This window comes from Rattus norvegicus, chromosome 8 (genome assembly GCF_021556685.1).
Source record: "Rattus norvegicus strain SHRSP/BbbUtx chromosome 8, alternate assembly SHRSP_T2T, whole genome shotgun sequence".
Taxonomy (NCBI): Eukaryota; Metazoa; Chordata; class Mammalia; order Rodentia; family Muridae; genus Rattus; species Rattus norvegicus.
In genome coordinates this window covers 30081998-30226176 of record NC_141541.1, presented here as the reverse complement: position 1 = coordinate 30226176, position 144179 = coordinate 30081998, and the positions used below count along the sequence as shown (strand labels likewise).

Below are 144179 nucleotides of genomic sequence, written 5' to 3'. Positions count from 1 at the left end.
GTAATAGTGTCAGGCCTTGGTGCTCCCCACCCGCCACCATGAGATGGATCCCAAGTTGGACCAGTCACTGGACCACCTTTCCTTCAGTCTCTTCCCCATTTTTGTCCCTGCAGTTCTTTTAGACAGGAACAACTCTGGGTCAGAAATTTTGACTGTGGGTTAGGGACCCCACCCCCGACCCCTCGAGGCCCTGTCTGTCTACTGGAGGTGGGTTCTTAGGCATCATATCCTCTCTTCTCTTCCTCATTATAGCATTAAACCTCTGAGGGAAGACACTTGAATGTCATGCATCCTCATAACCTCCAACAGGGCTTTAACCCCCTTTTATGAAAAGATTTGTAAAGGATTGTCTCCTGCAAACACCCATACTTACTTAGTGGGGTTCCTACTAAGGAATTCTTGCAAGGATCTCAGCACAACTTTAACTTGAATTGAGGAGTGGGAGAACATCAAGTGACACAAAGCAGACAGTCAGGTCTGGCATTAATTAATTCTGATATCTTAGACAAGACGATTGACTCTGCCAGGTCCTTTTTAATTCATGTAGAAAATGAGCAGACTGGATTAGAGAACCTTCAATTGCCCAACTATCTTTTGTTATTATAAGACAAGGGAGTAGATTAAAATTAAAATCTGATATAATCAAGATCATTTTCATTACTTCCTTAGGGTTCTTTAAAGTTTATTTTTATGTAGATGTGAGCTCTGGTATTATTCAATTTAGAGGTACTTACGTTTGTTATATCCCCCTGATGACACTGACCATTTTATCATCATGAAATTACCTTGGGCCAGGCAGTGATGGAGAAAGCATTTAATCCCAGCACTTGGGAGCAGAGGCAGGTGGATCTCTGATTTCAAGAACAGCCTGGTCTACAGAGTGAGTTCCAGAACATCAAGGGCTACACAGAAAAACACTGTCTCTGAAAAAAAAGAAAGAATGAAAGAAAGAGAGAGAGACAGAGACAGTGAGAGGGAGAGACAGAGAGAGAGAGAGAGAGAGAGAGAAGAAAAAGAAATACCTTGTTTGTCTATTGTAATATTTTCTGCTCTCATATCTACACTAATATTAATATATCCACTCCAGATTTTTTAAGGTAGTCTTAGTAAGAGGTATCCTTCTCTCTCATTTCATTTCTAATGTATTTGATTTAAATTGGGTTTGTCATGGGAAAAACAATAGTCATGCTGTTGTTTGACTACAGCCCTTTCCTTTCCTCTCTCCTCTTTTGTCTGATATATACAGTCTCGGGTATTCTGTTATAGCAGCAGAGAACAGAATAAGGAAACCTTTTTGTATTTCTGATATTGTTTCTCATCCAGTATTTCAATTTATGTCTTCAGACAGAAGCACAGATGCTTTTAAATGTAATGTGGTGATTGATACGGTGAGATTTACGTTGAACTCTTCCCTAGCTGCTTCTATTTGTTCTCTCTGTTCTCTTTTCCTGGGACTTTTGAACTCACTGCTTTTTTATAACAATTTTTGTTATAGTTCATATGCTGTGAACTTCACCTACATAAGATGTTCACTTTTACATATAGATAAATATACACATACATAGCTTTTTGAGACAAAATTTTTCTGTGTAGCCCTGACTGCCCTGGAACTTGATTTGAATTGGCATAGATCCACCTGCTTCCTGAGTGCTGGGATAGAGGCAGGTGCCTGCACACCTGACTCACTTCAGTAATTTTAAGGTATGTAAAAGTTGTGAAGTTATCATCATCAATTATAAAACATTTTACTACTTCCTAAAGAAACCATATCCTTCGGCTGATGCCACTGATTCCCCCAGCCCTATTCTCACCCTCAACTTGCCCTAACCACATACTAATCTGTTTTCTGTTTCCGTAAATGTTACTATACTAGACAGTATGTGTAAATGGAATCTTATAGTAAAGTTTGTGTGTGTGTGTGTGTGTGTGTGTGTGTGTGTGTGTGTATGTGTGACTGGCTTCTGTCATTTAGCAGAAGATTTTCAAGTTTCATTTATGTGATAACATATGTCAACACTTCATTTGTTATTTTGAAGGAATTCTACCACATACCATATTTATTTATGCATTCATCAGTTGGCAGCCTTTTGGGTTGGCTTTGAATTTTTGATAACTCCAAATGATGCTACTGTAACATTGATGTCTAAGGCATCGTGTAGACACATTTAGTTTCTCCTGAGACCATAACTGGAAGTGGAATTGCTGAATGACATGAACAGTAACCACGCTATTGCAAAGTTGCTGCCTGTACTGTATGCTCCCTCCAGCAATGTCTGAGTATTCTTACCTCTCTACATTGTCTCAACATCTGTTAGTATTCATCTTTTGGCCTACAGCCATCCTGTTGATTATCAAGCTGTATCTCACTGGAGGTTTAATTTGCATTTGCCTGATAGCTAAAAGCGTTGAGCACCTTTCCAAGATCTCATGGACAATTTGTGTATTCTCCTTTGGTAGACTGTTTTTATATCATCCTAACTTCTCTCTGGCTTCTTAAGGGTATCATTTCACTCCATTATTTTTGTGGTTATTTCAGAGTTTGTAGTCTGCATATTTAACAAATCGTCTGCCTTCAAGTGGTGACATACTGCTTCAGGTACATATCCAGAAACTTTACAAGTATATACTTTCGTTTCTCCAGGCTCAGCTCCATGTCGTTGGGGACAAGAGGTGATTAATTAAGGGACTTTGCATCCCTTCTGCAGGGAAGTACTTGTCCAGCTACAGATCTCCAGAAGGAAAACTGAAGTGGAAGTTTTTGGATATGTCATGTGGTGCAGACTCATGTGGTGTTTTGTTGAGGCAAGACCCTTGGGAGGATACGTAATGTTTGGAGAGAGTATAAATAGGACTCAATGGACAGTGATCGCTACATTGTATAGCTAGCTTTGCCATGTTTTGTTGGTCTCTCATCTTCGTCTTTGTTGAGCTTTGTTTCGTTGAGTGATGCATGGCAGAAAACTTCTCCTGGCATCCCCACTGGTTTTGGTTACTCCCCACTGACTGCCGATTTGGATGAAGCCTGGCAGTTTATGCTAGATTATGCCACTGTTACTGATTTGTGGTTGGTATCCTGGCACTACTGAACTGCATTGCTAGTATTACTGACAAAAATTAAAATTGTCCCAAGGAACTACTTCTACATCCTCTTGTCCTAGGTACCATCTTTTCTCTCTTTCCTGGAGGGTGAGCTAAAAGGGGGGGGGGGGTGTGGAAACATTTGAGAACCTTTATTAAAATTAGGTTTTAACAGGAAGATAGGGGCAGTCAAGCTGCAGGAGACCTGCAGTCCAGACTGCGCCTCAATCTGAACAGACCCGGTCAAACAGCTCCCTATACCCAAATCCTGTGGAAGGGAGAGCTAGACCTTCAAAGGGACAGACACGCCTCAGGAACCAGAGGAGACTACATTCTGCCCACATTTCTGACTCTAGAGGAAAATGCCTAGCACCATCTGGGCCCACTGTGCACAGGGACCCAAGAGCAGCAGGGGCAGGCCTTTCTGGTTGCTGCCCTTACAGAGAGCTGAAACCCAGGAGTGACTTCAGGCCCAGACCAGAGGTAAGACCAACTTTTCTGTACCAAGTGACCTGCCTGGTGGACTCAGGACACACAAAGGCAAAATTCCTCTGGGACTGGACACTTCTGGTTTCTAGCTGGTGCATGAACCTTGCTGATCCAAGCCCACAACTCCCTGTTCCCAAACCCCATGGGAGAGAAAGCTGACTGCCCAGACATGTGGGCAATCCTGAGACTGTAGGGCAGTAGAGACCGCCACTTCTGCCCACCTTTGTCCACATCCCTGGCCCAAGAGGAAACTGTATAGGGCATCTGGGCAGAGTAAAATAGGAGCAGTCAAGCTGCAGGAGCCTTGCAGTCCAGAATGTGCCTGGATCTGAATGGACCCGGTCAAACAGATCCCTAAACCCAAATCCAGTGGGAGAGAGAGCGAGACCTTCAGAGGGGAAGACACACCTGGGAAACCAGAGGAGACTACTCTCTGCCCACATTTCTGACTCTAGAGGAAAACACCTACCACCATCTGCACACAAAGATCCAGGAGAAGTAGGGGCAGGCCTTTCTGGTTCCTGCCCACAGAGACAGCTGAAAGCCAGTGGACAGGAGTGACTGCATGCCTGAAAGCAGAACACTCCGTTCCCATAACTGGCTGAAACAAAACAGGAAAACAGGTCTACAGCGCTCCTGACACACAGGCCTATAGGACAGTCAAGCCTCTGTCAGAAATAGCAAAACAAGGTTAACACCAGAGACAACCTGATGGAAAGAGGCAAGCACAAGAACCCAAGCAACAGAAACCAAGACTACATGGCATCATCAGAGTCCAATTCTCCCACCAAAGCAAACACTGAATATCCAAACACACCAAAAAAGCAAGATCTAGATTTAAAATCATATTTGATCATGATGATAGAGGACTTCAAGAAAGACTTAAAGAACTCCCTAAGAGGAATGCAGGAAAACACAAGTAAACAAGTAGAAGCCCTTATGGAGGAAACATAAAAATCCCTGAAAGAATTACAGGAAAACACAATCAAACAGTTGAAGGAATTGAAAATAGAAATATAAGCAATAAAGAAAGCACAAAGGGAGACAAACCTGGATATAGAATACCAAAGGAAGACACAAGGAGCCATAGATACAAGCATCATTAACAGAATACAGGAGATAAAAGAGAGAATCCCAGAACAGAAGATTCCATAGAATTATCGACACAACTGTCAAAGATAATGTAAAACGGAAAAAGCTACTGGTCCAAAACATACAGGAAATCCAGGACTCAATGAGAAGATCAAACCTAAGGATAATAGGTATAGAAGAGAGTGAAGACTCCCAACTCAAAGGACCAGTAAATATCTTCAACAAAATCATAGAAGAAAACTTCCCTAACCTAAAGAAAGAGATGCCCATAAACATACAAGAAGCCTACAGAACTCCAAATAGATTGGACCAGAAAAGAAACTCCTCTGTCACATAATAGTCAAAACACTAAATGCACAAATCAAAGAAAGAATATTAAAAGCAGTAAGGGGAAAATGTCAAGTAACATATAAAGGCAGACCTATCAGAATTACACCTGACTTCTCACCAGAAACTATGAAAGCCAGAAGATCCTGGACAGATGTCATACAGACCCTAAGAGAACAAAAATGCCAGCCCAGGTTACTGTAACCAGCAAAACTCTCAATTAAAATAGATGGAGAAACCAAGATATTCCATGACAAAACAAAATTTACATAATATCTTTCTACAAATAGAGCACTACAAAGGATAATAAATGGTAAAGCCCAACACAAGGAGGCAAGCTACACCCTAGAAAAAGCAAGAAACTAATCGTTTTGCAACAAAACAAAACAAAGAGAAGACAAGCACACAAACATAATCTTACCTCCAAATACGAAGATAACAGGAAGCAAATCAATATTCCTTAATATCTCTCAACATCAATAGACTCAATTCCCCAATAAAAAGACACAGATTAACAAACTGGATACATAATGAGGACCCAACATTTTGCTGCCTACAGAAAACACACCTCAGAGACAAAGACAGACACTACCTCAGAGTGAAATGGTCTAAAGAAGCAAGCTGGAGTAGCCATTCTAATACTGAATAAAATCGATTTTCAACCAAAAGTCATCAAAAAAGATAAGGAAGGACACTTCATATTCATCAAAGGAAAAATCCACCAAGATGAACTCTCAATCCTAAATATCTATGCCCCAAATACAAGGGCACCTACATACGTAAAAGAAACCTTACTAAAGCTCAAAACACACATTGCACCTCACACAATAATAGTAGGAGTTCTCAACACCCCACTCTCAGCAATGAACAGATCATGGAAACAGAGACATAGACAGACTAATAGAAGTAATGAACCAAATGGACTTCACAGATATTTATAGAACATTCTGTCCTAAAACAAAAGGATATACCTTCTTCTCACCACCTCATGGTACTTTCTCCAAAATTGACCATATAATCGGGCACAAAACAGGCCTCAACAGATGGAGAAAGATAGAAATAATCCCATGCATCCTATTAGAACACCACGGGTTAAAGCTAGTCTTCAATAAAAATAAGAAAAGAATGCCCACATATACATGGAAATTGAACAATGCTCTACTCAATGATAACCTGATCAAGGAAGAAATAAAGAAAGAAATTAAAGACTTCTTAGAATTTAATGAAAATGAAGGTACAACATACCCAAACTTATGGGACACAATGAAAGCTGTGCTAAGAGGAAAACTCATAGCTCTGAGTGCCTGCAGAAAGAAACAGGAGAGAGCATATATCAGCAGCTTGACAGCACACCTAAAAGCTCTAGAACAAAAAGAAGCAAATACACCCAGGAGGAGTAGAAGGCAGGAAATAATCAAACTCAGAGCTGAAATCAACCAAGTAGAAACAAAAAGGACCATAGAAAGAATCAACAGAACCAAAAGTTGGTTCTTTGAGAAAATCAACAAGATAGATAAACCCTTAGCCAGACTAACGAGAGGACACAGAGAGTGTGTCCAAATTAACAAAATCAGAAATGAAAAGGGAGACATAACTACGGATTCAGAGGAAATTCAAAAAATCATCAGATCCTACTACAAAAGCCTATATTCAACAAAACTTGAAAATCTGCAGGAAATGGACAATTTCCTAGACAGATACCAGGTACTGAAGTTAAATCAGGAACAGATAAACCAGTTAAACAACCCCATAACTCCTAAGGAAATAGAAGCAGTCATTAAAGGTCTCCCAACAAAAAAGAGCCCAGATCCAGACAGGTTCAGTGCAGAATTCTATCAGACCTTCATAGAAGACCTCATACCAATACTATCCAAACTATTCCACAAAATTGAAACAGATGGAGCGCTACCGAATTCCTTCTGTGAAGCCACAATTACTCTTATACCTAAACCACACAAAGACACAACAAAGAAAGAGAACTTCAGACCAATTTCCCTTATGAATATCGATGCAAAAATACTCAATAAAATTCTTACACCGAATCCAAGAGCACATCAAAACAATCATCCACCATGATCAAGTAAGCTTCATCCCAGGCATGAGGGATGGTTTAATATACGGAAAATCATCAGTGTGATCCATTATATAAACAAACTGAAAGAACAAAACCACATGATCATTTCATTAGATGCTGAGAAAGCATTTGACAAAATTCAACACCCCTTCATGATAAAAGTCCTGGAAAGAATAGGAATTCAAGGCCCATACCTAAACATAGTAAAAGCCATATACAGCAAACCAGATGTTAACATTAAACTAAATGGAGAGAAACTTGAAGCAATCCCACTAAAATCAGGGACTAGACAAGGCTGCCCACTCTCTCCCTACTTATTCAATATAGTTCTTGAAGTTCTAGCCAGAGCAATCAGACAACAAAAGGAAATCAAGGGGATACAGATTGGAAAAGAACAAGTCAAAATATCACTATTTGCAGATGATATGATAGTATATTTATGTGATCCCAAAAGTTCCACCAGAGAACTACTAAACCTGATAAACACCTTCAGCAAAGTGGCTGGGTATAAAATTAACTCAAATAAATCAGTAGCCTTCCTCTACACAAAAAAGAAACAAACCGAGAAAGAAATTAGGGAAATGACACCCTTCATTATATTCCCAAATAATATAAAATACCTTGGTGTGACTTTGACCAAGCAAGTAAAAGATGTGTATGATAAGAACTTCAAGACACTGAAGAAAGAAATTGAAGACCTCAGAAGATGGAAAGATCTCCCATGCTCATGGATTGGCAGGACTAATATATTAAAAATGGTCATTTTACCAAAAATGATCTACAGACTCATTGCAATCCCCATCAAAATACCAATCCAATTTTTCAGAGAGTTAGACAGAACAATTTGCAAATTCATCTGGAATAACAAAAAAACCAGGATACCTAAAAAACTATCCTCAACAATAAAAGGACTTCTGGGGGAATCACTATCTCTGAACTCAAGCACTATTACAGGGCAATAGTGATAAAATCTGCATGGTATTGGTACAGAGACAGACAGATAGACCAGTAGAATAGAATTGAAGACCCAGAAATGATCCCACACACCTATGGTCACTTGATTTTTGTGAAAGGAGCCAAAACCATCCAATGGAAAAAAGATAGCATTTTCAGCAAATGGTGCGGATTCAACTGGAGGTCAACATGTAGAAGAATGCAGATCGATCCATGCTTATCACCCTGTACAAAGCTTAAGTCCAATTGGATCAAGGAACTCCACATCAATCCAGATACAATCAAACCAATAGAAGAAAAAGTGGGGAAGCATCTTGAACACATGGGCACTGGAGAAAATTTCCTGAACAAAACACCAATGGCTTATGCTCTAAGATCAAGAATTGACAAATGGGATCTCATAAAGCTACAAAGCTTCTGTAAGGCAAAGGACACGGTTGTTAGGACAAAATGGCAACCAACAAATTGGGAAAAGATCTTTACCAATCCTACAACTGACAGAGGGCTTATATCCAAAATATACAAAAAACTCACCAAGTTAGACTGCAGGGAGACAAATAACCCTATTAAAATATGGGGTTCAGAGCTAAACAAAGAATTCACAGCTGAGGAATGCTGAATGGCTGAGAAGCACCTAAAGAAATGTTCAACATCTTTAGTCATAAGGGAAATGCAAACCAAAACAACCCTGAGATTTCACCTCACACCAGTGAGAATGGCTAAGATCAAAAACTCAGGTGATGGCAGATGCTGGCGAGGATGCGGAGAAAGAGGAACACTCCTTCATTGTTGGTGGGATTACAGACTGGTACAACCATTCTGGAAATCAGTCTGGAGGTTCCTCAGAAAATTGGACATTGCACTACCTGAGGATCCAGCTATACCTCTCTTGGACATATACCCAAAAGATGTCCCAACATATAACAAAGACACGTGCTCCACTATGTTCATAGGAGCATTATTTATAATAGCCAGAAGCTGGAAAGAACCCAGATGCCCTTCAACAGAGGAATGGATACAGAAAATGTGGTACATCTACACAATGGAATATTACTCAGCTATCAAAAACAATGACTTTATGAAATTCGTAGGCAAATGGTTGGAACTGGAAAATATCATCCTGAATGAGGTAACCCAATCACAGAAAAACACACATGGTATGCACTCATTGATAAGTGGATATTAGCCCAAATGCTCAAATTACCCTAGATGCACAGAACACATGAAACTCAAGAATGATTACCAAAATGCGAATGTTTCACTCCTTCTTTAAAAGGGGAATAAGAATACTCTTAGGATAGAGAGGCAAAGTTTAGAAAAGAGACTGAAGGAACACCCATTCAGAGCCTGCCCCACATGTGGCCCATACATATACAGTCATCAAACTAGATAAGATGGATGAAGCAAAGAAGTACAAGCTGACAGAAACCGGATGTGGATCTCTCCTGAGAGACACAGCAGGAATACGGCAAATACATAGGTGAATGCCAGGAGCAAACCACTGAACTTGGTATGCGACCCCTGTTGAAGGAATCAGAGAAATGACTGAAAGAGCTGAAAGGGCTTGAGACCCCATATGAATAACAATGCCAAGCAACCAGAGCTTCCAGGGACTAAGCCACTACCTAAAGACTATACATGGACTGACCCTGGACTCTGACCTCATAGGTAGCAATGAATAGCCTAGTAAGAGCACCAGTGGAAGGGGAAGCCCTTGGTCCTGCCAAGACTGAACCCCTATTGAATGGGATTGTTGGGGGGAGGGCAGTAATGGGGGGAGAATGGGGAGGGAAACAGCCATCTAGAAGGGGAGGGGAAGGGGTTAGGGAGATGTTGGCCTGGAAACTGGGAAAGGGAATAACATTTGAAATGTAAATAAGAAATACCCAATTTAATAAAGATGAAAAATGCAACAAAAAATTAGGTTTAAAAAAAAAACAAAAAACTAAGCCTACAGAGAATCAAGAGTCTTGAGTCCAAATTTTGAATCCTTATTGGATGAATAAGGATTCAAAATTTTGAATCCTTATTGGATGAATAAGGATTCAAAATTTTGAATCCAATGGCAGGCTGGATGTGGTGGCATTTGGGAGGCAGAGGCACGCACTCTGTGTGAGTTCAAGGTCAGCTAGTCTACAGAATGAGTCCAGGACACCCATGACTGTACAGAAGCACCCCCACCTCGAATCTAAACCCAAATGAAACAAACAAACAAACAAACAAACAAACAAACAAACAAAAAGAATGGCAGAGCCTTCTTAGGAATCCTGTGGGATATTCAGCCTTCAGCAGGTTTCTTGTTCATCCTTATATACATCCCTCTGCATCCTCTCTGCTGGATTTGTGGCTCGTGCATTTATCTGTTGCCGTAAAGACATGGATCAGAGTGGAACAGCCAAAAGTCTTGGGCTTAGTGGCAGAACAACTTGGATTCAAATGGTAGTTGTACACTCACAGGAGTAAGACTCTATGTTCTTGAGAGACTCAGTGTCCTCACTCATAAAGTTAGAATTGCAAACCCTTAGTTTGGTCAGGCATGCTAGGACACACGTTTAATCACAGCAACTGGGAGGCTGAAGCAGGTAGAACACTGTGAATACCATGCCGAACACGGCTACATAGTGAGACTCTGTCCCCCCCGCCCCCCCCCCAAAAAAACAAAAAACACAACGAAGTCAAAACCCAACAAAACTAAACAAAAGCCTGCTCAATTGTTGCTGAGAGGTGAAAGAAATAGGACAGAAGCTCCCCTTGGATATATGCACCTGCTTGATTCACTCTGCATTTCGCATTCTCTCTGTGTTTCTCACACTCATAGCCCTCAATATGGACACAGTCAGAAGACAGCTCTGCACACATAGAGGCAAAGGTGGAGTGAAGCAACACCCGAAGCTCTCAGAAGACTGGGGGACCAGAAACCTAATACCAGGCTTCAGTAAGTGCATGGACACAGCAGCACTGGCCATCTGACCTCCAGCCTCTAGTCCTGCTGGAATCCATTTCTGTGACCTTATGGCTCCGGGAGGGCACAGCAGGGATCCCTGCAGCCCAGACCATGCCCAGATTCTGCATTGAAGGACGTTTTGCTGCTTTCTGGTCTTCAGTCTGCTCATTAATCAGAGCCATGACAGATAAAGTTGCAGAATAACCTCAAGGCTAGACTGTGCCTCCAACTAGTCACACAGGTGAGGCAATCATAGGTTGGTGAAATGACAGCACAAGGCCTGTCCATGTGACATCTGCCCACTCGGACTCCTTCACTTGCCTAGCAGGAGGAAAATAATTGTGCTTTATCTTACTCTGTAACAGGAGGTACCATATCAATCTCTGAGATAAAAAATCAACTTCAGTGAACTATGACTCAACGGACTTAGTGACTTGCAGGTCAGAGATAAAGGAAAATGCACCTCAGATAGCCAGGAGTTCAGTACAGACAGGAAACAATTGAAAGGACACAAGATCACATAAAGTCAGTTAGTTTGAGTCAAGCAAGAAGCATCAAACAGATGTGCAGGTATTCTGAGATTCTCCCATCCAAGCTCCTTCAGATGGTCTGGGTGGCAAGGATTCCAGGCAAGCCTAGGAAGTGTTCTGTTCTTCCAGCTCCCTTGAGAGGTTCACAGGGTCCTTATGAAGACCTTTGAGACAGTTATCAGTAAGGAAGTTCACTCCAGTTTTTTTCAGGGTCCAGCAGAACATGCTGAGACCTCCTAATACAATCCAGCCAGGTCATTTTGCAAAACCACAGAGTTTAGATTATTTTTTCCCCAAAAGGTTATTCAGATAGTGGACTTGTGTATTTGGATTCCAAAAATTGATGCTTTTAAATTTCCTTTCTTCATACACAGGCTGGACCCAGGCCTCCCTGCACATATGTAACAGATGTGCATCTTGGTCTTCTTGTGGATCCTGAACAACTGGATCTACAGCTATCCCAAAAGCTGTTGCCTATACATGGGATATGTTCTAACTGGGCTGCTTTGTCTGGCCTTAGTGGGAGAGGATGTGACTAGCCTTGCAGAGACTTGAAATGCCAGGGTGGGAGGATACCTAGGGAGACCCCCAACCACTCACAGGAGAAGGGGAGGCAGGATGAGGGAAGGACTATGGAAGGTGGTGACCAGGAGGGGGCAGTGAGTGGGCTATAAAGTGAATAAGTTAAAAAAAATTAAATTACTTTTTTCTTTTCCTATTAATTAATTAATGGATCAATGTTTACGTGATACTGTATACTAATATTCTAATAAAATGAATAATATAAGCTTTGCCTAATATATCATTTTCTGTCTTCCACATAAATATTTGACGATGTAACACATAACTTAGAAGTTGTGGAGAAAGGAATAGAAGGAAGCTATAACTTTGGGTGAATATGGAACCAGATATCCTGAGATTTTAGGTTATGTCACTGGTGCTATGGTTATATGAGCTGGCACCTCTGCTGCCCCTTGGCCCCTTCTAAGGACAGCTGGTAGCCAGAGGGGCTGGTTATAAGACAAAGATTGAACAGGGGACACCAACTCACAACTTTACTAGACCACGGTACAATGCTTGTGCCACGTAAGTAGAGTAGCCAGTCTGATTCCCTCAAAATTCAATGGTAGGATTCTGAAATAAGGAAGCAGTGAACAAGTGACTACAGACTGGAGGATGTTGCAAGTGAGGAAGGGATGCCTAGACTGGTCCTTGGTAAGTCAGGGGGTGGGCAGAGCTTGAATAAGAAGTTGAGACAGAGGATAACAAAGGAAAGCAGTAGACCACACAAAGAGAAGAAGGTGGGTTTGAACGGGCCTCCCTCCCTCCAATGTGGGATGCTGGCCTCCACCAAAGCTGCAAGGTGTGCATTCTTGAGAGTAGCCATTCCCTTGAACAGCTATAGTATCAGTTCACATGCGTGCGCTCTCTCTCTCTCTCTCTCTCTCTCTCTCTCTCTCTCTCTCTCTCTCTCTCTCTCTCTCACACACACACACACACACACACACACACACACACACACACTCATCAACCTGAAAACAGTTCTTGGCTTGCTTACAGACTAGCCTAACCAGCTTTTTAAATTGTGGTAAGATATCTGTAACACACAATTCTATCCTTTTAAGATAATTGGTGACATCATTGTCCACCTATCACCACTGTCCATCTCCAGAATTTAATCTTTGCCAAAGAAAATTCTGTGCCCATTAAACAAGAATGCCCTATCTCTAACTGTTGTGGGTTTTCCTGATGCTGCTTGTATTCTGATGTTAATTCTGTCCCTCAAGAGGGGTTGACCCTGACATGCGGGTAGCCCATCATGTACTCAGGTGATCTCATGTGACCTTTCTCCCTATTTTAACTGGTCAATCAAGGCTAGAGCCTGTGATTGGCAGAGAAGGGGAAAAGTGGGACTGGAAGTTAGAGAGTGGGAGTAGAGACAGGTAGAAGGGAGAAGAGGATTAGAGGGGAAAGAGAGAGGACTTAAGAAGTCATGATGGAGCAGAATCATCATAGCCAAGAGAAACTGCAAGCAGCAAGGGGTCTTATAGCTGGGAAAAAGTTATTATGGTGTTAGATATGCTCAACCTAAGTTTATTGCTTATAACTGGATTGTGTAGTTTCTATATGGGCTTATTGGGGTTGGAAACTCCAGCAACATCTAACCTAAGACACTGTCTATCCACCTGCTCTCTATGAATTAGAGAACTCTAGGAAGTTCATGTAAATGGAATTATGCAATGTTGTCTTGGAGGGTTGGCTTGTTTCATTTAGCAGAATGTTCTCCATCCAGTGGTGTTGATTCCACATTTTACATTCCCATCAGTGATAAACACAGACACATCTATACAAGTTGTTCTTATTGACACTAGCCAGGACCTCGCTATCTCTTAGCAATGAATAATAGTCTGTGTAGATGAAACAGTTTATCCTTCACTCATGGACGAACATCTTGATTGCTTTCCAGATGGTCAAGCACCAAGAAAGCAGCTAGAAACACTCAAACAAAATTTTAAGATTTTTTTTTCGAGTAAATAGAAGTCTCATTTGGCTAGATACTGAGGAGGGTGATTGCATCGTCATATAATAAGAGTGTATTTAGTTTTGTAATAAACCAGCAAACTGCTCTCCAGCATGGACTTCTCACTTTACCTTTTCACCAGCAATGAAGGGTGTCTCCGCTGCTCCAGATTCTCAGCCGCCATTGAGGGTGTCCACATTTTGGATTGAAAGCATTCCGATAGGTGTGCAGTGGAATCTAACTACTGGCTTTTCACGCTCAGATGTTACATGGCGTAGAATACCTGTTACCTGTATGTAGTCTGTGGCTCAGACCTTTTTGGTGGCTTTGTTTATCTTAGTTTCTGAGACAAGGTATCACTGTGTAGCCCCGGCTGGCCTAGAGTTTTCTAAGGAGAATAGGCTCACCTCAAACCCATAGATCCACCTGCCTCAGTCTCCTGAGTGCGTCAATTAAAGTCATTTGAGGTATGTGCCACCATACCCGACTTCCTATCTGTGTCTTGTCTTTCACCCTTTCTCGGCTTTAAAGCGGTAATGAGCCAACAGCAAGCTCTATATAGCACGGAAAATCTTACTTTAACAGTGGTGTTCAGTAAAATCACTTGACAGGGGTTTTCTGTGAAATTTAAGTTTCCCTTGAAATTGTTTTGGTCTGGGTTCTGCATTTGTAGTTCATTTGTTGGGCATGGGGCTTCTTGGAAAGGAGAGACAGGAAGCATGACTCTAAGGACCAATATTGAGACAGCCTAAGAACTAGAGGGATTATCCCATTGGCACACTCTGTGATGGGGCATTGACCCCGCCCTCCTACTTACCCTGTCTCATGGCTTCAGCAGAAGGACGAGGGTGGCCCAGGCCACAGGGATTCACTGGTATTTGGATCTCTCTACCTATACCTACAACTTCACCACTCTCAACTCAAACCTGCAAAACTCCCACCTCACTATTGCAGATCTTTCTGAATTCAGACAGTGGCAGTCATCCCCCTGCTGGTCTCCCTGATTTCAGGTGGCAGCCATTCTTTTTTGTTGCTGGTGGATTTGGTAATTCTGCTTTGTTCTGACTTGATTTTGTGTGTGTGCGTTTTGTTTTCTGATTTTCTAAGACAGGGTTTCTCTGTGTAGCTTTGGCTGTACTGCTACTTGCTTTGTAGACCAGGCTGGCTTCAAACTCACAGAAATCCATCTGCCTCTGCCTCCCAAGTGCTGCGATCAAAGGTGCTCACCACCATGCCCAGCTAGAGGGCAGCCATTCTTGTGTCTCACAATCTACATCATCTTCTGCTCTGACTGTGCTTGTCTTTGGTTCATCACTACTTCTTCTCCAGGGTCCTTGCAGTTGCATAGACACCTGGATGTTTCCAGAACACGCCAGGCTCAATGTTCTTGAATTGGTTTCCTTTTACCCCACCCAGTGGCACAGTCATTGTTCTTCCTACTCGACCTGAGCCCTGCCCCAGTGCCACTGGCCTGGTCTCTCAGTGTCCTCTTACTGTGCTAGCTTTCACAGTTGGCCTGTCTGACAACGCTACCCTCCCAGCTACCTTCATGCTTCTCCTAAAGAGTCGGTGCTGTCTAACTTATTATGTGACAACCTGCTTGTTTCTGCCAGCACGATAAAGGCAGTGATATCAGTTCCCTCTGCTCACAGTTGAGTCCCAAAGCCAGATCCCAGCAGTTCTTACCCTCATCGAGTCCTCTGTCCTTGCACCTCTCCAATGACATCCTGCCCTCCTAACAAATCATCATCCCTTCTCTTGGGGCAGTCTTCCCACTTGCTTTTCTCCTGCCCTACCCAGACTGTGGCTAAAAGCCTAAAGCTTCCTCCCACTGGGATGCTGAGGGTTTCTTTCTAAAGGGCAGTTCTGCACCAATGCCCCAGAGGCACTGTTGACACTCCCTGGCTCCAAATGTGTTCCCTAACCATAGGGCCCCAGCAGGCTCTGTCGCTCAGCATCGGGACCCAGCTCTCCTTCCTGTATTATCAGCAAGGCTTGTTTCTGTCCTCACTACTGCACATACTGTCCCTATTGCCTCATACACTAAGGTGGGGTTCAATCCATGAGCCTGACCCCATTATACTCTATACTTGGCAAGCTTTTATTTATTTATTTTTTTGAATTACCTAGGCATAGAGTATGTTAAGGAAATGTTCTACCACCGAGCTAACTCCCAGCCTCTATTTAACCTACACGTTCTGGGTCATGGAACCTTCTTCAGGAAATCTTCCAAACACCGCAGCACCCCCTGCACAGAGACCAGGTATTCTCACATTTACTCTCCTGACGCCATAAAGATGGCCCACAAGCCTCTGCCAAGCACTCGGTCAGGATCTGCCTGGGTACACTAATCTCCAGAAATGTGAAGAGATGGCCCAAGTTTGCAGCAATGTGCTGAACACGTGTGAGCTCGTTAGTGACAAGTCTGTCCCAGAAAAGGCCATTGCAGATGTGCCCTAGAACTGAGAGACAATGGCTGCACAAGCAGGGGAGTTCTGTTTGCAGCTGAAAAATCCCTGCCCCATATCTCTACCATTCCCAAGCATTTAGTTCTTTGTATATATTTGTAGGTGGCTAAAATACATGTGTGTATTCAGACAGTTGCCTGCAGTTCTATTCTATACACATCTATTTCTACATCATTGAAGATATTATTTAAAGGTTATTATTTAGGGCATAACTGCGTGGAAATTTTATTCTGGCCTTGCAGAGTGGGTAATCATTCTGTCTTGGAGAAGGAGATGGATGTTTTAGTTACTTTCTTTGTTGCTGCAGCAAAATTCCAGACCAAGGCAACTTAAGATCAGTATTCAGTTATAATTCAAGACAGAATCCACCGTGGCAGAGAAGCTGTGGCAGCAGAAGCATGAGGCCGCTGGTCAGCAATCAGGAAGCATAGCACAATGAGCATTCATCCTCAGATAGCTTTTGCTATTTTATGGAGTTCAGGACATCAGTCCACAGAGCGGCGTCATCCACATCAAGGCAAACTAAGGACTCACTAAGGTCTCCTAAGTGTCTAGAACTAAACTAGGGTCTCTGTGTCTGTATTTTAGGGCTTTACCACAAAATTTCAATGTTAAATTTTAGTCTACACTACATTCATAAATGACTTCTGACCTCTAGTCTCATTAAAAATTCTAATATGTTGAAGATAGTGATGTACGTGTATTACATTAGTCCATTTTGCCCATTCCTCTCAAATTATTATAGACTAATGATTTAATTTAACAATATACACAGGGTATGTAATTCATTCAATCATTCTGTGATTATTTTTGTTGACCAGGAAATCTCACTGTGTATCTGGGGGTGGAGGTGAGAGATTATAGGTGAGAAACAAAGCAATGTGTTTCTAGAAATAAATATGGGGGAGGGGGTAAAATACCATGTGACATGTAATGGAGACAAGCAGACTGTTGCATATCAGATGGACTCTGATTAAATGTCTCTGTGACACTGAGCTGCAACCTGCTGATAGGAGGCCACCTCAGACATCCTTCCCAAGTGTCAACCTTCCTGCACTATGGCCATTTGTTTGTATAGCTGTTTCCATGTCATTGAGACCTGCCTGTCGGAGCCCAGCCCAGCCCAGCATCTTCTACCTTTCCCCTTGTGTCTACTTAGCAATGTTTGCAAAGCAGGTGGAGTTCAGTACCTGCTTGTGGCATTACTGAATAACAGTGACTTGGCCGACAAAAAGGAAGTTGGTGGCCAGTCTACGGAGATTCTCAGTGTTTTGATGGGGAAAAAAAGCTATCCTGTGGCTGGAGAAACAATTCCGTGGCAGAATAGTAGAGTGTATGCTTAAGCCCTGGGCTCAATCTCTCTCTCTCTCTCTCTCTCTCTCTCTCTCTCTCTCTCTCTCTCTCTCACACACACACACACACACACACACACACACACACACACACACGGGGGCGGGGAGAGAGAGAGAACAAAACAACCATGAGCCAACCAACCTTGGGCTGCCCACCAAGGATCTTGATGAAAAATAACTGTCAAAAAGGATCTCAGCCTTGTAGAGGGAGGAACAGACAGTGACTTGAACACTGATGACCATGACATTTTTGTGCATCTGCTCTTGATTCTATCAGCCTTTTCCAAGAAGCCATTGCTACACAGACTTAGAATGGCTTGGAAACTCTGTTCTATTCTCTAGAAGACACTTAGAGTTTAGCATGGTACTCTGCCAACAGATGATGAGGAACTGAAACTCAGCACTGAAAGAAAAGAATGAAAAATTTAAAAACAGAAATACTGGTAAAGATCACATGGTATCCCATATATATACAAAAACTTGAGTTGTTTGATTAAAAAGTCAATGTAAAAAGGAAAATACTTGATAAAATGCAATGTGTAACTGATGCAGTGGTGTATATGTATAGTTCTAGCTACCAAGGAAACAGAAGTAAGAAGACTGCTTGAGCCCTGGAGTTTAAGTCCAGCCTTGGCAACAGCAATGCTCACTTCGAAGTGCTACCTCCCAGGGTACTCGCTACTCTACTCTCCTCCAGCATGGACAAGCTTTAAGAGCTTTGTAAATAGACATACGATGTGTACTTTGTGTGTGTGTGTGTGTGTGTGTGTGTGTGTGTGTGTGTGTGTGTTCCTCTATGTGCAAGTGCATTTGATGTTCTCATGTTGCTTACCTTATGTTGAGACAGTATCTCTCATAAACCAAGTATTTACCAGGTAGGATAGACTGGCGGACCAGTGAGCTCCACCCGCCTCTACCTCCCCACTTCTAGGATTACAAATCCATGCCAATGTACCCAACTGCCTTTATATGGATTATGGAGATTGAATTCAGTCCTAAGGCAAGAAGTTTACCAACTGAGCTATCTTTCTGGCCTCCTGATATGTACATCTTAATTTTGGAATTTTTGTGAAAGGCTCCCAAAAACCTAGGGGGGATGACACTAGCTGAAATATCCAACAGTGGGGAGATAGAACCTGAAGAGACCACCTCCAGTAGAAAGACATGGCCCCCAGTAGAGCTATGGGGTTACCCACCCATCTCAAAATCTTTAACTAACAATTGTTCCTGTCTAAAAGAAACACAGGGACAAAAATGGATCAGAGACTAAAGGAAAAGCCATCCAGAGACTGCCTCACCTTGGGATCCATCCCATCCACAGACACCAAACCCAGACACTATTGCTGATGTCAAGAAGTGCTTGCAGACAGGAGCTTGGTGTAGCTGACTAAGACAGATTCAGATACTCTCAGCCAACCATTGGTTTGAGCCTAGAGACCCCAATGAAAGAGTTAGGGGAAGGACTGAAGTAGCCGAAGGGGATTGCAACCCCATAGGAAGAACAACAACTAAGCAGAACCCTCAGAGCTCCCAGGGACTAAACCACCAACAAAAGAGTACATGAATAGGTCCATGGTTCATATGTAGCAGAGGACTGCCTTATCTGGCATCAAAGGGAGGGGAGGTGCTCGGTCCTGTGGAGGTAAAGGGGGATGTTAGAACAGTGAAGCAGGAGTAAGTGGGTAGGGGAGCACCCTCTTAGAGGCAAAGGGAGGAGGGAGGGAGTGGGAAGTTTTCAGAGGTGACACCAGGAAGTGGAACAACATCTGAAATGTAACTAAATAAAATAATTAACAAAAAATGGAAAAATATGTTTCGTTTTTAAGATTATAATATGAATACACCATTTTCCCTTTTCCCTGTCCTTCCTCCAAGCCTGCCATATAACCTCCCTGCTCGGTCTATATGGTGTTATTTGTATGTCTGTTTTCAGGGCTGACCATTTAGTATTGGATAACCAGTTGATGTACTCTTCCATGGAGAAGACTATCCCTCTCACATTCACCATTCTTTTGTTGCCTATGGTTCTTTGTATAAGGTTGAGGCCTGGTGGTTTTCCCCTTATCCACATTAGCATACTGTGGTGGTTTAAATAGGTGTGGCCACCATACATTCATGTGTTTGAGTGCTTGACCATAGGGAGTGGCACTATTAGGAGGTGCAGCCTTATTAGAGGAGGTATGTCATTGTGGAGATGGGGCTTTGAGGTCTCATACATGCTCAATTTCCACCCCGTGTGGAAACAGTGTCTTTTTGGATCAAGGTGTAGAACTCTCAGTTCCTCCAGCACTGTCTGCCTAATCACTGCCTTGCTGGCTAACATAATGACAATGGACTGAAACTCTGAAACTGCAAGCCAACCCCAATGAAATGTCCGCCTTAATAAAAGTTGCCTTGGTCACAGTGTCTCTTCACAGCAATAAAACCCTAAAACAAAAGTCTATTGCCCTTGTCCTTATTCAGATTATGTTTAGGTAACCATGTTGGTGAGACTATGGGTGAAGCTTCTGACACTCCTAGGAGACACAGGCTCAAACCAAACTTTCCTGATCCTCTGGTTCATACAGTGTTGCTTCCTCTTCTGCAATGATCCCTTTAATGAGCCTTAGGTACAGTCGTTGCATTGTAGATGTATCAGTTGGGACTAGATTCTACAACTCTGCATTTTGAATGGTTGTCTGCAATGGTCTCTGTCCTGTGCAAAAAGAATTTTTCTTGATGCGGGGGTGAGAACAACTCTGTGGGAATAAGGACGGATGTTTAGACTATAGTTAGTAACGCTGCTGTTTTAGTAAAGTGGTGGTTGTAGGTTCTCCTCTGAGATCCATGATTTTGCTTTCCCTGAGTAGCTGGTTAAGATTCCAGAGCCAGAAATGACTTCTTCCATTATTTAAGTCTGGGGGACAGTTGACTGGGACTTACATACAATTAAAGAGCAGTTGGTTACCACCAAGGAGTGTGTACCACTACAGCATCCTTAGAGCCATCAAGCCATGCTTGTCATTATTATGGTGCATAGGCATCAAAGGTGGGTAATACTCTTGGTTGTTTCCTCCTTTGGAAGCTTACATGGCACCTTCTGGTACCACAAAATCTAGTCCTAGAGAGGAGGCACCCAGGTTAGTTCCAGCTCAGGGGCCTCTGGGCACTGTGTCTGAAAGTGCATGAAAAGGGACTTATTTAAGTCTGGGGGACAGTCAAGGAAATAGTGATTGCCTATAATGTTTTGGGAGTCCCTTAGACAATCCTGATCAACGGCCCAGAGTAGGGTTTACCCTGCCTCTTGCTGGAATTTTGTTTGAAGGTCTTTGGCTCTAAGAGGGAGCATTGGAAACCAAGATGGGAGATTTTCATTGAAACTATATGAAATATTTATACCCCGACTTACCTTTATCATAGATATCTTTAGGTAGGGAGTTGATAATATGATTCCTTATGACATTTTGGGACATACTTACTGTTGTTTTAACTGGCTCTGTTCTTTTGCTGTTTTTGTTTTAAATAATGTAAATAAGTCTTTTTAGAAAAAATATCTACTTTGGTCATTTTTGCTGCTGAATCTCACCATACGATATGAACATCTCATGATTAACTGAGAGCTAATTATGAGAGAACAACTAACATTTGTCAGACATTAGCTATCCACCAGCTAGAGGGCTGAGTGCATTCCAGCTTTATCTTAATTAATCCCCATGACAAATCCATGAGAGAGAGTCCTAGGAATCTCATTTTATAGAAGAGGCAAAGGGAGCCAAGGGGGAAAACAGCCCATGTCTCAAAATTATGAAGTCACTTGGGCCCAAGTCTCAAAATGATGAAGTCACTTGACTTTTGACCAGCAAGTCATTATCTTGATAGCAAAGTCCCACGCTTCTGCAAGATTTCTTCTATGTGAATTGCTTGCGAAAGCGAAACAGGAATGACATACTCCAGTGGTTTGATGTCTCCATTACTGACTGTTCTGAATTCTCCTGCGGGATGTTCACATATTCCGCTTGAATTGCTTGAATATCAGTCAAGCAATATTAATTAGCCCACTATTTAATTAGGACAAAGTGAGAGAACACACTGGGTACCTGCTGCAAGGATGACCACATTTAACGTGTGGACTGCTTTCTGAGATGACGGAAATAGGATTGAATCCATACAACCAGTCTAATGACAGAATATATTTTCCAAAAACATTAAACCAGAGATTCTCAAACTGTCCTTGGTACCCTTGGGGCCTTTGACGCCCACAAAGTAAAGTTATTTTCACAGCATTAGCCATCTCTCTTATCTCCAGTTAGGTCTACAGTGTCATTTTTCAGTGGCTTCATGGCTTGTGAATCCTGTCATCCTGAAAACCAGGTGATATGGAAATACGTGGAAATGCAAACCAATGTGGCTTCTGTTACTCAGTTTAGTGCTTTCAGTTGAAAAACAGATGGATTTATTGAGAGTGAAATAAATTACCAAATAAATGCTTGAAAAACACATAGTTTGATTTTTCTTTTTTAAAAAAAAATGTATTATGAATTCTGTATAAGGGGAGGGGAAAGTCTAGAAGTGTGAGTCTAGAAGTCCACTGAGATCAGAGGCATCAGATCTTCCTAGAGCTAAGGTGGGTGCTGGGAACTGAACTCAAATCCTGTGCATGAATAGTTTGTTATTTTAACTGATGAACTATCTTTCCGGTCCCCGGTTTTGATTTTTGATATTGATAGTTATTGCTCAAGAAACATCTTTAGGGTAGTCAATAATCTCTCATGGTTTATCGAGGTTCTGAAACTGCAAAGTTGGAAGTGACCATTCTAGTATCACCTGTCCACATACTGCCCAGCCTTCTTCCTGCTGTAAAGCTATGAACTACAGTGGAACATTAGTCAGACCTCATCTCACCCTATCCAGGAGTGAGTTCATAGCAAAGAGTCTCCTGGACATTAGGTTCTCCACATCAGCAAGGCTGAGAGGAATGTGACTCTCAGAGTGTCCCTTTGCACCAAAGCTGAGCTCCTAACAAATCTCTGATGTTCATGCCACAGCGACATAATGATGAGTTTTACAAGATCTCTTGGTTAAAGGGGTTGTGTGCAATGTAGCAAGTTCTCTATCACTGGAGATGTTCACACAGAACCAGAAAAGACTACATGGAGGGTGCACTGTAGTAGGTGGGATCCACAAGCAACACATTCAGAGGCTGAGATGTTTGCTAATTGAGAACCCTATCATGAAGGCAGGACTCTTAGCACTGACAGGAAATCATAGGAAGCAAAACTCTGGGAGGAGCCTACTGTAAGCCCAGACTTGGAGATTCCATGGGCTGTTGATTTGTCCATGGGGATTTACAGAAACCTCATGATCCACCTTCAGGAGTAAGGCCGAGGCGTCAGCCAGCAGAGCCTGGCCCTGGAGGAACATGGGACGCCAAGAAGAGAGAAAGTGGCTGGTGTTAAATGCTATGCACAGGAGGCTCCATTCCAAGGTTCCCCTCTTACTCTCTGGCTCTTCGGATCACTAAAGAGGGCCTATCCGATGGATGCAATTCCACTAGCATCCCCAGAAACCTGCTGTGCCCACGTCTAGCCACACCCTAGTGACACACACTCTAACTTCCAACAGTGTGAAAGGCCTGAGTTCTGTTTTCTAACTTACATGCTTTAAATCGATGAATTGTCTTTAGTTGGGTCTAAAAATCCATATTTTAGCATTTAATGGTTACAACAGAAAGTGGGAAACACACAAGCAGGCCAAAGTGCAAGTCAGACCAATCCCAAGGTTGCTTGACACCTTGATGCACATCACTATACAGCTCTCCTGTGATTAACTTGTCCGTTCTTTGCTAATGGGCATATGGGTGGTTTCCAGTGCGTGGGTGTAGGTAATACTGTGAGAGACATACCGTCCTTGTGTGTGTCCTTTGGCAGCTACATGCATGGATTTCCGATTTCTCTTTCATGTGTAACTTAAGGTAGAACAGCTGGATTGTACCACAGATGTATGTGTATCCTGATACGAGTAGCAAAAAGTTGTCCAACATGGATGGAGTGATTTCTCTTTCCATTTCTAGTATGCTGTTTGTTCTCTCTTCTCTAACAAAGCTTGTTTCAGATGAAAAGACCCCTCCTCCCGTGTACCATTTTTTGAAGCAGCCTGGGCAGTGGATGAAAGGATGGACTTTAATCAGTAGATTTCAACCTTCCTAATTCAGTTCCTCTTTAACACAGTTCCTCACGTTGTGGTGAAACCCAACCTTAAAACTATTTTCGTTGCTACTTCATAACTGAAATTTTGCTACTGTTGTGAATCATAGTGTAAATATCTGCCTTTCCCAAAAACCTTAGGCGACCCTTGTGAAAGGGGCATCTGACTCCCAAAGGCTCGCAGTTCACCGGTTGAGAGCCGCTGGCCCAGATTGTTTTCCTGGTTCTGCTCTTTCAATGGATCTAGGACATCAGCCAACTTCCCAAAACAAAGCCATCTACCCAGCTTCCTCATCTGCTAAGTGGGAATAAGAAAGAACCAGAGTTGCGTTCTCTTAGGCTTATGGTGTGTAGTTACCATTTATAAATGTGGGCTCTCCTGGATATTCCACGAGGACATAAAGAGGCCTCCAAAGAGGTCCTTAGGGGGCCCTGGGCACACTACCCTTAGCCTCTTTCCTGCTAGAGGCTGGGGCTCCCGTGGATAAAGCATAGATTGTGCTTGTGTCTGTGGCAAGTGACTGAAGGGCTGAGCCCTTCTCTGAGAAGGGCCTCAGGCCTGAATCAATCCGAATCAATCAGATTGGGAAGTGAGAACGGATGGTAGAATAGGCTTTGCAGCTCCGTGTTCCCAAAGGAGAAAGGGTTGTACATTCTACTAACAGATGCCTTGGGGCTTCTCGGTTGCCATTTCACTCCTTCCCTGCACTCAGGTCCTTCGTTGCTCTGGAATGGAGACAGAAGTCAAGAGTACAGAAAATATTCAGAACAAAGTCCAGAAACTGGATGATAACAGTACTTCTGGATGATAACCAACTTCTCATTTATGTTTTAGAAATGTTTGTTTTCTATCCTCAGTTTTTGTCTTGCAGTTTTTACCAGAGAATTTTTTTCTCATTTTTTAAAAGCAAGCATTGCTACAAATCACGCGGCATTAAAAATGAAAGTCTGTGCTCATGGTAACTAACAGTACCAGAAAATAGAAACACGATCTTCTATTAAAACTGCATGAGACTCAGCACCCATGAAGAGAGCTTTCTAAAGAAAACCAGCCCTGACATTTATTAGGGCCAAAATACACACAAAAGATTCTGCGTGTGGAGTGTCAGCCAACTGAAAAAGAAGTAGGTTTCTGTGGCTAGGGACAGGCCTTAGGTGGGGAGACTCGGGTATACCACTTTGTCCTTCTGAATTGTCCTTTTCTTATCTGTGACAGATAGAGAACAATAAGCACTTCCTAGTAATGCTCTTAGTTCTACCATCTGGAGAAACTGAAAGTACCTTGGCTATAGGAGAAAGCCTAACTTTCACAAAGGTTTTTTTTTCCTACATTGGATATTCTGGACACCCCCATTCCCAGCTTTTTACCCTAGCACTCTGCTTTGTTCTGCCTGGTCACTGGTCTACAAAGGCATAGCAAAGACGCATGTGAATTTGATAGCATGAATGCTCTCTAGCACACCTCAAAGGAACAGGGAAACTGGACCTCTGTCTCCACTCCAACATTTAAACTCCACCCCTGAAAAAGTGATGCTCCATGTTCTAGGTGACTGATTTTAAATGCTGCGATGATTAATTTTCGTCTCTCAACCTTGTTGGAGGTTCAAGTATCCACAGTATTAAGGAGGCACACTTCTGGATGTGTCTGCAGCTTCTTTTCATAAGATTAGCTGAAGGAGAAAGACCTACTCTCAATGTGGGATGTACCATCCATGGATTAGGGTCCTAAAGAGATCAAAGGATGGCAGAGGGGATGCCTGATGAGCACTGATATTCTCCATTCTCTGCTTTCTGGTCTTAACACAAACCATGCTGATTCATGTCACGACATCCCGACCATGACAGACTGTGAACTCTGAACTATGAGCCAAAATAAGCCCTTCCTCAACTAAGTTTCTTTCTTTTTTCTTTTCTTTCCTTTTTTTGTGGTCAGGTATTTGGTCACAGTTTTTTTTAAAGTGTCTACTGAAAACACACACACTGAAATTTCCAAGCAAAACATGCTTCATTTTGAAAATATAATAATAAAACTGGATGTGAAACTCCATAGTTTTGCTCTGAATGCCTGTTCTAACTCTACAGTTCACTGGGCTGTATAGATTTTTGAGTCTTGCTAATTTTGTTGCATGGTGCTTTTATTTACTTGCAAGATTTTTATACTAAAACACATACACACACAAACACACACACACACACACACACACACACACACACACACACACACACATTCTCCAAGAGCCGGGACATAACTCCATAGTAGAGTAATTGCCCAGAATATGCCTCAAGTCCTTAGGTCCTTAAGAATCAACCCTATTTACTGCAAAACCAAACAACAACAACAAAAAAACATAAAACTTAGTTTATAGACCTGTCCACTTGTACCTCTTGTCAAGACAGAATTTGACTCACCAATCAGATCAGCAGTCTCTAAGGTCACACAACTATTCACAATACAGCCCATCCAAATGGTAGGTTTTCTTTTCAACATGTTGTTTGTTGTTTTTTGTTTTGTTTTTTCAACCAGAAAATAGACATCAACTTACATTTCTAAGGACATCTTTGAGAAGGTGGATGTCACTCACTACATCTCACAGATGAGGAAATCGAGAAACAGAACACCCCATTCTTTCTTGATGGTGAAAACTGTAAATAATCAACTGCCAGAGCCTGGACTTCCTAAACTACCACTTCCCTCAATGGAGGTTATGGATCATACAGAAGAGCTGTAAGTTCTCACTCAGTGCCCTAACGTGGTCTTCTAACTCGACCGTTTCTTAGACACATGCTCTAGAATGACAACACGAACCTGCTCAGTGGATGCCAAGAATGGACTTGCTGTCCAGTGAGGGAGAGCTCAGATCACATTGCTTGACTACTCCAGAGGGGCTAGAACACAGTGCAAGCAGAAGGACATGAGGGGCTTCCCTGTACCTAGAGCATCCTCCAAAGAGGGTAGCAGGAGCTGGGCCACATAGCCACCTGTCATTTGTCAAAAGCCATTAGAGAAGACTAGGATTTATTTAGGTGAGAAAAATAAAACATTAGTTTAAATATAGATATAACTGTGTGGCCTGAAGCAAATAGCAAAACAGAAAGACAACCACACTCATCACCTATTTTATTAGTTTTATTTTAACTTATCTTTGCCATTAATGGCCCATAGCCACCCACTCTTGAAGCAGTTTCCAGGAAACATCAGATCTCTGGCCTAATTTTATCCTTGAGAATTTTAAGTTAGGAAGAAAATGTGAAGAAACCTCTATTGGTAGGAGGTAGATGGAACCCAGCCCTGTGAACACTGGGGAGAACACAGGGGCAGGTGGGGAGCTGCTGGTGACAGAAATGAAAGGCTATTGGTCTGTATATCTTCTGCCACTGCCTGGCTTCTGCATTACGCAGTGCTGGGGAAGAGCATACCATCTCTGTGACAGCTATAATACTGTTATGTAGCTTCAGTGTCTGCAATAAAATAAGGTTTCTCTTGGACTTCAAAGAAGAAAGAACCAATCCATCTGATTGACCAGGAAGGAGGCCTAGAATAACAACATTGCTTGTTGTGTAGAGTCAAAGACCCCAGCAGACACATCTGTGCAGAGATGTGTGCTGACAGCCTCATAGAGAGAGGAAGGTCTGATAACTGCCTTTGGCTCCCTTTGACTCAGACATGTAAGAAGAGTGAAAGAAGATATGACATGTGTCATGCATGATGCGACTCAGTCATCCTTCCTAGCCCAGCAACATAGATCTTTTGCTGTCTCTCAGCTTGTTCTCCATGAGACACAGAAGACCAGTAATTTATTGTCCACACAGATTGGTCATTAGATTCGATGCAGTCCCAATCGAGATTCCACTACAATGGGAAACAGGGTTTGCAAAGTCAGGCTAAAGACTGGGAGGAACAATTTGCACAGGTATGTCAGATACATGGCAGTTACCCAAATATACAAAGAACCCTTAAAACACAACAATACAAAATCAAACAACCTAAATTTGAAAAAAAACATGAGACTACACAAGATGAAATAGCATGAGAAAAGATTCCTCTGTCAAATGCCAACAGGGTGATGGGAATGGAAATTAAAACATACCTGCTAGCATGGTGAAAATCTGAAGGGCTGGCAACATCAAGTCTTGTGTGAAATGCACTCTGGGGTGTCTCTTAGAATGACACAGGCTTTTACCTCATGGTCTAGCAATCAAGCCAATCTGTGTAAGGGGGGAGGAAGACCTTCTATGGGGATTATTCCTCCTCCACCACCAAAAGCTGCTTCTTAGAGGGAGTCATGAAGGATCTGTGGGTGGATGTGGCTAAGAGGAAGAACTAAAGACTCAGATGAATCTACTCCCTGAGCACAAAGAAGAAGACTAAATCAGTGATTTCTACAGAGGAAAGGATTTAGAGCCTACATCAGTCCAGCAGCAGGACAAAGCGTTGGTATCTATATGCTCTGGATCTCCACATTATTGGGGAAAAGGGAAGGACTCCACTATTACTTTGAGAGACCCCCACATAGCTGGTTCTATCAACAGCCACACTTCCTCTCTATTCTACCAGATATAGATAAGATCTCTGCTGACTCCAGCAGACTTTCAGCATGCCTGCCATCAACATCTCAATTCCAATAAAACAACACAGAAAATCAGAGCCTCATGAGGACCAAGAGTTGTAGCAGATATCCAATAGCACAGTTAGCTCCCTTTTGAGTCTCAATATAAATTCTACCACAGTGAGGAGCATGGAGGGTCTATGTCCTCTACACTAGCTCAGTAATTGCAGTAATGGAACTCTTAATATCCCCTGAATATTCCCCTCTAGAGAATAGAAGCCAAAGAATTTGTTAAGTATTGTTACCCTGTACTTTTTTTTCTGGCCACACAACAGGGGCCATTGAGAAGGTCTTCACTTTCCTCTAAGGACAGCCATTTCATGGCAGTAAAAAGAACACATTGAAAATGGATATCAGAAGATGGAAAGATCACCCATGCTCGTGGATAGGTAGGATTAACATAGTAAAAATGACCATCTTACCAAAAGCAATCTATAGATTCAATTCAATCCCCCATCAAAATTCTAACACAATTTCTTATAGACCTTGAAAGAGAAATACTAGCTTCGTATGGGAAAACAAAAACCCAAGATAGCCAAAACCATCCTGAACAATACAAGAACTTGGGAAGGAATCTCCATCTCTGACCTCAAGCTCTACTACAGAGCAGTAGTGATTAAAAACTCCATGGTATTGGTACAGAAATAGACATGTGGATCAATGAAATCAAATAAAAAAATCCAGAAGTAAACCTGCACTCCTATGGACACTTGATTTTGTATGAAGAAGCCAAAACCATACAAAGGAAAAAGGGAAGTACCTTCAACAAATAGTGTTGGACTAATTGAAAGTCTACACGTAGAAGAATGAAAATAGATCCATATATATCACCCTGCACAAAACTTGATTCCAAGAGGATTAAGGATCTCAACATAAAGCAGATACACGAAATATCATAGAAGGGAAAGTGGGAATACCCTTGAATGCATCGGTACAGAAGACAATTTCCTGAACTGAACAACATCAATGGCACAGGCTCTAAGATCAACAATTGATAAATAGGACATCTTGAAACTGCAAACCTTTTGTAAGGCAAAGGACACTGTCAATGGGACAAATTGGCAACCCACAGATTGGAAAAAGATCTTCAACAATCCTTACATCTGACAGAGGGCTAATATCCAAAATTTACAATGAACTCAAGAAGTTTGACACCAACAACTCAAATAACCCAATTAAAAATGGGGTACAGAACTAAATAGAGAAATCTCAACAGAGAAATTTCAAATGGCCAGGAAGCATTTAAAGAAATATTCAACATCCTTAGTCGTAAGGGAAATGCAAATCAAAACAACTATGAAGTCCCATCTTATACTGGTCAGAACGGCTAAGATCAAAAACTCAAGAAATAGCACATGCTGGCGAGGTTGTAGAGCAAGGGGAACACTCCTTCATTGCTGGTGGTGCAAACTTGAACAGCCACTTTGGAAATCAATTTGGTGTTTTCTCAGAAAATTGGGAATAGTTCTACCTCAAGACCCAGCTATACCACTCCTGTGCATATACCCAAAAGACGCTTCAACATCTCACAAAGGCACTTGTTCAACTATGTTCATAGCAACTTTATTCATAATAGCCAGAAACTGGACACAACCTGGATGTCCCTCAACTGAAGAATAGTTAAAGAAAATGTGGTACATCTACACAATGGAATACTATACAGCTAGTAAAAACCAATTCATCATGAATTCTGCAGGCAAATGGATAGAACTTGAGAATATTAGGATGAGAGAGGCAACCCAGTCCCAAAAGGACATGCATGATAGGAGTATGTTCTCCTCTGAAAGGCTCCACTCAGCAGCTGACTCAGACAGATACAGACATGACCAGCTGAACAGGGGATAGAGTGGGGACTCCTATGAAAGAATAGGAGGAAAGACTGCAAAGGGAATAGGAACTCCACAGGAGGATGAACAGAATCAACAAACCTGGATGCTTGGGGCTCTCAGAGTCTGAACCACCAACCAAAGACTATACATGGGTGGGTCCTAGGCCTCCTTGCATACATGTAGCAGATGTACAGCTTCACCTTCATGTGGATCCTGAACAACCCGAGCAGGGGCTTTCCTGAAAGCTGTTGCCTGCACATGGAATGTTTTTCTAGCTGGGCCGCCTTGTCTGACCTCAGTGGAAGAAGAAGCCCATAGCCTCAAAGAGACTTGAAGTGCCAGGGTTGTGCGATACTTGGGGGCCCTCACCCACTTAGGGGAGAAGGGAAGGGGGTCTGGGGGAAGGGCTTTAGGAAAAGGTAACCAGGAGGGGGCCATGAGTGGGATATAAAGTGAATATGTAAAGAAAAAATTGAATTAAATTTTTTTTTAAAAAAAGGATGCAGAGGTGGAATGGGAAACCTCATAGAGTGGGGCAATGAGACCATGGTAAACACGAGAAGGCCTGTGTGAAGATCAACTGAGTAACTTGTACAAAGCAGAAAAAAACACCTAAAAGACCAAACCAAACCAATCAAACCCAAAAACTGAGCCTGACAGTATAGACAACAGGTGGAAGATGGGTGCTCACAGCTGTCGTGGAGAGAGCAGGGAGCCCATGCTCCTGTACACACCTGGCTCACCTGGGGAGGTGGGAACTACACAGCTGGCCAGAGCTTAGCTCAGTCACCTTTGGTTGAGAGGACACCTAGCTCCTCCATGACAAGTATTTTCTCAAACTACATATTCAGCTGCGAAGAGCTGCCCAGGGGCAGGGAGAGGCTGTCTGGTCAGAGGATACAGCGCATTCTGTCTCCCTCCCTCCCTTGAATCCTCTCTGTATCGTGTTCTATGTCTGTGTCCTATAGGAAATTTAGAACCCACAGGGTGAACAAATCCATGGTTCTCATCTCAGAGCTGACACATTATTCTTACAGGTACAGCTGTCACTGAACCTTCATGGGTCACTCTTCATGGGGAAGACCCTCAGCTCTTGACAATCATCTTGTGAGCAAACTGAAAAGCAGTCAGATGCATCCCTAAAGGAAACTAATACCTGGAGAGAACGGGGATAGATGTGTGTGTGTGTTTGTGTGTGTGTGTGTGTGTGTGTGTGTGTGTGTGTGTGTGTGTGTGTGTATGAGAGATGGGGGAGGAGGGGGAGCAGGAATGGGAGGGGGAGGGGAGAGGGAGAGAGGGGAAGGGGGAGGGGGAGAGAGAGGGAGAGACAGAGCAAGGCTGCATTGGGAGCTATGCCATTGTCTCTTCTTGTTGAGAAACAAGACCATGGCCACAGACTGTGGTAAGCATGCTGTGAGAGTCCATTGTGATGTGCACTGCCTTCTAACCTCTGTCCCCTCTCATAACCTATGGGTGCCTGGGCACTGTCAGGTAGCCTCTCTGCCCTTGACTCTCTACTGGGCTCTTCCTACGGGCACATCTGCTGCAGCTGGACTGGGTGAAGGCTCCATAAACCTCACTTGCACAGCCAGGCCTGGAGGTGAGTGGACTGGGCTGCTTTTTCTCCTCCATGTGGCCTCTCCTTGTGATGAGCTAGGCACCTCCAGTGCAGCTGCTGGTTTCCACCACATGGGGAGAGGGGTGTAGTGAGGACTCTGGGAGGCTGGCAGTCTCCTCAGGTTGGGCTGTGACAGAGAGGTCAGAGTTGTGGGGCCTTTTGCTGCTACTTGAAGTTCACACTGAATGTCTACATGCAGATTCCAGGACCAGGTGTGAAGGACACAGGAACTTCTGTTGACATTGTCCTGGTGTGTATCAGTGGTATCACTCTGCCACCCCATAGCATGACTTGCAGTGGAACAGATCGGATATAGAATATTCCAGAGCTCTGTGGATGTCTGGACTTTCATTAGTTCAAACATAGGGAGCATTGTAGTACAAGGGACAGATGAGCTGTCCAGGTCACACAGATAAGAGTGGTTCCTTTGATATAATGCTCTTCAGAACAACGTCTCTCTTGACCATTGCAGAAGGCTAGTGTCAGGTACCTGTCAGTAGCCAGCTTGAACATTACAGGTCCAGGAAGTTGGGAATGGTTTGCAGAACCAAAGCTTTCCTATTCTTTTAAGTCTCATCTTCATTTATATATTTGCTTATTTTAATTATATGCTATATGTGTGCATGATCCTGAGTGTGTGTGAGTGCATGAGTGTGTATGTGTGTGTGTATGAGTATGTTCATGAAGGCCAGAGGGGTGTCAGAGGGGTGTCAGATTCCTCAGAGCTGTCGTTCCAGGCAGTATAAGCTGCCTGACAAATGTGCTTGGGAACAAACCCAGGTCCTTTGCAAGAGCAGGATGAACTCCCACCCCTACCCCACCACCTCACCAGCCTCTCAAGTCTCTTCTTACTCCTTCCCAGTGACACTCCCTACATGGAGTCATTTCTGATTCACAGCATTATCCCCCCACTCTCTCCTTTTCTTCACAGGTCCTGCTCTTAGTAATCTAAGGCCTGCAGGCCAAGTGCCATTTTTCTTTGAAACAGCTGATTAAGAAAAAGAAGGCCCTAGGTTAAAACTACTGGATAAAATGCTGTCTGGTTTCATAACCACATTCCAAGACGTAAGGACAAATTCTCTTGAAATCAGTGAAAAGGTTAAATGTCTTCTTAAAGGAACCGACAGTAGAGGAAAGAATTAGGCAAGTTATTTTTTTTAAGTGAAAATTATAATAACTGCAATAGAGCATGACCAGGTGCCATTGGTTTCTGTGTCACCTTGGACTTGGCAGTTGTTCTCTGGCCTTTCCTTCATCCACTGATACTCTTCATTGTCTGTCAAGTTGTTTTGGATTGCATCCTGGGTATTTCCAACATTACATATAATTTATGTCTTAGCTGAGTCCAAGAGTGAAATTTGTACTTTGCTAGCTCTATTGCAAGACATAACCAGTCTGGCCCAGCTCTGCCTGGCCCAGCTCTGCCCTTGAGTTCTGGTTCGTCTCTGTTCCCTGGAGTTCTGACGTCAGGTCAGTTCCTACAGACTTGGTATTGCTGTCTGGTGTGATGCTAACAGCTTGTCTCTCACACTGCTCAGAGGACCTCGTCAGAACTTAACCAATTCTTAGGACAGCAACATTCCTGCGAGTACCAGTAGTGTAGTACCTAAAGCAGCCATTGTTTGCTGTTTAAAAAAAATAGAATTTTTTCTTTTTAGGGGAAGAGGGAAGAAAAAGACAAACATCAGAGTGATGGGGTAAATACAGATAAACTATAACTGTATATATGAAAATGTAACAAAACTCGTTATTTTGTATGTTAACTAAAAATATCAATATACTTTCGAAAGGAAAGCTGTCTTTGGTTTGGTTTTCTATTCTGCTGCACAATCTCCATGATGCAGAGTGTGAGGCTAATGTAAATGGAGAGAATCTGACTTTAATCTCCGTGGTCAGATATTAAGAGGGGGAAAAAAACCCTACCCAACTCTGATATATAGAGGTGAGGTTTTTGGCAAGAAATTAAGAATGAGTGAGGCCATTAGGATAGAGCTGGAATCCTAGTATGTTTTACAAGAAAAGGCAAGAGGCCAGGCAGTCTGACAGGCAAGTTCCTCGCCTTTGCCATGTGTCACCTTGGGACTTTGTCTACCACAAGGCTCTCCAGCATGAAATACAGAGCCAAGGATGGCCCTCTCAAGAGTGTATACCTTGCTGTTTAGACTTTCATCTTCTAAACTAAATAATCTCTCCCTTCCCTTCCCCCTCCTCTCCCTCTCCCTCTCTCTCCCACTGTAAAGTGCCTGCTGTGAAAGCATGAGAAATTAAGTTTGGATCCCCACATAAAAATGCTAGGCAAGGTGGCATAGTCTATAACCCCATTGCTGGGCAGGAGGGGCAGAAACAGATGGATTGCTGGACCAGAGGCCCCAGCCTGCTAGCCAGTCAGTCAACCTAGCTAGTCTGTGAGCTCCAAGTTCAGTGAGAGCTCCCATCTTGAAACATAAGGTTAGAAATCACTGAGGAAGACATCCAACATCAATGTCTGACCTCCACATGCATGAGCATGTAGGCACACACACACACACACACACACACACACACACACACACACACAAAAGTAAAAGCACAAATAAGTAAACTTTTAAAAATAAAATTAGCCTGTCTCAAGTGTTTTCACACAGTAACTAAGAGCAGACTGAAACAGAGACTGAGTCAGGCCAAGTTATAGCTGACAGGAGGTGTCATGCTTTTCTAGTCCATAGGAAGAGCTCTAAGTAGCCGTTGTCACCATTGCTAACGACACTGTGATTGATATTGCCTGGATGTTGGGGTGGGATCATGTGAGAGACAAAGTTATGTTTTAGGTTTTCATTACTGTGCCTAAGAGACCCATAGAATGAAAACTTCTTTAATTTGTAAGCCTCTTGCCCAAGGACAGATCCGTCCTGAGACCCTGGTGGCTGTTTTTCAGGTCCTATAAGAAGCCATGTGCATTTACTTCCCTAAGCAGGTTTGGTTGGCCACACTGCACCCAACATGCTTGATCACATGTAGGCTAATGATATGTAGACAGGAAGTATGTTCATCCCCATTGATGAAGGTGAGAGCCTTGTAGCCTTGTGGGTTTGTTTGCCTTTGTAAGCCTTTATAAGTACCGTTTGCCTTTAGAAACACCATGGCCACTCTCTGGGAACCCTGAAACAGACCTGGCATGAGTCCATCATCCTGGCCCATGTTTAATTAAAGCTTGCTTTAAATTTGGCTCAAAATTGTAGTAGTGGTCTTATTCTCACACGGTGGCAATAACGAAAGATGGAAAAAGGATTTACCAGCCAAGGGCTCCCCTCATTTTATATGACTCCAGGAATCTTTCCTCTTTCCTTAGGCCAGAAAAAGAAAGGGCTTTTGTTTTCTCTTTGCTTTTGGTATGCTCATAAACTCTGGTTAAGTCCAGATGGTTGAGCCGAATGATACAAAATGGAGAAAACAAGAGACTCAACGTGGGTTTAGTGATACTTCAAATTTCCGTCTTTTTCCTTCCAATCCACCTATTGCTGCCTTCCTTTGTCCGTCACTGCACCATGCATCTTGTCCAGTGTATACTGTTGCATTCAGTGAGAGAGATGGGCAGGCTTGCCTTCTTGCAATTTCACCGAAGGCTGAATGAATAGGAGAGGCCTCCAACAATCAATCGGCACAATGACAAATGCTAATTGTAGTACTGCCATCCAATTGGCCTTCCATGGCTGAGCTCTCCCTGCTGAACGGAGCCTGTGGGGTTAACTTAGGTCAGTAGAGGCGGGCTCCACCCTGATTGGGACCAGGTGACTGCAGGCTAAGCACCGCCCATTCTTTGCTGCCACGGCTTCTGTTTCTACCTTCTTATATTCCCCTGCATAGTCCAGGAGCTAATTAGGTGGCCTCATTTCACAGTTTCCTTGAGCCATGACAGCAGCACTGGGGTGGTGGTGGGGAGACTGAAATACATAGCTGAGAAGTTTGACCAAGACTTCTGTAACAAGAGCTACTGAGGAGAATCAGGGGCCTCAACTTACCACCATCACCATGAGGATAACGGCAGCTAGCAGGAGGCACTCACTGCACACTGTACCCTTCAGCTTTGTGCACATTTCCGCACTGTGCACACTACTGCATTAGATTCTCCCAGCTTCCTACTGTTTCCCCTCTGTTGCTGATGAGGAAACTATTTGCACGTGGAAATTGCATGTTATCAACATCAAAGAGACAGGAAAGTTCTATCCCACCCTACGCTGAAGAGGAAAACTGGACATCCCAGAAGCCTACAGGCCTATAGGAGGACTCGGTTCCCTCCTCTTTAAAAAGGGAATGACAATGGGGGACAGCTTGCTGTGTAGCTATACAATAAACAGTAATAATATGTTTTCACTTTTCTCCCCTTGAACCCAGCTGTATCCTACACAGAGCTCTATGAATGTCTCTCAGAAGACTGGCTGCTCGCCTGGACCACTTTTAGTAATAATTGGATGCTTATTATCACCTAAAGAGCTAGCTTGACAGCTATTTTACACTTTACCCAGAAAAAAAAAAAGCAGCTGTGTTTCAGTGGCAGTCAGATGGCCAACACATTAAAATTAGTTGGCCCAAAGCACTACTTTACCTAAGGGCAAAATTTTAACAACTTCGTGTGTGCTATTTAAATAATTCTATTAAAATGTTTTTCTGTGAGTTTCGGTAAAGAGACAAAAGTGTTCTCAGAGGGATGAAGCTGGAGGGCCACTGACACATATTTGCTTCATAATATATGAGGTCACTCTTAAAAGCTGCCTCTAAACTCTTTAGTCAAGAGTTCAAGGGCAACAGTGCAGCAGGGGGAGAAATGCCCCACTGCTAAGCTGGAGGTCAATGGCTACATAGGTAATTTTCCATTTTCAGTGAAAATCAAGGGAGAAGTGGGGAGGGAGGCAAGGACAGAATGTAATGGGGAGCCAAGTTGTAACTGTATGGGCGGACTTCACCCTGACTTTGTCTGTGTGGATTCTCCCTTTAGTCCTCAGAGTGAATTCTGTGGCAAGTAGGTCTGGAAATAGGTGGACATAGGAAACACTCTTCACCAGCACGTGTTCTTGACAAGCTGCTTGGCATGTTTGACCAGGATTTGATTTCGTGTCTGGAACAAAAAGGAATGAAAATGACCACCTGTTACATGGTGAGAAAAAGCAGATAAGATGGGGTGGGATGAGGCGGGGTGGGTTGGGAAGGGAGTGAAGGGCATGGGGAGTGTTGCTTTGATAATTAAGGTCAAAGTCTACCATTTTGAGGATAGCCTTCTGAGCTCGGCACAAAATGGCTGACTCTCTTTGTCAATGAGGCCTCCTCTTCTTAACCTGGGGGATCCCAGACACCACACCCTATACCTGCAGAATGTCATGTAGCCTTGGTTAGACTACAGGTTTGGCTTCCTTTCTCCTGATAAGAACCTGTTCAGCTAGCACCTGGGATTCCTGAAATGCCTCCCCATGCTAATGTGGTACAGTAGCCTTCAGCCAAGGACCTTTGCCTACCCCCTTAGCCCAAAACTATATAATCCTTGAATCACCCCAGGTAAAGTTGACCAGTCTCCCCAAAGCTGGCCTGGTATGTCATTATTACCATTTGTACCCCCAGGGATGTCCAAACACTTCGTCCTTGTGGGCTAGTAGCTAACAACCGCAGGGAGAAGGGAGACCCATGTGGAAGTGAGTAGCCACTGTCAGGCCCAGCCTACTCAGCAGTGTTCCTTTTGTTTGTCACACAGAAGTCAGATGGCCCATCCTGTCCATTCCTAATTTTGGATTGCAGTAAAGCCCTGACATCATCAGTTATTGTTCAACTCTCTTCCTTCTATGAAGTGCTTGATCTAACCCACATATGGAATGAGACCTCAGAGACACACAAATCTCAATGTGTGGTGCTAATACACACAAATACTTCCTTCCACTCGTGTACAATGCTCAACTCCCACATGCACACACTTACATATAGCAAACCTCCCATATATTCCCTCACAGACATGTAAATTCATATACCTTTGCAGACATATACACCTACTTATACTGATAGACAAATACACTCAGAAACACACTGCCACGCCTTTGTAAACATGTACACTCATACATCTTCATATATATGAACACTCACAGGCATGCTATTGCCACACACCTTCACAGGCCCACACATACTTACACTCACACACGTTCTTCTTTAAACACCAGACATTTGAGAGCATGCAGTCAGCTTTTCTGAGAACATCGGAATGCAGATGAGATATACTTGCTGTGTGTACAGGGGAATAAATAATTGCTTTGCGCCTTATTACATGTTGAAAAATTTGGGGTTTTGTCTTCCCAAAAGAGGTTCCTAAGAGCCTGGTTCCTGGTAGTTATAAGCAGAAAACAAAGTCTGAAAGTGCATGACTTGGACCATCCTAAGGCCTCTCTGATTATAACTCAAACAGAAGAGGAAGGGAACAATGCCCACTGTTGCGAAAGGGTAGGTGGGATGGGAGACAAGGTTGAGGAGAGCAGTGTGGTCAGGGGAGAGTAACACTCAAACCAGGCAGAGAACTGAGAATTCAGCCTGAGGGAACAGACATGTGAGGGACAGTTTGAACTGACTATACTTCAGGGACAACTCCATGGGACCTCATCCCTGCACACCCATCCTACTCATTGGTCCTCTTTAGAACTCCCATCAGCTTTTGAAATATACCACATGCTTGTCATCAGCCATAGAGATTCCACTTTTGGTATGACCAGAAAAGTTGGGTAGGCAGCCATCTTTGTTGCCTTTGAGTCTGACATGCAAATGACACCAAAACCACCCCGGGGTGTATAGTTGGGGGAGCCCTTGATTTGACTGCATCTGGCCTTAATCTAATGTTGAATGTCGAAAGCTCCTGGGAGAGTCAAAGTACAACTGTCTGAGGTCAAGCCTCTCGAGTTCCCTAGGTCCTGTCCTTGTTGTCTGGTTGCCTTAGGAGCAGAGGACGGCAAGGGATAGAGGAAGGTCAGGCTCAAGGGGGCTGGGACTTGAGTCAGAAAGGACATTTGCTTATGAGGTCTGTCTCCAGGCTTCCCCAGTATAATGCTGGCTTGAGGGGTAGAGCTTATCCTGGTTCAGAATCTTTCTGCTGGCCCAGAAAACTACTGGTATCTCAGTTCTTTCTAGGAGCCAACCCATAGTTTTCCCAGATGCTAGCTGGGCCATGGTGAGAGAGAAGGCAAGTAGCAGCAGGGAATTCACAATCTACAGTGAAGAGTACAGGAACAGAGGAACAGCTGGCGATGTGGCACTATATCCATGTCTGGAGACCAGCAGAGGGTCTTCTGGGGCTTACCCTGATATTTACCTTACAGCCTTTGGCCTATATGAGGAAGTGCAGGCATCGGTATGCGGGCTGACAACAAAAACTTAAAAGGTGTTGCCCTAGACATTGATTTAGGTATGTGGTTATGCTATAGGTTGGACTCTACATTGTCACAGCCCCAGAGCTCTCAGTGGATAAATGGTATCTCATTCCCTTCCCAGGATACCTGACTGCCCCTTCAGAAGAATAGCTCCCTTACGTTGTTTCTGCATTTCATTGTACCATGGTAACTAGGTAAGAGGGGCTTCCCTGCTGGACCACTCCTGTCACAGCCAGAGGAAGATGGCCAGAGCACTTCCCTGGACCCACCTCCTCTCTTGGGTACTCTGATTTATAAGGGTGGGTATGGGGACATGTCAAGATTAAAGGACACAGAGCATGTGGCCCATCTGGATTGTGGTTGCTGAGCTTTCAGGCAGCTCGGGTAGATGGGAGGTCACCATCATGGCTCTACAGCTATGAGCATCCTCAGATAAAACTCACAGAATGGCAACCCCTGCTTTCAAGTGGGAAACTAATGTCTGCGACTAGCTTCCCAGGAAATACAGACTTTAAGTAGTCCGGCCAGCCAGCCAGCCAGCCAGCCAGCATTACCTTGACATCAGATATAATGTTGATTGCCCTGTTGCTCACAGGATGCTACATCCATTAATGGCATCTAGAAACTTATTCAAACTGTAGTCATAACTCAGGCCATTTCTCTGCTTCTTAGCAATCCTTTACCTTCTGTGGTCCAGTTGACCTAATGAGATCCACCACCATAACTTACTCACCTCTCCTAGACACGAGAAGAAATTGGTCACATCTTTGGCCAGTATGGTATGTGGTTAGCCTTGGGCAGAGAATTCATCCCTAATTGTTCATCCACCCTAGGATAAACTAATAATGTCTTCAGAATAACTAAAAATCAGAACAATGGCTTCCCCAAGAAGACCTGACATTCTTAAAATCCCTCACAGTTCCTCTGTCAGGGAAAATTGTGTTTTCTCTTATCCAAGCCATTGTCTTTATGAAACATCTCATAATAACAAATGGGTTCCAGGTTAATGGCCAGGCTGGGTAGTCTGTATGAGAGTAAAGAGGCAGGCGCTGAACACTTGCACAGTGTCACCCAAGTCCTTCAGCATAGCCTGTGATTTCTTGTTCAGTCTCTTTTTCTGTTATTGTGATAAAATACCCCGACTAAGCTAAGCATGGTGGATCATGCTTTTAAGTGCGACACTTGAGAAGAGGTAGGAGAATATGAGTTTAAGGCCAGCCTGTCTACATAGTGTGAGTTTTTAGGCTAGCAAGGGCCACTGAGCAAGATATACACACACACACGCACACACACACACACACACACACACAGAGAGAGAGAGAGAGAGAGAGAGAGAGAGAGAGAGAGAGGAGAGAGAGACAAGGATAGACAGAGAGAGACAGGGACAGGGACAGAGACACTCAGACACAGAGACAGAAAAGGAGGAAAAGCAAAAGTGAAAAGAAGAAAACATCCCCAATAAAAGCAACACGAGGGAGAAAAGGTTTGTTTTAGCTGACAATTCAAGATGTAGTCAGTCCATCATGAGACAGAAGCCAGGCAACAGGATCTTGGAACAACTGGTCTTGTGCATACCCTAGAAGAGAACAGCGAATGCATGCAGCTGCTCAGCTGCCTTTCTCCATTTGCAGTCCAGAATCCCACTTGGGGAACGGTGTCACTAACAGTGGGCAACTCTTCCTGCCTCAGTGAATGTAACCAGGACACTCCCCAACGGGCATGCCAAGAGGCCATTCTCCCCAGTGATTCTTGATTTTGTCAAGTTGACGTCATGAACCACACTTCTCCTTTTCTAAGTTGTTTTTGTCCCGAACATTTTTACCAACACGTATCTAAGGCCAAAAATAAAACAGAACAAAACCATCCCAGAGACAGAGTACCCTTCAGACAGACCAAGAGATGAGATGGGAAACCAATGGAATTGGAGACCATCCCACAGACTGGATGGCCTTCCTAAGAGTTCACCTCCCAGCATCTTCAGGACTTTCAATAGGAAGCCTGGACAGAAACACCCTTCAAGCTAGAGGGGAGAGCCCTGAATGTCTGAGTGCTCCAGAGCTCACTGAAGGACGACAAGGTAGTGTGTGGATTTGGCCAATCAATAGCACGAAAGAAGATTCTGTCACCGGGAAGCAGATGAACAGTTTTCACAGCTCCATCTGACTGGAGTTTAATGGGTCTTAGCACCTGGAAGTGAACGTAGGAGACACGATTCATCCTTGGTAAGTCAATGATTCTATGAGGACTCCATATTTATTCTGGATTATGGGATTGGCCACAGCCTTGCAATTCACTGAGAGCTGTTAATCAGGCCTCTGTGTGTTACTTATCTGAAGTCCATCCCTTCTTGTGCCCCAAGCATGGAGCCCTCTAGGTCATTGATACATGAATGGGAAATCAGATCGCTTACATATAAGAAAGTGACGATGACATGAACAAGAAATGCCACCCTGTCAACTCCACCTGGGCACGGCCCTACAGCTAGAACCTGACCGAGCAGCTCAGGTGTGTCCACACTGAGGCAGCTTCTGAATGGCTGTTTGTTAACAGGAATAGTGGGGTTTGAACTATGAGTCATTTTCAAGGTCAAGGGTGGTGTATCGGCACTTTCATTTCTGCAAAACTTCCTGTGGGGAGCTAGGCAGCTTGTAGAATGAGGATCCATGCTCCATCTGCACCGGGAAGCCTTACAGAAAGCCTGCAGTCAGCAGGCTTCCAGCTTATGTGAATGCATACTCGGGACAAGGAGAGCACAATTACAACACTCCATGAAACTGCAGGCTAAGCTTGGCAGATGACATATCCTATAATTGCAGAGGCTGGGGTAGAGTGTTTATAGACCATGTAGCCCAGGCTATACAGAGAGATCTTGTCTCCGAATAGAAAAGGAAGTGACTACAGCAACAACAAAGGAGAGAAACTCTGCTGAAACTGAAGCCTTAAACTACAGAAGCAGCCTCGAGGGATCCGTGCTGGGGAAGATAGATGGCTCAAGACCTGGGAGAGATGGCTCAGTGGGTAAAGCACTTGCTGTGCAAGCCTGAGGACCTGAGTTCAGATCTCTAGCACCTATGCAGCACCTAGTAATGTCAGAGCTCCAAAGAAGAGATGGTAGAAACCCCAGAAACGAGTGCACAAGGGAGCCTGGCATATGTGGCAATGAACAAGAAGAGACCCAGTCTCAAGCAAAGTAGAAGGTGACAACCAACTCCCCTGACTTCCACTTGGCATGCGCAACAACAACAACACACACACACATACACACACACACACACACACACACACACACACACCATGCACATGCATCACACACACAAAGATTCAGAAAGCAGAAACAGCAAGAACAAGAGAAGGTGAATGGAGAAGGAAAGAACACACTGTGGTTGTAGCTGTGTCTGCACATGAACAGCTGGTGAATGAGTGTATATAAAAGTGAACTTGAGACAGAAAGCAATCGAACAAAACTGTGGGAAAATTTAAAATAAGATTGTTATTGGTTTCCTATTTCTGCTGTAACAAACATCCACATATCTTGCACCAGAATGGATACTCAGTTAATGCTACAGGTTTATAGGTGAGAAACTAAGGGAATTAAAGTGAGTATTTAAAATCAAGGAGTCAGCAGGGCTCCATGCCTTTGATAGACTCTGGGGGAATAGGTCTCACCACTGGATTCCTTGACTTGTGGCCTCTTCTATGATTTTAAAGGACAAAAATAAAGTCTCTCTCTCCTCTCCTTTCCCCTCTCCCCTCTCCCCTTCCCCCTTTCCCTTCTCCCTCCCCCTCCCCCTCTCTCTCTTTCTCTCCCTCTTCCCCTCTCCCCCTCCCTCTCTTTCTCTTTCCCTCCTCACTTTACCCTCTTGCTCTCTCATAAAAATTGACACTATCAGTTCAGGCCCATCCACATAATCCAGGATCACCTTCCTTATCAAAGTCCTCCACCACACTGACTCCCTACAATCACACAGAGCAGTGTATTGACAGACTATTATGACCCTATCATCTAACACTCTAAATGATCACATATAAAAATGTAAACATTTTTAGTTTTCATTAGAGTTTTCAGCATTTCACTGGTCATGTTTGGTCATATTTATCCCCAACTATTCCCAGATCTAGACCCACCCAACTTTGTGTGCCCTCTCTTTTAACTCTTCAAGACTAATTTGTGCTGACCAAATATTCTTGAATGTGTGGCCTTCCACTGGAATGTAGTTGACTTACCAAGGTCTACAGTTTTAGAGAAAATTGTCTCTTCTCTTCCAGAAGCTAAAAATTGCCAATAACTCCACTGCTTGGGGTAGGATTCTGTGCCTATCTCCAGTCTCCAGGCTGGTATTTGGTTTGTCCCAGGATTGCATGGTTCTTATGCGTGAACATTTGAGTTCATATGCACAGCTGCCCTGCTGTGTTCAGAAAACACCGTTTTTCTTGTAGCAATTCACTGTCCTTGTCTTTTACACTCTATTCACCTCCTCTCCTGCAGTGATCTCTGAGTCTAGGGAGGAGGGGATGTGACAAAAACTTTCTATTTAGGATTGAGAACCCCACAGTCATTTGTTTTTTGCACCTTGGTCATCTGTAAGTCTCAGTTAGTCATCATTGGTAGCAAATAGAAGCTTCTTTGATGAGATTGTAAAGATAAATGGTTTACTAAAATATCCACTTAGAAAAACAATAGCAGTAGTTTCTCCCTACGGCCTAGGGCCTGTCCAGTCATAGTTTTTTGCCAATGATCTTAAATTTTTTATTTATAAACTATTTTTTAAATAACTTTACTTCTATAGAAAAGTTATATACATGGTGTTATACAGAGTTGTGCCAATTAAAAACAAAACAAAACAAAAACAAACAAACAAAAAGTTCCTACTTATGGCTGAAGTTGTAAATGTTTTCCATGTTTAAAAATGTTTTTTTTTCAAAACATCGAAACATGTGGAAGTGCTCTGAAAGCAAGATATGATGGTAGAGGTTTGTGATCCCAGCATTTGTGAGGTTGGGTCAGGAGTTCAAGGTCATAATAACTACAAACCGAGTTTGAGGACAAATAAATGCTTTGAGTGCTTTTGAGAAAAAATTCTGTAGAATATAGTTTACATGTGATGTCAGCTAACAACATGTGATGTTCCCTACTGAGAGGCACAAGCCTCTTCTAAATAATAGAACTTCCAGGGCTGATTGCTTGGGGTGGACTCTGGCCTTGTGACTACCATTGTGCCCCCCATTACAGGTGATAATGACACAAGTTCTTGGGATATGTTCAACTCCAGAACACCAAACTGTATGTCGCCCCCTCCCTAATCCCACAGAAGGTATCTTTCAGATGTTAGCCACCTGAAGACCTGAGGACCTGAGGACCTGAGGAACTGAGGACCATGAGCCATCTCTATAGATGCTTCCCTCCCTGCATCCAACTCCTGTTTCAGCTTCTCTTGTGCAAGGGATAGATGTGGAATTACATTCTTGGTCATTTTCAGCAACTAGGTGGCTGCTGGCTTCCCAATACAGGTGTGCATCAGCGTGACTTGCTGCACTTTGTCAGGGATAAACAAGCCACACAGTGACCACACTGTCTTAGTTACAGGAAAGCAAGAGATGACTCAGAGAGTGGCAATCTGGGTCAAAGGGGACAGCTTGAAGGCTCAATCTAGGATTGAACATCAGAATTAATGTCAATAATAGATTTCACACTATTGCATAAAATAAGAACTTCAGAGTCACACTGATAATTAGCTTAACAAGTCAATCAATAAGCAAACTCTCTTATTAAAATGAAACAAAGCTTGCCCTCTGCCCTGCCACAGCTGCTGCTAGGAGTGGACTATGGACATCTGGTACCAAGTGGCTCATGGCTATAAACCTAGCCCTTTGGAGACTAACATGGGAGGATAGTGAGCTAAGGACCAAGCCTGGCACATAATAGGACTCCATGTGAACAAACAAAACTATACACTAGAGATGGTAAGGCTAGTCAGGACTTAATCCTCTTGAGCTAGGTCATATCACAGCAGGGACAGAAGAAAGGAGGGAAGGGTGTTTTGTCTTATTGATTCATTCATCCAATTTTTTTTTCATTTTTTGAACCTGTGTTAAGCAATACACAGTGCTAGGAATATAGAAAGGTAAAGGCATCTCCTGATAACTAGGGGTTGCAGTCCAAGCAGTGTTATCTTAGTTAGGATTTTATTACTGTGAAGAGACACCATGATCAAGGTAATTTTTATAAAGGATAACATTTAATTGGGGCTGGCTTACAGTTTCAGAGGTTCAGTCCATTATCATCAAGGTGGGAAGCATAACAACATCCAGGCATGTATGGGACTGCAAGAGATGAGAGTTCTACATCTTGATGCAAAGGCAGTAGCCAGGAGGAGCCTATCTTTCACACTGGGCAAACATTAAGCATGGAAACCTCAAAGCCCCCCCCTACAGAGACACACTTCCTCTAACAAAGGCCATACCTATTCCAACAAGGCCGCATCTCCTACTAGTGCCACTTCTCATGGGCTAAACATATTCAAACTACCACAGAGGTTGAATCTTCGTAGAAGGGAATCCAGGTATCTCAACACTGAACCACATGAGGATTACATATAGAGAGGAAAGCAGAGGATACTCAAGGTCAAGGAAAACATGGAGGTGTGGAAGTTTGAGAAGACTGGATACCAGAATAACTGTCCCATGGAAGACGGTTGATATGCAGAACAGGGTTGGAAGGTAACCACCTTCCTACAGAGTTTAGGTTTATTGTACAAGTATTAGTGTGAAGTAGAGTGCAGCAGCAATGGGCCGTGGCAGCCAGCAACCCCCAGTCCCCTGTCTCCATGCCCCCACTCCCACCCTTGATATACACACCTCAGAGCAGGCACTAAACTACACAGCCCACCACTGCTGTCATCACAGCCAATTGTGCACAGAAGGAAATGGCAGAGATAGAGGGATTTTTATGGCCAACTACTGGCAAGTGGGGATCTTTTTAGCTTCAGAGAACACACCCAACTCTTTAGCTGACTTCTAGGTACTACATTTTAATGGATCAATGGCTTTGGCCACACCTTGGCATTGGGTAGGACTATAGGAACTAGATATGCCACTGATTCAGGATTGCATTTAATTTGATGTGCACACACCTTGAATTCACAGAAAGATTTCCCAATAAGATGCCCTGCTAGTCACCAGGAGGACAGATTAAGATAGGGACAGTATGTGCCAACAGCAATGGCTGTGAAGACCAGGGAAAGGATCATTATGCTGTACATAGGAGGGCCTGGGCTTAGATACTCTGCCTCTGCCTATGGCTTTCTCTCTCCATTGAGATTGTAGGTGTCTTAGGAACAGTATTCTACCCATGGCACACAGATACAACATAAAAGATCAAACAGAAGGGGGTTGTGTAGGGGTGGTTCTGATGCTAAGGTCCTGTTCCCGAATTGGTTCTTGATCTGTCAGTAAAGATGCCATGGGCCAATTGCTGAGTGGCAGGAATAGGCAGGACTTTCAGGTCCCCACAGGTAGGCAGCCAGATGCAGAATAAGGAGGAAGGGTGCTGAGCTCGGCGTATTAGGAAGCACATGCTAGCCAAGGTACATTGGAGGTGCCCAGCACTTACTAAGGTGATTTGAAATTGAACAACTGTGTGTGCCTGTGTTTTTCTTCCATGGATCCAACATTCTCTGGGTGGAGTTTGGTAGCATGGTCTACCCCAGGGCTTAAAGCAGGGTAGCAAAAGTTACTCACAACAGTGTTTACCTGGTTATTTTTTGTTTGTTTTTGAGGTTTATTGTTGTTTCTCAACTTGACGTAAGCTAGAGTTATCTGAGAAGATTCCACAATGAACAAAATGTCCCCAATAGGACTGACCCTCCGGCAAGCCTGTGGGCATTTTCTTAATTGGTGTTTGCTGTGGGAGAGTCCAGCCCATTGCAAGTGCTGCCAGCTCTGGACAGGTGGGTGTGGAGCATAGAAGAAAACAGACTGAGTAAGCCATGGGGACCAAGCCAGTAATCATTTCTCCGTGGTCTTTACTTCAGTTCCTGCCTCTTGGTTCCTGCCCTGAGTTCCTGTTCTGATGGCCCAAAGCCCCATCTTGTGTCTACAGCAATCTCTTCCCTCTCTGACCAGTCCAACCCCTTTCTATGTTCAGCTTCTTTCCACTACTGAGTCGCTTCCGTGGCAATGTTGAGCTACATGGATGATGCCAGCTAGAAGGTGGGAGGTGAGTATGGAAGCCCTCACAGTGTGGGACTACAGATGTATGCCTCACTGCCCATCACTTGAATGAAGCACAGTGGGTGTGCTTATTTGGGGGAAGATGAATTAGTCCAAAGTAGCCATAGTGACAACAGAACTGGGCATCTTTTGCTCTAGACAAATATTGTTTGTTTGTTTGTTTGGCCAGTTGAGAAGCTGGAATGTTAATTTACATCAAATGACTGTATGATCTCCTGGAACTTGAACAGTTGTTAAGAGTCAGCCCTAATCCCAAATGACCTTGGAAAGAGACTTTTGTTGTTGGCGCACGGCAGACAGTGGTAGTCTATCCCTGGCAATGCTACTGTGTATTTCTTTTCCCTGGCTAAGATATTTGACTCAGGATTTGAGCGTGAAATGAAAATCCATTTCCATCAAGGGCATTTCAGTTGTGTCGGGGAGAATAATCACCAAGGCATTATGATTTCCCATGATTCAATAATAATTAATATTAATTATATTTTATTGATGCTTCCTCCCTAAAAGTTTCCACTGCCATTAGGTAGCTCCAAAACTCCCTGGGAAAGAAAGCTCTGTCCCCTTTGTCTCCTTTGTATGTTTCTACCTCCATTGATTGCTCTGAGAGATGTTCTCTTGAGAATGCCACTGACTAGCCTGAAGCAAGACAAGTTCATGCTATGAATGGACTGGGAGTCTGGGAGCATAAGGCTGTCATATGGCTTCCAGCTTGGGACTCCTGTGGAGCTGGTGAGAGATCAGGGCTTGTACGGAAGTCACCTCTGAGCCCTCCATACACTTCTGCTCTCCCATGGTTAGCAGAGAAAATAGCATGGGAAGGGAAGCTTTCCAAGCAGTAAGATACCACAGTCAATGTCCCTGGGAGGCAGAAGATAGACACAGGAACTGAGCAGGCTAGTGTGTGGCCAGGCTTGGTAGTAAGCCTTACTCCTGCCAAACTGCTTAAAAATGGGCCCCCAATCAGGAAGGCCAAGTGGCAATCTTAGTGAATCACAGAAAGAGAGGAGGAAGTGATGTATGGGAGCTGTGGCCACTATAGAAGGTGATCAGACTCACAGGGATCAGGACTTTAAAAAATACTTTTGATATAATTATACTATTTCTCCCTTTTTCTTTCCTCTCTCCAACCCCTTTCATGTATCCTTCTTGCTCTTTGTTAAATTTATGGCCTCCTTTTCTTTAAATATTGGTGTGTGTGTGTGTGTGTGTGTGTGTGTGTGTGTGTGTGTGTGTGTGTTCCTAAATACATAAACACAGCATGCTCAGTCTGTATACTGTTACTTACATGTAAATGTTTTCAGGCCTGGCCATTTGGTGTTGAATAACCTCTCTTCTCTGGGGGAAACTAGTTCTCTGCTCTCAGCTTTCCTTAGTTACTGCCTGTAGTTCTCTGTATAGGATTGAGACCTGATGAGCTGTTCAGCCCATGTTTAGGTAGAGATGAGTGAGATTTTATAGGTATGGCTTCTGACAGTCCTAGACAGAATCTCACAGAAAATGTACCTTTTCCTCTAGTTTTATGACTTTTCCACATACTCCCTGAGCAGCTGTTGTGTGGTAGATGTATCAGGTGGGACTGTGTTCCACAACTCTGCATCTTTATTAGTTGTGTTTTCTACAATGGTCTTCATCTGTTGCAAAGACAGGTGAGATATATATTATATATAATTATTAGATATATTTCTTTACTTACATTTCAAACATTATCCCTTCCCGGTTTCCTGTCCACAAGCCCCCATTCCCTCCCCTCCCCCATACGGGTATTCCCCTTATACATCTCCCTTATTGCCCCCCATATTCCCCTGCACTGGGGGTCCAACCTTGGCAGGACCAAGGGCTTCCCCTTCCCCTGGTGCCCCAACATGGCTATTCTCTGCTACATATGCAGTTGGAGCCCTGGATTGTCCTTGTATAATCTTTCGGTAGTGGTTTAGTCTCTGGAAGCTCTGGTTGGTTGACATTACTGCTTTTATGGGGTTGCAAGCTCCTTCAATTCTTTCAATCCTTCCTCTAACTCCCCCCAAGGGGGTCCTATTCTCGGTTCAGTGGTTTGCTGCCAGCATTGACCTCTGTATTGGACATGCTCTGGATGTGTAAGAGGTGTTCTTAAAGAGGGAACTTATCTGTGAGTATAAGGGCAAATATTTAGCATGTAGTTAGTTATTAAGATGGTTTAGTAAAGTGGCAGTTGTAGGCTCTCCTTTATGATTTTACTAACCCTGGGTAGTTGACTAAGTTTCCAGTACTGGGCATGCTTTCCCTCTTGTTGAGTGCGTCTTAAGTCCAATTAGAAAGATTGTTGGTTACCAGAAAAGGTATGCATGTCACTAATGCACCATTAGAGTTGTTGTACCATGTTGGTCATTGTTGTGGTTCATAAGTATCTTAGCTGTGTAGGGATATTGGTGACTTCCCTTCTTTGGAAGATTGCATGGGTGGTTTCTGGTACAATGAAAGCTAGTGCTCAGGGAGAAGACTTTCAGGGTTGATTCACCTTTGTCCTGTGTCCAAAGTGCAGGATGTCTTCAGTCATAAAGACTTACCTTCCACCTCAGAAAGCCAACCAAGGAGAATAGCATAACGTGTAATGGTTGGGGAATCTCTTGGGCAATCCTTACCTGCAACTCAGAAGAGGGCTTCTCATGCCTGCTGGTGGAGCTTTATTAGCTAGTCTATGGCTCTTTGGGGTGGAGGTAGGGGTTGTCAATCTAGATGGAAAAATTTAAAGTATTAATACATGTTTATATACCAGGTATATAAATAGGTATGCTTAGTCAGATAGTTAATATGATTCCTTATGACTTTTAAGAATTCTTACTGTTGCTGGTCCCTCCTCCCTCGTGCCTCTGCCTCCCATTTCCCTCCCTAATTATACCACTCTGCTTTCCCATTGCCCCATTTCTGTCACTTTTACCCCACTTTGCCCTCTCTGTTGCTCCTGCCTCTATCATAATGGTCCCTCTTCCCACAGGGAGCAATTTTTAGGAGGCTCCAAGGACTTTCCTGTCTCAGCTCTGTGTTGCTCTGCTCATGCATGGTTGGGGACACTAGCAGAGGAAGGTGAGCGGTGGGTAAGCTGTGATGATGAGACTCGAGTTGCTGTCTGTGTCCTGATCTGGGCCTCCTAGGTCACTTGGAACTCCCTAGCCCTGGAATGTTCCAGACTAACAGAGTCAGTTTAGCCTCAGACAAGAGTTTCCTTGGTGATCAAGACAAACAGAGGGTTAGTGCACTGTTGTTTTGACTGCATGGAGTCCCTTCTCTGACTCATTCATTTCCACTTCCTGTCTAGGCCTTGCAGGTCAACATATTGACCATGTCTGGCATCCAGCATGCCCTTATCAACCACTCCCTCCCTCGAATCAATCCCATTGACCTTCAGAATGCTATAACTTCATTTTCCTCATGTGCAATAAGGGGTTGGTATAAACTGGGAGAACATGTTAGAGACCGCATCTCTGGGACAGTAACCAGCCAAGCCTGGAGGCTCTGCTTTGCTGTAATTGTTTTCTCTACTTAGTGCTGTGGTGTAGATGGAAGGGCAGGGATGACAGCAGGCAGCTACCTGTCTTGTGGGAGACAGACTCCAGGCATCTGAAGGAAGAGGAGCCAAAAGTCTGGTGAAGGGAATCTGCCTCCTCCAGCCCCAGGGGACGGTAGCTTACAAGAATCCCAGGGATCAGGCACCAGAACAGCAGTCTGAGGGCAGCTGCTGGCTTCCTCACCTTCCCCAGGCTCAGTGGAAGCGAGGTTTATCCAGAGGTTGGACCATTTACACAGGCTTTCAGATGACAATGTCATTGTCTCTCTAAATTCTTTGAGGTCTCATAAGAAGACATTCAAACAAACTCAAGCTGCAAGCTACAAACACACCGTGTGCCACTAGCATCCATGAAGAGTAACACTGTCACCTGAAAACTGAGGATGCTGTTCACGGTGTGACTTGGCATGTTCTGTGCTGGGAACCTGGACCAAGAAAGAGAGGGTTCTTTCTAAGTGTCTGAGGGAACAAAGCAGATGTGAGAAACATGCTGACTAATGACCTATGTGTGGTCAGAAAGAAGCTTCGCAGTCAGCCAGGTGATTCTGCTGTTATCCAAATCTGTCATTGATGGGGTTGGGGATTTAGCTCAGTGGTAGAGTGCTTGCCTAGGAAGTGCAAGGCCCTGGGTTTGGTCCCCAGCTCTGGAAAAAAAAGAACCAAAAAAAAAAAAAAAAAAACCAAATCTGTCATTGCAGAATTGGAGAAAGAGTAAGGCTGCGTGCACTTTCTGTGGTACCTGATAGGCTTCTGGGAGCCGCAGCTGTAGCCTTGCAACGCCCCAAGGAACCATTGATATCTTACACCAGGCATCTTATTTCCTTCACAATGAAGGTCTTCAAGAGGTTTCTGCCTGCGCCAGGAACAGGTCGGGTCCCACAGCTCTCTGTACACAAATCTCATGGGGGAGAGATTTGGACTCTCAGAAGTGTGGACAATCCTGAGAGCTTAGGAGAGACCACCACTTCTACTTACGTTACTGACCCAAGAAGAACCCGGCTAGAGCCCTCTGGATAGAGGAACCTAGGAGCAGTCAGAGACATGATCCTTCCGGATTCTGCCTACACCCAGAGCTGAAAGCCAGTCTCCAGGAGCTCTGACACACCTGAGAGCAGAGGGAAGACAACTAATTCTGCTCCAAGGAACCCTCCTGGAGCCCTCAAACACAGGAACCTAAGAGCTGTCTGGGACAGGATTCTTCCAGTTTCTGCCTGTGCCCAGAGCTGACTCTGTGACACAGCTCTCTGTACCCAGAGAAAGCCAGGCTCCAGAACTGCTGACACACAGGCTTACAGGAGGGTCAAGCCACTGTCAGAGACAGAAAGACCAGCTAACTCCGGGGAGAACCAGATGGAGAGAGGCAAGCACAGGAATCTAAGCAACAGAAACCAAGACTACTTGGCATCATCAGAGCCCAGTTCTCTCATAAAAGCAATACTGAATATCCCAACACACCAGAAAAGCAAGATTTGCATTTAAAATCACATCTCATGATGATGATAGAGGACTTTAAGAAGGACATAAATAATTTCCTTAAAGAAATACAGGACAACATAGGTAAACAAGTAGAAGCCCTTAAAGAGGAAACACAAAAATCCCTTAAAGAATTACAGGAAAACACAACCAAACAGGTGAAGGAATTGAACAAAACCATCCAGAATCTAAAAATGGAAATGGAAACAAAGAATTCACAAAAGGAGACAATGCTAGAGATAGAAAACCTAGGAAAGAGATCAGGAGTCATAGATGCAAGCATCACCAAGAGAATACAAAATATAGAAAAGAGACTCTCAGGGACAGAAGATACCATAGAAAACATTGAAACAACCATCAAAGAAAATGAAAAATACAAAAAGCTCCTAACATTAAACATCCAGGAAATCCAGGACACAATGAGAAGATCAAACCTAAGAATAATAGGTATAAAAAATAGTGGATTACCAACTTAAAGGGCCAGTAAATATCTTCAACAAAATTATAGAAGAAAACTTCCCTAAACTAAAGTAAGAGATGCCCATAAACACACAAGAATCCTACAGAACTCTAAATAGATTGGTCCAGAAAAGAAATTCCTCCCATCACATAATAGTCAAAACATCAAATGCACAAGACAAAGAAAGAATATTAAAAGCAGTAAGGGAAAAGGGTCAAGTAACATATAAAGGCAGACCTATCAGAATTACACCAGACTTCTCAACAGAGACTATGAAACCAGGAGATCCTGGGCAGATGTCATACAGACCCTAAGAGAACACAAATGCCAGCCCAGGCTACTATATCCAGCAAAACTCTCAATTAACATAGATGGAGAATCCAAGATATTCAATGACAAAACGAAATTTACACAATATCTTTCCACAAATATAGCCCTACAAAGGATAATAGATGGAAAACACCAGCACAAGGATGGCAACTACACCACAGAAAAGAGCAAGGGATCTTACAATAAACCCAGAAGAAGGTACCCCCCCCCAAACATAATTCCTCCTCTAACAAAAAACAGAAAAAAAAAGCAGAAAACATCGATCACTTTCTCTTAACATCAATGGATTCAATTCCCCAATAAAAGGAAATAGACTAACAGACTGGATACATAAAGAGGGCCCAGCATTTTGCTGAATACAGTAAACATACCTCAGTGACAATCACAGACACTACCTCAGAGTGAAAGGCTGGAAAACAATTTTCCAAACAAATGGTTCCAAGAAACAAGTTGGAGTAGCCATTCTAATTTTGAATAAAATCAACTTTCAACCAAAAGTTATCAAAAAAGATAAGGAAGGATGCTTCATATTCATCAAAGGAAAAATCCACCAGAATGAACTCTCAATCTTGAATATCTATGCTCCAAATACAAGGGCACCTACATTCATAAAAAAAAAAAACCTTATTAAAGCTCATAGCACACATTGCACCTCACACAATAATAGGGGGAGACTTCAACACCCCATTCTCAGCAATGAAAAGATCATGGAAACAGAAACTAAACAGAGACACAGAGAAACTAACAGAAGTTATGAACCAATTGGATTTAACAGATATCTATAGAACATTTCACCTAAAACAAAAGAATATACCATCTTTTCAGCACTTCATGGTACCCATACTGTTCAAACTATTCCACAAAATAGACACAGAAGGAACACTACCCAATTCTTTCTATGAAGCCACAATTATGCTTATAAATGAACGACACAAAAACCTAACGAAGAAAGAGAACTTCAGACCAATTTCCCTTATGAGTATCGATGTGAAAATACTCAATAAAATTCTCACAAACTGAATCCAGGAACACATCAAAATGATCATCCGTCATAGTCAAGTAGGCTCCATCCCAGGGATGCAGGGATGGTTCAATATACTGAAATCCATCAATGTAATCCACTATATAAACAAACTCAAAGATAAAAATAATACATGATCATCTCATTAAATGCTGAGAAAGCATTTGACAAAATTTAGCACCCCTTCATGCTAAAAGTCTTGGAAGATAAGGAATTCAAGGCCCATACCTAAACTTAGCAATATACAGCAAACCATTATCCAACATCAAACTAAATGGACAGAAACTTGAAGCAATCCCACTAAAACCAGAGACTAGACAAAGCTACCCGCTTTCTCCCTACTTCTTCAATATAATACTCGAAGACCTAGCCAGAGCAATCAGACAGCAAAGGGAGGTCAAAGGGCTAAAAATTGGAAAGGAAGAAGTCAAAATATCACTATTTGCAGATGATATAAGTATACTTCATTAACCCCAAAAGTTCCACCAGAGAACTATTAAGCCTGATAAACAACTTCTCCAAAGTGGTTGGATATAAAATTAACTCAAACAAATCAGTAGCCTTCCTCTACTCAAGGATAGACAGGCTGAGAAAGGAATTAGGGAAATAACACCATTCACGATAGTCACAAATACCATAAAATACCTTGGTGTGACTCTAACCCAGCAAGTGAAAATCTGCATGACAAGAACTTCAAGACTCTGAAGAAGGAAACTGAAGATCTCAGAAGATGGAAAGATCTCCCATGTTCATGGACCAGCAGGATTAATACTGCCAAAATGACCATTTTGACAAAGCAATCTACAGATTCACCATTTTGACAAATGCAATCCCCATCAAAATCCCAACTCAATTCATCATAGAGTTAGAAAGAGCAATTGCAAATTCATTTGCAATAACAAAAAAAACCCAGGATAGAAAAAAACTATGCTCAAAAATAAAAGAACTTCTGGGGGAATCACCATCCCTGACCTCAAGCTGTATTACAGAGCAATAGTGATAAAAAAAAAAAAAAACATGTTGATATTGGTACAGAGACAGGCATGTAGATCAATGGAATAGAATTGAAGACCCAGAAATAAACTCACACACTTGTGGTCTCTTGATCTTTGACAAAGGAGCTGACACCATCCAGTGGAAAAACTACAGCCTTTTCAACAAATGGTGCTGGTTCAATTGGAGGTCAGAATGTAGAAGAATGCAAATTAACCCATTCTTATCGCCCTGTACAAAGCTCAAGTCCAAGTGGATCAAGGACTTCCACATAAAACCATATACACTCAAGCTTACAGAAGAAAATTTGGGGAAGAACCCCAAACACATGGGCACTGGGAAAACTTTCCTGAACAGAACACTAATGTCTTATGGTCTAAGATCAAGAATCAACAAATGGGACCTCAGAAGATTCCAAAGCTTCGGTAGGTCAACAGACACTATCATTAGGACAAAAAGGCAACCAACAGATTAGGAAAAGATCTTTGCCAATCCTACATTCGATAGAAGGCTAATAGCTAATATATCCAAAGAACTCAAGAAGTTAGACACCAGAGAATCAAATAAGCCTATTAAAAATGGGGTAGAGAGCTAAACAAAGAATTCTCAGCTGAAGAATATTGAATGGCTGAGAAGTACCTAAAGAAATGTTCAACATCCTTAGTCATCAGGGAAATGCAAATCAAAACAACCCTGAGATTCCACCTCACACCAGTCAGAATGGCTAAGATAAAAAAAAAAAAAAAAAAAAAAAAAAAAAAAAAAAAAAAAACCACATGTGACAACAGATGCTGGTGAGGAAATGGAGAAAGAGAACACTCCTCCATTTTTGGTGGGATTGCAAGTTGTTACAACCACTCTGGAAATCATTCTGGAGGTTCCTCAGAAAATTGGACATAGTACTACCTGAGGACCCAACTATACCACTCCTGGGCACATACCCAAACATATGCTCCAACATATAACAAAGACACATGCTCCACTATGTTCATAGCAACCTTTTTGATAATAGGCAGGAGCTGGAAAGAACCCCGACACCCTTTAACATAGGAATGGATGCAGAAAATGTGGTACATGTACACAATGGAGTACTACTCAGCTATTAAAAGCAATGCCATCATAAAATTCATATACAAATGGATAGAACTATAAAATATCATCCTGAGTGAGGTAACCCAATCACAGAAAAACACACATGGTATGCACTCACTGGTAAGTGGATAGTAGCCCGAAGGCTCTGATTACCCAAGATACAATCCACAGACTACAGGAAGCTCAAGAAGGACAACCAAAGTGTAGATGCTTCAGTCCTTCTTAAAAGAGAGAACAAAAACATTCATAGGAGGATATATGGAGACAAAGTTTGGAGCAGAGACTGAAAGAATGGCCATTCAGAGCCTGCCCCACCTGGAGATGCAGCCCATATACATACAGTCACCAAACCCAGACAATATTGCTGATGCCAAGAAGTGCATGCTGATGTGAGTCTGATATAGTTGTCTCCTGAGAGGCTGTGCCATAGCATGACAAATACAGAGGTAAATGCTTACCACCAACCATTGAACTGAGAATGGGGTCCCCATTGGAGGAGTTAGAGAAAGGATTGGAGGAGCTAAAGGGATTTGCATAAGAACAACAATACCAACTAACCAGAGTTTCCAGGGACTAAATTACCATCTAAAGAATACACATGGACAGACCCATGGCTCCAGCTGCATATGTAGCAAAGGATGGCCTTGTTGGACACCAATGGGAGGAGAAGCCCTTGGTCCTGCCCGGCTCCCCAGTGTAAAGGAATATCAAGGTGGGGGTGGGGAGGCAGGAAGGTGGGAAGGGGTGGGTGGTTGGGTGGGGGAATACTCTCATTGAAGTGGGGGGGAGGGATGTGATGGAGGTTTATGGATGGGAAACCAGGAAAGGGGATAATGTTTGAAATGTAAATAAAAAAATCCAATTGAAAAAAAAAAAAAAAAGAGGGGTTGGGGATTTAGCTCAGTGGTAGAGCGCTTGCCTAGGAAGCGCAAGGCCCTGGGTTCGGTCCCCAGCCCCGGAAAAAAAGAAAAAAAAAAAAAAAGAGAAAGTCTTGAATACCTTTCTGGACAAGGGTAGGAGTGTCGGAGGAGGAAGGTGTTAATGATGTTTCTTGTGAAGGGACTGGTCCCACAGACTCCATCCCCGTCCCTAGAGTTGTGGCTGGTACTGCGTCACCTTGGGTTTTTGATTCCAGAGATGACTCAAAGCTCTACCTGAATTCATGTGGTCAGACAACAGGAAGAGTTTTGTGGACTAGACATTACACGCATGTCTTTATTCATTAAGAACACCTCTTATTAGACTTAGAAACAAAGAAACAGCCTTCGTTTGGCCATGATAAGCACTCCAGAGTCTCAGAGCTAACAGTGAGATCTTCCTGGTGCTAAAGCCCCTACTCTATTTTCCTATTTAGCTTTGGCTGTCAACTTGACACAAATGAGTTTAAAGGGGAGTCTCAATTGAGGAATCGCCTTGGTTAGACTGGCCTGTAGGCAAGTCTGCGGGTACGTTTTCTTGATGGTAATTGATGTGAGAGGGCTAGCCCACTGTGGGCAGTGCCAGCCCCATGAAGGTGGTTCTTGGTAGTACAAGAAAGTTGGCTGAGCATGAGCAGAGGAAAACAAGCAATCCCCACTTTCCAACATGGTTCTTGACTCTATTCCTGCCTTAAGTTCCTGCCTTGCCTTCCTTCAATGATGGATGGTGACCAGGAAGTGAAAGATGAAGTAAACTGTTTCCTTCTTGGGTTATTTTTTTGGTTATGGTGTTTATCACAGCAACAGAATGCAAACTAGAACATTTAGTTGTTGTTGCTATTGTTGTTGTTGTTGTTGTTGTTGTTGTTGTTGTTGTTGTTGTTGAGGAGGAAGAGGAGGAGGAGGAGGAGGAGGAGGAGGAGGAGGAGGAGGAGGAGGAGGAGGAGGAGGAGATACTGTTGTTGAGACAGTACCTTGCTATATAGTCCAGGTAAGCCTCAGACTCCTCCCAAGTCAGGAATTACAGGTGTATGCTACCATGTCCAGGTAAGGCACCTAAGCTCTGCAGAACATTACAGTGGTGGCCCCTGTTGTAAGTGTCCTCCAACAGGGGAGCCCTATAGGGGTCTTTAAACAACTATCATATCTAGGAAATTGCTGTGCTACCCTATTCTGTTCTTTAATGCTGAAAACTTGAACATAGCCATGTAATGGTTTCATTCATTAATTCCTCCACTCTCTTATTCATTCTGTAACTTCTCCTAGACACACAGACCAAGCTCTTCTGCACTGCACAGAGGACTCCTCTTCACCCTTTAAGTCCAGAACAAAATACCCCTCATTCTTCTGATGTTTCTGTACTCTTGCCTCTAACTTTTCTGACTGGGGCAACATTCTATTGGCTTGATGGTTTCAGCTCTAGTATCTGATTACTTCCTGTCTTTATTGTCCTAAGAACTTTCCAAACAATGGATACTCTGCCTCATGAGTCTTTGTGTATCTAGTACCTAGTCAGAAACTTATCAGATCCATATATAGCTTGCTCAATTAGAACTAAGTGATTAAATAAAGCCCCGCCCCCACCAGAGGGCACAGCCTCTGAGTGTGGCCTATTTAGTTGGCATGAATGTGGGTAGGAGAGGCAATATTCCTTAGTGGGCTTGTTCCTAAGACCTTTTAAAGTTCATGTACAGTGAAATGGACACTTATCCAATTAAGCTTCCGCCTCCTAAAAGATAGTATATGGCCCACTGCAGCTCCTGAGCCTTAATGCAGTCCCCAAGCCTCTTCTGGCCATGCAGGTGAATGGGCAGCATGCAGAGGGTGGGGGGGCTACGATTTGAGTCCTTCCTTCTAGGGTACGTGATACCTGGCAGGATGAAGGTGGGAGCCCTAAACAGTGCACTAGCTTAAAACCCCTGCCCTGCTCCCCTTTTCTCACCACCCAGCACCCCCTAACAAAGCATCAGGCTCAGGGTCTGCTTCAGAGAATTTGATGTTTGAGCTCTCTCATGTGTAAGATGTGCCCTAGAATATTTGTGCTTAGAGGCTAGGAAGATGACTCCATGGGTGCCATCTGGATGAGCATGAGGACCTGAATGTGAATCCCTAGGTTGGGCTTAGCCACATGTCGCTAATCCCAGCCCTGGGTGGGAGACAGAAATAGGGACCCATGGAGTTCATTTGCCAGGCAGTTTAACTGAATCGATGAATTTCAGACTGCATGAGCGAGCCCATCTCAGAAAATAAGGTGGACACACAATGCCAACTTCTGGCCTCTAGATACATGTGTACAAATACCCCGCACACACATGCACACACCACATAAACATGTACCAGCACAACTCATCTAGGAGTATGTGTGTCTGTTGAGAGGCTTAAACAAGAGCTCTCTCATAAAATCCAATACAGAATCTAACTTTTAGCAAGCCCTTAGTAAGAGTTTAATGGTAACACTCTCTAAATTTAGCTAACACACCAGCCCTCCCCAAACTCAGTAGTGTCTAGCTGCTATCGTTTGTAGCTTGATGCAGTGGGGTGACAACTTCTGGCAAGACCTTATGAAAGAAAGCAGCCTGGTGCTGGTGTCACCTACAGTGAGAATGTCCTTTGCCCATTCTGGTTGATTGGACTGTGGTTGTGATGGTGGGAAAGAGTGCAGACGTCCCCGACAGTGAGGTACAAGCTCTATGTTGACCATGATAAAGCAAAGAAGCTTGAGCGCTGGACATGTTTGAGCTTCTCCGCTTGCTCCAGAACTCCCTCCCAACATGCATCCTAAGGGAGAGACCCCACTAAGTTCTTTAAAACAATGGGTTGGGATGGAGTTCTTTTTATAACCACAACTGGACTTGTACCTCCATTTTTGTAGACTCCTACCAGAATGGCAACTTCAGGTAAGAGTACAGAAATGTCATTCAAACCAGACAACTCCGGTCCAAGCAAGATGAGGATTCTATTTTATAAACATGCTTGATTTCTTTCCCTTTCCTCATATAGCTCGCTCTCTCTCTCTCTCTCTCTCTCTCTCTCTCTCTCTCTCTCTCTCTCTCTCTCTGCAAATTGTATAAGCATTGGATGATATACTAGAGAGAAGGAAAATCGGGAATAACAGCTCTGAAGAGGAGGTAATTTTTACTCCCACTTGAGCCAAGGATGTTGGGAGGCAGTGTCTCTCTCACCCTCTCACTCACATCAAAGCTCAACAGCAATGGAGTAGATGGACAGGAGGCATGCTGCTTGTGCCATAACACTTCAAAATTTTGTCAAAAAGTCATGCAGGGATGTTACAACTTTTCCAAAGGTGAACATCGTCTCAGAGACTTCATTAGTGAGCTGACCCAGTTGCTTGGTATCTCTTTCAGTGTGCTCAGACTTGGTCCCTATTCCTTCCTAAGGACACATTAACATGCTTAGAGTGAGGTGTGGAATTTATATATCTTTATTCTTTATAAGGGCCTGTGTCAAGGTAAAATGCCAGTAAGAACAAGAGCGATGGTTCTCCATCCCACTCCCACTCACCAGGCTCATGAGTCTCAGCATGTTGACACAGTTTGGATAATTCCTCGGTGTGAAGGGTTGTTTGGCGTACTGTAAGGGATTGAACAATATCCACAGCCTCTCCTGGCTGCACATGCACAGTACTCCTACCTGCCCTCCTTTCTGGTTATGAAGCTCAAAAGTGGCACCAGAGCTCCCAAAGGCCCTATACCACTCCACCCCACCCCACCCAAGAAAGTAAACCCTCGCTAAGAGCTTGCTCTAGAGAGAGAGGGAGGGTAGAGAGAGTAGCCGTAGAAGCAACAAAGATGACCTTTTGCTATGGCTTTTGAGTTTTATTTCCCCAGAAAGCATCATAAAACAGTCCAGCCGACAGATGAAAGCTCAGAGAATGGGACATTTGGGTTTTTAACAGAAACCACAGAAATGTTCTCTAACAGAAAGATAAAGGGCTTCAACAGGAACTATGGGAATGCTGGACAGACAGAAACACTGGGGATTTTGCTGAAGATGGGAAACAGTGAAACAATTGAGTCCTCTGCAGGGAGGACCTTTTCTCTGAAACAGAACCCAAGAGGCATCCTGAAGTCAGGTCATCACCTTGGTAGATTTTGTGGGGTTCCATGTCACTGCCTGGTCCCCACTAGAAGTAACCCTCACATCCTCTCACTCCCTGAGTGGGGCATCCAGAAGCTGGTGTTTGTGACTGCAGAACTCACTGCCTGATAGAAAGCTTTCTCTCTGATGGCAGGGAGCAATTTGGCATCATATGGAATCCTGGATTACTGGCTTGATTAATATTTCATGGTGCCTGGTAGTCATTTACATTTATAGACACATGAGTCATGAAAAATTAAAGCTTTAATTGCTTCGAGTGTCTCCTTATTTATTTATTTTGGTTCAGGAATTTTTCTTTTGCTAAGCTGTTTTTCAAAGTCTTGAGAGCAAAGGTGCCCAGGAGTCAGAGCATCCGGAGATGGGCCTGAGGACGAGGCATGGCAGTAGGTGCTGAAATCACAAGCTGGGCTGAGCTGGGGAAAGGCACATGAGCCACCATATCACTTGTCTCCAGCCACAAAGGTAACCATTATCCAGAAGGGGAAATTGAATCTACAATTATAGAATTTCAGGCATGATGACAGCCTTATCAATCTGGAAAACTAACACACAGAATAGCCTGCCTGTTCCTTTGTTTTGGTTTCTAGGGCAATGTGGGGGCAGTGGTCACCTGAAGAATTATCCTTGGAAGCTGGGCCTCCTCACCTTCAGGTCTAGGACTCACTCAGTGCTGCTGCTGCTTTGAAATGTAAATGGTCCTGCCTTTCTGAGACACACCAGCTCCTCTGTTTGAAGGCTGTGCTCTTGTATTTGACTTGGGTTTCCAATGAGAATTTGACTTCAGTCCTTGGAAATATACTCTGTGGGGGTGACTGTTCTGTGAGGCCATTGTGAAGACTTGCAAAGTAGAGCCTTGAAATTTCTTCTTCTTCTTCTTCTTCTTCTTCTTCTTCTTCTTCTTCTTCTTCTTCTTCTTCTTCTTCTTCTTCTTCTTCTTCTTCTTCTTCTCCTCCTCCTCCTCCTCCTCCTCCTCCTCCTCCTCCTCCTCCTCTTCCTTCTTCTTCTCTTTCTCCTCCTCCTTCCCCTCTTCCTTCTTCTAAAACAGACATTACTAGAGTGCGTACATGTGTGATTAGGGGGACATGCATGCCACAGCACACCTGTGGAGGTCAAAGGGTAGCTCTGAGAATCTGTTCTCTCCTTTCATTCTTAAATGGGTCCTGGGGATTGAACTCAGGTTATCAGGCGTGCACCACATGGACCTTTACCCACTGAGTCATCTTGCTAACCTGCAGCCTTGGGTTCTCTTTTGGAAGATGTGAAGCAGGCGGTGGGTGGGGGGACTAAATGCTGATGTTCAGACAAGATGGTTCATCTGAGCCTAGAAGAAAGACCTAGAAACCAGTTCTGAAGGGTAAATTTGGCAGATGGCAAAAGTGAGGGGGTAGAAGGTGTGATTTTGTATCTCGGGTAGCAGATGTACAAGAATCTGTATTTCATCTGAAAGTTAGAATAACTTCTCCAGATACTCTCTGTCTCAAACTAACCAGCAATCAAACAAACATGTAACATTTCCTAAATCCTATCGGATTTATACTAATCATTAAAAGTTGCATTTTGCGACAACCAACAGATTGGGAAAAGATCTTTACCAATCCTACAACAGATAGAGGCCTTATATCCAAAATATACAAAGAACTCAAGAAGTTAGACCGCAGGGAGACAAATAACCCTATTAAAAATGGGGTTCAGAGCTAAACAAAGAATTCACAGCTGAGGAATGCCGAATGGCTGAGAAACACCTAAAGAAATGTTCAACATCTTTAGTCATAAGGGAAATGCAAATCAAAACAACCCTGAGATTTTACCTGACACCAGTCACAATGGCTAAGATCAAAAACTCTGGTGACAGCAGATGCTGGTGAGGATGTGGAGAAAGAGGAACACTCCTCCATTGTTGGTGGGATTGCAGACTGGTACAACCATTCTGGAAATCAGTCTGGAGGTTCCTCAGAAAATTGGACATTGAACTGCCTGAGGACCCAGCTATACCTCTCTTGGGCATATACCCAAAAGATGCCCCAACATATAACAAAGACACATGCTCCACTATGTTCATAGCAGCCTTATTTATAATAGCCAGAGCTGGAAAGAACCCAGATGCCCTTCAACAGAGGAATGGATACAGAAAGTTTGGTACATCTACACAATGGAATGCTACTCAGCTATCAAAAACAATGACTTTATGAAATTCATAGGCAAATGGATGGAACTGGAAAATATCATCCTGAGTGAGGTAACCCAATCACAGAAAAACACACATGGTATGCACTCATTGATAAGTGGATATTGGCCCAAATGCTTGAATCACCCTTGATACACAGAACACATGAAACTCAAGAAGGATGACCAAAATGTGAATGCTTCACTCCTTCTTTAAAAAGGGAACAAGAATACCCTTGGTAGGGAATAAGGAGGCAAAGTTTAGAACAGAGGCAGAAGGAACACCCATTCAGAGCCTGTCCCACATGTGGCCCATACATATACAGCCACCAAACTAGATAAGATGGATGAAGCAAAGAAGTGCAGGCCGACAGGAACCAGATGTAGATCTCTCCTGAGAGACATACCCAGAATACATCAAATACAGAGGCGAATGCCATCATTAAACCACTGAACTGAGAATGGGACCCCCGTTGAAGTAATCTTAGAAAGGACTGAAAGAGCTTGAAGGAGCTTGAGACCCCATATGAACAACAATGCCAAGCAACCAGAGCTTCCAGGGACTAAGCCACTACCCAAAGACTATACATGGACTGACCCTGGACTCCAACTACATACGTAGCAATGAATAGCCTAGTACGAGCACCAGTGGAAGCGGAAGCCCTTGGTCCTGCCAAGACTGAACCCTCAGTGAACGTGATTGTTGGGGGGAGGGCAGTAATGGGGGGACCATGGGGAGGGGAACACCCATAGAGAAGGGGGGGGGAGTTGTTGTAAGAAGTTAGGGGGATGTTGGCCTGGAAACCGGGAAGGGGAATAACAATCGAAATGTCAATAAGAAATATTCAAGTTAAGAAAGATGAAAAAAAATAAAAAAACAACAAAAATATATATGTAAACCACAAAAACAAAGTTGCGTTATGGTATTAAGGTTATGGCAATAACCAATCGAATCACTTTCTGATTGAACATGAGGCCTGTTCCAGTAAGAAATTCATGCCTGGTCAAAGTCCATAATTTGGGAGGTCATAGGCCTGAAATGGGCCTATTACTATTGTTTTACTAAATGAATATGTTATCAAGCAAATATCTTCTAAATATTCATGTTTGTACCCATAGATTAAACGCCTCTCTCAACCAGGGCCAGAAAAGGTTTCTGCTCTGGGCAGCTAGCCAGAGAGCTGAGAATCATTGTCTGTGCAATACTCAGCCCCAAATAGGACACCAATTACCCCAGGGCTCGGGGAATATGGGAGAAGAGAGGGCAGGGAGAACGTAAGGGCTGGAGCATGAGGAGAGTACCGTGAAATGCTATCTTCTCAACGGGATATGGATATTGCAATTCCACATCTACAGGTTACCTGAACAAGATTGGTTAACATCCCAGCAAGCGGCACTAACTGGACTCAGTGGGATAGCTGGTCACAATAGGATAAGGAGAAGAAATGAATGTAGGAAGAGGTCATGTTGACAGTTCCTGGAGGAAGTTGGATATGACTGTGCTCAAGATCCATTGTATACACGTATGAAAATTCAAAGAATAATTGGAAAGTATTCTTCAAAAATTACATTTTAGATGAAAATAATCATGCCATGTTGACTTTAATCATTTTGTCATGGAAAATATTTAATTGAAATGTGAATAACTTTTTTTTTATCTCGAAATGGAACAAAGCTTTATCAAACCAAATGCATGGCGATATAAATCGATTCAACTGTGTATTATGCTAGATTGGTCACATATTGCCACAGATTAATGACATTGACTATTAGATGCTATGTAAGTTTCTTAAAGGATAGTATACATATTCTGTTTAAAGAATGAATTACCTTTAAGCCTCACTAGATTTTCACAAACACACATGCTTTTCTGTGATGTTACTTCTTCAGTATTCCACAAAAACCCAACAGTATAGACCACTTGTTAGTTTATTGAAACAAATCATCTATAAAAACACTATCATTTACCGTGATGGTTTCTTTAATACATTTTCATAGCATAATATGAATTTTACCTCTTAATAGACTTTGAGAACCTTGGCATTTTCTCTCTGGGTTAGCACAAATGATTTCATCAGTTGAATCCTTGAGGTGTGTAAAGAAAGCTGGTTCTTTCGGTCAGCTCTGAGCAGGAATTTCCTAGAGTCCTGATGAAATGAACACAGCAAGTTCAATAAAATGAAGAAAACAAATATATAGAAGACACACTTTAGGCATTAGAAAAGCTGGTGGCTTTGGCCATGTGCAGGTGACACTGTGGGTTGCCTGTCATTTTTTTCACTTGAATAGCCATAGGTGGTCATGTGACATACATAGCTGTAGGTGGTCATGTGACACTGTGGGGTGCTTGCACCGCCCCCCTGCCACTCACGTACCTGTAGGTCGTATCTAGTACTGAATCTAGGGCTCCGACTATCTATTTCTCTATGATCTTGACAGATCTTATGTGTAAAGAGGCTGTCAGCCCATTTTTGAGGGTGCTATGCTTCCCGCAAATAAAGGCAGGCAGTCTGCCACCCACCATCCTTGGCTTCCACTTACTGAGATGCATTAGAAGGACAGTCAAGAAAAGCAAATGGGCACAAACACAGCACATGCAAAAAATTTTACAAATCAAGAAAACTGTCTCCAGTGTGTCTTAGTGGCTAGTCTGACCGGTGTGTGTGTGTGTGCAAAGCTGGGGCTGTGTAGTCTGTGTGGAAGGAGGGTCATCCTTGACTAGGTAACACTGGAAGTCTAAGCATGAGAGTGTCACATGCTACTTTATTAGGAGGAAGCGTAGAGCCATCAATCCAAGGTAAACGGCAAAAACTAGCAATTGCACATCTCAATAGAAATGCAAAGCCAGAACCTACCATGTTTTTCACATTTTCCTGTTAATGCTTGTGTTGTATGAAGCGTGAAGCTTGCATCAGCGACAGGACTAATGGCACCTGTTCTCACACTGGTACATGTACAGCCTACGGGGCTCTCCTTAGTGCCATCTCCTATGCTTTAAACAACACATGTGAGCCTGGAAGTGTAACCCCATCTCCATGAAATACCGTAAATACTGTAAGAGCACTAACATTCAAACAACCAATTCTAAGATACTGGCCGAAGATAAAGCTGCACTAGAACACTAACCTGTCTGTGTGTCTGTTTGTACCTGTTGTCCCTAGAACCCACAACAAGCTGTAAGGAGGCAGGCAGAGTTTGCTAGTACTGGGCATGTTCCCTTGTGATTTGGCTTCTGTCATAGGGCGTCATGAGAGTGATCACACTGCTGGAGTGAGAAGGAACCTTTTGCAAGACTTTCAGTTCCTTCTTCTTTTCAGGGTAAACGTTTGTACTGTCGGTGATTTTACTTAGAAAGCCCTGACATTCCACAGGACTGTGCAGAGCTTCATTCAGAATCATAGCATCCGCACTGTGTGTTGCAAGACAACCCGGACATCAAACCAGAAGAAAACACAGCTGGCTTTCACTCACCGTGTGTTCTCTGGCCTCCAAAGACGGAAGCCCTGTGGGTGAGAATGGTTTCTGCAAAGGGACCCATGAAGGGTTTCCTGTGCTGCATGAAACCTGGGCAATCCGTTCCCTGTGGAGCCCCTGTTGATCTGGTAACAAAGATCCATGCTCCATAGGCCGCTGGCTGCATTGATAAAACCAACCCCTGTACCTTGTTGACTGTGGGGTGGTGAAAGAAAAAGCTCAGCCCAGCTATGGTACCCAAGGCCATGGCCCCCGAAGTCTAGGTCCTGGATTGGTACTAGGATTGGCCTTAGCATACGCAACTCTATCCTATACCACCTAGAGGAGCAGGGTGTGCTGGTGGGCTCTCCCTAAGCTTCTGGGGCACAGGACCTTGGACTCCAACAATGTGTTTGCTTTCCTGCAGTTTTCTAAAGACAGAAAATCCAAGGTCGATGTGTTGGTAGGATTTGTTCTGAGACCTATGGTAAAGATGGTCATCTTCCTCACGCGACCTCATGTGTACATCTTCGTACGTCTGTGCGTTAATTTCCTATTCTTCACAGGACACTGGTCATACTGGATTAGGGCCTGTCCTACTGACCCCATTTTAACTTGATTCCTTTTTAAAAGCTGTCTCAAATACACCACACTTTGAAGCACTAGAAGGGAAGGCTTCAGGATATGACTTTGAAAGTCAAACAAAACTGGGGCCATCACACGATGGTGATGCACTTCTGATTCCTACCATTTCCCTGTCATGTCTGTTAGTGGCTATCATTTTTAAAGTTATACTCATCCTGTTTTATTGAAATTCACCCATCCTTTCCTTGGCCCATCTGTGCTACAACTGCCACTTTCTCTTCAAGGAAAAAGAATTTAATTCTTTCAGCTTTCTCTCCTGGGGTTTACCTCCTTATTTGCAAAACGTGATCCTGGATATTTCCCATCTCTGTTTCCTCCTCCAACTTTCTGTTCTATAAGAGGGGATTTAATTCTCTTGCTGCTCACCTTTACCCTCCCTGATGAAGAATCTGATGAAGTTATAGCATAATATAAAGACTTAAATTAAGATTTAGTATTTCCACTCACATATTGTTTTTTTTTTTAATTAACTTGAGTATTTCTTATATACATTTCGAGTGTTATTCCCTTTCCCGGTTTCTGGGCAAACATCCCCCTCCCCCCTCCCCTTCCTATGGGTGTTCCCCTCCCCATCCTCCCCCCATTGCCGCCCTCCCCCCAACAATATAGTTCACTGGGGGTTCAGTCTTAGCAGGACCCAGGGCTTCCCCTTCCACTGGTGCTCTTACTAGGATATTCATTGCTACCTATGAGGTCAGAGTCCAGGGTCAGTCCATGTATAGTCTTTAGGTAGTGGCTTAGTCCCTGGAAGCTCTGGTTGCTTGGCATTGTGTACATATGGGGTCTCGAGCCCCTTCAAGCTCTTCCAGTTCATTCTCTGATTCCTTCAACGGGGGTCCTATTCTCAGTTCAGTGGTTTGCTGCTGGCATTCGCCTCTGTATTTGCTGTATTCTGGCTGTGTCTCTCAGGAGCGATCTACATCCAGCTCCTGTCGGCCTGCACTTCTTTGCTTCATCCATCTTGTCTAATTGGATGGCTGTATATGTATGGGCCACATGTGGGGCAGGCTCTGAATGGGTGTTCCTTCTGTGTCTGTTTTAATCTTTGCCTCTCTCTTCCCTGCCAAGGGTATTCTTGTTCCCCTTTTAAAGAAGGAGTGAAGCATTCACATTTTGATCATCTGTCTTGAGTTTCATTTGTTCTAGGCATCTAGGGTAATTCAAGCATTTGGGCTAATAGCCACTTATCAATGAGTGCATACCATGTATGTCTTTCTGTGATTGGGTTAGCTCACTCAGGATGATATTTTCTAGTTCCAACCATTTGCCTACGAATTTCATAAAGTCATTCTACTCACATATTTTTAAATTGGTTATTTTATTTATTTACATTTCAAATGTTGTCCCCTTTCCTGGTCTCTCCTCTGCAAACTCCCCATCCCATGCTACTTCTCCTTTGCCTCTAAGAGGATGCTCCCCTACCCACCTACCCACACACTCCTGTCTTACCCCTCTAGCATCCCTCTACACTGGGCATCAAGCCTCCATGGAACCAAGGGCCTCCCCTCCCACTGATGCCAGATAAGGCAATCCTCTGCTATGTATGCAGCTGGAGCCATGGACGCATCCATGTATCATCTTTGGTTGGTGGTTTTTCTCCTGGGAGTTCTCTGGAGTCTGTTTAGTAGGTCTTGTTCTTTCTATGGGGTTGCAATCCCCTTCAGCTCCTTCAGTCCTTCTCCTAACTTTTCCAATGGGGCCCCCAGGCTCAGTCCAATGTTGGCTGGGACTATCTGCATCTGTATTAGTTGACATCTCAGGGGACAGCTATACCAGGCTCCTGTCAGCACTTCTTGGCATCAGAAATAGTGTTGGGGTTTGGTGTCTGCAGATGGGATGGATCCCAAGGTGGAGCAGTCTCTGAATGGCCTTTCCTTTCAGTTTCTCATCCATTTTTTGTCCCTGTGTTTCCCCTTAGACAGGAACAGTTCTGAGTTAAAAAGTTTGAGATGGGTGAGAGGCCCCATCCCTCAACTGGAGGCTGTGCCTATCTACCAGAGGCGGTCTCTACAGGTTCTATCTCCCCTATGTTGGGTGTTTCAGCTAACCTCAGCCCCGTTGGGTCCTGGGAACCTCTCACTTCCCTGGCATCTGGGAACTTCTAGTAGCCCCCTCCCCACTGCTGTTCGCACTGCTACACGTTTCTATTCATTTCCCTGACCCTTTGAACTCCTCTCCTCTCTCTGCCCATACCTGGTCCTGCACCCCCTTTTCCCTCCCCCTCCTCTCTCACTGCCAGGTCCCTCCCATGATTATTTTGTTCCCCCTTCTAAGTAGGATTGAAATATCCACACTTCGGTCTTCCTTCTTGTTAACTTTCATATGGTCTATGAGTTGTAACGTGGGTATTCTGAGCTTTGGGGCTAATATCCACTTATCAGTGACTACATACATACCATGTGTGATCTTTTGTGACTGGATTACCTCACTTGGGGTGATATTTCAAGTTCCATCTATTTGCCTGCAAATTTCATGAAGCTATTAAAAGCACTTTTAATAGCTGAGTAGTACTCCATCGTGTAAATATACCACAATTTTCTGTATCCATTCTTCCATTGAGAGACATCTGGGTTGTTTCCAGCTTCTGGCTATTAAAAATAAGGCTGTTATGAATATAGTGGTGCACGTGTCCTTGTTGTATTTTGGAGCATATTCTGGGTGTATGCCCAGTAGTGATATAGCTGGGTCTTCAGGTAGAGCTATTTCCCACTTTCTGAGGAACTGACAGATTGTTTCAATTGATTAGATCAAAACTCAGGAGATCGTGTTAGTCAGAGCTAACAAGATAAGAGCTGAGGGGAGGGACCTGAGAGATATGAGAAAAAAAGTAAAGTCAAGAAGCAGGAAAAGCTACATGTGATTGGAGATGAGGAAGTAGGGAAGAGGTGGCCAGAAAGGGAAGCAAGCTTGTAACCTTACTTCTTGGTCACAAAGAGTCTTGGTTTTTATCCTAAGAGGATGAGAAATTACTGAATTATAAATCATTTCAATGTGGGACTTCAATACAGATACTAGATTAGAGGTGTTAAAGGAAACAAATAAAAATGGAACCACCTTGGTTCAGGGCACTGAAAGTAGATTCCAGAGGCCCAGACAAGTCCACAAGTGCATTTTAAACCTAAGTCACAGACACTCACAACCCACCTTTCCAGGTGGGTGACCTTGGCATATTGGTAATCTCTGCTGACCTCCTCCTATTCAACAGAGCCCTTCCCCAACAGTCATATCACCTAACAAAGCCACGATCCTCCATTCTGCTGTGGTTTAGTTATAAACACTGCTGCCATTGGGAGAAAGCCTGGAGCCTATCTTCCAGACTGAATCCGCCTTTTCTGGGATCATAATACTCATTAATCCTCAGTACATTTAATTTTCTCTGTTCTGAAAAAGAAAAAGAAAAGAAAAAATACAAAAATATCATTTAATTTTTTTCCTGAGAGGGAGAAATGTCACACTCTATTTACATGATTATACAATTAGTAACAGAGAGTGAAAAAAATATTCGAAACCACTGAAATAATCTATAGTAATATTCTTATGTGTATCTTTTTTTTAATGCTTTAAAAACTAGTCGGAAGCGGCGGTTCAGTGGTAGAGTGCTTCACTAGCATATACAGTGGCCTGGGTTCAACGCAAGCACCAAGAAGCAAAACAAACAAAAATATGTATCCTTTTAAAAAATTAATGTATTATTAGTTTTACCCAATATTGGGTTTTATTGTGTGTCTTGGGGTTCCTGTTGCTGTGAAGGGACACCATGACCATAGCAACTCTTAATAAAGAAAGCATTGCTCTGGGGCTGGCTTCTAGTTTCAGAGATATAGTGCACGTGGAAGCATGGCAGCAAGCAGGGAGAAATGGTGCTGAAGGAGGCCAAAGTTCTATATATGGATCACTGGGGAGCAGGAAAACAGAGCAATGCTAGGCTCTTCTTCAAATGAAGGCATTTGAAGCCTCCAAGCCCAGCTGTAGTGACACACTTATTCCAACAGGGCCATACCTCCTAAGGGTGCCACTCACTATGAAACTGTTAACACATGATGACATCTTCATACATTCACACAGGGTACTTTGATTATGAACAATGAGAAATGATATCCTCCTTTATACGTTTCTTTGTAAGCTATTTTATCAACAGGGAAAAAATAATATGTATTATCTTTATACAACAAAGAATATTCATCTGTATCAAAAATTAAAATAAATGACCCTCAAATAAAAGATGACTTGCATATATTTACTTATGTTTTGTGTACATGGAGCTCAGAGAACAATTGCCAGGAACCAGTTCTCTGCATCCCAGAAATCACATGTAGGCTACTAGGCTTAGCAGTAAGCTCCTGTACACACTTAGCCATCTTGCTGACCCTCACGTGGTATTTATAGACCGGGCATATAATCCCAGATATTCACAGGCTGGGGTAGGAGAACTGAAAGTTCAAGGTCAGCTTGGGATGGAGAATGAGCTTTTGACAAGATGGACAACCTAATAAATAAAATCTCATCTCAAAACTTAAATGTGAAAATAAAGACTCAATGATACAGTACTTGCCTAAGCATGGTCACAGCCCTAGGCTGCAGTCCCAATGCTGCTACCACAAAGAAGATAACAAATACAGAAATTCATGGAGGCATAATTGCAAATTTTGGTTGATAAGCATTTATGAATGTCACTAAAATGTTAAACCCTTCCCATAGGCTTGCTCTGTCTAAAATCATCTCTCCAGGGGCTGGGGATTTAGCTCAGTGGTAGAGCGCTTACCTAGGAAGCGCAAGGCCCTGGGTTCGGTCCCCAGCTCAGAAAAAAAAAAAAGAACCAAAAATCATCTCTCCAGTGTGGAGAGGAGGCAACAACTCAGAGGCTGTCCTCAATCCTGGGGACACATTACCTTGTCAGAGGATGCTCAAGGAGCAGAAGTTAGACCAGGTTGCTCTTTAATATCTGTCACACATTTACTAAGTCAATGACCATGACAGGAGGAGGTGGAGAAAAAGAGACCAGGAGGCCTGAATCAACAGAAGTGTGCAGGAAAAGACAGAATGTGGGTAGTGAGGCAGAATCCTAGCAGGACAAGGAGGATATGAGATGAATCCAATGTTCTGCATGTTTCTAGATTTAAGGCAACCCCCCTCATGCTGGCATTTTTGATCTGCCACTTAGCTACTGAAACACAACCCATAATTTTTTCATTCTCCAACTCTTTAGCAGGCATGTGCACACATGGTGTGTAAAAGCCTGAGTAGTAAGCAGTCTAGGTTTTATGAAAGCTTGGAGCATCTAGCAGGGTTACACAACTACTTCAAAGAACCTCTCCTAAATCTAGAGGTATCCTTCTGCACTCCACCTAACTTAAAACTTCAGAAGGAACTCACACAGTGGTGGAAGGAAGGAAGGAAGGAAGGAAGGAAGGAAGGAAGGAAGGAAGGAAGGAAGGAAGGAAAGAAGGAAGCAGCATTCTCTTTGACAGCTAGATCAGCCAAATCAACCTTGACAGTGAGGTGGCAGATGTCACACCAGATCAACCTCACATCTGAAACCCAGAGTCCCCACTGATTTCACTTCTCTGCCACAGCACCAGACCAGCCATGGTGTGCCTACCAGAGATGAGTGTGTGATGTTCTAGTAAAAATCAGCTTCAGGCAATATTTGTTCCTATGCCAGAGCGTGACAACCCCTGGGCTTTTCTATGCTACGTCTGAATTCTGAGAGCAGAGGAAAAATGAGTTTGAGCTCACAGAGTTTCTGAAGGCTTCGTTTAAGGAGACCTAAGTTCATGGGAAATGGCTTTACCCATTTGTAAATTTGAGCAGTTTATATGATCTTTCTGACAAAGTTTACTACAGAAAAGTGAAAGTTAGAATGAACCCAAGTGGGGCTGAAATTTTATCTCCTTTTTTTCCAACTCTCCTTCCTGGTCGGCTTAGTCAATTGCCTTGTGTCATGTTTTTAGGCTGCCATGGGCTCAGCCAAAAAGAGATACACATGGCAACCCACTTTCTGATGCTCTTTCTTGCAGTTGCTGCCTGTCTAGTTTCCTATGACACATTGACATCCAAGGTGATGCTGGGGGAAAAAAATCCCGTTTCGACAGCAGAGCTGTGGAAACATAAGCAGGTGCCACATTTCTCTTGGAAGGTAATGCAGAAGGAGTCACAAGCAGAAAAATAAGGCATGAACTGGCATATTCTGTGGCTCCATATGAGAAAGAAAGCAACCAGTCCTGGAGAAGGAGGGACCATCCTATCCCACAGTCAAGAGATATAGAGTTTAGAGGGGACCCACCAGAATTGAATCAGATACACATGAACAGTGATACAGATGGTTTATTAAAAAAGGAGAAAGGAACTCCTGAGAATAGACATAGGCCAGGCAGCTGGGGAAGGTTAGGAAGTCTACTGGCCCCAGCCATGAGCATCATGCACCTTTATTGATCATTTACACAGCACCAGTCTTTTCATGTTTGGAGAGCTCAGGTTTTTTTGTGCACATGCTATTTTTATATGTAGCCCATGGGTAGGTGAACAGGTTCCCACTCTTCTTCTGATCCTGCTCTTTCATAGGTTAGTATCCATACCCCTTCTCCCCACATCCTTCCACCCTGCTGCACCAATCATCTCTTGACACCATCTGGCTCACCTAGGACCAATGCCATCTCAGTCCCTCAGGCTTGGTTTATAGCTTTGTTGTAACCAGCTCTCTCTTGCTCCTGTAAACAGAGGCTACTTGAACCCAGAGAAATTAGCCATGATTTTTTGAATGACAGAAACTTCCTATCTTCTCTAGAAGAGAGGCCAGCGCCAGCAGTTGGCTCTGCGATAAAGAATTGAATTATTCTGAATATGGAATAATATGAATGGACCTGCCTGCCAGTATCCAACAAACATACACGGTTTTACTGAAGTGAATTAGATTCTAACAAGCAAGGACTAGTGACTGGTATCATCCGCTTGAGCCCTGAAAGAATGTGTCTGAAAGGCAACCAACCTAGAAAATTCATCTGAAGAGATCTTCTCACGGTGTTCACAGGCCACTGAAAATAGAGCTCAGACTTAAAGCAAAGAGGAGTTATCCAACAGGAAGAGGGAAAGAGAAAGAACTGGAAAGAACCCCAGTGATTGGGTCACATTGTTATTCCCACTTCCCCTCTGGATGGACTCAATTCTTCGGGGCAAAAATGAGGGTGTCATGGAGTCTCATTCCATGATTCCAGAGAGCTACTGGGACCAGAAAATGTGTGGTGGCATCAGAGTCCATCCAACACAGGCCCCTGAAAAGCTACTAAATGTCGCTGGAAAACTGAAACCTGAGTTTCCGTGGAGACTCCCAGGATGTTGAAGATGCCAGAACCCTGGGACAGATGAGAGGAAACCTGGGAACAAAGACCAAGGCTACGCGCAGCAGGATGTGAGGGTGGAGGATCCTCGAGCTCTTTGGAGGTGAGACGGTCCTGTCATTGGAATCGGTGGTCAGACATAGAGGTGCAGATGTTTGTTCCACTGGGTTTTGGTCTTGCTGTGGTCTGATCTTTCTTTACTGTGCCCTATTTCCTCCCTGTTGGAATGGGGAATTTACTCTTCCATTGTACATTGGACACATATAACTTGTTTTTTGGGGCTTCTATACAACTTCCAGTTAAGCAGTTACCTGCTTCTCAGAAGATAGTCTGAACTTAACTTTCTTTTAAAATTTATTTACTTACATGAGTACACTGTAGTTGTCATGAGACCCGCCAGAGGAGGACATCGGCTACCATCCACTTGGCTGTGAGCCACCATGTGGTTGTTGGGAATTGAACTCAGGACCTCTGGAAGAGCAGTCAATGCCCTTAACTGCTGAACCCTCTCTCCAGCCCCCAAACTTAAACTTGTAAACAACATTGAAACTATTGAAGGCTGTGGGAAATTTTGAAGTTGGGTCAGATGCATTTTGCACCATGGGATGGCCATAACACAGTCTGTGTGGACAAGGGGCAGAAAGATGGGCCTTAGAAATGAAATGTTGGGTGTTTAGTAGAAAAGGGATAAATTTGTGACAGTTAATATTGAGACGGAAAGACACTGCCCCCCCCCCCAGTGTGGGCAGCACCATCCCACAGGCTGGAGTTTCATACCAAATACAAAGAGCAAAGCCAGTTGTACCGACATTCATGTGTCTCTGTTTCCTGGTGTTGGATGCTGCGTGCATTCTCTGCAGTGATTTCAAAGTCAAAATAAACCTTTCTCTCCCGAAGCGGCTTCTTGTTGGGTATTTTGCATTGAATTAAGTATTAATTAATCCCAATAGCAGGTTCCTCAAATGTTTTATGCTCCTGAATAAACGACACATACACTGCCTTTATTTTTTAATATGCCTTAAACAGCACAATAGCCTTCATGCTGCTAGAATCTACCGCCTGTTGATAATTCTGAGTTATTACTTACTAATTCTATGTTCTATCTTGGCTGCTCTGGACCCAGTTGGGCAGCCCTCTGGGTGGTGCTCTCCTGGATCTTTCACATTGGAGCTAGGCCTCTGTCCTGCACTCTTCTCGGGCCTGGTATCTCTCCTCTCCTCCACATTCCTTCTTCTCCCTCCTTGGAGTCCAAAGCCTAGGAAATCCTAAAATCCTGCCTCTGTCTTTCCCAGCTATATGGATTCTGGCATCTTTATTCACCCATCAGAACGAGCTGGGGCAGCTTCCAAGAAGCTATGTGCAGACACACTCATGCAAGCAGTTTTTTGGTAGAACATAATTAGCATCTCTAATACAAGCAGCTACAATTTTGGTCACAAAATGGAAAAAGTAACTAGTGCAGAAATGTAATCTTAAAATTCATATGTCTATGATATTTGGGGCTTTTTGATGTTTATGAACTTTGGAAGGCAATTAGAATGGTGAGAGGTCATGACAGTAGCAGTCCCATAATGACGTTAATTTATGGCACTTTCTCTGTTCCACCATGTGATGTCCTGACCATATCATGAGGCAGCCAGGAGGCTCTCACTCACTGCCAGCACCATGCTCTTTGACTCACCCATACAACTCAAAAAAAGATAATAAGAAACCTTCCCTTATTTATAAATTGTCCATCTTGTGGCATTCCGTAATTACAACAGAAAATAGGGTAATAGTATTTATTATCAATTTGAGTGGCTCTAGAATCACCCATGGGACAAGCCTCTAGGCATAACAGTGTGGAATTGCCTAGATTAGGTTAACCTCCAGTGTGTCCATGAGGAATTATCTTGATTAGGTTAACTGAAGTAGGAAGACCTACCCTGAATTCAGAGTGGGTGGAGGTAAGGGTGGGAGCATCTTCTAGTTGTAACCTAGATATAAGGAGGTCCCAGGGAAAACCTTTGGCTTTCTGCTTGCTTGCTTCTTGCTAGTGAATGCTGCTGAAGCTATCCTTACCTGACAGCAGACATCCTCCTCAGACACGAGTGGCTCTCCAGGAGTCTGTCAGCTCTAGGTTGAGTCGGCTGAAGGATCCAGCCTTGTAGACCAAATCGCTACCTGGTTTCTCAGTTTCTCCAGTGAACAGACAGCTATTGTGACGATCCAGCCCATGACATGTAGTTTAATCTAATAAATCTTTTCACTATATATCCATTCTGTCAGTCTGTTCTGATGGAGAACCTTGACTAATGCAGACACATGCTATGAGAGCATTTAACTATTCTCCACAATCATATCCATGGTGGTAGAAGATGTGTTATTTGGAGGTGCTTGTGTGTGAGTGGTACGGAATAAAGTGAACGTGTTCCGATGGAAAGTTGATTCCATCATCTCCTGGGTCCTAGAGATCTTGAGTCATTGGAAGAAAGGAAATAAAGATGTGAAATAAAGATGATTAAGAAAAGTTCCCTGTAACCCTGAATAGAAATTAGAAATTACAATGCAAATGCATCATGTCTGTTAAGTCCAAAATCAATATAGCTTTCTAACTCTTCCCCTTTAAAAGGCCTAGGAATAATGAGCTTGGAATAGAAAATACAGCCTCCCGCGTCTGGGATGGGTTTTTGTTTTTTGAAACAGACTCTCATTATGTGGCCTATTCTCAAATGGACAGCCTTCTGCCTCAGCCTCCAGAGTGTGTGATTACAGTATGCTCCACTATGTCCTGCTTTAGCCAGGGTGTTGAAATACTACTTCTCAAAAAAAGAAACAACAATAGATAAAGGCCAGTTCCTGGTCCAGTAAGGAAGTTGCAAAAGACCATGGGGATCAGGCCACAGAGTACTTAGGAATGCATTTGAATACCTTCCTGTGCTCAGAGGAGAAAAATTTGAATGTCAGCAATGGTGATGATTGAAATAAGTTGAAGCCCACCAGATATGCATAAAATGTGAGCTCGTGATATTTTAAATGTAGGTGTGACCATGTAAACTCGAGAACTGATTCACCGGTAAATAACTACAAAGACAGAGGCATTTACCTGTGCTTCTTGTGGAAGGGATACCACTGGGTGACCAAAATCAAAAATGAGGACATGCATCTCTCCATGATAGCATCCCAAAACAAATGTTGGGACTTAATTATAGAATTAAACTGTCACCGTTTTGTAGACTCCTATGAATTAATAGATTCAAGAATACAGCATCGACACCAACTGTGTCCAACAGCACAAGAGCAGTGCAGGGAGAGGGGAAGGGAAGAAAGGAAAATGCAGGGGGAAGAGGAAGGAAAGAGGGAAGAGGAGGAGGAAGAGGGAAGGAAGGAGAAAGCAGACAATATACGCCTCCCAACGAAAGAACACACCATCACCTATAGTCTTGCCAAGAGGACTGAAAATGAGACCTGTGATATTCTCTAACTCCAGCTGCCAATATCCAGGATGCACAGAGCTCAGAGCACACAGTGAACTGCACCACAAGTACACACACACCAAACACAGACCAGAAAACCACATTTGCAGTGTCCTGCTACACTAAAGCAGGGGGTACGGGGCTGGCTGGCCTGTGACTCCAACGAGGCACAAAAGGCATGCAAATGTTTTTAAGTGATAAGATTAAACTGTGGACTGGGAGAACACAGTTAGATAATGGAATCACCGAAAGGCACTAGACACTAACAGCTTTGAAAGTCACAAGAACATTTTCTTGCCCCCCCCCGACCCATATGCATAATGAGTTATCATGGTATGCTTGGATGAAGCTCAGGGAGCTCAATTTGACTGAAGGAAATATAGTCACTGCCTTTAGGGCACTCACTGTAATAGGTGAAGTCGATTTCGAGCTGTAAACACATAGCTAATGTGTTACAGCCTCGGTGAACTCTAAGAGAAGGCCAGAGGCCTGAGTAGACAATTTCATAGGAGCTGGCATCTGTGAGGGAAGAGGAGAGGGAGGTGGGAAGAGAGAGGAGAAGGGGGGGAAGGAGGAGGAGGAGGAGAGAGGGAGAGAGGAAGGAGGAGGAGGAGGAGGAGGAGAGAGAGAGAGAGAAGGAGGAGGAGGAGAGAGAGAGAGGAAGGAAGAGGAGGAAGAGGAGGAGGAAGAGGAGGAGAGAGAGAGGAAGGAAGAGGAGGAGGAGGAGGAAGAGGAGAGAGAGAGAGAGGAAGGAGGAGGAGGAGAGAGAGGAAGAAGGAGGAGGAGGAGGAGGAGAGAGAGAGAGAGGAAGGAGGAGGAGGAGGAGAGAGAGAGAGAGAGAGAGAGAGAGAGAGAGAGAGAGAGAGAGATTTTTTCCAAGTAGAGAACAAAGCAGTGGGTCATGGGGAAGTTAACTGAGACATTCTGAGAGGTGTGGAAAAGCAAGGGGACACCTAAGGGTCAAGACTGAAACAATATGGTGGCTTTGTTTCTTCTGCCTTCCCAAAAGTATCTACCATCCTCCTCGGTGTCGCCCTCTGTGTCCAGGACAGTTTCCACACACAGCCATGTGCCTGATTCTTGGAAACTTGAACATAATTTCCTCCCCTGCCCAACACTGTGACTCTGTAGCTTGGGTGAGCTGGGAATTTTCATTATTCACAGAAGCAGCTGCGCGGCGCAGCTTCTAGTCATGGAGACCCGAGGCTTGAAGCACCTGAGGTGACGTGGACGGCAGTCACGAACTCATTCTCAGCCCCTCAGTGTGCTCATCTGTCAAGTGAAAGCAGGAAATTCTGCTTTCTGAAGCTGGTACAAGGTTGTATGGGATAATTTTTGCTGAGAACCAACTCTGGGCTTGGCACCTTGGTCCATGTCTTATGACCATAATTAAGTTCAGGCACCTTATTCCTAAGAGGGCTATTTTTAGAAGGAAAGACTATTTTTATTACTCTGAAAAATATCTGGTGGTTTTGGGGGCACCTTGTATTACATGCTTCCCAAACCCAGGACATTCCTACCTACCCCCAGCCCTCATTGAGAACAGAAAACTTAAGGTCAAAGCTGTTTGGATTCTCTGCCCACAGCCCATCTCACCCCTAGCAATGATCTATTCCAAGATGCCCATATGCACAAATAATCTTTGCCCTAAAAATAGACAGTGGGCACAGCTCTGTCGAGATTGGATTTCACCTCTTGTTTGTAAGCCTGTCAATCTGGCAGCCACTGCTAGGCTATAAATTATCTTCTTGAAAATCTTTAGTGACAACAGGAAGGGCTCTGGGGTATGGATTCTTGGCAATAGAACAGTTATGTGGCAAAATCTCCAGATCTAAAAAAACTGAGCAAGAGGCTTATTTACACCATGGCTATTTACCCTTGCAAAATCAGTACAGACTCCCCGGGTTGTTTTCAGTCAGGAGGGAACTACAAGGGCACATTCAGTAGATGGATGCAAGAGGAGAATGACGGGCTGGGGCTGGCTTCTACATGTTTCCCTACTTCTCTTTAAGGCTGCTGTCTACTGATTTTCTGAATTATTTGTTTATGTGGTGTTTGGTTTGTTTATTTGTTTGTTTGTTTGTTTGTTTTGAAACGAAGTCTTACAAAAGTTTCAGGTTTACCTCAAACCCTCCATTCTCCTGCCTCGCCTTTCAAGTGCTGGGGTTACAGGTCAGTCGCCATGCCTCGTCAGTATATTTCTACATAAGCTTTAGTCTGAGGGTGGACTGCCTTCAGTCCTCTGGGTCTACTCTAAGAATCGCCTTTGCCTCTCTAACCTTGTATCCTACTGCTTCAGCCTTTTCCATGCCAAGCTCTTTCTTCCAGGTCAGTTTTCCCTCAAACTATAGACCCAGAACCCTTCTTCCTTGATTCATTTGAACACAATTGCCACATGACAATTGGGTACCACCCCACTACGAGATATTTGAAGTGACTTAAGAGAGCAGAGCAGGACAGGAAAGCTGAAAAACATCACTCTCAGATCACTAAAGACCATAGCTGTGCTCAGTCCCAAGGGTCCCATGCCTGCAGCCTTGCTTCTTCACCCTGTTCTGCTGCCAAGTTGTCTTGGCCTTCCCTGACCTGAACTGGGAACCCTTCCTCCAGGCCCTTTTCACCCAGTTCTGAAGCTCCCTTCCCACCTCTCCCACCCCTCCCAGTTCCAGTGTTCACATCACGGTCACCTTTGAGAAGTCTTTCCTGTACACAAAGAAGGAGACTTTTGTACTGTAAATAATATATGGGGGGTTGAATACATAAGCCCCACAAATACCCAAAACTGTCAGTGAATGCTCACATTCTTTATATGAAATATTATGGTATTTTCATATAACCTATGTGCGTCTTTTTGAATCATCTCTGGAGTACTCCTAATATCAAATACAATACAAGCCCTGTGTGAATTCTTGATCCGAATGATTTAGGAAATAATAACAAAAGGTAAAGTCTGTATTTGATCAGTGCAGGTGCACTTTTTCTCCATGTTTTTGACCCGTGATCAATAGGATCCCCTGATGTACTCGAAGATATCAACTGTCCTTCCTGTCTCAGTCTGGAGCACCTGCTTGGTATTGGCTTCCAACGTTCATGGATTCTCAACAGCAAGAGATGCATAAGATCTTGCTTCTATCTTAAGAGCATGGACCCTACGCAGCCAATGCAAGTGTTCTCTGGGTCTGGTTCCAGGAATATGCTACTGTACCTAAACAATAGCAGCTTCCTGCTGGCGTCTTGTACCTGCCATCTTGCTTCTCTTCCTGCCCAGTGGAATTCTTCCAGGGATTTTTTTTATCATGTCTGGAGCTTCAGGCTCAGTATAATCAGGTCTTGAAGACAGTGACTCCTGTCTCCTGCCCTAGAACCTCGGCATCTAACCCAGACTCCAGGGCTCTAGTATTGGTATTTGCCTCAATAGTCCCTTTGAAACTCAACAGGAAGATACATTGCCACAGAACAGCGCTTCCTAAGGACCAAGTCCTGGGGAACAATCAAAGAGGAAGTTAGATGTACCCCCTGGGCTTCCCATGTCCCTGCCATTCAAGTATCATCACATATGTGAACTGTGGAGCCTTGTTCATGCTGGGAAGTTCACACACAGAGATCTCAGCATGAAGCATGACAAAAAAAAGAAAACATTGAAGATCTCATAGATACACACATTAACAGATACCGCCTCAAAATGCAGACACATGTAAGTAAAAGTCTAACATCCACAAGAGAGAATGTCTCAAGTCCTGTCTCAAGGCTACAGCAATAACCTTGAAGGTTTTGTTTCACCGTGTCTACATTTGAAAAATCAAGTTACTTCTAATAAATAATAGATTCTGAAAAAAATGTATGGAGCTGTGACCCCCTCCACTAAACTTGTTATTCTCCTATTTCTGTTTCCTGGCCTTTGATTTGTTTCCTTGTCCTCAGACAATGGTCTCCTGGCCATTAGCTTCAGCACACTACCCCTCATCTGTCTTCCAAGCAATGCATTCTCCCAGCCCCACACCAACCCCATGCACTGAGCCCTCTCCTCCTCCTCCTCCTCCTCCTCCTCTTCTTCCTCTTCCTCCTCCTCCTCCTCCTCTTCCTCCTCCTCCTCTTCCTCCTCCTCCTCCTCCTCCTCTTCCTCCTCCTCCTCCTCCTCTTCCTCCTCCTCCTCTTCCTACTCCTCCTCTTCCTACTCCTCCTCTTCCTCCTCCTCTTCCTCCTCCTCCTCTTCCTCCTCTTCCTCTTCCTCCTCCTCCTCTTCCTCCTCCTCCTCCTCTTCCTACTCCTCCTCTTCCTCCTCCTCCTCCTCTTCTTCCTCCTCTTCCCCCTCCTCCTCCTCTTCCTCCTCCTCCTCCTCTTCCTCCTCCTCTTCCTCCTCCTCCTCTTCCTCCTCCTCCTCCTCTTCCTCCTCCTCTTCCTCCTCCTCCTCTTCCTCCTCCTCCTCCTCTTCTTCCTCCTCCTCTTCCTCCTCCTCCTCTTCCTCCTCCTCTTCCCCCTCCTCCTCCTCTTCCTCCTCCTCCTCTTCCTCCTCCTCCTCTTCCTCCTCCTCTTCCTCCTCCTCCTCTTCCTTCTCCTCTTCCCCCTCCTCCTCCTCCTCCTCTTCCTCCTCCTCCTCTTCCTCCTCCTCCTCTTCCTCCTCCTCCTCTTCCTTCTCCTCTTCCCCCTCCTCCTCCTCCTCCTCTTCCTCCTCCTCCTCTTCCTCCTCCTCCTCTTCCTTCTCCTCTTCCTCTTCCTCCACCTCTCCCTCCTCCTCCTCCTCTTCCTACTCCTCCTCTTCCTCCTCCTCCTCCTCTTCTTCCTCCTCTTCCCCCTCCTCCTCCTCTTCCTCCTCCTCCTCCTCTTCCTCCTCCTCTTCCTCCTCCTCCTCTTCCTCCTCCTCTTCCTCCTCCTCCTCTTCCTCCTCCTCTTCCCCCTCCTCCTCCTCTTCCTCCTCTTCCCCCTCCTCCTCCTCTTCCTCCTCCTCTTCCTCCTCCTCTTCCTCCTCCTCCTCTTCCTCCTCTTCCCCCTCCTCCTCCTCTTCCTCCTCCTCCTCTTCCTCCTCCTCCTCTTCCTCCTCCTCCTCTTCCTCCCCCCTCCTCTTCTTCCTCCTCCCCCTCCTCCTCCTCTTCCTCCTCCTCCTCTTCCTCCTCCTCTTCCTCCTCCTCCTCTTCCTCCTCCTCCTCTTCCTCCTCCTCTTCCTCCTCCTCCTCCTCCTCCTCCTTGAGTAACTTCTCCTAAATCCCACTGGCTTACAGAGCAGCTCAGTGTTCTTCAATCACAGACAAGAATGCCAGAAACATGAGACCGTGAGAAGAATGTGACAGAAAAATCTAAATGAAATGGCATGACTTGTGAACCATTTTCAGAAGCTTGTCAAAAGAATCCGGTTGTGCAACACATAACTTTTATTCAGATAAACAAAAGTTCAGTCTGATGAAATAGTCATACTTTATTAACTTGTTGTCTAAGTAGTTGAGGGATATCAGCTGAGCTAATTATACAATGAGTTGTTCACTCTTACAAATTCCGTGGACTTTTTAGAGCATTTATTAGTCCTGAAGGACATTCCATGTGCCAAACATTTGCTGGACATTTTTCACATATTGTATTTTGGAACAGAAGAAACAAATTTAGCAAGATAAGATTGGGTGTAAGAGTGCAAGTCCCTTCGGAGTACTGTGGCAAGATATTGAGCTGTTTCTTCCACTCATATGGAAGTTATATTAAATTAACTCAAGGCAATAATATTATCCTCGGTTTCAAGCTGAAAATGTAATCTAATAATTAGCATACAAGATTAATATAGGAACACAACTTTCCAAAGCCAAATACTAGACAGTAGCCAAGTAGACTCCACAATTGATCTGAATGTCCTCAGAACCTGGGACTAATTGTGGTTATCTGAAAATGAAAACATGGTATAACCATGAGTTGGTATTTGGGGAGAGAACCAACAAGGAAAGCCTAATGGGGTCTGTGATACACTCTGAAGAAACTTGCCTCTCCAAATTAAACAGTCCAGCCTGATCAAAACAAAGAGGTGTATTCTGTATGACTGTGTAAACTGGAAACTGACTTTAAATGTAACTACACAAAGGAGCTCAGACTCAGAGAAAATGGGCCTCTGGCACGCCATGGCTCCTGTGGATAATAATTGTATTGTCACTCTGTGGCAAAGCCCTTCTCAATGTTTCTTCACACCTTGGATACTGAACCTTCCCTGGTGACCCAGGCTTTCAGAGGTACTTGTGATCTAGCATCATCCAAACTCCAGAAAGTTCTATCTAACCTTTAGCTCATTGTTTGATATCATAGTTTTATCTACAAGACTCCAGTGTGAACTTCAGTCCCTTCACCCATCTCCACCCTGTGACAATAACACCTGATTTGCATCGGGGTGCCCAAGTCAGCCATGTCACTGGCTAGTCAATGGTAGTGAAGCACAATGCTGCTCCTACCTCCCTCACATCCACTGACATCACCTCAGTAGAGTCAGGGGCTCCTCCCTGTTCTCCCTCCATGGTTTGTGGTACTTTGTCCTGTCCTTGGGTCTATCTGTGTTTTCCTTTCCATAGGGCACATTAACCAATCACTTCCCTTTAAATACAAAGGGAAAAACCTGAGGAATTAAGTTTCTCCATCTCATTGGATAATCATGGCTCGAAGATTTGGTGAGGGCAAAGGTTCTCGATTGTACATAAACGAAGAGGGAGAGAAAGTAAAACTCAGCCACAAAGAAACCAAGCAGCTGAGTCTGGGTCACCACACACTAAGGATTGCTCAGAAGAAGGGGGGCTGGATACAAAGCAAGTAGTCCCCCCATTTTGTTCCTTTACTGCAGCCTCAGGAAAAGGCCTGAATCCTGGAAGGAAGATCCAGGGATGGCCAGATTTTCTCACGTTTAATACGGAGGTTATTTCCACACAGCTCCCTGCTTTACCTTCCTCATGGGTAACGTAGACTCTGCTGAGGATTTAGTTCATGTGTCAGAAGTCTTTTCGGACTGCCAGTGTTCATCTTCTTTTAAACCCCGAGTTCTAAACTGATGCTTGTCAATGTGAGGTCCAAGGCCAGAGGGAAGGAGTTGAGCATTCTGAGGTCTCAGCATGGCCAGTGGTACCCCCCAATCATCTAACAACCACACCATCCCACACAGATCAACCATCAGCTCTCCTCACATCAGCCTGTGGGCAACAACATAAGCTTCGCTACCACAGCAAGACCAAAGTTCACGTCTAATAACAATTTTGAGGGTTTAGAAATGAGTCATGATGTGAAAAATGCTTCTTACTGGAGAACAGAGATAATTCTATCCTTCTGTGTGAGAACTATTGTCACTGACAGCTCTATCATATGCTGTTTTATCACACTATATGTTATTATTTGTTAAATTAAATCTTTTCTAAGTGATTACGATATTGCACAATGACAATGAGTTCATTTAATCGTTAATGAGAAATATTCTCGTTTCCATTTCAAAGATTTGCTTTTATTCATGAGTATGTGTGTGAACACATACATGCAGGTGCCTGTGCAGGCTGTAAGAGATGGGTGGGTATCATGAAGCTGGAGTTGTAGACAGTTGTGAGCCACCTGATATGGTTTCTGGAAACCAAACCCCGGTTCTCTGAAATAATAGCAAGTGCTTCTAACAGCTGAGCCACAGGCGAGCAGTCTTGTGGGTGCTTAGTTAACACAAGGTGGTACAGCTCTGGCTACCCCTGGGCCTCACTGACTGAGCTGTGGAAATCTAGAAGGAACTTTTATTTTAGCTCACTTTACACCATGCTCACTCCTCCCCTCTTGATCATCCCCTCTCACAATCCTTCTCTCTCTCCTTTTGTCCTCTTAGTGGGTGGGTTCCCCCTGAAATCCCCCCTTCCTGGCATCTCAAGTCTCTGCAAGGTTAGTTGTACCCTCTCCCACTGAGGCCAGACAAGGTAGCCCAGCTTGAGGAATATATCCCACAGACAGGCAACAGCTTTTGGGATAGCCTCTGCTCCAGTTGTTCAGGACTCACAAGAAGACCAAGCTGCACATCTGCTACATACATGCAGGGAAGCCAAGGTCCAGCCTGTATATTTTCTTTGGTTGGTGGCCCAGTCTCTGAAAGCCCAAAGGGTCCAGGTTAGTTGACTCTGTTGTTTTTCCTCTGGAATTCTTATCCCCTGCGGGACCTGAAACCCTAAAAGGAACATTTCTGTGGTGGCATCTAGATGTCCATCATTTCACTGAATATTGGAGACTTCTTTTTGTCGTCTGCCTCCCCTGATCTCTGCAGAGTGGGTGCTGCTCTCTCTATAGAGTGCCGTATCCCTGTCTGTCCTCCATCCAGCAGACAGAGCTGACCTTTCTCCATGCATTATGTCTGTATCTCCCCTTTGTTGCTGCTGTTGACTGGCAGAATGTTCTCCAACAGTGATCCCTCTCTTCCTCACACGGGTTAGCCTTGAGTGCATGTTAGCGCCCTCATGTAACTGACCTCCGTGTAACTCCCCTCTGTCTGCTTTGACTCACTGGTATTTCACTGAGCAGCCTGCCCTCCTAACAGTCAGAGCTAAGCCTAGCCTCGGCTCTGTGTCCCTGTTTCCTAACACCAACTCTCCTGCCATCTCCCAGGCCTGTCAAGTCCTGCTCCTCCTCATTTCAGCTGACATCATCTGTGTCTCCCCACAGAAAGGGAAGTCATTGAACAGGGGCTTCATGTTCCTATGTTCAAGTCAATCCCCTCTTCCTGCATCCAAATCCACACATTGTCCTGGCTTCCTCCTGCTGTCTGTATTCTGTCCATCCTGCTCCCAAACTGCTCTGCACTCCCAAGTTTCTGCCGCTAGCTGGGGACGCACTCTCGACAGCCTGTGCTCCATTGCTATTACCTCTCCCCTGGAGCTCAGTCCTTGCCCAATCTTCCAGTCCCAAAGCCTGGACATATTCCGCTCAGGCTATGTTCTTTCCCTCAGGCCCACCTGAGTCACCATGAATGTAAAACACCAGACAATCTTAGTTTAGAATCAACAGATGACACAACCACTGGGCACGGAATCAATCATCCTAAACTCATAATTATTCTGTTAGAAATCTTCCCATGGCTGAATCCACCACCAGATTTAACAGTTCCTGATCTACATTTTGCCTGCTTTCGCTCCAGCCTTCCCATACAAAGACTTCCCTCTTCCTTAGTCCCCTCTTCCTCTTTAGGACTGGGAAAGTCTGCCTCCTCCTTCTTGCCCAGCAATTGGCTTCTTGTTGTTTTTATTATCCAATCAATTAATTAGGGGGAAATTCCGCTAAGGATTTTGTTTCATGTTAATTTTCTGGTTTTGAAAATCATGGTCTTGTTGTCCATGTGGCTGACACTGGGGAGCTGGATGAAAACTGTAGTAAGCTTTCTGTGCTATTCTTCGCACCTTTCTGTAGGTGTGCAATTATGGCAAAGCAAAGCACCGAAAAAAAGCAAATAAATGGGGCTGAGTCTTCAAGTGACACCGTCATTAAAGATTTAAACAGGGGGCTGGAGAGATGGCTCAGTGGTTAAGAGCACTGACTATTGCTTTTCCAGAGGTCCTGAGTTCAATTCTCAGCAACCACATGGTGGCTCACAACCATCTGTAAATGGGATCTGATGCCCTCTTCTGATGTGTCTGAAGACTGCTACAGTGTACTCATATAAATTTAAAAAAAATAAAGATTTAAACAGAAGAGCTTTGAAAGTGTTGCTTTGACTCTGCGAACAGAAGAAAATTGAGTGTTGTACCGTTGAGCTATATATAGACCTCAATCCTCTGTCCAACCCAGAGTTATTGTGCTCTCATATAGAACTCGGCTTCTCACACTTTCTCAGAGGAGTCCATGAAGATGACTAGTACCAAGAAATACTTGTCACTTCTTTATGGATATATCAGGGTACCATTTGTTCAAGGTCATTTTGAAAATACCAATCTCTTGGTCCCTCATGTCCTCCCACCTCAGACAATCACTCAAGATATTTTTCTCCTCTTCCTTCTCCTCTTCTTCTAAAAACATATGAAATGTCAAAGTATAAACAGCTCGCAAGTATATTTCTTCAAACCGTATAAGCTAGTCTGGTCCTTGTCATGGATCTAATTTCAATCTCCAGATGAACCTACATAAAGAAGGAAAGAAATAACTGATTGCATAGAATTGTCCTCTGACCTCCACACATATGTATACCCTACACAGAATAATAATGATGGTGATGGTAAAAATAACATGATGATGGTGATGATGATGATGGTGATGATGGTGATGATGATGATAAATTTTACCAGAGCCTATAACCTTCAGCATAATGTAACCTGCTGTTCTCTGACTTCCACACACATGCACAAAGCCTGACACAAGATGATAATGATGATGATGATGATGATGATGATGATGATGATGATGGTTTTTAATGGAATCTTTAACCTTAAGTATCATATAAGCTGCTTAGTGAGGAGGTATAAACTGATATTACAAGAGTATCTTGGCTTCTTCTAGATAGAGATATAATAATTAATGTACAATAATAGGCTATTAAAATAAATAAATAAAAAGGCCCTGGCTACAACACTTGACAATTGCCACAGGGCAATTCCACCATAGCAGATTTGACTGTGTTGAGACAATGCTACTAAAGGTGGATTTAACCAAGGAAGCCTATAGCAGCACAGGACAGCCCTAAGGTCTAGAAAGATTCCCTCCTATCCCCAGTAGAGGGTTACAGCCTACCACATGATCGATCATGGGAGGAGGTTACTTTGTCCGGGTGGGTATGTGCCACCCATTCTCAAGGCCCCCTTAGGCTTCGGGGTTTGAATTCCATACAAGCTAAGCGTGCTTCTCCACTCATGGAATCAGACAAGGCTCATCTCTTTCTGTGTGTCCCTCAGACAGGCTCCATTCACCAAGATGACCAGCTACAAAGTTTCTGAGCTGCTTTGGAAGGCATGTAGCTAGCTGGCTCCCATAATTAATAGTTTCCTGGGGTACTGGAAGCCAGTTTATCCAGGCTTTTTTCACACACAGATGCCTCCTTTCCTCCTACCTCTCTGTCCATGTGCCCTGTTCCTATGTGGGCTGCTGGGCCTTTTCTGCTTTGCCCTGGATGATATTCCTGCTTTCTGGCCTTTTAACCAGAGGACTTCACAAAAGTATCTTGTTATCTTAACTTGCTTTTTTCGTTGCTGACCAAAAGCAACTCACAGAGGAAAAGGTTTATCTGTTTTACACACCCACATAACAGCCTCTTATTGAGGGAAGCAAGAATCTGGAGGCAGAACTGAAGCAGAACCTCAGAAGAGGGCCACTTACTGGCATGATCCTCGGGCTCGCATTCAGCTGCCTTCCTTCTACCTACCTGGCTTGCCTGCCAGGAGTGGTACCACTCACAGTGGAGTAGACCTCCCTGCCTCAATCATTAACACAAAAACAATGTTCTACAGACTTTCCTAGCACAGTCTGATGGAGGCATACTTTTAATTGAGGTACTCTCTTCCCAACCGACTCTAGTTTGTGTCAGATTGACAAAGAACTAACCAGCACACCTTGTAGGTAAAGGTGCTTCCCTTGATAAAATAATAATAATAATAATAATAATAATAATGATGATGATGATGATGATGATGATGATGATGATGATGATGGTGTCTGGTACTACTTAGTGTAAGTGCATTTGTTTTCCTTCTTACTTGTGAATGGATCATAATGAGAAATACATGCAAGGTCATAGTAAATTAGAAAACTGAGATTATGTATGTAAAGCACAGCCTCTAGCGATTAACCTTATCTTGTTGGTTAGATTGAGCGATGCCCACGGATTCATACAGGTATTTCCTCCAGCCGTGCCCATGAGGGTTCCGTCCAGTCAGATAGACCACAAAGGCTCTGAGCTAATGTATGCTATGATTTATCTGCAATTCAAGTTTTGAAAGACTACTGGCAATGGTGACAAATGTAGACAACAGGACCTAAATGAAAGGAAGATAGTTGTAGGGAAGGGGTGCCTGTGAAGGGTGATCTTGGTCCCCAACACCATCCTTTAACCCTTCTCTGATCTTTGCCTTACAGTAAAGTGAAAAGGTTCTACCACATACTTTCTCCTCTATGTTATTCTGCCTCAACCTTCAGCCCAAAGCAGTTCATCCAAGGCCTAAAAAGATTACCAGGACATCTGCTATGAGACAGTGTGTTCTATACATGACAGAGAAGCTGGACCCGTGAAATCTCAACAACGTGATCACCTAGGTAAAGACCTATGTAGGGACAAACCCAGCCGACATGCCAACATGAATGGGGAAAATCTCACAAGACCCCATCCTAGATGAAGAGCTGCAGACAGTTGATGCCTGAAACATTATGGAGATATATAAAATAATGAAGAAATATTCTTCCCCATGAACAATCTCTCTGACCAGTTACTGTCTCAGTTAGGGTTACTATTGCTGTGTTGAAACACCATGACCAGCACAACTTAAGGAGGTAAAGTAAGGGTTTATTTGGTTATACGTCCATCATTGAAAAAATATGGACAGAAACTTAAACAAAGTAGAATCCTGGAGACAGGAGCTGATGTAGAGGCCATGGAGGGGTGCTGTTTTCTGGCTTGTTCACCCCACTTCTTATAGAACCCAGGACTGGGTCCAGGGCTGGGTTGTCCCCATCAACCACTAAGAAATCGCTCTATAGGCTTGTCTACAGTTTGGGCTTATGTAGGCATTTTCTCTACCGAGGCTCCCACCTCTCCAATGATTCTAGCTTATGTTAAGATAAAAGTGACCAGCACTATTATTCAATCTCAAATGTCAGCCATATATATATATATATATATATATATATATATATGCGTGTGAGTATGTATATATGTGTATATGTGTATATGTATAATGTATATAATGATGATATATATGTAGGCAGACAGACAGACATAGCTAAATAATAATTTTAAAAGAAGAGGTTAAAAATTTGAGATGGAGTTATGGTGGACATGGCCATGGGAGGAATTGGAGAGAAAGGAAGGGTGGAGATGATATCAATCTAATGTCACAGCATTAGCTTCCAATAACCCCATCCCTTCTCCCTCTCTTCTTGGACCCAGAGTACTACATACAACTTCCATTTTGACAGCAAAAGAGACTTAGAGGGGAAGTCAATCTAGGAGGTCTTCGTGTTGTTTGCAAGAGGCATTCAGAGCCTGTCATGAAAGGTTACCCAGAGCATTCCAGTGTTTCTGCTCTGAAGCCCAGCTTCAAGTGGCAAAACAGCTTTGTCTCTCAGCACAGTGACAGGGCCTCAGACCCCCAAATGCCACTCTCGTTCCTTCAGAGCCATTTGCAGTCTCTTGTGTGGTCAGAGACACAGACATGCCTGCTATATGTACAGATGGTCATTAGTTCATGGGCACATGTGGAATTCAAATGGATCTCCCTCAGGTATGTCCTAACCCCTACCCAGGGGTTGTGACACAGACTCAAATTCCAGCCTCGTTGCTTACTGGCCGTGTGGCTTTGGGTAAGATACCCGACTCTTCAGAGCTTCACAGTGTCACTTCTGCCCTCCTCCCACTTTCTGCAGCTGCACAGGAGGACTGGTAGGGATCTTCTTACTCATCCATGTGAACATGCTTCAAGCCAGAAGTTAACACAAGGACGTTTCCTCAATGACACTTTTACCTTTTGTGAGACAGGGTCGCACAAACCTGGTGCTCTCTGGGTTAAACTGTCTAGCCATCAACCCCAGGGTCTACTCTCCATTCTTCCGGGCCCACGGCTAAGGTTATAGACACACACCACCATGTCCATTTATTATGTGGGTGCTAATTCCCTCCATCAGCAACCTACAGTAAGATCCTCTCAGAGCTGTAATGAGAGGCAGCTCCCAGCTTATCTTCCTGTCATGAGTCAAGAGGAATTTGTATTTTGTTATAAAGCTCCTTGAATTTCTTTCTGTAAGCCTCTTGGATCCTCTATCACTGTTGAATGGCAATGGATGTCACCCAGTAGCAGAAGCAAAAGGAACCCAGGAGAACGCACTTAAGGACAACCCTTAGCTGCTTCAGTAGGATATCTATCTCCTCTCAGGTCCTCCTTCTGGCTGAGGCTGGGCAGCAACAGTGGTAAGAAGAGTCATTCGGAGGCTCAGCTTGGTCCACTGTGGGAATAGCTGACATTGGCAATCCCAGCACCATTGGCCTGGCCCTCCATGCTTAAGAAAGTTGGCTGTCAAGACCAATTCCATTCCCAAATACAGTGAAATCCACTCACAAACCTGGGAGTCTGAAGGCAGCCAGATCCACCTCTCAAACCGCGAATTTTCATCATAAAGGAAATTGCCCCTCGGTTTGGATTGTTGAGGAACTGATAACAATCTGTTGCTGAGGTAACTATTCTCCCAAAAAGATCAAGCAGAGAAATTACTCAGAAGGACAATGATGTAATTTCGAACCCCTTGGCCACCTGGCTGCAAGTCAGGAACTATAGCCAAAAGCCTGCGAACATTATTTTCTTTGCTTACAATTCCCTTAAGAGTTCAGGCATGGGAATCTCGTCCCCCTCCCCTCAGCCCTTACAGCCAGAGCAAGCAGCAGCATTTGTCACCATGCCTAGAAAAGAAAAGAGGGCCTTTGTGTAGTAACTCAAGAAGGCTTCTGAGCCAAAGTCTCCCTCCCCCAGCTCTTGTCAGTGGTCCTGCAAGGGGGAGCCCAGAGAACAGCCTGTCAGCTCTTTTCAGGGCTGAGAAAGTCAGGCTTTTAGTCACCTTGGCTAGGCTGAGGGACTTGGCTCACTGGTCATCAGCCCAGGATTTACACAGAGAGCAAAGGGATGGGAAATGCCAGGCCTTTCACTGCTTGAGAATGAGGGACTTTCAGAGATGAAGGAGACTATGGCGGCCCTGAGAGGAGTCACTGTGCTCCTTGATTAATGAAAGATGGAGCCACACCATGGCCACACAGTCCAGGCCCAGGGCTCTTGCTTGTCTAGAGGCATCAGCAGTAGGGAAATATCCCTCTGGTCTTGTATCTCCCTGGTGAGACAGACACTGCAGCTGCCCCACCTCAGCAGCTCAGCTACATCATGCACTGATGTGCGCTGGCTCTGTCAGACCCCACTAAAAGATTAGATTCACCTCAGAACTCCTCATCCACCTCCACTTCCCTCCCATCATTACCTCCATCTGGCTGCCAAGATAACTGCCAGTCCAATACCTAGTAGTTTGTTCCAGAGGGAGCTAGATCCTTCGAAGGGCAATCACAAACTCTTAGGGATAGTATTCAAAGCCAGTGAAAAGAGAACAGCTTTAGAATTACACAGACAGGGGTGCGACAGTTGACTCTCTTTCCTTTTATGTTGTATTGGTCATTTAACTGAAGTTTTCTAAGCTTAAATGAGTAAAATAGAGCTAATGATCCACCCCAAAAAAGTTTTAAGACTTGCAGAAGAGTCTATAGTTCTGGCACATAGTGGCATGTGGTAATCACAGCCGATACCTTCTGGAACCCTCTCACTGACCAGGCTGTTCAATAGGTCTCAGAATAATCACTTGACCACCAGCTGTCTCTTCCGTTTGGTAATTCTGGGTGTAACTGTTCCTTGTTTCAAGCAAACTCAGTTTCTGAAATGTTTCTGGAACATGGTCTGTGTGCAGAGCCCATCTTGGGTTCTGGGGGTTGCAGAAGCTGCTACTTGGGAGCCCAGGGCAGACTGTAGGTGTGCAGGGTAAAAACTTGCCTAGGAAGTCAAGTGAGCGCTGGAGCACTACATAAACTAACATCAGAGCTCCTCTGTGGCAGCAAAAATCTCAGTTCCATTCCCATGCCAGGGATCTAGAGGCGAGGCAGGGAGCTGCAGTTCCCCTGTATGCTGTTAAGGTGTGGAACCCACGTAGCACACAAGTACTGGAGAAGTCACCTGCATCAAGTGCTCAATCACTCAACTGTCTGTCAGTTCTGTCTCAAGCCACAAGAGGCTCCAGAAAGCCTTGGGCAGGGATTCAGTGCATGTGATTTATGGGCTGAGGGGTGGAGGCAGGGGCATGCATTTTACCCATTCAGCCATGTTCCTTACCTGGCTATTTCCAAGGTGATTGTAGCAAAAGTCTCCCTCTGACACAAAGAGCAGGCTGCTCTCAGGCAGGGGGCCCCACCAGCTTCCTGACACCATGTTCCTTTCCAAGTAACCACTGGATGTGGGAGGGAACCCACCTGGGAGCTCAGGGACTGGAGTGACCAAACCAACACTGTTATTCTCACGAGCTGGGAACCCTTTGATTCCTAATATGGCAGCCCAAGTTGTAAGATGTATATATTAAAATCATGCCTAACCGAGTATCCTATCTTCTGCAAACACACAAATAACTGTAGCAGGCCAAATTCTTAGATCTCAAAGAAAACTCCAGCCTCTCCATAGTCCTTAGTATGTGACATTGGCCACCACCACTTCCAGCAACAAAGTGTTTACTTATTGTGTCCACAAATGTAAAAAGTTCCTACCTCTCTGCCAACATCCGGAATACCCATAGATCTCTTGGTATGCCTCATGCCTTTCCTAGTGTCAAGGCAAGTAACACCTCCTGCTTTTATCCCTGCAATATATCTTAGTGGAACCTCCTACCTTTAGCTTGCAGATGTTGAACACTCCCTACCCAGCAAAGTCTCTAACACGCTGGGATGTTCTCTACCAACTCTCATGTCCCCAACTCTGAGATCTTCCTCACCGAAGCACACAACAGGAAAGAGACTTTTGGTTGCCTGAGGTGTATGCCCTGCTGCGTCATTCTTCCCACTTGAAACTGGTTTTCATTATTCTGGTCTGCCTCACTCTTCAGGACATCATTGCAGAAACACCGTGAGAGGGGTCTTCCCTGTGCTCTGGCTGGCTCAACTGAGCTCTCTGGAACCCACCATTCCTCACTCTATATTACTTCAGAGTATCAACCAGCACCATAGTGCTCTTCCCTGGAGAAAAGACCTGAGGCACGCAAGCATACACATTATGCTTAGTTGTGGTGCTTCTCATATATGTATGTATGTATGTATGTATGTATGTATGTATGTATGTATATATATATGTATATATATATGTGGTATGTGGTACCAACTGTGGTATACTATGTGGTACATGTGTGCTGGCTTCCTCCAGCTCTGCCCCACACTGGGGAACGGCTACTGTGTGCCTTTTGGGAACCAGCTGTGGTTCTGCAGCCTTGATTTCCTCCTTCATGGTGTCCAGGAGCCAATGCACATCGAGTGAGAAGGATGAATCAGAATCCACAATAAATGGGGTCTTCAAGGTCTCTGTCAGGTGGGAGTGAGTGCATGGGATGGAGCATTGGTTGGGGAGCCTTCTCCAAGGATTTTAGTGTAGATGAATCCTGCTCCAGCAATCTTTAGTGAAACAGCTGGTAGGAATACACTTTATTGGGGTGAACAAGGGCTATATGTGAACCTTGGGGAGTGGGAAGGAGTTTCAGGGTGAATGTAACCTCATCAGATAGAGTTTAAAGTTCAGTGAATGCCTCAGTTATGTAGAGAGGCATTCCAGGAATCCCAGGTACCTGCTGGGTAGGAAAGAGAAAGTTGAACTTGTAGGTTGCCAAGGACTCTGTGACACTCCTCAGGTAGAAGATTGAGGGTCAGGCTTCCCAGATCAGGCAGAGAAGAATCCCCATTAAGAAAAGGGAATATTCTTCATTTTGTCCCAAGCTCACAGGAGCTTGGACACACACACACACACACACACACACACACACACACACACACACACACACACACATTACACTGACCTCAAACTAGCTATGTTGCTGGCCATTAGTTTATGATCCTCCTCCTTCTATCTCCCCAGTCTTGGGGTTACAGGCTGTACAACCAAACCCACTTTCATGTAGTACTGGTATTGAGTCCAGGACGAGTACTCCTGCCCATTGAGCAACCACCCCAGCCATAGACAGAAATTTTTCTTTAAAATGAATGAATGAATGAATGATCCAAATAGGTTTTGTTTCTCTGAATTTCCCTGTGACTTTTTCTGATTTTCATAGACCATTTGCAGTTCTCATATCCAGCCTTGCTATATTATCTCATGTGTATACATGTGTGCACATGTATGCACATGCATGTGGATCCAGAGGTCAATGTTGGCTTTCTTCCTCTTATTATTTCCTGTTTCATTTTACAGGATTAGGGTCACTCCCTGGACTTGGAGCTCACCTATTTGGCAAAATAAGTGGAACAGAGAGGTCAGGGACTCTTCTGTCTCTACTCCCCAGCACTGGGATGACAGGAGCAAGCTAACGTGGATTCTGAGGATTTGAACTCAGAGACCCATTTTTGTGCAGCTGGCACTTTGCCAACTGAGCTCTTTGCCCAAGGTCCACTCTGACCTGCAATTGTGCTCATCAAGGACTTATTTTCTGTCTTGTGTTTGTTCAGGCCACAGTATGTCACTTAGATTTTTCTATTTACAATCATATTATTTATATATGTGTATATATATATATACATATATATATATATATGATCAGGATGTCTGTATGTAATACCATAAGCAACTCAATTCCTCGAGAAAGAGATGGGCTTTTTTTTCTTGCTTCCCTCTGTCAATTCACCATCTCTGAGTGAGTTTCAGGAAATGAATTTATTCAAGACTCAACAAACATTTATGGAATATCTAATAACATTTCCATCCTGGTACCTGGATGAGGTCCCAGTCAATGCATCTGCAGGGATAGAGCTCTGACTTTATTTATAGGCTGGGAGGCTTCACGAAGCCTCTATTCTAACCCTGAAGTTGCAAGCTGCCAAGAGACTGATCTGCAAATCTGAGCGTCTGAAGACTTCATAAGAAAACATACAGTTAGAGGATGGCTTTTTGACAGTTCCACTCATCGGAGCCCACTTATTCTTCCAGAATGTTCCCCAGCTCAGCTCAGGAAGGGGCTCTCTCCACACAGCAGGAGAGGGCAGAAGATCTAGAAGCTGGGCAGAATGCCTCCAAAGCAGCAATACAGGGACCCTTCTGTGAGGACTGGGCTGGGCTTTCTTGTCCCGTTACTTTAAGGTCTTTCAGATTCTACCTTAGTTCCTTGGGAAATAAACATGGGCCTTTCAGTTGTCTTGTCACTTCTGTGTTTCTGAGATGGAAAACGAGACTGGGATGGGGTTAAGAATGCATCACATTTTCAACATACCGCTGGGAGGACCAGTGGGAGCCATGGTTTGAGATACAGGCTTTGACATGGGTGATACGATTTTGAGAAAGGTACAAACTTCCTCCTTACCATTGCTTGGTCCCAGCCCTCAACTCTTGCAGGCATTACCTGGACCCCTGCAGGTCATTTTTATTAGGAAGCAGATAGACTAAGTGAAAATCACTTTCCTCCCCCTGTTCCTCCAACTCCATCCCCCACCCCTAGTATCATCTCCAGTTCTTCAGCCAACCACCTGCTGCAGCTGCCACCTTCTCTCTGCACCTATCAAGGATCAGGCAGTTCTCGAACATTCCGCCATGCTTCTCCTGCTGTCCCAGCCCACCTGGGACATTCTCCTGCAGCCTTCCCTGGGAACCCACAAGCCAGAGAAGCAAGTAGGCCCTGGAAAGAGGTGGGTAATCTTCAGCTCTGCATTCTCCTTCTTTTCCTTCAGGCTCAATCTCCCAGTCTCATTCTCAGCTCTGCAACAGACCACTTACTGTGGCCTCTTCTCCCTCTCTGTCCCCATCCCCAAAACACTAAGTAGATTCTAGAGGCTCACTCTGTTTTCTTTCCTCCTGTGGACTTGTTCAGCACCCCTTCTAGCCCACCTCCATTCTTAAGTGTCATCTTCTAATAACCAGAAATATATTCTACCTAGAACCCCCCAGTGGCTACACGAGGCAGGATCTCAGAAGCATCCCCTACCAGGCAACCCATAGGTATGATGCTCTCCTAAACACCACAGAGAGTACAGAAAACAAGAAGTAAAACACATCCCTCAACAATGACAAGACCAGAAATCAGCACCTAGAATTACAGATATCCCAAAGTCAGAACCTGGACACCAATGTAAAAACACAATCAATAACAGCCCATGTTGTAAATCAGACACACCCACCAGGCTGCCTTTTAGTGTTTCTGAACTGCTGCCAGCAGCCAGGTGTAGTGCATTTCCACCGTGTCTAGATGTTACGTATCGACAAGTGGCCCTCTTTAAAAGGCTCTGGCCACCCCAGAACACTCTCTGTCTTGTTCATTATCTCTGTCTCCCAGTTTCTGTCTCTCTCTATACCAAGACTGCCTTTCACTCTCCCCTCTCCCCCCAGTAAACCTCTTGTGTTAGATCTATTGTGTGATATGATCTCTTAGCAATGAGCCTTGGCCCCAGACCCACCAAAGATATCTTTTGATGCTTTATTCTATTAGCCAGGACATCGCCACCAGAGCCCATCAACCCTACCATAGTAGGTCCTGGACAATGTAACATAGCTGAAGTGCAAGACGCGGACTTCAAAATAGCCTTTATGCTAGAGGCCCTCACAGGGGAAATGAATAAACCATTTATAGAAAGTTATGAAAATGCAAACAGATGAAGGCAATGAATGAAAAAGTTTGGGGCCCAAAAGTGTAAACAGAATCCATGAGGTATTTGTTTAGTCATCCAATTCTCTTGGCTTTCTTTAAGGGGTTTATCTAATTTTCCTTAAGGACCTCTACTGTCCTCATATAGGTAGTTTTAAGGTCTTTTTCTTGTGTTTTACTTATAATGGAATATTCGGAGCTCATGGTGGTAGGCTGGGCTGTGGTGGAGACATAGTGTGATGGCTGCTATTGTGTTTTTAATGGCAGCATCTAGGCATCTGGGTGATTATAAGCTTAGATTCTGATTTCTAGGGGGTCAAGAGAGGATGGTCTGTGGGATCCTCAGGAGACACGGATGGGGGAAGAGAGGCTGTAGCTGGAAGGAGCCTGCGGGATTGGGTCTACTGGGGAAACAATGAGCAAAGAAGGTCTACAGGCAGGCTACTTAGGGGGTTTGGCAGGCATGGCCTGTGAGGTGACCACCTGAACTAAGGCTAGGACACAGCCACAATATAAGGGAGGGAATTCCGAAAGGGATGCCTGTGACATCCACAGGGACATGGAGAGGGGGAAAGGGAGGCTGCCGCCAATATTTTGTTGCAGCACCAAGGACAAGCCTGAGGAATTGGATCTGCTGGGGGAACAGAGAGACTAGAATCAATGAAGAAAACCTGGAAATGAAAAGCTAGGAACTCAAAACAGGAACCTCGGAGGCAAGCCTCATGAACAGAATATAAGAAATGAAAAAGAGAATCTCCAGGATTGAAGACAAGATAGAAGATATGGATACCTCAGTCAAGGCAAATGTTAAATCTAAAAAATCTACAGGCACAAAACATCCAGGGAATCTTGGAAACTATGAAAAGACCAAATCTATGAATAATAGGCACAGAGGAAGAAGAAACTCAGGTCAAAGGCACAGAAAATATTTTCAACAAAATCATGGAAGAGCCTAAGGATGATGCCTTTAAAGTACAAGAAGAATAGAGAACAGCAAACAAACTAGATGAGAAAGAAATTCTCCTCAGCACATAACAATCAAAACACTAAATGCACAGAACAAAGAAAGAATTAAAAGCTTTTAGGGGGAAAAAACCAAGAAACATTTATAAGGCAGATCTAACAAAATAACATTTCAATTCTCAAAAAGCCAGAAGGACCTGAAAAAATTGCTATGGGCTCTAAGAGACCACAAATGCCAGTCCAGGCTATGATACCCAGCAAATATTTAAATTACAGTAGATGGAGAAAAAAGACATTCCATGATAAAACCAGATTTGAGTAGTATTTATAAATGAGCCCTACAGAAGGCACTAGAAGAAAGTCTTCAAGGTGAAGAGGTTAATTACATCCAAGATAACGGAAGGAATAAATAATCCCAGACCAGGAATCAAAAGGGGAAGAAACACACACACACACACACACACACACACACACACACACACACACACACACACACACACTTCAATCACCACAACTGCCACGACAACAACAAAGTAACATGAATCAACAAACACTGCTCATTGAGAATTCTTAACATCAGTAGTCTCAATTCCCGCGTATAAGAAACATACTAACAAAATGAATGGAAAAACTGGATCCTTCTGCTGCATTCAAGAAACACATCTTCACACCTCAGAGTGAAAGGACAAAAAAAGATATTCCAAGCACAAGGACCTAAGAAGCAATCTGCTATAGTCATTTTATTTAATATCTAACAAAATAACTTCAAATGTAAATTAATCAGATGAGATGGGGAAGGACACTACATACTCACAAGGGGAAAACCCAAAAGGACATTATAATTATTTACATCAATACACCAAGCACAAGGACACCCAAATTCATAAATGAAATACTAGTATAGCTTAAATCCCACATTGAACCTCGCAGACTGAAAGTGACATTCAACTCGCCAACTAGACCAAAGTTAAATAGAGAAATTCTAGAACTAACTGACATTATAAACCAAATGGACCTAACATGTATCTACAGAACACTTTACCGAAATACAAAAGCAGTTCAGGAAACTTTCTCCAAAATTGACCACACACTTGGCCACAAAGCGAGGCTCAACAGATAAAAGAAGACTGAAATAATACCGTATGTCCAAACAGTCCATTATATAGTAAAACTGAGTATCAACCACGGAAGGAGCAGAAAGCTAGCAAACTTGTGGAAACTAAATAAGTCTCTACTGAAAGAGAAAAAAAGGTCCGGAACAAAATTTAAAACTTTTTAAAGCTGAATGGAAATGAAAATACAACATATCCAAACTTTCAGGACACAATGACGATGTTTCTAAGAGGCAAGCTCATAACACTAAGTGCCTAAAGGGAAGCAATTGGAGAGATCATATATTAGTGATTTAACAGCACATCAGAAAGTTCAAGAACAAAAAGAGACAACAATCAACTGGAACTGACAGCAAAAAATACCCAAACTCAGAGCTGAAATCAATAAAATAGAAATAAACAACAACAAAAGATTACAAAAAAATCAATTAAACAAAAAATTGGTTTTTTTGAAAAAAAATTAGTAGGATTGATAAACCCTTACTCAAATTAACTAAAAGTCAGAGAAAGCCAAATTAACAAAATTGGAGTTGAAAGGAGGATATAAAAACAAACATTAACAAAATCTAGAGAACCATAAGGACATACTCTAAAAATTTATACTTCACTAAATTGGAAATATCTCAAAGAAATGGATAGTTTTCTCATTGAATACTCCTTACCAAAGTTAAATCAAGATTGGATAAGCAAGTAAACAGATCTATAATGCCTAGTAAAACAGAAGCAGTCATTAGAAGTGTCCCAACCAGACAAAGAAGAGAAGGGGGAAGAGGAAGAAGAGGAGGAGGGGGGAGGAGGAAGAGGAGAAGGAGGGGGGAGGAGGAGGAAGAGGAGGAAGAGGAGGAGGGAGGAGGAGGGAGGAGGAGGGAGGAGGAGGAGGAGGAGGAGGAGGAGGAGGAGGAGGAGGAGGAGGAGGAGGAGGAGGAGGAGGAGGAGGAGATGGCAGCCAAATTATTTTAGGTCAGAATTCTACCAGACTTTCAAAGAAGAAGTAATGCCAATACTCTTCAAATTGTTCCCCAAAATATAAACAGAAGGGAAATTATCCAATACATTTAACAAGGCTAGAGTTATCATAATTCGTATGCCATATAATGGTCCAATAAAGAGAGAAAATTAAAGATGAATTTTCTGTGAATACAGATACAAAATTTCTCAATAAAATACTCAAAAAACAAATCCAAGAAAACATCAAAAGGATAATCTACTATGATCAAGAAAGTTTCATCCCAGAGATGCAGAGATGGCTCAAATATTAAAAGCAATAAATGTTATCTATCATATAAACCAGCTGGATGACAAAATGACATGATTATGTCTTAGATGCAGAAAAACCCTTTGACAAAATGCAGTATTTCTTCGTGTTAAAAGTATTGAAGAAACACAGGACATACCTCAATATAATAAAGGCAATTTATAGCAATCCCATAGCCAACATCTACTTAAATGGAGAGGAATTCAAAGTATTACCACTAAAATCAGGAACAAAACAAAGTTGTCAACTAGCTCCATAGCCATTCAGTATAGTGCCTGAAGTTTTTTTTTTTTTCCGGAGCTGGGAACCGAACCCAGGGCCTTGCGCTTCCTAGGCAAGCGCTCTACCACTGAGCTAAATCCCCAACCCTGTGCCTGAAGTTTTATCTAGAGCAATAAGGCAATTGAAGGAGACAGGGATACAAATAGGGAAGGGAGATATATATATATATCCATGATTCTAAAAATTCCCCCAGGATAAACACTTTTCAGCAAGGTAGCTGGATATAAAATTAACTCACAAAAATCAGTAGCCCTCCTATATACAAATGACAAACAAACAGGGAATAAAATTGGGGGGAAAACACTCTTCAAAATAACTTCCAAAAAGTAAAATACAAAATACCTTGGGGTAACTTAACCAATCAACTGAAAGCCTTGTATGATTAAAAAAAATCTTTAAGACATTGAAGGAAAAAATGAAGAAGATATCAGAAGATGGCAAGATCTTCCATGCTTATGAATCAGTGCGATTAATATAGTAAAAAATGACCATCATACCATCAAAATGATCTACAGATTCAATGCAATACCCATCAAAATTCTAACACAGTTTTTCACAGAACTTGAAAGGACAATTTTGGCTTCATATGAAATAGCAAAAATCCCAGGATATCTCAAACAATCCTGAATAATAAAAGAACTGTTAGAGGGATGTCTCACTGTCCCCAATCTCGAAATGTACTACAGAACTATAATAATAATAACTGCATGTATTTGCATAAATACATGGTGATCGATAGGATTCTATTCAAGACTTACACATAAATCCACACAGCTACGAACACCTGGTTTTTGTTGTTCTTGTTGTTTTGTTTCATTTTTTATAATGAAGCCAGAAATATATACTGAGGGGGGAAAAGTTTTTTTCAACAATGGTGCTGGTTAATCCAGCTGGCTGCCTGTAGAAAAATGCAAATGGATCCCTATTTATCACCCTGCACAAAGCTCAACTCCAAATGAATCAAAGACCTCAGCATAAGACCAGATACATTTAAACTGATAAAAGATAATGTGGAGAATAGCCTCTCTTTTTAGAGATTTATGTATGGGAGTACACTGTAGCTGTCTTCAGACACACCAGAAGAGGGCATCGGATTCCATTACAGATGGTTGTGATCCACTATGTGGTTTCTGAGAATTGAACTCAGGACCTCTGGAAAAGCAGTCAGTGCTCTTAACCACTAAGCCAACTCTCCAGCAATAATAGTCTTAAATTCATTGGCACAGAAAAATAACTTTCTAAACAGAATACCATACCACAAGCACTAAGATCAACAATTAATAAATAGAACCTCATGAAAGTGAGACCCTTCTGTGTGGCATCATTTGCATACAGCAGCAGCCTACAGAATGGGAAAAGATTTTTACCAACTACCCATTCTATAGAGAGACAATATCAAAAATATATAAAGAATTTGAGAAACTAGATAGCAAAAAAGCAAATAACACAATTTAAAAATGAGGTACAGATCTAAATAGAGAATTCTCAATAGAGGAAATGTTGAGAAGCACTTAAAGAAATGTTCACTATCTTAATTATCAGGAAAATGCAAATCAAAACTACTTTGAAATGTCATCTTAACACCTATCAGAATAGCCAAGATCAATTTTATTTTATTGCCAGCAAGAATGTAGAGTAAGGGGACTGTTCCTCCATCTCTGGTGGGAGTACAAAATTGCACACCTATTATAAAAATCAGTGTGGCAGTTCCTCAGGAATATGGGAATCAATCTACTTCAAGATCCAGTTATACCACCACTTTTGGACATATATCCAAAGGATGCTTCATCCTACAACAAAGACATTTGCTTAACCATGTTCACTCTTACTCTATCCATAACAGCCAGAAATTTGCAGCAACCTAGACATCTGTCAGCAGATGAATGGATAAAGAAAATGTGGTACATTTACATGATAGGGTATTACACAGTCTAGAAATTAAACCATGAAATTTGCAGGTAAATGGATGGAATTAGAAAATCATCCTGAGTAAGGTAACCCAGACCTAGAGAGACAAATGTGGCGTGTATTCACTTATTATGCTGATGTTACCCATAAGCAAAGTACAATACATAGAACCAAAGAGATTGGATATAAAGTAAGAGACTAATTAGGATGGAGAGCTCTCCACAGGAAGGAGAAATAGAAAGATAGTTATGGAAAATGGTGGGAAGGAAGGGACTGGAACAAGAGGATCAAGCGAGGAAGGGGCAGGGAGAAGGTCGAGGAAGGGGATATGGGAAGGCACGATTGACTTCAAGGGCTATTTAGGAGTCATTTGGAAGCCTAGTACACATATTAAGGCAATCTAAATGAAATCTCCAAATTACAGGAGAGACACAATTGGAAATCTCTAACCACCAAATGAAGCTTTCAGTACCAGAAACTACATATAATTGATTTCTTGGCCAAAGGGGTCCCATGGGACCCCCAAACAACCCAGGTCTTGCTAAGGGTATAATTTCCTTTCCATACCCTGGCATCAAGGTGTTGCTGAGCCAACACAATCCATTGAACACAGAAAAACTGAGCCAATACCTACCTAGAGCCTTCACCCAAATGGGCGAGCATTCTTCCTCATGCTCCTCCCTCCTGCTCTACTTGTTGCCAGAAGAGAAAGATGAACACCACTCCCCTAAAATCCCTCTTGTCTAGGGTGTCCTACTTGCAAGATTCACAAGGGCAACAGTGGCACAAAGCTTATGGAAGTAATCAACTTCCACAATCAAGTAGAGTAAAAGCTCCGAGCCTACTCTGGACTATGAAAACCTACAAAACCCCATGAATCCCTGAGTCCCCAAACCCCAGCAACCACTGAGCCTGAAACCCTACCAATCCCTGAGCTTGAAATACCACCAATACCACAAAGTCATACCACAGAACAAACTTACACAAGAGAATTATTGGAAGGACCTCATTTCCCCAGTGTAGGGGAATGCCTCTGCTCTAGCGAGAAGTCTGGTGTAATTCTGATAGGTCTGCCTTTATATGTTACTTGACATTTTTCCCTTACTGCTTTTAATATTCTTTCTTTGTTTTGTACATTTAATGTTTTGACTATTATATGAGGGGGAATTTCTCTTCTGATCCAATCTATTTGGAGTTCTGTAGGTTTCTCGTATGTTCATGGGCATCTCTTTATTTAGGTTAGGGAAGTTTTCTTCTATAATTTTGTTGAAGATATTTACTGGCTCTTTAAGTTGGGAATCTTTGCTCTCTTCTTTTTTTTTTTTTTTATTAACTTGAGGATTTCTTATATACATTTCGAGTGTTATTCCCTTTCCCGGTTTCCGGGCAAACATCCCCCTCCCCCCTCCCCTTCCTTATGGGTGTTCCCCTCCCAACCCTCCCCCCATTGCCGCCCTCCCCCCATAGACTAGTTCACTGGGGGTTCAGTCTTAGCAGGACCCAGGGCTTCCCCTTCCACTGGTGCTCTTACTAGGATATTCATTGCTACCTATGGGGTCAGAGTCCAGGGTCAGTCCATGTATAGTCTTTAGGTAGTGGCTTAGTCCCTGGAAGCTCTGGTTGCTTGGCATTGTTGTACTTTTGGGGTCTCGAGCCCCTTCAAGCTCTTCCAGTTCTTTCTCTGATTCCTTCAATAGGGGACCTATTCTCAGTTCAGTGGTTTGCTGCTGGCATTCGCCTCTGTATTTGCTGTATTCTGGCTGTGTCTCTCAGGAGCGATCTACATCCGGCTCCTGTCGGTCTGCACTTCTTTGCTTCATCCATCTTGTCTAATTGGGTGGCTGTATATGTATGGGCCACATGTGGGGCAGGCTCTGAATGGGTGTTCCTTAAGTCTCTGTTTTAATCTTTGCCTCTCCCTTCCCTGCCAAGGGTATTCTTTTTCCTCATTTAAAGAAGGAGTGAAGCATTCACATTTTGATCATCCGTCTTGAGTTTCGTTTGTTCTAGGGATCTAGGGTAATTCAAGCATTTGGGCTAATAGCCACTTATCAATGAGTGCATACCATGTATGTCTTTCTGTGATTGGGTTAGCTCACTCAGGATGATCTTTTCCAGTTCCAACCATTTGCCTACGAATTTCATAAACTCGTTGTTTTTGATAGCTGAGTAATATTCCATTGTGTAGATGTACCACATTTTCTGTATCCATTCCTCTGTTGAAGGGCATCTGGGTTCTTTCCAGCTTCTGGCTATTATAAATAAGGCTGCGATGAACATAGTGGAGCACGTGTCTCTTTTATATGTTGAGGCATCTTTTGGGTATATGCCCAAGAGAGGTATAGCTGGATCCTCAGGCAGTTCAATGTCCAATTTTCTGAGGAACCTCCAGACTGATTTCCAGAATGGTTGTACCAGTCTGCAATCCCACCAACAATGGAGGAGTGTTCCTCTTTCTCTACATCCTCGCCAGCATCTGCTGTCACCTGAGTTTTTGATCTTAGCCATTCTCACTGGTGTGAGGTGAAATCTCAGGGTTGTTTTGATTTGCATTTCCCTTATGACTAAAGATGTTGAACATTTCTTTAGGTGTTTCTCAGCCATTCGGCATTCCTCAGCTGTGAATTCTTTGTTTAGCTCTGAACCCCATTTTTTAATAGGGTTATTTGTTTCCCTGCGGTCTAATTTCTTGAGTTCTTTGTATATTTTGGATATAAGGCCTCTATCTGTTGTAGGATTGGTAAAGATCTTTTCCCAATTTGTTGGTTGCCGTTTTGTCCTAACCACAGTGTCCTTTGCCTTACAGAAGCTTTGCAGTTTTATGAGATCCCATTTGTCGATTCTTGATCTTAGAGCATAAGCCATTGGTGTTTTGTTCAGGAAATTTTTTCCAGTGCCCATGTGTTCCAGATGCTTCCCTAGTTTTTCTTCTATTAGTTTGAGTGTGTCTGGTTTGATGTGGAGGTCCTTGATCCACTTGGACTGAAGCTTTGTACAGGGTGATAAGCATGGATCGATCTGCATTCTTCTACATGTTGACCTCCAGTTGAACCAGCACCATTTGCTGAAAATGCTATCTTTTTTCCATTGGATGGTTTTGGCTCCTTTGTCAAAAATCAAGTGACCATAGGTGTGTGGGTTCATTTCTGGGTCTTCAATTCTATTCCATTGGTCTATCTGTCTGTCTCTGTACCAATACCATGCAGTTTTTATCACTATTGCTCTGTAATACTGCTTGAGTTCAGGGATAGTGATTCCCCCTGAAGTCCTCTTATTGTTGAGGATAGCTTTAGCTATCCTGGGTTTTTTGTTATTCCAGATGAATTTGCAAATTGTTCTGTCTAACTCTTTGAAGAATTGGATTGGTATTTTGATGGGGATTGCATTGAATCTGTAGATTGCTTTTGGTAAAATGGCCATTTTTACTATATTAATCCTGCCAATCCATGAGCATGGGAGATCTTTCCATCTTCTGAGGTCTTCTTCAATTTCTTTCCTCAGTGTCTTGAAGTTCTTATTGTACAGATCTTTTACTTGCTTGGTTAAAGTCACACCGAGGTACTTTATATTATTTGGGTCTATTATGAAGGGTGTCATTTCCCTAATTTCTTTCTCGGCTTGTTTCTCTCTTTGCTCTCTTCTATACCTATTATCCTTAGGTTTTGTCTTCTCATTGTGTCCTGGATATTTGGGGTTAAGGGCTTTGTGCATTTTGCATTTTCTTTGACGGTTGTGTCAATGTTTTCTATGGTATCTTCTGTATCTGAGATTCTCCCTTCTATCTCTTGTATTCTCTTTCCTAGGTTTTCTATCTCCAGGGTTGTCTCCCTTTGTGATTTCTTTATTGTTTCTATTTCTATTTTTAGATCCTGGATGGTTTTGTTCAATTTCTTCACCTGTTTGGTTGTGTTTTCCTGTAATTCTTTAAGGGATTTTTGTGTTTCTTCTTTAAGGGCTTCTATCTGTTTGGCTGTGTTTTCCTATGTTTCTTTAAGGGAGTTATTTATATTCCTCTTAAAGTCCTCTAGCATCATCATGAGATGTGATTTTTAAATCAGAATCTTGCTTTTCCAGTGTGTTAGAATATCGACAAGTTTCTGTGGTGGGAGACCTGAGTTCTGATGGTGCCAAGTGGCCTTGGTTTCTGTTGCTTAGGTTCTTGCACTTGCCTCTTGCCATCTGGTTATCTCTGTTGTTAGTTGGTGTTGCTCTTTCTGACTAGAGCTTGTCCTTCCTGTGGGACAGTGAGTCTGTGATCCTAGGTGTGTCAGCACTCCTGGGAGACCAGCTCTCTCCTAACAGATTTGGGACTGTGGGATAGCCTTAGCTCCATGGCACAGATAAGAGACCAGAATGATCCTGTCCCAGGCTACTCCATGTTTCTGTGCACTGTTTGCTCCGGTCGGGTCCCTCTCTGGACAGTTGTTGGAGTGAAAGTGGTAGTCTAACCAGTGTGCTTAGGAGTGACAGAACTCCTGGGAGACCAGGCCTCTTTGGGTACAGAGGGCTGTGGGACATCCTTAGCTCCAGGGTGCAGATGGAGACCAAATGTGCCTGTTTATTTTCTAAGAATAGAGAGAAGGAGGTGGATCTGGATGGTAGGGGAAGAGGGAAGGAACTGGGAGGAGTCAGGGGAGAGGAAAGTTTGATTAGAATATATTGGAATGTATTGTATTAGATATCTATTTCCAATACATTTAAAAATTAAAACAACATTAACAAAAGATTTGAGAAAGGGAGGACTCAGTAAAGGGCATTAGGAGAGTACGGTGACTCACTGTGTGGTTTGTAAAGTCAATTGGGAATGATCTGGTCTAGCTTATTATACTTATTATACTTGCTAACAGGGAAACACTGATGAGGAACTTATACTAATCTTTCAGCTACTTTTTTTCTCAGCTGTAAATGAAAACCAGCAGCCTTATTTGTGTGTGTTTAGTCCTATGATAGGTATCTACTGATAGAATTCCTTGATCACAAGGCAGGACTCCTACAAATGACCTTGCTATTGGAGCCCAGCTGCAATAACATTCTTCAGTTGGATAATGGTCAATCACACCCCAAACCACCGGGGCACCCTAGTACCCAAAACCACCCTGGGGCACTGTGGCTGTAGCCTGGATCCCACCCCTGTAGAGTCTTGCCAGCACAGTGGTACCCCTGCCCATGGTGAGAGTGTTTGTCCTTCGCTGTTTTGGAATAAACAGTCCAGTCTACAGAGATCCTGCTCTAGTCTCTTTTTCTGCCTTCTGATTCTCTACGCTGCCTACGAAATCTCCCATCTCCTGCCTCCAGTCCCTTTCTCCTCTTGATGCCACTCCAACCCTTGTGTGGCTTTCTCTCAATGCCCCTCACAGTGCTATGAAGAAATTCCTGGCCTTTGATCTGTGTTACTGAGTGGCTTCTTTATTGAACAGGAAGTACATATGTGCAAGGACTTGGTCTTGCTCACCTCTGCTTGAAAGAGGGATGAGGTTTTTTTTTTTTAATTTTCTCTCCTTTCCACACCTGACTAATTAAAGATAATTTTACTAGTGATCATTCAGAATTTCATTCTTCCCTGCAAAAAAAAGTTTAGTCTTCAGTAGCTATATTATTGATTTTTCTCCTAACAGTGACAAAAGCTTGGCTTATGCAATGTAAGGGAGGAGGGGTTTATTTTGGCTCAGTTTCAGGCTATTTCAGTGAGGAAGACATGGCGGCTGGAAGAGTGGCTTTGGTACATGGCAGTGGAAGCTTGCAACAAGGTTTATCCATACCTATGTGGGTCAGGAAAGAGAGAGCTATATTTGAAATGGAATTTGGCTATCATCCTCAAGGGCCAGGCCTACATAAGCTAACTGGGTCCCATGCCCCAAAGGTTCCATAACTTCCCAAAATAGTGCCAACAGCTAAGAGCAAATATTGAAATACTCCCCCCATAAGACTAGAGAAGATACAACATGTCTGTGATACACTGGAAGGAAGCCAGAGAGAGAATCAGGACATGGTTGGTGGGAGCAAGCAGGACAGTATCTAACCAATGAGTGCTACACTGTAGGGCTATAGGGCCTAAGGAGATGAGAAGGGAAATGGCACAGGGAGGCCCAGCAGGCTGAGCATTGCAAGGAGTCATGAGAAAATAATGTAGGTGTCTTCTCTCCACTTGGAAAGGGGCAAATGGCACTTTGGAAAGGTGTGACAGATTATGAATCTCCTTTTCCACTAATATGTCTTGCATATATGCAAACCAAAAATTAGGTAATTTTAATTAAGTTTAATTGTTTTGGACTGTCTATTTTTATGCCTCATTGCACCCCAAAATGTATTGGTTTACACCCTTCTCTCCTGAACTAAGATGGCATCGCGGGCATTTCAAACAGTAGTTCAGACTGAACGCTTCCCACTGTGGCTGGGTAGACATAACTGCATAAGCTGCCTCCATCATCACAGCCAGTGATGGAGCTGTAGGAAAGGGTACAGCAGTTTGATAACAGATTACCGTGGGGGCAGATCTGCAGCCACTAATAATTACCTAGAATCACATTATCACATGACAGTGGCCTCCCCAGCCAAAGTTACTTGGACCTGGAATTGTAACTAAGCTACTAATTGGTTCTTTTAGTAGGCTGGATTCTAAGACAGGTATATAAAGACTCTGGGCCATGAAGCAGCCATTCGTGTCCCCAGGCCATACAAAGTGGTGCAAACCTATCTGTAGATAGAATGAGAAAGACAAAGAAAACAAGAGAGGTCGTGATAAAGAGAGCCAAGCATTGAGTTTCTCAGAGACTGCTTTCCAGTCTGTTTGGCTGAAGCTAGTTTAAGGTAGGTTTCTCTGACAGGTAACTGCAATAAACTGAGCTTAACCCGACCCGTAACATCAGTGTCTTGAGCCTCAAGGTTTCAGTATTGCTGCTCATCATTCTGCCAGCTCCTGTGTGGAACAATTCCTGGGGAGACATGAATATGTTTACTCACTCCAAATAGGGAACCAATGACAGACCGAAGTACCGATACCACCAGGGTTCAACATGGTGAGCCAATGAGCTAAATTAGGATTGCTAAAAATGATTATGGTTGAGGGATTACTTACAGGATCAGAATGACTCAAGGACAGCTGTATCACCAAAAGCATACCCCAGCATGGCTGACAGATCATGAAACTAAAATCCCGGAGCTCACTTCACAACTTGCAGACAGCATAACAGGTTAGAAAGTAGTCTTTTCAGATGACTTAGTTGTTGATCCTCTTCTAAAACAGTGCAGCTAGTCTCTGCTTTTCCTAGGCAGCTTGCCTGTTTTGTTTTTTTTCAGGTAATTCAGCTGATCTGAGCATCTTCCAGGAAGCTCTACTTGTCTGAGAGTGTCTTTCAGTAGTCCTTACAGCTTATACATGCTTGGAGAAGAGGAACCTAGTTAATCTGATAGATTTCGTGGACTTCCTGAGGGCATTGAGTTGTTTACTTCCTGAGGTTCGCTGCAGGATGCAATGTTTCATCTGGCTTTAGCACTATTTTTTTTCACCTCCCTGTAAATATCCTGTGTCTTAAAGTGCTTCTCCATCAGAACATTCTATTCTTTTACCTCCTCTTTAATGCCCTGTGTCTCAAGGAGACCTTCAAGTTTCCAGTCCTGGGAATTACATAAAACCCTGAAGACACCTTAGAGTCTTTCACACTACTTGGGGGAAACAAGCTGGAACTGACCTGAAAGTCTCTTGCCTGAGGACTACTATGGCGTTCTGCAAGCTGCCACGGGAGAAGAGCAGTTGAAGTCCTACCCAGCTACACATCTTAGTATGGCATTTACCTCCTGTTGCTGTGACAAAACACAAGGAGTCAAAGCAACTCATGGAGGAGATGGTTCCTGTGGCTTTTACATCCCGATCTCAGAACAGCATAAAAGGAAGCTTATAGTAGAAAATAACTAATAAATCCCAGCACAGGGTTCCTTCCTGCCTTTGACCATTTATGTTCCTGCATGAAACACACACAGCCTTTATATTTTAATATGCCCTAGCAGTACAACTTAAGGTTGGGCAACTGTCTAATCTCTATGCTGTTGAAATCCACTTTCCTACCAATAGCTCTGAGTTATTACTTCATAATTTCTATCTTCCATCTTGGCTACTCTTGACCCAGTTGATCAGCTCTCTGGGTTGCATTCTCTTGGCCCTTTTACATGGCGGCTCTCCTCTCTCCTGCACATTTTTCTTCTTCCATGGTGGATCTTATTCCTGCGCATTCTTAACCTTTCATGGTGGCTTCTCCTTCTCCCTCTTTCTCCTCCTCCTGGTTCCAAGCCTGGGAAACCTAAACTTTCCCATGTCTCTTTTTCCCACCTAGGCTGCTGGCATCTTTACTCACTAATCAAAATTAACTTGGGGGCCTGGGTTCTAAAGGTTACTTGCAAACTCCAAATCTTGGAGGCCAACACTTAGAGTCAGAATATGAGCAGCATTAGGCCCACCCACGACAGAAGAGAGGTCAGGAACTGAGGCAAAGGACAGAAGATATAGTGCCACTTACTGTCTTGCTCTTCATGCTTTGCTTAGACTGTGTTTGCTTGTTTGTTTTAGGACTACCTGCCCAGCAGTGGCACTGCCTCCAATAAGCTAGCCCCTCGACCCCCACCATCACCACCACCAATCATTAATCAAGAAAATGCTCACAGACTTGCCTACAGGCCAATCTGATAGAGGTATTTTCTCAGTAGATAACTTGTTTGTATCAATTTGATAAAATACTTAGAGGACACCTAGAAACTTCAACAATGACCAGCATGGCAAAATACATCCAAGGGTGCAAGAGTGGCACTTGTATCCTTGGGGTAACCAACAACCACCTAATTGCACTTAAACCTTGCTCAATATTAAACCAAGCCCACTACTTGTGGCTGGTGAGATCATGGACCCTAGAGAAGAACCTACCACTGCCATGTTCCTAAACTAGGAAACCCCCCCCCGACTGCATATTAAATATCTATCCTTATATCCACAGACAAGTGTGGTTCTCCCTATCAAGGAATCTTCTCTTTGTAGTAGATGAAGATCATCACAGAAATGCACAGTCAGAATGCAAAATACAACTGTCCATGGAACACCTATCCCTAGCTGACCCATCATACAACCCCTACATATAAGGTACATATAAGGTTCGGAGGATACCATGGACGAGGAGGTAAAAGGACTGTGAAAGCCAGAGGACCATGACATCTTCTATGAGGTAGTTGCTTCTACACATGAGGCAGTGTTGCACCCATGAACTTGTGATGTGTAATTATAATACAGTCATCTAAACAAGACCTGTACAATGAATGACACCACCAGTTGACACGAGATATACATAGGAAGCTCTCAAGGTCCCACCCCTAGATAAAGACCTTCAGGCAGTTAATAGCTGCCAAGAGAATGAGTCTTCTCCAGAGATGAGGCCCCAGTAGGTTATACAATCGAAGTGGTCATCCCTAAATACATGTATATATATATAAGAGCAACACAAAGTGAACTCAGCAGGTTATATTTGTTATACATACATGTGTATTCAAAAACAAGTTCCAGGACAGCCTGGAGTACATGAGATCATGTTTCACACAGCAAGACACAGGGAAGGAAGGAAGGAAAGAGGGAGGGAGGGAAGGGAGGAAAGAGGGAGGGAGGGAAGAAGAGAGGAACAAAGGCAAGCAGCCAGACAGGCTGGGGAGGTAGCTTAGTCAGTGAGGTACTTTCATACAGATCTGAGTTCTATCTCTATCATCCAAGTAAAAGGTTGGGAACAGTGGCACACGCTTGTAATCGCAGTGCTGGGGAAGCAGAGACAGGCACATTTCTGAACCTTAAGAGCTAGCTGCCTTGTCTTTATTGGTGAGCCCCAGGTCCCAATGAGACACTGGGAGCTTCTCAAAATAGCACCTGAGGAACAGCATCCAAGGTTGACCTTGAAGCCAGTTCATCACTCTGTCACATGATCCTTCAGAATGAGTTGCTTTTCTTTAAGCAAATTACCTCTCCTTTGATGGAAGCATAGGCCATTTTGACTGTCTCGTCCTGACCATACAGACAGAGTTAAAGACCATTTTCAGTAAGGCCATTTTTGGGAAGGTTGTCCATCCAGCCATATAGAAGGGGAGGGGGAAGAGTTAGGGGGATGTTGGCCCGGAAACCGGGAAAGGGAATAACATTCAAAATGTAAATAAGAAATACTCAAGTTAATAAAGAAAAAAAGGAAGAAAAAAAAAAGACTTAAAGGTATGGATTAAGGGGAAGGGCACGGAGCTGAACAATGTACCGAGGTGGTTCTTTTGTTTTAATATTATGTGTGCGTCTATGCACCTTTGTGAGTTTATGTGTACCACACGCGTCAGGCACCTGTAGAGGTCAGAGAAGGGCATCAGATCATCAGGAACTGAACTTGCTATGTTAGTGCTGGAAACCAAACTGCGTCCTCTGAATGCCCGTAACTGTTGAGCCAACTCCATGGATAGTATGTAGACCAGGGAAAAATCACGTCAACTCCATGAAGTAAATCCAAACCATACTTTCACTGTCATGAAATTATTAAAAACTTGACTAAATAGCCAAAAATAATCATAAAAAACAAAAGAAAATATAATTCAAATAGCTATTTTTTAAACAAGGGGAAATGAGCATGGTGTATACAACATTCAGCAATGTGGCAAAGTTGCTAGCAACAGGCTGGGGCAACAGCACAGTTGACAAACCTGTGTAACCATGTAATCATGTAGAGCATACATAGCTATGATGACCTCAGAGATTCCCCGAACCCATGCAAAAAGTCAGGCATGACAGCACATATCGTAACCCCAATACTGGGTAGTGGGGAGACAGGCAGCTCCATATATACACAAAGCACACGCAGATACACATACATAGGCATGTGCACACATACACACACACACACACACACACACACACACACACTCACGCTTAAATTTAAAAGTAAATATTTCTTTCAAAAGTATGTGGAGGAAAAGTGGCTGGTTCTGGTCTGGATTTGGGAAAGATCCCCAAGGCCAGTGGACTGTCCCATTTTCATCCAGGCTGGCACCAAAAAGACAAAGAAATGGCTGCTGGAGCTGAAACAGAGGGCTTTCCAGGAAAGCCGAGCATTGCCATGCAAAGTGTGTCCAGCAACGACACCACAGCTAGACAAAAAGGCCTTCAGAACCCTTGGCAGACATGCGCAGGGTGCATGAGCAAGACAGGCTTGGTGCTAGCCGTCTCGCTGTCTTCCCTGCTGCATCAAGGAGTCATGAAATGCTTGCCAGGCTCAGATGGCTGGTCGCCAGTCTCTGAAATGGGGACAACTGAAACCTAATCTGCACGCTGGCGTGAACAGGATAAATGTGATGAGAATGGACAGGGTAGCCAGAGCAGAGTGCTTAAAGGTCGGGACCAAGGGACAGTGAGGTCCTGCCATGGGTCCTCCCCCCACCCGCCCCGTTCTTATAGACCTCTGTGTTCCCAGCATGGTGCTAAGATGAGGGAAAGCAGCAAGTTTACCTTGATGTCACACAGCCAGTTGGTGGAGGGTGACAAGCCAAACCCATACTGAGTATAGAGTGCTTTCAGTGGCTATTGTAGGAAGCAGGTATAGAGGGTGCTGTAGAGGTCAGCCTGAGCAGCCAAGTCCAGCAAGACGGTGAATTGATGCCTCAAAAAGGTCAGATCACCTGACAGAGTATAAAATTTCTCCCACAATCAGGCTGAACTCCTAGGATAAACCAGAGACAGGGGATTTAATTTCAAATGCAAATTTCAGTCACTATTAAGCTCAAGGAAAAGAAAGAAAGAAAGAAAGAAAGAAAGAAAGAAAGAAAGAAAGAAAGAAAGAAAGAAAGAAAGAAAGAAAGGAAGGAAGGAAGGAAGGAAAGAAAGAAAAGAAAGAAAAGAAGGAAGGAAAATGGGTGAATGGATGGATGAAGGGAGAGGGAGGGGTGTATGGTAGGGGAGCAACCTATGACAAAGATGGGACTTTTTCAAAACCAAAAGAAAAATTCAGGGTCAGCAAGATAGCTCATCAGATAAAGTGTCTGCCACCAAGTCTGATGTCTTGAATTCAATTCAAACCCCAGGACCCATGTATTACAAAGAACAAACCAACAAGCCATCCTTTGTGTCCTTTCACCTCATTACACGTGCTGTCGTACGTGCATGATTGTGTGTGATACATACATCCACTCACGCACATACAATATATAAATAATGCTTAAATAAGAAACACAACATTTTGTAATTGCTAAAACCATTAATTGCTTTAGGTTTTAAAAGAAACCAGTAAGCTCGTAGTGAAGTCGTGAAAATCTCTGCTTTCTGCAAGCTTTCTTTGAAACACTAGAATTCAAGTTGTTCTGGCTGCAAGATGCCAGAATCTGCTTGTGTTAGCCTGAGACACTTTTGACAGTGGAAAAGGCCCTGTTCATAGCCTTGCTAAGACAGCAGTTAATGAGGTATGGCTGTGCCAAACTCAGACGTGTCTGACCTCTTATTCGAACAGCAGAATGCAAATACTTCTTCCTAGGGTCGGGGCAGTCACCCGAGGGCACACATATGTGATACTCATGGTTGTGCAATGACTGATGAGTGATTTTATTTTTTTTTTTTTGACTTTACAATGGCTACAAAGAAATAAGCATTGGGCGGAAACCACGCTTGACATGTAGAGCTCTGGTTTTCCTTTCTAGGTTAGTGAGAGGAGCCTCTCTTGTTATGCTAAGCAGCACTGAGCCCAGTTCCCTTTTACCAGGGCAGCCAAATGATCCACTTCACTGTGTTGCCAAGTTGCTAAGTTTGGCAGTAGATGCTTGAGAGCTGGAACCCCAACTCCTCCCAGAACAAAGGATCTTCCCCTGCATGTCATGGAAGCCAGAGTCTGCACTTACCTTTCCTGGTAGTGATTAATTGGGGCCACGGTCACTTCCTCTGCTGGAAGAGTGTTTTAGAGAGTCAGATAAAATAGGGTGACTGGGGCCATAGCCTTATCCCACCATATATAATGCCAGTTTCCAACTGGAAGCTCATTGGTGTGTGAAGAACTGGAGCTCCCAAACATAGTTATAAGGGGCAATACCTAGTTTTCCATAGTCAGCTGACTGAGCTGATGAGGTCGATTTTGATGAGGTCGTCGATGGGAAGAAGGAGCCTCTGAGCGTGCCTGCCAGGGATGTCTTTATTAGAAGTCCCACCTGGAAAGTAGGCGGCACCATCACATCGGCTGGGGCCCTGGGTTGTAATAAAATAAATAAAATCATAGTTTATTATTACCGTGAGGAGGGAGATAAGCAGCAATCATCTCTCTCTGCCTCCTGACTGTGGACCATGTGAGCTGCCTCACGTTCCCGCCACCATGATCCCATCACAATGGATTGTGCCCACAAACTGGGAGCTCAAACACCTTCCTCCCTTACATGGCTTTTGTCTGTATTTCTTCCAGCACAGCACGAAGTAATAAACTGGTGACATAATAAATAATCAAAGCTTTGGGGCAGAAGAGATTGCTCCTTCGTAAATTATAATGTTCTAACGTTCTAGGTTTGATCCTAGCACTGAAAGAGAGAAGTGAGGAGGGGGGCTAAAGAACCTACAATAATGCACACACACACACACACACACACACACACACATATACACCACACACCACACACACACACATACACACACACACCACCACTATCACCACACACACACCACACACATGCACACACCACACATATACACACACACACAAACATACACACCACCACACACCACACACACACACACGTACACACACACACGACCACCATCACCACACATGCACACACACATGCACACACACATGCACACACACACCACACACACACATCACACACATACACACACATACACACAAACATACACACCACCACACACCACACACACACACACACACACCACACACAAACACACACAAACATACATACCACCACCACACACACATACACACACGCACACACATGCACACACACAGATACACACACATACACCACATACACACACGCACACACACATGCACACACACAGATACACACACATACACCACACACACACACACACACACACACACACACACACAGAGCACTTTAATTTTTACTCTACAAAGACTTGCTTTTTAAAAGATGCCAAAAAGACAAACTACAGAGCAGAAGATGAATGATGGATATCTATAGTATATTTTTATAATTCTCAAAATGGAACAATCCAAAATAAAACAGACAAGTAGAAAGTGGATAAAAACCATGAAGAGACACTTCAGCAAAGAAGATGCACAGATGCCCAGTGAGACATGAGCAGACGAGATATCATTAGTATGGGGTACACTGAACACTCAGGGCACTACTGTACCCCTAGTACAGTGACCAAAGTAAAACACAGTGTTGGCACCCAACAGCTTCCAGGGGAAGAGGAGCTGGATCACGCTCCTGCACAGCTAGTGAACCAGCCACCGAAAAGTGTTTAGAAATGGGGTGGGGAGGTGTGTGGGAGTGTGGGAGGTGTATATGTGTGTATGTGTGTGGTGTGGTGTGTGTGTGTGTGTGTGTGTGTGTGTGGTACATGTGTGTGTATGTGTGGTGTGGTGTGTGTGTGTGGTGTGGTATGTGTGTGTGGTGTGTGTGTATGTGTGTGGTGTATGGGTGTGCTGTGTGTGATTGTGTGTGTGGTGTATGTGTGTGGTGTGTATGTGTGTGTATGTGTGTGGTGTGTGTGTATGTGTGGTGTGTGTGTGTGGCGTATGTGTTTGGCGTATGTGTGTGGTGTGTATGTATGTGTATATATGTGTGTGTATATGTGTGTATGTGTGTGTGTGGTATGGTGTGTGTGTATGTGTGTGTGATGTGTGTGTGTATGTGTGTGTGTGATGTGTGTGTGTATGTGTGTGTGTGATGTGTGTGGTGTGTGTGGTGTGTGGTGTGTGTGGTGTGTGGTGTGTGTGTGTGGTGTGGTGTGTGTGTATGTGTGTATATGTGTGTATATGTGTGGTGTGTGTGTATGTGTATGTGTGTGTGGTGTGTTTGGTGTGTGTGTGGGATGTATATGTATGTGTGTATATGTATGTATGTATGTATGTATGTGTGTGTATGTGTGTGTGTGTGTGTGGTGTGCCTGGTGTGTGTGTGGTGTGTGTGTGGTGTATGGTGTGTGTGGTGTGTGTATGTGGTGTGTGGTAGTGTGTATGTGTGTGTATGTGTGTGTGTGTGTGGTGTGTGCATGTATGTGTGTGTGGTGTGTGAGTGTGTGTGCATGTATGTGTGTGTGGTGTGTGAGTGTGTGTGTGTGTGTGTGTGTGTGTGTGTGTGTGGTGTGCATTCGATCAACTACTGGTCTTCAAGGCATTATCTCAGAGAAATGCTTGGGTCCATATGGAGACTTGTATATAACTTTCATGGCAGATTTATCCATAATAAATATGCCAAGTGGAAACGGCTCAGACGTCTTTCAGTGGGCGAATGATTAAACTGCAGTGCTTCATACCATAGGATACTTCTCAGTACATCACCTATGTGCACAACCTCTTGATGTCCCGGGAATCATGATGAGTGAGAAAAGCCAATACAACATGACACACTGTTGGATTCCGCGCGTGTAAAATTCTTGAAAAGACAGAATTATAAAAACAGACACAAGGTTAGAGTTTTCCAGATGGTGAAGGAGGGGTGCATGCAGGAAGTAGACCAGTTCCCCAAAGCAGTGTGCAGTGCTGGGCACTGGCAAGAATGGGCTGTGTCTTGACCATTAGTGGTGACATCCTGTTATCAGTGCTGTGTGTCAACAGAATGACACTGGGATATTCTGGGTGGGCACAGAGACTCCCGAATACGTTTTACAATAGTATGTGAATCTCCACTTATTTCATAATAAGCAAAAAGCCACAAATGTTGCAATCTCACTTATATGATGTCACAGTTGTGGTTTTCTTTACTGAATTTCATAATTCTTTGTTAAGAAGAGACTAATGTCAGCACTTCCAGGTAAGCAGTGGCAAAGAGCAAGGGACACATCAGAGATCATGTAGCCAGTAATATGCACTGTCCTTTGTTTAATCAATGTACAACATTTAAGGGAAGTTTAATCCTTATTAAGCAAACATTTGTGCATACACTGCCTTCTCTTTATCTTTCTGTTCCTTTAACATTTGTTGAATTTAAGCAGTTCTGCCTGGTTAGCTTTAGCTCCTGGGGTTATCTCCTGCACCTTCTTAAGATCAGCCAACTCCTGATCATATTTTTATCCTTGCCATCCTGTGCTTTTCCATATAGTACTTTTGTATTTGATGGCATATCCATTTCAGGCCCTTCTAAACAGTAATCTCGTTGCCAATTTGTCATCTTCGATTTACAAGCCCCAATATGCAGCACACAACTTAAGGCTGTATGTTGTAGTCTGGATGTCCCTGCTTTCTAATTAACAGCCTTTGAACTAGCCACGTACCTTAAAACCTTCTCATCTTCTTAATAGCTATCTCCCGGTTCTGAGACTTGAAAAACGGTGTTTCCAATATTTTTAAGTCTTCAGCTACTAATAAAGCTTTATCTACATTCTTTAAATCTATATCTGCGTCTTCTGGGAAATCTTACTGGCTCTCACCACAGTGTCTTTGGGGGCTGTTCCTCAGTCATCGCCTTCTTTCAATTCTCCATCATCTGCAGTAACACAGTTTGGCAGGTTTTTCACCATTCATGCCTCCATTTTCAAGCATGCTTGCCATATCTAGTTCTTTAATTCTTAACCATATATCACATTTTCCATTCAAATTAGGATAAAGAACTGAGAACCTGTCTTGGTTAGGGTTTTCCTGCTGTAAACAGACACCATGACTAAGACAACTCTTATAAAAAAAGAATAAACAAACAATATATAACTGGGACTGGCTTACAGCTTCAGCGGTTCAGTTTATTATCATCAAGGTGGGAGCATGGCAGCATCCAGACAGACGTGGAGGTGGAGAAGCCGAGAGTTCCACATCTTATTCCTAAGGTAGCTAGGAGAATGACTTCCAGGCAGCTAGGACAAGGGTCTTAAAGCTCACACCCACAGTGACATACTTCCTTCAACAAGGTCACACCTACTCCAACAAGGCCACACTCCCTGGGCCAAGCATAGTCAAACCACCACAGAACCGTGTGTTCTGTGGCCTGCATTTGCCACCCTCAGCAAATCCTCCCAATCACACTTAGACAAAAAATTTTTACCTTCAAATTTGTCAGCACAAATGTTTTCTCCACCTGTCTCATTCTGATTTGAGAAGTCTCCACCCTGAATTATAAATTCCTTAATAATTCGATGGGAAGATCATCCCTCAAAGCAGAAACATTTCCCAGTTTGGATCCAATGTCTTTCTCTCTAGTATGCAACGCACAAAATTTTTCTTCGGTTTTGGGAACAATATCTGCAAACAATTCGGCCAACTCACTCTACACCCATGTCCACGTCAAAGTAGACCTGCAGGTTCTTGGGGTTGGAGGACTTGGCTGCTAAGGGAGGTGAGGAGGGTGTGACATCTTCACTGCTGGTGCTGGGAAGCAGGGTGTTGGTACCTTTGTGTGAAAGGGGCCCAGTCATGTTAAATTGTCATGGCTTGGAATTGTTTGGAAGGAAACCCTGAGGAATTTACTAGTTCAGTCTGGTCTCTGGGCATGGCATGTCTGTGAGAGATTTGCATTGTGAGCTCCACTGTTCCTCAGACAGATGGTTTAAAAAAAATCTAGGTACATAAAAGAAAAAGAAAAAGAAAAAGAAAGAGAAAAAGAAAACCTAGTTAGGCATGAACATGCAAGCAGAATTCCTCCATGGTTCCTGCCTCTAGTTCCTGCCTTGAGGTCCTGCCCTGACTTCCATCAATGATGGATTGTGACTGAAGAGCTGTGAGATGGTTAAACCCTTTCATCTCCACTTTGCTTCTGGTCAGAGTATTAGAAATGAACCTAAACACACTGGACATGCTGTGAAAAGTCAAACCTTAGGGATAACCAGATCTGGCTTCTATTTGCCTGGTGTAGGGGAGGCATTTGGAGACTTCTCAGATCTAGAATCAACAACTCCAATAAAGCATCCCCAGGGATATGGGCATCTTCTGCTTCACCAGAGCAAACCTTCAACAGATGAAAGCAGGACTGAGCCAGGATACAGACGCATACTCATACGGAAGAATAGAGCGGAGATAAGGTTACATTCTTACCCTGAAGCTTTAATCAAACTCTTCCCAACTTTTAGGTTTTACACCTATGAAGTTGAAATTTACAAAGGACTGTGCTTTTTTATAAGTTTTAAGGAAAGCCATGACAAGGCATGGAGCTGGTGTTCATCCTATTTTACAGATGTTCAAAAGGGAGGAAAAAGTAATTTCAATCGGGAAGAATGATAAAGGCTATGGCTTTTTTTCAATCGCTAGTGTTTGGTGGTATAGTAGTATGCTTACTCATGTACCAATTATAGGCAATTCAGCAATATCCCAGTGTAGCTGTTCTTCAACGCCAAACTCCCACTTTTGGAAATGCATGCCACAGAGATTCCCAGACAAGTCCATTAAGATATATGCATAGGTTTTATTTTTACCTCTGAAATAACTCACAGAGACTTAACTGCCAACCAAAGAGTATGTATAGACAGGACCTAGGACCCCCTACACATATGTCGTGGATGAGCAGCTTGGTCCTCATGTGGGTCCCCTAAGAGTGAGATCTGTCTGCCACTTGGACTCTCTCATCTGCCTGTGGATTCCTTTTCCCAAGCTGGGCTGCCTTGTCTGGCTTCAGTAGGAGAAGATGTGCTTAGTCCTGGTGCAACTTGATGTGCTGGGGAAGATTGATACTGGGGTATGTGGGTGTTCCCCTTCTGTGATGAGAAGGGAAGGGGAGTGTAAAGGAATGGGGATGGGCGGGTGGAACTGGGAGGAGAGGACGGAGAGGGCTATGATTGGGATGTAAAGTGAATGAATAGATAGATAGATAGATAGATAGATAGATAGATAGATAGATAGATAGATAAATAAATAAATAAATAAATAAATGGGAGGAAAAAAGAGAGATAATTCTAAAATCCAAAATCAAAAAGTCAATCAACAAACGTTGAAAAGAGGAGTGGCTTGCAGGCTGACGTCAGAAAATGGTCAAGACTGTTAAGTTTAAAGAAGAAGAGCTCTTCCTTTTGTGTGTGTGCTCTTCCTTTGTTCATGTCAAATGGTAGCACGGGATGATAATACCTACTGAGAAGTAACAGATCACTTCTACAATTGTCTCAGAAGGATTTGTGATCGGCTTGCACATCATGAGTAATTCATCTTTGCGTGTTCAAAACATCTTGAAGGCAGAGTCACGGTTGTAATCAGAAATAAGAATGTGCATATGACTGATCATGATACAAGGCCCACTGATCTCCCACGGGGGCAGTAACACAATGCTTGAGAGACGAGGCTTTCCTTCTTAAATAAGATGACGACTTTTTTGATAGTATTTTTAGTCAAGATAAGCCAAGTCCAGAGTTCACCTACTTGCAACAAAAATACAGCAATAGTAACAATCAAGACATTTTAGCTTCTGTAATTCTGTCATCAACTAAGTAATTCATTCTTTAAACATTTTTATTTGTTTTTTAGCATTTCATACTTGTAAACAATTAATTTTGATTATATTCAAGAATACCTCCCAATGCCTTCCAGATCCTGCCATATCCCCTCCCACTTTTGTGTCTTTTATTTTTCATACATGACCAAGTCATTCACTTTAATACATTGAAATCGCATTGTTGAAAAGGAGAGATCTTGTCCCTTGAGGAATTGTTGGGAACACCACAAAGGTACACTCACAAAGCAGGCTGTTTTTTCAGTTCTCTCTCGAGCTTCTCTCCTCTTAGGCCTTGTCTGTCCCCTACACTGGGTGTTCCAGTTGACCTGCTGTTTAAGCCAGCACTTAGGACACAGGGATGACTGTGGGGTTTTATAAAAAAACGCCCCCCAAAGAATAAGGTGCAATGGCTATGAGATTCCCCTGTGGAAGTGCCAGCCAAGAGCAAATGTGTACAGGAAGTTCTAAAGCCCCTCTGGCCCTTCACTTCCTCTGTGGCCATGTGAGAAAGGCATGGTTATGGAAGGAAGTCTGAAGGGAGCACAGTCAGAGGTCTGAAGCAGTGTGCTATGATCCAACACCACCTGCTGGACTTCCTCACTGAAGCCTCCTACCTGCTAAAGTGAATCACTCTCACGCCGTGTCCCCTACAGGAAGTGACTATTGGAGGACTGGAACAGTCAAGCAGATGTTTGAGGACAGCAACTCCCCAAACTCCTAACGTCAAATAACACGATACGGGAGGACGATACGCCAAGGGCTGCCAAGTGTTGTTTGGTTCTGTCTGAGGGGCAGCCCGGAGAGCAGAACAGGCAGAAGAGATGCTGAAGGAGCAATCGTCGGGGGTGGAGAAGCAGCAACTACCAGTTAGGCAGACTCACAAGGGAGAGCCTTGTGGCTATGGACCAAATTTCAATGACTCCAGAGAAGAGCTCTGTGCTGTAGGTCATCATGAACTATCTAACGCCATATACTAGGAAAGAAAGGGCCGTTGTAAACAGTAACCAAGCTCAGAAAGCAGGAAGCCAATTTACACTACCCATGGGCCTGCCTGGCCTCCAGAGCTCTACCCCTGCAGGGTTCACCCCACCCTGCTGTTTCACCAATTAGGGTTTTCTTTTAGTCCTTAAAGGAGAAATTAGGGGAAGCCTCAATGTTGAAGGAATCCAGGACTCCGTTAAAGTGACTTCCATTAATCCATGGAAGTGCAACTGTTTGAACACTGAACTCAGCCAGAACGTGACAAGATAGCTGTGATGCTGCATGCAGTGTTTCATCAGGGTGACACAAGCTAGAGTCATGTGAGAAGAGGGACCATCAACTGGGAAAAACACCTCCATTGGGTTGTCCTGTAGGCAAGTATTTTCTGATTAATGACTGATATGGGAAGGTCCAGCCCACCTTGGGTCCTGGGTTGTGTAAGAAAACAAACTGAGCAATTCCTGGATGGCAAATCAGCAATACTGAGCGTCCTTGGATGGTCTCTGCTTCAGTTTTACCTCCAGGCTCTTCCTTGGGCTCTCATCCTGATTTCCCGCTATGATGGACTGTAAGCTCTAGGATAAAATAAATCTTTCTGCACAGGCAACCAATATGGTTACTGTTTACAATGGCCTGTTCTTTCCTAAAGTATATGGTGTTAGATAGTACGTGATAGTTGCCTTGGTCACAGCAGTAGCCCACTCTCGGGTACTAAGTTATATCCTGGTTTGCTTCCCTGTTGCTCTATGGTAAACCACCAACCAGTAGCCAAGCACTTGGCGTGGAAAGATTTATTTTATCATATAGCTTACAGTCCATCATAGCAGGAAATTGGGACAAGAACCCAAGGTAGGGCCTGGATATAAAACTGAAGCAGAGACCATTGAAGAATGTTAACTATTTTTTGCTTTGGGAGGGATTATGGAAGTTATCTGGGATTTGGGGCTGGAAAAGCCATTGCATTCTCAGAGATCAGTGCACTGTAAGGGAATCCTGGAAGACAGGAACGTTGAGAGAGGTGTAGATGATGAAGCCCTCCCTGGCTTGTAAAGTTTCAGACAAAAAGTAAAGACTCTATCAGGGTCATTCATGTGATATATTTGAAGAATAAAAAGTCTGGGGTCAGGAGCGAACCCAGGCAAAGACAACCCTGACTCAGGACCACATGGCCTGGAGGCAGGAGTGAGCCTGTAACAAGATGACACCTGGGGTTGTGTAGTGCAGGCTAGCCTGGGGCAAGCCCAAGATAAGACTACCCCTACCTGGGGCTGGGGCTGGGGCTGGGACTGTAGCTATGGCTGGCCCTGGGGCTAGGGCTGAGGCTGAGGCTGGGACTGGGGCTGGGGCTGGAGCTGGGGCTGCAGCCTGGATGAGAACAAGCCTGAGACGGATCACCAGCCTGTGTTGTGGAGCTCTGACAGGGAGCTAGCTAGCCTGAGATGAACACCAGTCTGGCACCACTCAGGCCCAAACAGACCGTGCCCAAGACGAACTCTGCCCGGTGCCACACTGCACAGGTAGGGCATAGCATACCTGAGATGGCCTCTGACACCAAGAGACCCCAGGTGCCACTAAGAGGAGCAAGTAATGAGCACAATGAAGTGAGGCAGAACTGGAGACTCAAGGACAGTGAAAAATACCCTGATGTGAGAAGATGGTGATGCAGCCTAAGAGCACTGTGAGGTCCTAGCCTGTGCTGCCACTGAGGGCCATGTCTGACTCTGTGGCCCTGCAGCAGCAGGGACCTGTTACCACCAAAGGCCAAGTGGACCTCCCTGGTCTGGGGTGTCACCCAGGGCCATATTGATGTCTGAGGGCTGTGCAGAACTGGCCCCATCCCTCAACTGAGTATAATGGGAGAGCTGCCCCTGAGGACAGGACAGCAGGGGAGCTGGCCACACCCAGCTGTATTACTAGAGAGAGGGTGTCCAGCACATCACCCTGGAAGCACAGTGGAGCTGATCCTGGTTGTGGGAGCTGCGTGTTATTCACCCTGTCAGCATGGGAGGGCCAGCCCCCACTACTTGTCTGCTGTATGGTGACATGGGAGAGGGAAAGATGTGCTCCCCTCACCCCTTTTCACCTATGGAAGGCAGGAGAGCTGGCCCCAAGGCTATGAGACTGGGAGAGCTGGCCCTGCCCCTCACCCGTTCTAGCACTCAGGAAAGCAGGCCCTACACCTAGCCCGGGGAAGCATAGTAGAGTTGGCCCTGATGACATGGGATCGAATAGCCCTAGATCCAAGGACATGACAGCAGGAGGGCTGGCTCTGCCCATTGCTGGTTGCGACATTGGATGACTGAGCTGGAGCAGGGCTTGCCCTGTTGGTGTGGGTATGGGAAAGCTGGCAGGCTGACCAGCTCAGACACCTCTCAGGCCCAGAGGCAGGGCTTTGAGCTAGTCATCCCAACATTTACCCCATCAACGAACTTTTGGAGTGAGTGAAGAGGCCAGGCCTACAGATCTAAAACTACAGCATCTCCCTGACACAAGGCAACAACAGGATATCCAAGAGGAGTTCCCAAGAAGTTCCAATATTGATGGTGTAGCAGAAGCCGGAGGCCTCAAACCAGAACTTATTGCAATGAATATTTGCAAGCAGAATAATGGTATACTTTGGGACATACTGTGACACACTAGAGCTTCCACAGTGAGATTCTTTTTTCTTTTGGGAAGAGGTTGCAGGGGTCAAGGGTGGGTACAAGGGAACAGGGATATGGGTTGGTGTGCATGATGTGAAGTTCATAAAGAACCAACAAAAAGTTAAAAAAAAATCTGTGGTTTCTGGCCAGCTGAGTCTGGGAAATCAGTTGTGGTAAGGAGAGACCAGATCCACAGAGCAAAATCTTATTTTATTGCATTGATGATGGTTAGTTGGGGCTGAGACACCAGTGTAGCTAAGAAGAGACCAGCATCATTCACGTGAAATCTTTTAGTACTTCCTGAGGGTCAGCACACAGAAGTCCAGGGTCCAGGGCCAAGGCTGTATCTCCAGCTGTCTTAGTCACGTGCCACATTCTCCCACATGGTTCTACCTTTGAAGGTACTAAAGGGATCATGAGGAGAAGCTGAGGCTTGGCACCATGAGAGGCAAGGAGAGACCACTGATAAGGGCACAAATTCAGTTTCAATGGAGACCCCAGTGTATTGGGGATGCCAGGAGCATGGGATAGCCACCAGGGACAGCAACAAGGCTTGAAGTGGATCTGGCCTGAGCAACAGAGTAGCAAACCAGAACATTAACCGAATGTTGTCATTGAGCATAAAATTAAATCTAAGTATTCTGGGGACCAGCGAGATAGCCCAGCAGGTAAAAGAGCTTCCCTCTCAGGTCTGATGATCCAACTCTGATCCCTTGGGACCTACATAAAGTCTTGCTCAGTGACACACATATGTACTTCCAGCATTCCCACTGGGAGTTGGGAAGCAGAGACATGACAATCTCTGGAAGCTCACAGATTATCTAGCCTGATGGGCAAAGTACAGCAAAATTGGTAAAAGAGAGAGAGACCGCTTGAATTAACACGGGGGAAAGCAAGAACCTACTTCTGAAAGTTGACCTCTAACATCCATGCAGAGTAATAACTGCACACTTACATGCTTAACAAACAAGTAGGTCAGGTGAAGTGAAAACTTCTAGTTTCTTTGGAAAGTCAGTTATGTCAAATGATGTTTGTTGTGGATAGCCTAGCTGCTGTTTGTATTTTGATGCTAATTCTGCTTCCCCAAGAGGGGCTGACTGGGACTAGGAGTGAATCCTGTACTCAGAGGACTTCCTGTGAACCTTCCCCTAATGAATAAAGATTTCTAGAAACCAATCACTGGGTGAAGAGTAGGTGGGACTTCTGGGTTGGTCAGAGAGGAGAAGAGAAGAGGCCAGAAAAGGGGACTTGCTTTTGGACACAGGGAGAGCTTGGAGGACAAAATGTAGTCAGCAAGAGGCCCCAGTTTAGATGGTGGATCTGCCAGGATGCACCACCAGCGGAGTTATATCTAGAATAGCTTACAAAATTAGGATGCTAGTTGCTGCACCCAGAGATTGATTCTAGACTAAGTTTGTGTGGTGTTTTTCTTCACTGAATTCCAGAGAAAGGTATGGTGGCAGGGCAACCAAGCCAGCCTCTGGAATTTGGAAGCATGGGGTTGGCATGGCAGTGACCTGCCATGGATACTTGGAGGCCATGGAGGCCTCGAGACCACCAAGGCCAGAGAGTAGCTGGCTTTATCGTGAGATGGTGCATTTTTATTATTTCACGCTACAGATGTTTTGCTGGGGCACACAGGTGAAAGGATGTCTTGCTAAAGCAGACACAGGAAGGAATGTTTTCCTGAAGCAGACACAGGGGAAAGGATGTTTTGCTATAGCAAACATATGAAAGGACACACAATGAAGGAGTATAAATATGACCTCACAGACAGTGGGAGATGAACAGAGCATTGGTTTGGTTTGCTCCGCCTCACTATTCTTCACCAACAACACACATGTATTGATTGGTTCGCCTTACATAGTGTGGTTGGGCTCAGCTTGTGGTAAAGCAGTCATTGAGAGAAACTGCTCGTGAAGTTCCTGTGGCGGCTTGCTGCCTCAGGAGCCTTGGACCAGTTTGCAAGACTTGGGGTTTCTTCAGGTTTGAGCTACAGCTGCTGGTCCCGTGCCTGGTGTCTGCCGAGACTGGACTGCAGCTGCTGGTTTGTGTGTGGCATTTGCCTGCTGACTACAATTCATATTTGCAGCTGCTGATTCATATTTGGTGTTTGCTATGGGATGAAATGACAAAGAAGATCAAGCTTGTCCCCAAAGAACTATTGCTGAACAGGTCCACTTCCCCCATATCCTAATAACTTTTCTCTTCCACTACCTGTGGTGGGTGGTGGGCAAGAAGAGAGGTTGAATCCTTATTAAAGTGGGTTGAAAAACTTATGCCTACAGTCAAGTACTCTTAAGTATGCACAAGTCATGGATTGACTTCGGTATTCATTCAGGCTTCAAGCAAAGTAAAACAGCAGGAGCGAACAAACCCATGAGTTATACTGTTCATTTAGCTGTGAGGAAGCTCACAGATCCTATACGTAGGCATTTCAGGATAGAGCTGGATGCTGATGTGCAGAAAGCAAATCCCAATTCTGTGTTTGTAGACAAAGAAAATGAAAGGCAGTGGAGAGATTTCACACTGCCTGAGGGAATAAGTTAAACCTCCGAATACAAAGTGGCTTCCGTGGTCCCTTCAAGGTGAATTAAAGTTTCCTAATGTCGAACAGGGCAAGCCACATGCCAGGAAAAGACAGGATGTGCACAGAGGCATGGAAGGAGTCCACTTAGTTCCAAATGGTTCAGTGTGTTCCAAGTTCAGGCTATGACAGAAAAGAGCAGGCTGGAAAGGAGGCAGATAGTGAGTATGCAGGAGCACAGGCATAGTGCATAGTGTGTGTGTGTGTGTGTGTGTGTGTGTGTGTGTGCATTTGCCTGCCTGTGTGTGTGTTTGTGTGTGTGTTTTTTTGGTCTGTATATGTGTGTGTTCTTGTATGAGAGTGTATGTGTACTTGTGAGTACACATGCATACATTTGTGTGTGTATCTGTGGGTGCTTGTGTATGTGTGACAGAGTATGTGTGTATATGTATATATGCACGTGCACACATGCATGGATGCTTGTGTGTGAGGGTGCATGTGTTCTTGTGAGATTATCTAAATGGAGGTAGACAATTAGGACCAGGAATTTCCTTGTGTTTCAGCGATTAGGCCAGTTAACATGAGAAGCATAGCCTGGTAGAGAAGATCAGGAAAAGTCAGTTATGAAGCTAGCATGATTTCTAACCCAAAGACAATAGCTCATGAGTGCTATAGGATAAAGCAACAAAAGTCCAGAGCTGAGAGTCTTGGTTCCTAGCCTGCTATATTGGACGGTTGTGAAAACTTTAAAAGTGTGGACATAGCAGGACATCTTCAGAGCTCCGGGGATGTGTCCGTGAAGGGGACTGTTAGATCCCAGTTGTTTCCTCTCTCTTTCCCTAGCCTTGAGGTCAGTGGTTCTGGTCTACCTCAAATTCCCACCTTGATAAAGGTGTCCTACACAGACATAAAAGCAATGAAAATCTTGTAGTCGTGGATGAGTCCAACAAGACCAAAAGCCAAAGTAATGCTTCCTCTCTACGTGTTGATTACCTTAAATATTTGTAATGGTGGCAATAAAGTGACAGGGAGTACCCCCAAACCACTCACCTCTTCAGTGGGGTGAACATATGTGTGGATTCTACCTCTGGTAAAGAACCAGTGAAGGCCTACACTAAGGTGTTTGAGAACAGTAAAAAGAAGGAAAGGGACATCATGGTCATTTTAAATTACACACTGGTCTTTCAAGATACGCCCAGTTAGGAATGCTCTTAGAACTGCCAACCAACTCCAGGCTCATGTCTGTTTTTCTTGCCCACAAGCTGAAGTGTTACTTTCTTAGAGTCTGTATAATGGGCAGACCTCAGGGACTCTTCATTGAGCCTGACACCTACTCCCTCACACTGTATGCTAATGATTTCCCCCTTTCTCTTGAAAACCAATCTTTTTGGCTACAGGGATGATGGGCTATAGCAATATGCTACTTGCTTATTATACATCAGGAACTACACAGCCCCATTGATTTATTTTGAAGTTTTTGAGACAGGGTTTCACACTCTTTCCCAGGCCAACCTGGAACCAACCTGAAGTGAGAGAGAAAAGGAAGGTGTCGGGTAGATGCTGCTTCCTTCGGTGGCCACCATCCCATGGTCAGGAATTCACTGTCCAGGCCGTGAGATGAAATGGCCAGTGTCAATGGGTCACAGAAAAGAGAGTGTGCTCTCACACGGATGTCAGGACTTCACCGAGCAGTGACTTGAGTCTTCTGAGAGCTTGTAGTATTAGAGTGAACGTGTTGGGAAAAAACTCTCCCTGATGATTTCGTTCCACTATGTGGTTTGATCCCCTCTGTGCTACCTCTGATGTCAGCAGAACTGGTGCTTTGATCATGTCTTACAGAAATAGTTACAGTGAATGGTTCAAGTCCAAAACTATAATTCAGAACCATGCTTTACATCCCTGTCCTATGACTATAAGACAAGCACTGCTCTGAGTCCCTCTTCATCAACCCTGGCTTCTGCTAGGCTACCCCTCTTGTTAGTTAGCCTGAAAGCATGGTTCTTTGTCTCTATAATTCCCCTTCTGAGCCTCTGTCTCCAATATCAAGCACATATCCCACCTGCCCTCTTAAGTACTTCAAGTGTGCAGCTTTGTGACTCGAATTATCTCATAGGGCTATACCCCTGCACACACCACCTTAATTATTTAGTGAATTTAAGGTAAAAAAAAAAACAAAACACACACACACACACACACACACACACACACACACACACAATCTGGCCTTCAGAGCCTGCCATTTCTTTTCTTCACAAAACAAGTGGGAATAGTTGTTTTGTAATAGTCACAAGGCTAAACTGCCTGTGCCCATTTGTCTTCTCTGTTCCCCACTGGCTGAGTGCCCACTTTGTCCCCTCTGGGTGCTGTGAGAAAGGCCTGAAAGAAGCACTCTAAGAGGCAGAAGGGTCTCTTTGTTAAGGTCTCCAGTCCATAGTAAGTTGGTTCTACACCTGTGTGCCTGAGCCAGGGCTGAACTACACACTAGAAGGTGTGGTGGAGGACAACTGCTTAACTTCATGGGGGCTAGAAAGTGGAGACAGGCAGGGGACAGAAGCTGAGTATACAGTGTGGCCTGCTTTCCTGCCCTTCCCCAATGACCTAATTCCTTCCTCTGCCCCCTATTTTGTACCACCTCCCAACAGTGTCATGGCACTACAAGTTCATTAAAGAGTGACACCTGTTAGGGACATGTTGACCCCTGAACCAAAACCTTTGATGTTTCTACACTTTCCATAGAAGAAAAACTGTGCCTCAAAGGTTAATATGCTTTGAACTTTATCCAGTGATTCCAGTGTATGACATGCCTCACTGACCCAACATATACCCCCAAGTCCCTTCTCTTTCCTTCCTTTATGAAGATTGAAAAATCTACACACTCACTCTCATAGTCTTTCTTGAGACTCTACATTTCAGGAAATATTTTAACAATCTTTTTATAAAGAACAGAAGCAACTTGACATCTTTCTCCCTATCTTTGCCAAATATGTGATGTCAGGGACCATGCAGCCCTCTTTTGTCTGTGAAGCAAAAAGCATAACAGCAGGTCACCATCACTAAACCCCATGACCAGTCATGGACTGTTTGCTTCCAATCTTACTGGGGGAAAATACCCTCATTTATTTAAGCTTTCTAGTTTGTTTAAAAACAAAACAGAACAAAAAACACTATCGGTTTCATATACTCTTACCCTAAAGGTAGGTAGAAAGAAAGGAAGAGAGAAAACAAAAAACTACTATGCTGCAAAATTAGTCAGTGAATATTATTGATTATTGAAATAATTTTGCACAAGTTTAAGTCTTTCTTTTCTATTGCTGAGATATGATACCATGACCAAGGCAACTTACCAAAGAAAGAGTTGATTTCAGGCTTACAGTTTCAAAAGGGTAGATTCCAAGACCATCATGGAGGAAGCATGGCAGCAGGAAAGCAGGAATGGCACTGGAGTATAAGCTGAGAGCTCACATCTTGAGATAGAACCATAAAACAGAAGCCTCTGAGTACCATCCCCAGTAACATAATAACTTCAACAAGGCTACACCTCCTAATCCTTCCCAAGCAGTTCCACCAACTGGGGACCAAATATTCAAACATATGAGCCTCTCGTCCATCTTATTCAGACCACCACACTCAACATAGAATTTCATAGGACGGGAACAAACTAATTATACATGCACACCCTGCTCACATTTGACATAATACAACAATTATACAATTATGTGAACCAGGTATGAGCAATCATGAAGTGCCTAACACTATGAAGCATGTTTGCTAAGAACTTAACTGGAGTCCAATCGACTCCCTAGAGTCAATTATCAAAATACTACATGATCAGAAACTAGTTAAGTACTAATGTATGGTACCAAGAGGGAAATCCAGAGTTGGGAAGTTCTACAGGACAGAGAACAATCCAAGAGACACCAATCAGTACAACACAAATCTACAATTAGATCATCTTACCAGCGCTGATGGTGTAGCTCTGTGGTGGAACACATGCTTAGCTTAATTAAGGCCCCAAGTCTGATCCCCTGTGCTTCAAATAACAAATGAAACAACACAACAAATACAAAACCAAACAAAGTAAATAAAAACAAAATCTTGGCGTTGCTGAAATAGCTTGCCTCCAAGTACCACACTTGGACTTTGATCCCTGTGATCTAACATGGTGAAACCAGAGAACTGACACCCCAAGTTGGCTCCTCTGACCACCACACCATACACATATACAATACTAGATGAATGAAAATTACATTTTTCAAAAATCTTACCAGAACAATACAGAAAATTGAAACATCTTGTGTTGATGAAGGGTGTTATATGGAAATTTCCTCTGACGTTAATACCTTCCATCTTGAAAAGAAACATTGAAAAGGGGGATGTAAAAAGGACATGAAACAACAGGATATTTTAGGATAGGATGTTTACAAAGAGGCAATGCAATAGGACAGCCTAAAGGGAGGTGAAACAATCTGTTCTGCTGGGAAGCTGGTTAAGATAGGAAACAAACATCTCCAAATAGCTCCAGGAAGTCCCTGAAACTAACCACATTCATTAGTTTCCTTCTTCCTCAAGAGAATATAAGCAACAAAGACCACTGAGGGTCATTTTCAGGTAAGTGGAGCTACAAAGAAGACTTTCAGACAAGCACAATCCCTTAGAAGAAATACAGACAAGCTGGGCTGCCTAAAAGAAGCTCAGACCAACTGCACAATCTAGAAAAGATGCTCTCTAACCTGTTGGACTGCCTGTGGGTTGTGCTCCAGATTTCCAGGTTTTGCTTAGATGGACCTTTGATGATGCAGCCATCTTTGAATAAATTTTGGTCCTATAAATAACCTCACCCTTTTACTGTAAATAACCCCAACAAAATTCATCAGTTCACCAAGTTGGACTTTGGTACTCGTTGTTCTTTGGGCTGTGGTCAGTTTTGTATCTAGGGTGAGTAGACATTTGCTCACATCTCCTCAAGCACAACAAGGGTTGCCGTTTGTAGTGGTTTGAATAAGAATGGCCCCCCATGAGCTCATATATTTGCATGCTTGGTCTCCAGTTGGAAAGATGCTTGGACAGATTAGGACAGAGGTATGTCTTGGCTGAGTAGAAATGTCTTCGCTGGAGGTGTGTCACTGAGGGTGACTTGGAGGTTTCAAAAGTCTATTCTAGGCCCAGTGTCTCTCAACCCGCCTCCCTGCCTGTGAATCAGGATGTAAAGCTCTCGGCTGCTGCTCCAGAACAATGCCTCCCATGTGTCCTGCCATGCTTCCTGCCATGATGATGCTGGACTAATCCTCTGAAACTGTAAACAAGCCCCCAATTAAGTGCTTTCTTTCCTAAGAGTTGCCACAGTCATGGTATGTCTTCACAACTCTAGAAAAGTGAACAGGACACTATTGATTTTTTTAGAGACAACAAAGACATCATGATGATCATTGAAAAACTTGGTCTCCAGGGGAATCACTTTAGCTGACAAGGACAGGCGTAACGGAAAAGTGATTCACATGGCAAACTTCACGGTAACAATGACTGTGGCTAACAATCATTAACAGATGTCCAGCTTGGTGAGTAAAAGTGAAAAGAGAAATCTGAAATGTGCACATCCTTGAAGTATCTTCCCAAACCAGTACCCAGGAAACAGACCTGAGAAAGAAACCTGCAGTCACTGCTCAATTAAGACACTGTTCTGTTACAACTAGTTGTTGCAGAAAGTTCGGTGGTACAGGGCTCATGGGACATGCCATTTTGCAAACTTCGAGGTTCAAAGTGGTGGAGAAGAAGAGGAGGAGGAGCAGGTGGAGAAGGAACAGGGGCAGGGGCAGGAGGAAGAGGAGAAGGATTTTCTTCTTTTTCTAGTTTATCCATTTTTAAAAACCCAGAAGATATTCATGAAAGTATGGGCATTTAGTAAGCTTGACATAAAACGAGACAAAAAAAAACATTATTTGTTTTCATTTACTGAACAATGTTTGAAATGCAAATTTAAATACAACATTTATAATAGCATCAGAATATTTTCCAGACCCCAGAAATAGACTTAGTGAGTGATAAACTTAATGTGACTGGTGAGTGGATAAAATGTTATGGAAACTGTCTGAATAATCCATATTTAATAATCACACAAATGTGACATATTCCTCAGCATCCATCCATATCCTAAAAGAGATTCTATGATAAATCATCTGTTTACTATGTCAAGTTAAAATTGATATGTATATTTTAAAAAGATAAAACTCATTGAAAATAACAGTAAGCTTACTTCATACTGTCCTGGATAATATTTATGTAATAGACATGTTTTTTAAAAGTGACTTCATTGCATTTGACATAATACAGACCCCTGAGAAAGATGGATTCTTCTCAAACCGACCAACCCAAACAAGCCTCCTTTTCCACCTTCCTGCATGTTAGGCCCACTTCAGGTAGTTAGCTACCTTCAAAAGAGTCCACTCATATCTGCATAGAACTGGCCAATGCTGGATTACACTCACTTGGCCAGGACCAGTCCCACAGGTGGGTCTGGTCTTCTTCCATTTGATCAGCTTGCTTCCTGATTGGGTTGAGAAAACCTGTGATATTCTTCCACTTTGGTTAGCAAAACTGGTTAGAATAAGAAAGAAAGAAAGAAAGAAAGAAAGAAAGAAAGAAAGAAAGAAAGAAAGAAAGAAAGAAAGAGAGAGAGAGAGAGAGAGAGAGAGAGAGAGAGAGAGAGAGGAAGGAAGGAAGGAAGGAAGGAAGGAAGGAAGGAAGGAAGGAAGGAAGGAAGGAAAGGAGGGAGGGAGGGAAGAAGGAAAGAAAAAGAAGACCTCTAGTCTAGTGATGATTACCTGAAGGGTCTGCCAGCCCACTGCACACTCTGTCTCTGCAAGGCTGACACTGGGAAAGGAGCTGCCACAGGAGTGAGGTTGCCCATCTCAGTTCTCCTTGCTCCTTACTAGTTGTGCTAAGCTGAGTCTATTGCCTCTATAAGCCCTTACTCTGGCATTGTCAAGAGATCCAGACACAGAGACATCTGACCCTTACCCAAGACTTCATATTGAGACGAATGGCAGAACATCTTGCTTGAAGGCTTCGGGGGCATACCTTGTAGCTGTCATCATAAAGAGGGTTGGCAGAACTCCTCACCTCTCAACAGAATCCAACTCCAACTACAGTCTCATTCAAAGAAAAAATAATTTAAGGTCTGGGAGCTGGCTCGGTGGGAAGGTATACTTACTCTATGAGCACCTGAACCTGGGTTCAAATCTCTAGCAGCCACATAGAAAAGTCAAGAATGACCTCATGTGCCTGTAACCTCAGCTTTGCAAGGGCAAAGCAAGATGGATTCTGAGACTTCAGCCCAGCTGAAATGATGAGTTTCCACCTCAGTGAGAGACCCTGTCTCAAGGCAATAATGAGGGGAGGGATAGAAGAGATACCAGCATCCTCCTGCTTTCCACATACATATGAGAACACACAAACACACACACTTACAACATACATGGAAATGAAGAGACTTAGGGATTTGTGTTGATTATGACTATAGATGCATCCCATGTAATCTAGCCAATCTACACCTAGGATTATATATTGGAGAAATTAGAGATGCATACACATTTGCTCACAAGGTACACTCTGGGACACTACTTACCCTAGTGAAAAGCACCTTCATGTTCAATGATACAGGGCAGATAAATTATAAATGCAGTTGTTATCTACATATTCATATACATATAGATACTGTGGAAGTGTCTGGAGTGCTTACCCATGCTACCACAAAGTTTGCAAAGCTGTCCATCTCTGAACTGCTTTCTATGTGAAACACTAAAGTGTGGTCCTTGCAAAAGACTACACCATGCTTGATTAACTTGAGAGCAGGTGACCTATTGTGGAAATCAAAATACATGTTACAAAACTAGCTGTAACTGAATGTGATTAAAACATGGAATTATATGTTTGTAATCTAATACATAGTCAGCGTGTCGGCCCATGTCTGCAGTCTGTGTGACCCTGCAACGTCAGGCCTCCTCAGGAGGAGGGGCCACTAATAAACAAATAGGAGAGTGAGGAGAGCTGGTGTCATAGCCAGGAGCCAATGACCCCTGGAGCTCACCAGGAGAGCCCTGGGCAAAGGGAAGAGATCAAAGCCCTATTCCCTGCTCTGAAGTTCTCCCATTGCTCTGGGTCAACAGGCAAGGCTCCTGTCACTCCAGCCTTGACAACAGTTCCAAAGGCACACTCAGAAGAGGACCAAAGGTCTTATTCCAACAGTCACTGTCTGGCTCTTATAGGCTTCTTGACTATTTTCAGTGTTTCCACAGCCCTTCTCTGGAGAAAGGCCATTTCCCCTAGATTTCCCTTGCACTGATGCATGTTTTTCCTCCTACTGAGTACATCTCAGACTTTCCTTTCCCATCCTCTGCTTCCCAAATATCTGTTCATCTTTCTAAGCCAAAAGACGGTGGCAAGCAGACTGGTGAGGGGTTAGAGCACCTGCTGTGGGTTTAGTTAACAGCCAGGAAGAGCAGCCACAACGTGTAACACTTACTTAGCAGTTATGTGCTGTTTCCATACATCTCATCCCGTTTAATCCTGATAGCTGGTTGTGGGAAGATGGCAGGACCTTTCCTTGGAAGGAAGATGAAGACCCTAGACTTGATGACGTTAATCAAGTCTTCCAGTGTCAGTACATGGCAGGGAGTCAGTTCAAAGGCAGGCTGGTCTGTGTCACTCACTGAGCACTTTCACACTGTGACTCGCCCAAGGGGAGGTAGGGGCTGCATAGGTGAGATCATCTCTGTTCAACAAGTGAGGAAGCAGAGTCTGGTTTCGGGGAAATGGGCACAGTTGTTTGAGAATCCAGACCTCCTGGATTCTCCTAAATGTGGCTTGTCATGGCTGCCCGAGTGTGGCGTCCTCTGTGTGCTTTCTGAACCCAGTGCCAAGGAGAGACCCTGATGAAAGACAGCCAGTGAATGGAGCTTCCATTACCTAGTAGATGGCCTGTCAGGCATGTGTGGTCTTTATAGACTCAGAGGATTCTTGTGAGAGCAGCCACCAGAGAAATAAGCAATATTGTTCTTTTATAAAGGTACAAATAAGAAAAACCCACTCATGTCCTGAGGATGATGAATGGAAGTTTCCTTATTGCCTCTGTTCTTTGGAACATGTGGAGAGGAGTCCTGTAGTCTGTATGTGTGTGCGGGCAGTGAGCAGGGCGGGCAGAGGTGTTCCACAGTGTCTCATCTCCCTCCCATCATCCATAGTCTCCTACTATCCAGCCGTCTATCTCTTCATTATGCATCCTGACCTGTGCCTGTGTTGTGGACTCCAAAGGCAGACAGCCCCGGGCTTCATCTCTTGCCTCCACTCTGTACTAATGTGTTGACTTCAGTGTTTACTCAGGCTTGATTAAGTTGCAGCTAATGTTGAGGGAAAGGCATAGAGTGGAAGGTTTGTTTAGAAGAGCTGCAAGTCAGGTCATTTGCCCGAGTCCCTCTGCTTCCTGACTGAGGTCTCAGTTACTATTCAACTCAGTCCCTGAACTTAGCCAGGTCTTGTGTCCTACTTAAGGTATGACAGCAGCAAGATTCTCTTACCAAAAGCAAAGCTCCTGCAGGAAGAGCTGCATTCAGAAGCCCATTGGAGGTCTACTTTTACATACACATGGTAGGTCTTTTATATACACTTGATAGATAGTCATTGCCTTTCACCTGTGATATCATCAAAGATGGACTTTTTCATTTATTTTTTTGGGAAGTAACTTTTGTTTCATTTTCATAAATGGGTGAGTGACTGAATTAAAAATTTAACTTTTTTTTCCTATATAGGCGATCTAGACGAAGAGTAAGAAAAATTGGTTTCACACTTTCTGGAGAAATTCAAGCTTTAAATACAAGGGAATTCAACCATTTTTTTTTTGTCCATTAAGCTTTTATTATTAAAAGAAACCTACTATAACTGAGATTAAACTAAGAAATCTATATGTGGATATGAAATATTAATATATTTACAAATGTATATCCATGCATATGTATGCATGTGGATGGAGGCCAGAGGTGGACATCAATGGCTTCCTTGATCATTCTCCACCATTTTTTTTTTTTTTTGAGAAAGGATCTCTCGTTGAACCTCAAGTTTGCTGATTGAGCTAAACTGGTTGGCTAGCAAATCTCAGGATCCTCTTGCCCCACATCCCTAGTGCTAGAATTACAGGCCGAGACCACCACACCAGCATTTCGGTATGGATTCTGACCTGTCATGTCATGACCCAGGCCTGAGCTATAAGCACTGTATGAGTGGCCAACACCCCAGTCAACAATTTTTGGTATATTCAGAGTTGTGTGACCATTTTAGAACATTGTCTCCCTCTCTTTTCCTCCACAGTTCTGCGAATCGAACCCACAGGCTCTTGCTTGTGGGAAACGAATGCTCTTATTACTTAGCTACATCCTCAGTCCAAAATTAGACCATTTTCATGGCCTGTATCTTCTTCAAGTGCTTCTCTCATGTAGCTTAATGTTCACTGCATGCAGCATGGATCAGCACCTTGTTCCTTCCTACGACAAGCAGTCTCCCACTGCATAGCTGTACTACCTCTCAGCTGACAGATGTTGAGGCTCTGCACCCTTTGGCTATGGAGAATAAGGCTGATCTGGATTCTCCCAAGCACAGTTGCTATAGACATGTCTCCAGTTCCCCTGAGTACATCCCAAGGGATTAGAATAACTGAGTTTACTCAGTTAAGACAGAAGGCCCAGCAATTAAGATGCTCTTTCAGAGGACTGGAGTTTGGTTCCCAGGACCCTTGTTAGTGGCTCAGAATCACCTGTAACTCCAGTCCCAGTGGATCCAGTGCCCTCATCTGACCTTCATGGACCCCCACCCCACCCCCAGGAGCACATGCCCACAGAATTTACCAGTCTGCAATTTCCAACTAACCCCTAAGTAGTAAGTTTCTACTTCAGCAATCAATTACTTTCTGTCTCGCATCCATTAACACCAGATGAAAGCCTCCCCTTTGCTTACGTGCATTTTGATGCCAGTGACTCATGAATCGTCCTTGGTGAAAATTGGTTGGTTACAAATGTGAGAACCAATGTCTGGATTCCCAGTTCTGTTCTGTTAAGGTGTCCATAGGTCAGTGCCACAGTGTCTTGATTCACTCATTTGCTGGTCTTACGTTGTCCTCCCTTTTCAGTATTGTTTTAGCAATTTTGGTGTCATGGTCGGCTTCAGCGATCACGGTGTGACATCCAGGGATTGGGAACTTCAGTCGATGAATTACCTCCTTTGGATTGGCCTGGGTGGCATTTTCTTGACTGCTAATTGATGTAAGAGGGCCCAGCCCTCTGTGGGTGGTACAACCAGGGCATGTAGGCCTGGGAGACAGAAGCAATGTAACTGAATATGAACCTTGAAGCAAGGCAACAGATTGCAGCATTGCTTAATGGTTTTTACTTCATGCTCTTCCCCTGTGTTCCTACCTTGGTTGCCCTCAGTGACAGACGGTATCCTATAAGTCAAGTAAACTCTTTCCTTCTCGGTGTCCGGGCAGAACAGCAAGACGACAGCAACAACAACGACAGAGAAGCAGAGTAGGACATTTGGGTCCCTTAGTTTTGTTAGCACGAAGAACAACTTGTACAGCTTTGTCAAGAAGCCAGCTATGGGTCCCCACAGACTGTATAAAATCTACAGGCAGATCTAGGAAGTATTTCTACTTTATAACACTGTTTGGTCTTTTGATGTATGCACAGATGTCCCTGTCTAATTTCTTAATTCTTGTGGCATTTGTCAATAATTTTTTAAAAGCTTACAGAGTAAATATATTTCCTTTTATTAAATGTATTTGGTTTATGCCTATTTTGTGTGTTTTGTTGTTTTTGGTTTTTTTTTTTTTTTTTTTTTTTTGGTTCTTTTTTTCGGAGCTGGGGACCGAACCCAGGGCTTTGCGCTTCCTAGGTAAGCGCTCTACCACTGAGCTAAATCCCCAGCCCCTTGGTTTGGTTTTTTAAGACAAGATTTCTCTGTGTAACAAGTTCTGGCTGTCATGGAACTCTCTTTTTAAACCAGGCTGGCCTTGAGCTCACAAAGATCCACTTGCCTCTGCTTCCCAAGTGCTGGGATTAAAGATGTATGCCACCATACCCGGCTTTGTATTTTATTAACAATGCTAGAAATGGAATTGTTTTCCTCATTAAACATTTGAATTGTTCATCACAAAGGTTTTGAGTTTTTTTCTATTGTACTTTAACCTTGCCTCTTGATGAATTTGTCTATTAGACAACAACTTTTAGTTCTAACAACTTTTTAGTAAATTCCTAAGGATTTCCTCCTTATCTTCAAGATAATTTTATCTATAATGGGAATTCTTTATTTCCAATTTGCTTTCATTTTCTCACAGCTCTAATTTTTACATTTAAAATATTATTAATTTGTGTATGCATGAAATGTGCTTGTGTACACGTATGTCATAGCATGCATGTGGAGATCAGTTCCCTCCTCACACCTTTATCTGGATTCCAGGGGTTGAACTCAGGTCTCAAGACTTTGCCAGCAAACATCTTTACCTGCTGAACCTTCTTCTGGTCCCTTTATCTCTAAGTTTCAGAAAGTAAAGTCTAATGTTCATACTCTGGTTTGCTTTAAATAAAATTTAAAAGACGTACCATGCAAATTCTATCTCAATAAAACTAATTTTTTTTTCCTGAGCTGGGGACCAAACCCAGGGCCTTGTGCAATAAAACTAATTTTTAAAGATGTATTTATCTTTATTTGTGTGTGTGTGTGTGTGTGTGTGTGTGTGTGTGTGTGTGTGCCCTCAAAGAATAGAGGGAGTATCAGATTCCCTAAAGCTGGAGTTACAAACAGTTGTGATCCTTCTGACCTGGTTGCTGGGAACTGAATGTTTGTCCTCTGCAAGAGCAACAAGGACTCTTACCCACTGAGCTGTCTCTCCTGCCCCCAAAATTTGTTTCTCAGGCAATAAAACCATCTTAAAACCTTTTTCTGTGGGGCAAGGGCTATTGAAATGTTGGTTGATTTTCCTATAAGCTTTTATTCTGAATGTGTGCATGGTTGCTTTGAAGTATGGGTGGACTTATGTAGTATGGGTAATTTGCCATCCTGTTCTTAGGCATTTACACCCAGCCATGCTCTTGTTCAGGCTTTATGCAGGCTTGTCGTTGTCATAGTAGTTTCTAGTAAATGGAAGACCTGAAATTGGACACCCAGCAGTGGGTAACCGTGGCCTTCACACACCTACAAGAGAGCATCCTGGGCTACGGTTTCTCCCTTTGGCCAGGCTTGACTTTAACTGAATTGACTCGTGTTCGTTCTGAGGTCGAACTGATCTGTCGTTCTGTGGTTCATCCACAGTCCGTGACTGGGTTAGCTGGCTGAAGCAAGGCACACCACACACGTACCGTACATATCTACTTAAGTAGACACGTTCCCTCTGGTCCCAAAAGATGGTCTCTGCAAACCACACTGCAGCTACATGTTTCTTCTCTGCAGCCGCAGCTGGGCCAACACTACACATAAGGGGACAGCGTTTGACATCAGTTGCCAGTGCTTCTGTTTGGCAGATAGAAAAACTGACAAGAAGAAGAGAAAAACTGTGTCTCTCACAGAACTGGAAGGTAGAACAAGGGCAGGGCTTTCCAGGAAGCAGAAAGGACTTTCACATCTTGGCTTCTGGAAACATTTAGTTGCACACCTTCGCTGCCCTGGCAGGGACTAAAGCCAGACCGGTCTGGAAGGCCGGCGCTGGGGCAGCACTGCCCTCTAGT

At 43.6% G+C, this 144179-nt stretch overlaps 1 pseudogene; it reads right to left on the bottom strand.

Moving 5' to 3' along the window:
* Positions 1–79818: 79818 nt before the first annotated feature.
* Positions 79819–122266, bottom strand: LOC148003998 (uncharacterized; annotated as a pseudogene).
* Between the last annotated feature and the right edge of the window lie 21913 nt (positions 122267–144179).